This window comes from Callospermophilus lateralis, chromosome 10 (genome assembly GCF_048772815.1).
Source record: "Callospermophilus lateralis isolate mCalLat2 chromosome 10, mCalLat2.hap1, whole genome shotgun sequence".
Taxonomy (NCBI): Eukaryota; Metazoa; Chordata; class Mammalia; order Rodentia; family Sciuridae; genus Callospermophilus; species Callospermophilus lateralis.
The window spans coordinates 43,743,225-43,887,403 of NC_135314.1; the positions used below are offsets into that span (position 1 = coordinate 43,743,225).

The 144,179-nt window shown below is 42.1% G+C and overlaps 2 protein-coding genes across 5 annotated transcripts; both read right to left on the reverse strand.

The window, feature by feature from the left end:
- Positions 1-6,267: 6,267 nt before the first annotated feature.
- Positions 6,268-70,917, reverse strand: Masp1 (MBL associated serine protease 1). 4 transcript variants are annotated; one of them, XM_076869042.2, is made up of 16 exons: positions 70,587-70,917; positions 64,997-65,228; positions 43,180-43,357; positions 41,480-41,611; positions 38,490-38,686; positions 35,597-35,744; positions 34,067-34,185; positions 32,951-33,029; positions 26,681-26,818; positions 24,917-24,991; positions 14,317-14,454; positions 11,633-11,746; positions 10,929-11,114; positions 9,052-9,119; positions 6,792-6,891; positions 6,268-6,458 (listed from the first exon to the last, which is right to left on the reverse strand). In XM_076869042.2, exons 1-16 carry the CDS (start codon positions 70,589-70,591, stop codon positions 6,268-6,270), a joined length of 2,100 nt encoding a protein of 699 aa, XP_076725157.1. In that variant the 5' UTR covers positions 70,592-70,917. The 4 variants fall into 4 exon arrangements, with proteins under 4 accessions (XP_076725157.1, XP_076725156.1, XP_076725158.1 ...); XM_076869041.2 differs by lacking the exons at positions 6,268-6,458; positions 6,792-6,891; positions 9,052-9,119; ... (1 more) ...; positions 11,633-11,746; positions 14,317-14,454 and adding an exon at positions 17,900-20,351 and having other exon boundaries at positions 70,587-70,913; XM_076869043.2 differs by lacking the exons at positions 6,268-6,458; positions 6,792-6,891; positions 9,052-9,119; ... (3 more) ...; positions 64,997-65,228; positions 70,587-70,917 and adding exons at positions 17,900-20,351; positions 64,934-64,994.
- Positions 39,300-39,656, reverse strand: LOC143408686 (adapter SH3BGRL). Its single transcript, XM_076868562.1, is given in 1 exon segment — positions 39,300-39,656. A coding segment is annotated over 1 exon segment (357 nt).
- Positions 70,918-144,179: the final 73,262 nt, after the last annotated feature.

Below are 144,179 nucleotides of genomic sequence, written 5' to 3' on the forward strand. Positions count from 1 at the left end.
AGGGTTTTATAACCTCTATAGCAGTCAGCTTCACATTAATACAACAAAATACCTGACACAAGCTACTTAGGAAGTAAAGAGAGGTTTATGCTGGCTCACTGTTCTGGAGGTTCAAGGGCATGGTGCCTGCACTGACCCAGTTCCGGTAAGGGTGGTGGATGGCAGTGGTGAGGAACAGATACTAGATTTAGCTTTCTATCTTGAGCCAAGAAACAAAGAGATAGAGAAGTTAGGGAACCTCCCGCCCTTTGAGGGAAGGCCCCAGTGATCGAAGGACCTCCTATTTGGCCCTCCTTCCTGGAGAAACGACCTCCCAATAGTGCTACCCTTGGGACCACACCCTTAACATGTGGTCTTATAGGGGACACTACCCACATTCATACCATGGCGACATCTTACTTTGCAGAGTCCCTACAGAGGCTAGCAGATGTTGGTGGGGGAGACATTTCCCGCCCATGTTGATTGGTTCAGCATGCATGCCCTGGGCACCACCCAGGCTTGACACACCTTCCCTTTGTCTGTGACACTGCTTTGTCTTAATACCCATGCCTCAGCAGGGACTCCCTTGAAGCCTTTGTGATCTGCCTTGATGTTGCAATTGTCCTGGCTCTTTCTCCCTGTGATCAGAAGCTCAATGCTGGGAATTGAGCCTGTGTTTTTGCATCCAAATAACATTTTCTTGATCTTTTTGGGGAAAAAAAAAAAACAGGCCAATGCATACCAGATGTAGGGAAGCATTGCAAAGGCCCTATTTGTCTCCTACTCTCAGGTTCAGAGAGCCCCATCTTCCTTTCTAAAGGCAAGAACTGATGCCAGTAGATCACAGAAAGATCAGGGATCTGGAAAACCATAATTTCTTTGGGGGTTGGTCCCTTCCCCTGTTTCTCCTCTCTTCCACAAATTCACTCTCAAGTATTAACAGAGGTGGAGAATCCATAAAAGATTCTTTAGGTCTAGTCCTAGGTTCTCAGAGCCTCCAGGGCAGACTCCTCTCCCTGCTTTGCATGGACCTGCCCTTGTTTAGGATCATTTTGTCTGTTGCCAGATCTTCTGCAGCCATCTGGAGTCTCCCTGAGTTCACGTTCCATATTAATACCTCATTTGAAAGGTAAAATGACCACATCTCTATTTGGTTCCAGAACCTTCAGTGTCTCCCCATTCCCCAAACCAAGCTGAGCATCCAGGGCCTTTCTTGACACCACACTTACAGATCTCCCCAGAAGGCATCACATTCTTTCCCCCAACCTGTCTCTCTCTCCAGGGTTCCATGTCACTCAGTTTCCCTCGTATATCCATGGTCCTTTCATATCCCTGTTTTCTTGTATGCTATTCCCCAGTTCCTGGAATGTATTCTCCCTTCTTTAGTTTATTACTGAAAAGTAAAATAACACTGTTCTTTACAGAAATGTCTTAGCAGTGGTGTTGCTGAGAGTCACAAAACAGTTCAGGATCATGGGCCAGAACATCAGAAAACCTAACCCATCTCTGTCTCTTACCAGATGAGTTATGTCAGTCAAAGACCCCAAGCCTGGGAACTGGAGACTCCCACCTTTCTTCAGAGGACACTTTCTGGTAGGATTCACTGGAACAATGACTTTCAAACAAGATGCAGATCAGAATCACCCTGGGATCCTTTAAACACCCCCCCCCCCAGGCTCGGGTCTTACACCAGAACCCTTACACCTCAAGCTCTATACCGAGAGGCCTAGGTATGGGTCCTTTCTTAAACTCCCCAGGGGATTTCCGAGGGTGGCCTTGTCTGAATACTGGTGAAGGAGATCAGGCCTTGGACTCCGGAGTTCATCAGAAACCAGTTTTGAATTTGGTTTGCTTTGTCTCCTAGTTCAGAGATCTTGAGTGATGTTTTTTGTAAAAACACTTTTATATTTAGAAGAGTTTTAGATTTACAGAAAGTAGTGAGAATGCTATAGAAAATTCCATTCCCCCTGCATCAGGTTTATCTACTATTATCATCTTACATTCGTAGGGTAGATAGGTTAGAAGGAACCTGTTTTGATGTATCACTGCTATATTTCTCCTCTGTAGAGTTCCTGCTTTCCCGCTGTCCATCCTGAACCCTTTGGAAGGAAGTCACTATGTGCTGCCAGCACTTAAGGGAGGCACACTTCTGCTCCTTGTCCTCAAGGGCATTTAGATGGATTCTATGCCATTCTTCTCCGTGGGAAACTTGTCTATTCTTACAATTTATGGGTTTGTATTTGTATTTACTTTTTGGGTTTTATTGTTTGAGCTTTGGCTGTTGAGGTTCTTTCCACGGGCTCCTGGGTCCATTTGACATATCCTGCCACTGCGGAGTTCTTTGAGCACTTTTTAATGATGCTCCGTGTTCATCTTGAATATTTCTTGCCCCTATTCTAGAGTCAAGCATTTCTTTAAGGGGCCCTTGTTATAATTGGAGAATGGCATTAGAAACCAAGACGGGAGCACTATGCGTGCTCATTGCTTCTAGGAAGTCATTGCTCTTTGATTGGGCCACATTTTTAACTGTGCTTCAGTTTGCCCAGCTGTAAAATGGGGAATAATAATAGCTCTTTCATCAGAGATTGTTTTCAGGGTTAAATTATAGAATGTGTGTAAGAGCTTAGTGCAGTTGTGACAAGATAGTAAATCTCAAAAAATGTGATCATTATTTCCTATAGAATATGTTTATGTTTTAGCTAAGTTTATAGTTTCTCAAAAATTACTTTTTTCTATCTGTGAATTTATTTGACTGAACAATCTCAGGGGAGATTTTTCTGTAAGTTTTATAGATGGAAAAATGAAATGGATAAGGGAGTCAACCTTCATTTTTTAATCACCCTAAGTCTCTTGATTTCAATAGCCATTCTAGACCAAGATTGTCTGCATCTATGCCATATGAGTGATCTAGATTTCCCTCCCTGACTCTTGCCTGCCTCTTATTTGAAGAGTCATCTCTTTCTCAGTGCTGGTGTTTCTTTGCTTCATGCTCTCTGTGAATGAGATTAGCTCATGGCAGAAGGAAAGAATATACTCCAACCCAGAGCAAGTCAATCTAGACACAGTGTCCCAGTGCAACACAAAAAATTTTCTGAATCAAACATTGAATACATGACCTGAAAAGCCCCCCCCTCCCCCGCCGAAAATAGAGTGTGGGTGGCATTCAAAAAAATAGAATTTGGGTGCTGAAATATTTGCATTATATGATATTTTGAAATTCACAGGAATAGTAACACAAGGTACCCGAAAAACCTAGAATATGCTTTAGTGTTTATGACATGACTTTCCCATCAGAGTCTCTCTCTTTCTCTCTCACTCTTTTTATGGAACAGTGATTCTAGTCAAATAGAGTACAATTTTGAAACATGAAAACAACTCACTAGAATCATCAGTGCATGAAAAAACATACAAGCCAAACAGAGATTTTTGACTCAATGCAGATGTTTATTGGAACAAATATGTATTTTCCCATAAGAACAGCAGCTTCTGTTACTAATGAAATACACTAGTGCTAAAACAGCATTTAAGGTATGAAATTATCGTTTTAGTTATCCAAACTACATTCTAGGGAGGTGGATTTTGGTTGCATAGAAGAGAGAACTTTTTTGTTTTGGTTTTGGTACCGGGGATTGAACCCAGGGGTGCTTTACCACTGAACTGCATCCTTTTTATCTTTTATTTTGAGACAAGTTCTTGTTAAGTTTCTTAGGGCTTCGCTAAGTTGCCGAGACTAGCTTTGAACTTGTCATCCTCCTGCCTCAGCCTCCCAAGTCACTGAGATTACATCATGCACCCCTGTACCCCAAGAGAAACCTTTTTAAAGCAGCATATTTTAAAGTTGGAATGAGCTGTGTTTGGAGGTAGTGAGTTTTGTCATCATTAGAAAGGTTCAGGAATGAGGTCATAGAGTTAAGATGGTCCTGACACCCCTATTCTCTGCTGCTGTGGCTCTGTGAGGTATTTGGGTTGGTTGGACCTTAGCAGTAGTGCAGGAGTTGCACATTTAATAGATTCTTATAGATCAGGGGGAAGCCAAGATTCCACTGCCCGTTTACACATTGTCTCTGAATAATAATGAAGTTGCACTTAGAATAAAGAGGATAAACTGGGTCAGAAATCAATATCTGTGCATGAATCCTCAGGCTGAGCCCTGTTTAGTATTCTGACTCTAAGGATAAAGGCTCCTTTACATATTGGCTCTCATCACAGACACTGGTCTCTAGGACGTGCCATTTCATGGGAGAAGCTTTGGTAACCTAGAGAAGCTTGAGCGGATATTTACTCCTGTTCTCTCACCATCCAGAAGCCTTCCCTCTGTCTTACCCATTGAGATGCCCACCCTCCTCAAGATCATCTCCTCCTGGAAGATTTTTCTGGCATTTCCTTCCTCAACACCTCCATACCAGAATGACTTTTCTTTGACCTCTGTGCCTCTCTCAAACTTAGCACTTTGTGGGGTACATTCCTGTACACTGCAGTCACTTATCTAGGCGTCACGTCTCTCAGTAGGAGCTCCTGCAAGGCGTGACTCATACGCTTCTCATCCCACTACCCATGCAGCAGACAGCACAGCCTCAAGCCTGTGGAACTCCCAGGGAGTGCTGTGACATGGGAAGGTACAGTGTCTTGGGATGACTGTTGGGGTGATTTCAAAGTTTGGTGTCATAATTCTTCTTTGGTGTTTTACACGGAACTCCAGCTTGTCTGATTAGAATCTGATGAAGCTGGACTCCCTTGTCCTCTTCCCTTTGCAGAAGAAAACGCAGGGCACACAGAAGTCGGGGGACTTGCTTATAGAAGAGGCAGGTTTTGCATGGCTGTCCCTGAGTGTTCAGCTGAGGGCTTAATGCCTATGAGTACTTGCTCACTTCCTCATTTAGCAAGAGACCCAAAATGACCACAGCAGCTGCCGTGCAGGTCAAGAGCTCAAATTTTCCATCAAGAGACATTCTGGCAGAACAGAAGACAGAGACTTGGGACTTCTGATCCCTGGAGAGCTTGTATCTTGGAGCTCTGAAGTTGAGGAGTTCTCTACAAGCTCCCTGAGCAAGGAGGAAGTGGTTCTTGGATGAGGGAGGATTACTGCTTGAGAACATTCATGACCTTGCAAGGCTAGGGAGCTCAGAGTGAGGCACAGGGGTGAGGAATCAGGGGAACAGCTGCCTGGGGCCATCTGTGGACACAGAGAGCTCAGGGGCCTGAGGTCTAGCTGGCCAGTGCCCACCCGCAGCAGTCTGGGACTAGGGAAGGCAAGGAGCCCAGGGTCCAGAGCAGTTGCTCTTCTTAGGAATATGGAAAGATCTTTTGGCTGCACTTTGCCTGGCTTATGTCATTGGGAAACAGGGTGTGGTGGGCAGTGGCGGAGATTGCAGGAGCAGCAGCATTTTGTCTCCGTCTAAACTCTTTGAAGTTAATGAAATTTTGGCCTTTGGGTTACTTTGGCTTTAACTCATCTCATCAGGGAAAAATAGGACTTCATTGAATCCTGGATTGTCAAAGCTGGAAGGGCCCTTTGAGATGAGGGGAAAGGACTTGCATAGGATCACAGGATGAGCTGGGAGAGGGACAAAACTGATTCTAGCATCAGATATCTGACTTCCCAGTCTCTCTTCTAGCAGTTGCTTCTCTGTCACTGTCACAACTTGGGACCTAGCTCAAGGGCATAACCACCTTGCTGTGGGACATGCCGCAGGACTAAGACCCTTGTCTGTTTTACCTCTTAATGGGGGAGAGTTGGGGTTGGGAGAGTTGTATGTGGCAAAGAAGCACATAGAGGGCAAATGGAGGAGATAGTCAATGGGGGAGAACAGGTATGTCACTAATCAGGCCTGAGACCCAGCAAAACCCAGGGGTTTTGCAAGGGGACTTCATTTGCCTATAGTTGATCTAAGTCACATCTATGGGACACTTAGTTTAGGCTATGCACTGGTTAAGAACTATGTATATGTTAATTAATTTGATCATCAGACTTTTATGAGGTAGGTAAGGTGTGTCACTTGCAATGTTATGGATGAAGAAACAGAGTCAGAGGCCAAATCAGCTGTCCGGCATCCTGATGCTTGTAAGTGACGGGCACCTGGATTTGGCCTTGAGTTCTGCCCACTCTGCTACTTTGCCTCTTAAAGAGAGGGGGAAGGAGACAGCATGTTCCCGCACTTGCTCTTTGACAGGTGGGCTGAATCAAGGGGAGAAGGGGCTGAGGGGCCAGGGAGAAGGGACTGCGAGCATGAGACAATTATCTTCAGCTGCTGACTGACCACAGAAGGCAGTGCTGACTGAAAGTTGAACTCAATTTCTCACCCCGGTGACCCTCTGGATCCAGCCCTTGTTGTGGTAGATGTCGGAATACACTCCATAGAGATCCTTCTTTCCACAGCCCTCACCCCAGGACACCGTGCCCACCAGGTACCATTGGCCTTTCTTCATATCCAGAGTCACCATGGGGCCTCCAGAGTCTCCCGCACAGGCATCCTTCCCCCCTAGATGTGAAGGAGATGCAGATTAAAATTAGGGTGCCCCTTCCCAGCCCAAATCCAGAGGAAGCATCCTTCTCTCCAAGTCTGACTTGCAGTTTAGAGAATTTGGCACTAGAGGGAGCAGCAGACCGTGTGACCCAAACCTGAGCTCTGAGTCGTTTCCCTCAGGCCTCAGAGCTCAAAATGATTTTAGAAAGTGCTGGTTCAAGAAAGGAGTGATGGAAATCCTTAGCATGTTTCTCTCGGATGCAATGGAAACACTCCCCACAGGTTGGGAGGGCTCTGGCCCTTCACTGCTGGGCGCTGGTGCCCATGTTGTACGTCAGCATAACCTACCTTCCTTTTCCCCAGCACAGAGCATGTCCTTGGTTATGATCTTCTTCCGCTGAGCATAGTTCTCCTGGCAGGTATGGTGGTTAACAATGGGGATTTCAATCTGGAACACAAGGCTATTGTTGGTTCCCACTCCTTGCCATTCTGACACCCCTGGAGCGTCTAGATCCACCTTAGATTTATGCCAGTGAAGAAAACAATTGAATGGAGAACCCAGGGCTCATGTTCTGGTCCCATCTCAGTTGGTATATGTGACCTTGGACAAGTAACTTGGCCTCCCTGGGACTCAGTTCTTATATCTAGAAAATGGAGATACTACTATTTGCCTAGCATATGCATTAGTTCAAATATGACATTATATACAAGAACCATGGTCTGTTTCTTTCCCTTTCTCTTACTGTGGGATGAGGCTTATGGCTTAATCACTGGTTTTCAGACTTCCAAGGCTATTTCCTCATCCAAAATGTGGGAGCCATCGTGTTTGACATACTAATCATGTGGAGTTATTTGCAGAGGAAACGAATGAACAAGAGCTTTGAAAAGTATAAAAGCTGTAACTATTAGTACTTTAGGGGTCATCCTGGCTTGCTTTACAGCAAACATTCACTTGTGTTTCTCTCCCTCACTACAGGATGTGCCTCTGGACACTGAGTCTGTATGTTGTCCATTTCTATGTTACATAACTGGGAAAATAGTAAATAATCAATATTTTAAAAAAATTGAGGTGTAATATAAGAGGTTGTGAGGGGAAAGGGGGGAAGGGAGAGAACTGAACAACAACAGATAAGGTAGAGAGGGAAGATGGGAGGGGAGGGGAGGGGGGATAGTAGGGGATAGGAAAGGCAGCAGAATACAACAGTCACTAATATGGCATTATGTAAACATTGTGAATGTGTAACTGATGTGATTCTGCAATTTGTATTTGGGGTAAAAATGGATGTTCATAACTCACTTGAATCAAATGTATGAAAGATGAAAAAAATAAAATAAAATAAATAAAAAAAATTGAGGTGTAAATGGATACATAAAAGCAAGATATTGTGATCATCATCATTCTGGATTCAGCATGGGATAAATGCTGGAGTAACTATTTGAAATAAAAAGGGGAAACATGAATCTCATTCAACCTGGCCAAGAATTGAATGGACCAGATGCTCCAACATACACTTTCTGTTGGCCCTTGTTAAGAGGGAAACAGAAGCCATTCAGATTCTTTTTGGGCTAGGGCCTTGCCTAGATAAGTGGGAAGAGGCAGCCACATTGTGAGACATGTCCGCACTAAACTGTTGAGTACCCAATTAATCTCTTCTGATCATTCAGTATATCACCTAAGTGTCATGTCCTGGGGAAGTCTTCCTCAACCCCCAAGATAAGATTGGATTCCCCCACATTCCAGAGTGCCCTGAACTTCTCCATCGTCACCTTTATCACACCCATAAGTACTTTCTGATGCACCTACTTGACTATAAGCCCAAGGAGGCTGGGAACCAGATCTGTCCTTTTACCCACCCTCCACCCCAGCATATCTAACAGCTACTATAGAGGAGACACTAAATAAACACCTGGGAGTTCATGAATGAAGGGATGTTTCAGATGTGCAATTTCAAAGTGTGTTAAAATAATGCATATTGAAGGATTTCAAAGCTAGCTGTGTCACAGAATTAGTTATGTTAGAGCCAGGCATTTCATAGAGGTCATCTAGTGTTGCCCTTGAACTTGGCAGTTGGAGATGGTATGCTATGGCCTAAAGAGGCAAAATGACTTTTTCAGATAATCCAATAAATGAGTAGAAGCCAAGATGAGGAGCCAGGGCTTGGCTCTTTATGTCTAGTTTGGTGTTCTCTTCTAAAATGACAGAAATGTGACCTTCTAAATGCAATGGTGAAATCTATGTTTGCAAGGACTGGGGTTCACAAGAGCCTGTCCCGTTCTTGGCTATGTAGTCCTCGTGGTGTAAAATGAATCATGAACCTTTGTGGTGTCCAAACCTATTGTTTTCTTGGAGAATTTCCATAATCTGGGGCTTTAATAAGCTACCACGGACATTGAACAGCGTTTGGAGGCTAGAGTCCACCATCGGCAGAATAAACAAGTCAAGGTTTCTGGGCTGCAAAGTCCCACTGAACTTTGGAGGGGAGACTGGGTTTCTGGCCTCTCTTTCACCAGCCTGCCCAAGCCTCCAAATCCTGAGAAAGCAATGTGAAGCATGAAGGCCAGCAAGGGCCAAGGTGTCATTGTTTGTAGGATATAGATTGAACTTCACCTCCATCAGGGTGTCTGGGAACCTCTGCAAGAACTGCTTCCCCCAGCCGCTGACGATGACCCTGGTTCCTGGAGGAGAGGAGACAGTGTCAGGACACAGGGGCTGTCTGTGGGGTGTTCAGAATGCTGCATCTTGTAGTTCGGTCACCCTCTGCCTGTAGAGGAAGGGCTGAGTTTGCTACTTCAGAGAAAGGCAGCAAGATGGAGAGGAAGATGGGAAAGGCTGCTGAGTTGGAGGTGATCTGTGACAGAACAGGGGACATTTGTTTCTATGATATGTCACCTGATTTATTTGTCTATTTTCTTCTACCCCCAACAAGCCTGGGACATAGGCTCTGTGAGAGCAGTAATCTCATCTACTTTGTTCACTATTATATCCCCTGGCCTCTAAGGATGTTGACACATAGTAGGTGCTCAACAAATTATTGTGAATAAATAAAAAGCCCAGCCTAGCCAACAATATGCTATGCTACCTTTAGGAAGACTTATCCGAGATTTCTCTCCTTCTATGCCTCAGCCCCCTTATCCATAAAATGATGAAGCTGGACTTGGCATTCTGTAAATATTTTCTAGCTCTGACATTCTAGAAGCTATGAAGTTGGCAAATCTGGGGACAATGTGGAAATGGATTGAACGCTAACAGAACAACTGTAATCTTACTTGAGAAAAGAGCCTGGATACTGAAAATAGCACTGGGCTTAAAGTCAGAAAACTTGGACACTAGCTTCAGATCTGCTTTTTATAGACTATATATTGGATGAATTACTTTACTTTGCCGAGCCTCCGTTTTCTCATCTGTAACATGGGGCTATAATACCAGCGTGCAAGGCTTTCACGAGTAGTAAGTGAAGGGATACAAACCAGCTGGCACGTGGTAAGTACACAGCACCCAAAGAGTTAAAGTCAGCTGACACTGTGCCTTTTCTGTCAGCTCACTTCCCATAAGTACTTCTCAGATTCTATCTTAGCAAAATGTTTAGCAGCTTTGAGCTAAAGGAGTGAAAAGGAGTGAATTATGATATGGTACCACTGAATTTAGAATGAAAAGGAAGTCAACCCACATGAGCTGGTCTCTTATTCTATGTTGGATTTATATTATCTCATTTATATTATTATCTATTTAAATATCACAATCACCCCAAGGGGTATTGCCTCCAGTTTAGAAGTAAGTGGACGGAGTTTAATGAGACCAAGTACTTTCCTTTGATCACCTAACTGGGAATGCAAGCAATGGGATTTGACTCTGTGCTGGCTAATAAGCTGTTGTGCCTTGGCTTCCGCCTTACCTGTCTATGCTCTGCTTTGTGGTGCTAGGAGTGAGACTCTGAAATAGCAGTTCTGCTTGTCCGGCTGGTGTCCTGAACATAGGAGGCATTTTCAGGGAGATTGGAGGATTTCCTTAATGGTTTCTCACTCTACTGGTGGGAATTGGTTTCAACTATTTTCCTTAACACATCAGCCTCTTCTGTGGAAGTCTAAGTTCTAGCTCCAAAGGGCCCCTTTTCAAGCCTCTAGGTCCTATAATTCCAGCCTCTTCCTTTGTTCCCCAAGACCTAGAGGTAGAGGTTTCTTCCTGTTGATAGTCAGCTTTTCCCCTTTTACTTATTTATTCTAATACCCTATCATAAATTCTCTCTATAGCCATCACTAGTGTGGATTTTGTTTTCCTGTCTGGATCAGTGGGCCTGCCCGTTCGCTATGTGCCTACCACTACCTCCAAACTAGTTCTGACTTTGCAGTTTTAGGGCAGGCATCCAGAGGATTCTGTAGCCACCAGTGGCTGACTCAATCGACATCAGAGCCTCCCCAAGACTGGAGAACTCCCTGCTCAGATCCCAGCTGCGCTGAGGAGGTGGGATCGGGGTTTGGGGAAGGTACCTTCCTGCGGGGGCTCCTCAGGCAGACATATGGGCATCACGAAGTCATTCAGTATTGGGCTTTCCAGCAGCTCCACCAGAGCCACATCGTTCTCAAATGTGTGGGGTTGATACAGCGGATGGAGGATGAAATGTTTGACACCGAGATGCTGTTCGTTTTCATCAGACCGGAGCCTCCAGTGCTTGCCTGGGCAAGAGGAAGACACGCGAGGCACGAGGATAATGGAGGATAAGGTCCCACCTTGTCACATCTGGTGCCATCCAGCACCTGCTTCCAGACTTAACCTTTTCCTTGCCCTTCACCCACCCATTGCCTTAGTAAACTTTTCTTATGCCTCTTGCCACAGTCCAATATCCTCACCTCTCAGTGCCTCGGTCACACGTTGCCTCCTCCATGAAGCCTCTCAGACACTTCAGTTAGAAATCTTTCCCTTATGAACTCCTGTGGCCCTTCACCTGTCTCTCTACTACCAAATGAGCTGCTTCCTACCTTGGGTCAGATGGCCCTGCAGTTGTATCTTGTTCCTCTGTTATATGGTAGCTCCTTGTGGGCAGGAGCTAGATATTCGTGACAATGTGTCATTCAATCCTGGCAGAGTGTATACCTGAATTGAATCAGCTATTGATCTTATACAGGAAAGCCTTGAAAAATGGCAGGAGCAGAACCCTGTTCCAAGAACCACTTCTCATTTGCACCTGACTCACCCATAATGATCATAAAGTCAGAAGGGCTAAGCAAGTATGAGTCGTCCAGGGTCAAGTCGTCTGAATCGAGGTATTGGTGGAGGCAGTGAGCAGCGGTCACAATCCAGTTGGAGCCTAGAGAACAGAACACACAAACACCACGTTCTTCACCACCCTGTCCTGCCTCCCAGTGTCTTGAGTTAAGGGACTTGAGACTGTTCCAGGGCACCCCTTCAGACCTTACAAAGGCCAAACCCCTCTTTGTTGCATCTCTCAGTCTCAGACACTTACTTGATACTAATTGGAAGATGAGGTGTAAAACTTGATTTCAACGGCCTGTCTCAAATCACACCAGGACTGAATGTTTTAAAGAAAGTTTCAGGATTCCCTGAAACCTATGATAGGGATGAAAAACAGCCGAAGGTGGGCCCACAACAACTTGTGCTCACTGGCTACCTCTCTGGCCTTACTTCTCAAAGTGTGGTCCTTGGACCAGCAGCATCAGCCTCACCTGGAAACTCCTTTGAAATGAAAACCAAATCAAAGCCTACACTTTAGCATGATCCCCAAATAATTCATGGGCTTATTACAGTTTGAGTAGAATGATCAGTAGCTAGCAGCCAAGTATATTTCTTATGTCTTGGCTATCTTCTTCTCCTGGGCAGATATATTCCTCAACTTTGTTTAATATAGGCCAGGCTATCCTTTAGGTGGGACAGATGACAAGTACATAAGTAGCTGAACTCTGAGGTATACCCTGGATGAGCCAAGAAAAAAGAAAGGCTCTGAGTCTTAGAGGGAAAGAGGCAGGGATATTAGGTTAGGGTTCAAAGTCAAGGGAGAGGTGCTTTTCTGGAGCAGATCCCAGACTCCTCTGGCCCTCTCAGAAGTAGCTGTGTGCTCTGGCCCCTGGCTCTACATAGACCATCACAAGGCTACCCTCTTTCGCCTCTTTTGATCTTGACCCCATCCATGGTCAGGAGCTGTTGGGCTGACTTTGCAGGTAGGTAAGGTTGGCTAAAATACCAATTTTAGGGGAGCCTGCCTCAGAGGGGGGTTCTGGGCTATTTAGACAAGCCCAGCACCGTGCACTGGCCCGTCTGCATGGCCTCACCCTCCAGCTCTGTCAATTCCTCTGCCAAGACTTCCTGTAGGGCATCAAGATTGCACTTTACCACCTCCTCCATCCCTTAGCTCCCTCTGGGCTCCCCTGCCCTCTCCTACCTCTAATTCTCTCCATAAGACCGAAGCACAGAGGAAAGAGATTCTGGTTTGTGAGAGCTCTGCGAGGGTGAGGTGTGAGGGAGCTCTCGGTTTGGGTGAGGGTAGAGGAGTGAACTTCAAACAACTCTCATACACAAGTTGTAGGGAATAAGGCAGGAACGTTGTTGATTTAAAAACTCAAGGTTTAAAACAATGAATTTAAGTCTTACCACAGTGGGCACATCATCCATCTTTTCCACTTGCCTGACAAGCCACCTGGCCTGGCTTCAGCTCACCTGTCACTCTTCCTCACCAACTCTCCTCTCCTCCGTCTCTGCACATGGGGGTCCACCCTCCCTTACTTCTTCCATGATTTCTCCTCTTCCTCAGGTATCACACATCTTACCAGTCTGTCTTCTTGTTGTATCGTGTCTTTTAATTTCTCTTTTCACCCCTCAGTCTCCTTTCTCTTATTTCCTGGTCTCTCTTATTGGTCTCTTTCTATCTCTTGGTCCTTTCAGCTGCTGACCGGCTCCCTCTGTTTATCTCCCTTTCCTCATCTTTCTTGGTCTTCCCCCCAGCCCTGCTCCCCACTGGGTGGCCTCAGCCACAGCTGGCTTTATTTCTTCCTTTCTTTGACACCTTTGCTCACTCTTCCTGCCCCATTGAGGCTCCACTGAGTGGGATCGTTCATCTTTGCTCTCATGGGAATTAGAGTGAGGACTTCATATATCTCATTTGCCAATTCACCCATTCCTGGAGGTAAGAACATGAATGAATTTGAAATCATCTACATCCAGGCAAAAATGCAGCAGGGAGAGCCACCAGCTGTTCCTTCTCCACCTTGCCCCCACTCCCACCCACATTCAACCCTTTACAAAGCTGACAATCTTCTCTTCCAATGCTTTTTAGTTGGCCCCCCTCATTTCCATCCCTAGTGCCCTTACTTCTTACTTTGAGGCTTATGACTTCTCTCCCCACAATTGCAAATAGTTACCACACTGAATTACTAGCTTTCAGATTCCCTCCTTTTGGTCTAGATTTCCCCTAGACAGAACTTGCCAGAACATGCTTATAAATCTGCATAGTGCACAGGATCTGATGTAAATCTCTAAATGTGGCATTCAAGGCCTTTGCAAATCTACCTTCCCTGACTTTCTGAGGGTAAGCTTCCTGGTTCTTCCTAATCATACAAAACCTGTCACAGCCTGCCTTTGATCCAAGGTGATTGCCTTGTATTGTAATTCATGTTTGATAGTCTGATTCCCTGATGTGGTCCTTCTTGGGGCCAGAGACTGATGAGGATTTAGAAGATGTTTGACATCTGAAAGAATTGGAACACATGTCTCCTGGTTCCAGTTAAGAGTTCCTTCTACCACAGTATACTGCTACAGACAGCGATTCTGAACAAAGAGACCTCGGTCTGCCTTCAGGAACAGGATCAGGTAGCCCTCACCCTGCCACCAGTCCTGAGTCCTTCACCCCTTCCACCTCCTCCTTACCTACAAGGGTGCCCCCACAGAAGGGCTGCCCATTTGGGTGAGACAGCATGGCAATCCAGGGAGCGGTGCCCTTCTGGGCTGGGCGTCCATTGAAGATCCTGGCCATCAGCGTCTGGGAGAACTTGGGCAGACCACACACTGCAGCCAAGGGAGGAAGGGACAGATCATACTCTGGGCTCCATCTTGCCCATTTCCAGGGTTACCAGTTTATCGCTCTTTTAGGAACACCTGTTAGTTTTGATGAACCAACATCTGTTGCCCCTTCTGAGAATAGTACCATGAGTTTTCTTCAGGGTCCATTTTTTGGTCTATGTAGCCTAAGTTGGACTAACTTCACCTCTGGTTTCAGGGAAGAGAATTGTGACTAATCAAAACCCTGGATCCCTTGATCACAGCAATTGCTTAGAGATGGGATGTGACCTTGGCCAAGCCAATGAAAGCCTAGCTTGAAAATTTTGCTAAACATACTAGAAAAAGAGAAAGTCATTTTCTACAGGGGTTGCTTGGCTGTTGGCCATAAGCCCACGCCTGCTGGTGATACTCTCCTGAAGAGTTCGCTGAGTAATGCTATTCACCTGGAGGACAGCAGAACTGGAAGACTAGGGGAGAAGAGAGAGATTGTCTTCCGATTTTTTGAGCCCTTTGAACTAACCATATTGAGACCGTTTGGCAGAATCTCTTCATTATGGGAATCTATACACTCTCTCTTTCTTTTTCTTCTTATGCTGTTTATATTGCATTTCTGTCATTTAGAAATGAAAGTTCTGACTAATAAAGGAACTTCATGCTCTATCTGCAGAGGCCTATTCTCAGAGAAGCCCTGGAGATGCCTGCTCCATCCCCTGTCTTCCACTGACGTGAATTCCCAAACATCCATGTACATCACAGCCTGACAAAAATCACAGATCAATATGCTGCAACCTTGACTGAATCTCCAGCATCTCCCAGTGTCATTCTCTGTGCCTAGGTTCAGCTGCCTCAATGGAAGTCCTGTCCCCATTCCTACCGGATGCTCAGGAGTCCATTGGGTGGGAGCTCCTCGGTTGTCCTCCTCCTCATATCCTCCTCCTGTCAACTTTTCTTCTCGTCATAACCAATCCTGTGCTCTGGATCTCCTCACTTAACTCTCAGGGACCTGGCCCAGCTCCTGTATTTTCCATCTCTGCTTCTCCTCTGCCTCTAAAACATGGTCAAGCATTTTCATCCTAAAAACCAACTTCCATTTTCCTGCTTCTCTCTCGTGCCACAGCCTCTTCTTTTCCCTTCCACAGTCAAGCTTCTGCACAGGGGGGTGGATGCTCAGTCTTCCCTCTCCTTTGGAGTTGGATTTAGAAGAAGAAAGTGCCACGTACTACACTTAAATTTTGTCTGATGTATTCTTCCTTCTAGGCATTAGTTCTCCTTGTCCTGTGATTCCCCAACCACTGAAGCTGGGATACCCATCACATTAGGGGAAGAATGAATAGGCTTTGGCTTTTGAAAGAGCAAAGCCTAAACCAATGTCTAGAAAGAGATTTTTCATTTGCAGAGGTAGGGATTGTGGTAAGAATAAAAACAAAAACAAAAGCAAACAAACACACAAAAACGTGTAGGCTATAGGGAATCAAAACCTGGAGGACTGAGTGCATAATTTTTACTGTACATAGAAGCTCTTCTCAGAGCCAGTGAAGAGGCTGGAGGAATGGAGGAGGGAGACACCCCGGGTGGAGGGACAATGAGAGTAAGACGTAATGCACCTGGGGGTCCTGTTCTCTGTCCTCCCTGAGATGGCCATTGAGACTTGGGCCTGTGCTGGGGAACATCCACCCCAGGGCCTTCTCCTGGACCCTCAGCTGTAATGCATACCCTTGAGTTCTTCACCCTTCTTGACGGTTTCCTGTTCCTGGCTTCTGAATACTTTTCTTCTTGTTTTGCTCCCCCCCGCCTTTCTTTTTTCTTTTCTCCTTTCTCCCTCCCTACTTTTTTTGGTCCTTTCTTTTGCTCTATTTCTTTCTTGGGGCATCTCTTCATGATCTCTATGCTGGTATTTGCCTTGTTGAGCCCTTAGGCTCCTTTTTGTTTTCTGCACATTTCCAATAGATGAAAATCCACCCCTCTGCCATATTCTACCTACATGCTAATGAATTTCATCTCAGTGTCTTTAAATCTGCCCTCTTTCTCTGGAACTCACTATTCTTTACTGCCTACTTAAACTCTTCAAAGTTAAAGATGCTAAGTCCTGTTCACCAGCTTTAATGAACTTTCTCCTCTTGTTAGCCAGACCTCTGTGAATGTCTGCAACAACCACATTTCTGTTGCCTCCCTTTTCTTCTACCCCCATATCGAGTCAGTCCCTAAATTGTGTTGAATCACTAGGAGAAGCAGCCTAATGCCTCGTCCCCATCCATGTCCCAATATTCTCCATAGAACCTCAGCATCTTGGTATGTCACAACATAAATTCCAAACATCTAGAAGAAAACAAGAATCTGAAATGTAGTAGAACACCGGATATGATAGTCCTTGAAACCAGCAACATACGAAGCATGAAGTCTAATTTAGGATTCTTTCAGTTCTCAATAGTGTAAAAAGCATGACACAAAAATAAAAGCATGATACAAATCCCAAACAAAGGCAAGATGTGTGTGAGTCCCCTGGAGAGCCCTCACTGTCAGGTTGACTCACATCAACCCCTGCACCCTAAAGCTTGCACAATCTCAAGAGATGCATAAGGTCAACCTTTACTGGGATTACAACCTAAATGGATTTAAACTTCTGACCTCATGTTTGCACTGTCACAGCTCCTTGGTTTGGTGGGTTCTCCCCATCTCTTGCCAGGATAGTCTCAGGAGTTTCCCAGCCACTCTCCCTAGTTCAGTCCCTTTCCCTCCACTTTCCACATCACACCTCCTGCTCTCAGACCTGCCAAATTCTCAATTTTCAGTGGGTGAGACCCAGCAATCTACATTCCTAACAAGCACCCCTACCCCATGATTCTGATTGATAGACTTCAAACTTAGAAAATACCTTGTCACAGGACAGAGTGCAGAGTACAGCTTTTAGATTCTTTCAACTCCTTCAATGCACACTGCTTCCACTCCAAATGTGGCTCACTTTCTTGTATTGATAACTTTGCCCACTCTGCCTCTTCCTGCCCATCTCCAAGTACATCTTTGAAGTCTCTGCAAAGCCATTCTGATCCCCTCTAGCTATATTAAATCACATTTTCCTTTAATTAAGTTCCCATGATATTTAAATAGCAATTTCTCTTATGATGTCCAACTCCTTTTGCCTGTTTAATACTTAGATAAACACAACTTTGTCTCCCGCACTAGTGTGAGCTCTTTGAAGCCAAGGACTCAAATGACAGGCACTTAAATGGAGGAGCATGCAGCCTCTGAGAAGGGAACATATCAATACAAAGTCCTCTCTTTGACACCTCTTCTTGGATGATGCCCAGATGCCATAAGTGTTTTTTTTTTTTTTCCTGTAACAGGGGAAATTTTGGTTTAATGAGGAGGCCAATTTAAAAAATCAAAACAAATGGTCACACTTTAACAACAATAACAAAACTCCCAAACTAAGGCTATTGGTTATCCACAGAGGGTTTATTTCCACTTTGGACCCCTGACAGCTGAGACAGAGTACAGAGGCCCCTTACAGAGTAGCAAAGCATGTGATATTAAATATACAAAATATAGCATTCTCTACATGCACATTCATAGGTATAGGAGTGTGTTTTTATGAACTGACTGGAAAAGTGAACATTTCCCAATTGTTCTCTGGCTGCATTTGTCTGATGAAGATTCCCAGGGAAAAGAGCTCTGAGGGGGCACAATCAGCCTGTGACAGCCAGAGACAGGCTGCTGGCAATCAGAGAAGTGCTGAATGCAAGAGATGGAAAGGCCTTAAGAGGCTCTTATGACTTCCCTTACAGATAGGGAAACTGAGGCTCAACAGGAAAATGATTTGTCAAAGGTTATATATCCAGTGCCAGTTGGAGACAGAGGCAGGGCTAGAAACCAGCATTCATGGCTCTCCCCTCTTTTCGCTGTCACCAATGAGTCTCTGCTTCCCTTGATCTCTGGTTCCCAGAAAGCACAGGACTGCATCTCTCTGAATATCCTGCTGGGTAGACTCTCTGCTGAGCTAGGTCCCATGGCTATAGAGCAGGACGTGGGTGACCCCTAGAGTCCTGAGTTCACTCTTTCTTCCATTTTCCTGTCCAGAAGCACAGTGGGATACAGTGTGCACCTTCTTTTTTCCCCAAGTAACAGCCAAGTCTCTCTCCACATTTGCTCTCAGGGCTCAGGTAGTCTTTTCAGATGACTCATTTCAGGGATGAAAGGTTGCTTCGCACTTGTCTGGAGTGGTACATATTGACAGCTTGGGATGTCAGCCATTCAGGAGTGGCATGTGGGCCTAAGTGATGTTCTGAGCTGAAAGTAGGAATTCAAGGGGCTTGGGGACCCTCCTACTGCTATTGTCTTCCTCAGTCACAGGTTTTCTCTTTGTCCTTGACATTTCTTTAATAGGGAACATAAAGGATGAAGCTTGGACTGGAAGAAGGTTGAAGAGGAATCCTAGGAGCAAAAGTGCTCCAAATTATTGTACTAGAGAGAAAGGTCCCCCAGATTTATAATCTCTATCCCTCAAACCTGAATGGTTTTCTCCTAGGGGAGGGAGTGGATTCGATATAGGCCCAGAGTGAAGAGCTGGGTCAAAATATGAATGCAGAGTTAAGTTCAATGAAAGGAATCATTTCCTAATAATCAAGCTCAAATATACCAACAGTGGGCCCACTAGGTTTGATATATGATTAGGAGTGAATAAAGGCCATGGTATAAAGCTTGCCAGAGAGGAGTGCTAGATTGGCCCAGAGGTTTTCTGGTCCAGCTTTCCCATTGTATTGCTGGAAAGAGTGAAGGCCAGTGAGGGGAATGGAATTGACCATGGTCGTGGACCCTGGTCTCTTGCCTAGAACCTTTTCCTTATACAACACTGCTGCCTCTCAGGGTCCTGGGGTCCATCTTAGGAGGATGAGTGCCCCAGTAGGTCACTGTGTTCCATTCTATTTGGTCTGTTAAGTAACATGGAGTGTGCTGTTGGAGGTGTGTGGTGTAGTCTCACTTGAGCTGGGGCAGGGTAGACAGACCCTGAGGAAGTAAGTCAGCTCACCGCTCCACCTGGAGCTCTCCCAAACCTTGTGAGGAGCCCATCTGCTCCCACAGCCAGTCCACATAGTTGGAGACCTTTGTGTAGACTCCATATACCTGCTTGCTACCACATTCTTCAGGGCCTCCCCAGGATACAAGGCCTTGGGCCACCCAGTGCTGGCTCAAGTCATCAAGGATGACAAAGGCCCCGCCACTATCTCCAAGGCATGTGTCCTTGCCACCTTCATAGTAGCCAGCACAGAACATGTTCTCTGTGACGCTGTAGTTGCCTGAGCGGGACTCATAGCTGGCTTTGCACTCAGCATGCGGCACCACGGGTAACTTGACATACTGAAGGACATCGGACAAGGTTCGCGTGCCACTGCTGATGATCTCATCCACTGTCACATTGGGATTGGAAATGCCCCAGCCGGCCACCAGGCCAAGCATGTGGGGAACTGGGCCTTCAGGCTCAGGCCTTGGCAAGCAGATAGGCATGACGTGGGGTCCCAGGGGCACAGGCTCCTGCAGCTGCACCAGAGCTATGTCATGATTGTAGTTCTGGATGTTGAAGTCTGGGTGGAGCACCACTCTGGAAGCTGAGCTGTTGACAGCTCCTGATTTGTCCCGAACGTCATGCAGGCCCAAGTAGACAGTGACATGCTCCTTGGAGACCGGTATCACTGTGTTGTCTCTGCGCTGTGAACGCAGCACGTGAGCGGCCGTGAGAATCCAAGACTCAGAGAGTAGTGCTCCACTCCCGAACCACTTGTCATTTGGTACCCTTGAGGTGTCCTCTACCACTATCAGAGCCTGCCATGGAAAGAGCCCAGGCTCAGCATTCCGGCCTCCAATGATCCGCTTGACCAGATTTGGCAGGGAGCGGGAGGGCTGGCCACACACTGTAAGGAGAAGGAGGGAGTGGGGACAAGAGACAAAGACTGGTTAGGACAACCATTTGAAAAGAGCCACTAAGAAAAATTCATATCTTACCCATTGTGGATTATGCCACCATGGCACCCTAACCTGCCTGAGTCATGTTAACCTGGGAGAGCTCTGTCCTGGGACAGTTTGTATCTAGGTCTCTATAGGATGGCCCATCTCCCATAGAGATGGCAACCCAGTAGTTGGAACCTTCTCTGGACCAGATCATTTCATGCTTGGGCCATCTCTCTTTTGAACTACCACCTCTGGCTATGACTACTTTTGGCCTGGACCGTCTTTAGCCAGGACTATCCCTAGCAGTATTCACTTATCCCCTTTCTTCCCTAAAAAGGTATTTCATATCCCAGAAGTTGTTCATACTGTGGGCACTTGAAGAACTTCTACAAGTTTTCTCTCCATCTTCATGGGCACAGAGAAATGGAAGAATTATAAAAGACAATCTAGCAAGCTCTAATAGTTACTGGACTGGGTACCAAGATACTTGGAGCCTTGACCTGGTCTTTCTATTTCCATGCGACTTTGAATCAGAATGCTTTCTCTCTTAATTTCAGTTTTTGATTTGCCAAATGAAACAATTGGTCAAGATGATCTTCAAGAATTTTCAAATTCCAAATTCCTTTGATTTTTATTTCATTTTCCCTGACTACCCCCAGTTTATGGATGAAGACAGTTAAGAGACTATCCCAAGAGGACATCGTTATCAAGTTGGATAGTAGGGTCTTAAATGGATTCTTATGACAGTTTACATATTAAGACCCTAGTTGTAGACCCTCAAACCTTTTGTCATCTGGCTAAAGGACTCATTGATGCCTGTGTATTAAGTCTCAGAACATAGTATGTAGGGGAAAGGTGGCATAATCCACAAGCAATGATGCATGGGCCCTATCTGGACCACACATCATTGCACCCAGGAGCCCTGTAGTACCTTCAAGGGAAGGAGAAAGGTCTGAGCAAACTTCATTCCACTGAGTTGTACCCCGAGCATGCACATGCACCACCGGCCTCCTGCAGCCAAATGCCTCTGGCTCATGAGCAGTGGGTCTTCAGAACCAGCCCTCCCACTGGCTAAGAACAAGCACACAGGGACAGGGTGCTTTTGTCTGGGAGGTAGGTCTGGTGTGTGAAGGTTCCCTTATGGTTGTAAATGGCCAGACTATACTCCTTGGCCCTGGATATTCTCAACAATCCTTCAGAGACCAAGGGACATTTGAGTTTTCTTGTATCTTGGTGACTTTGGGAGGGAAGATTTTCAACAGCCTAATGTTATTTGGATGCTGACACCAAATGCTTCTTGTTTGATGCTGGAGCACACTGACATTCACCCCAGGTCAGATGTGGATGGGGCTTTGTAACTCTCTGTGACCAGGCCTTTCAAGGTTAGCCTCCCATTGGAAGCTGCAGCCTACAAGGTGATATCTCAAGGCAGGTCTATGCCTGGCCTGTGTAACAATTCTCTTAGCACTGAAAGATCCTCATCTGGTAAGGCACACCTCTGGGGCTCAAATCATGGTCACTACAAAGCCCCTGGCCAGCACTGAATGGTACCTTCCTCCAAAGAGGCAAACCCCAGGTCATAGAAGGTCAGAACAGAGCAAATTCTGAGGGTTGCTAATTTACAGATGGAAAAATAGAAAAGGCCAATAATATACTCAAAATCATTAGTGGTAGAGAAAGAAGTAGAACCCATTACTCCTGACTCCAGCTTCTTTTTCCTCCTTGATATGCCCTTGTCTTTTCATGAGGTTGAATGATACAACAAGTCTTTGAAAAAGCTCATTGAAATGGGGTCATTCTTGATTTTTTTTTTAAGATGGGGCCTTGCCATATTGCCCAGGCTGGCCCCAGACTCCTGGGCTTAAGCAATACTCCTGCCTTAAACCTGTGAGTCACTGGAACTATAGGGCATGCCGCTGTACCCATCTGAAATGCAGTCATTACTGGCTGTTGCCCTTCTCCTCCCAGATTTTTCTGAGACAAAGGACTATTCTTGAAATGTTATAGCTTTTGGCTGTGCTAAAGCCAGATTTGGGCTTACAGGATGGAAAGCACTGAAGAAGGACCCTTAGAATAAAAAGGTGACATTCCAGGACTCTGAGTGCATGAGGATGGCATAAAAAATGACTGACTCAAAAAGAGCTCAACATTGTTGATTGTTATGGTTTAGATGTGAGGTGTCCCTGAAAAGCTCATGTGTGAGACCATGCAAGAAGGTTTGGAGGAGAAATGATTGGGTTATGACAGCCTTAACCTAATCAGTGAATTAATCCCTGATGGAATTAACTTAGTGGTACATGGAGGCAGGTGGGATGTGACTGGAGGATGTGGGGCATTGGGGTTATGGCTTTAAGGTATATATTTTAAGGTGAGTGAAGTTTTCTGCTTTCTGATCATCATATGAGCTGCTTCTCTCTGCCACACTCTTCCGCCATGACGTCCTGCCTCACCTCAAGCCCCAAGGAATGGAGCCAGCTTTCTATGGACTAAGACCTCTGAACCTGTGAGACCTCAAATAAACTTTTCCTCCTCTACAGTTGTTCTGGTTGGGTCTTTCAGTCAGAGTAGCAAAAAAGCTAACTAAAATACTTGTGTTGACATAAAAAATTTCAGGATCATCCTCCAGTTCTGCTCCTAAGTCTCTGGAGGAAACCTTGCACAAATCATTATACCACTATGATCCTTACTTTTCTGAGTTTTATCTGTAAAGCAAAGGGGCAGCTCATATTTGCTTAGTAGGCCCCCTGAAAGGTTATGGTGCTAGATAAAACGGCTTTCTTTCCCTCCTGGTTTGCATCTCAGTTCCATGTCTCAGTATTTTGAGAGGAAAGAATTTGGAAATTTCCAGCCTGATCCAATGGTACATGATAGTTTGGCCAACTCTAGGTGTTAAGAGAATTTCATGACTCATCGTATCCCAGATCCTTTGTATAAACATAAAGAGTAATAACCATTACGAGTCATAGAATGTGGTGTATCTCAAAGAATGTGTGGCTCCTTTACTTCTGAGGTGTGGAATCCCATTCCTAGAGAGGCGAGATTACTTACTAAGGATGATAGTTAGGAAGCAGCAGCACCGGCGTACCACCCAGGCCTGTGACTCCTAGCCCAGTGCATTTCCCTTCTGAGTGTTGCAACATGGCCTCCCAGGATGAAATCACCCCTGGTTTGCTTTGGCTGACATTAGTTTTTTAGCAAAAGAGAAAACTGAACCTTTAGTTTACCACATCTCCACTATTCTCCTTTTCTCTGAAGCTTTACCACCTGGAGTCCTTGAGTATGTTCTTGGCCAAGCCAAACTGAGGTGAGTGGGATAGCATAATGGGACCAAGATGACCTTTCTTTATTTCCCTCTTCACAGGTTCTTTCTTAGGCACAAGACCTCTTATGTGAAGTCTTCCTTCCTGGTGCTCACCTCTCACTATAAAGTGTAGTCAATTCCTCTTTCTCTGGGATCCCATGGCACCTGAGATGGCTGAAAACTGACTCTCAAATGTCAATATATTCTTCACTTCATAATAACCAATGGAAGAGAACTCCTGGGCTTTCCATTTAACATCTAACCTAACATCTAGAAGCCCACCGAGTGAATGTGTGCCATTTCCCTTATACTCTTAGTTTACCCAATGCTGTAATTCAGTGAAATACAAAGGCTACTCAGCTTCAGCATACTACAGATAAAATAAGCCACATTTCTGTCCACCTTTTCATTTGAGTCTCACAATAGCTCCTGCTGTTCATGCAAATGTGCATATGGAATCAGAGAAGGATAATTAATTTTCAATTTTTTAATGCTACCTGGAATGATGTATCATTTAATTAGTGCTATACTTGATTTTTTTAAAAAAATAAATATGTATAAATTACTGTGTTGTAAATATTTAATTTAATTTTTGTGAGTTATTTGTTTAACCCTCCTGTGTGCATTTTGGGGCCATGATTTCTAAAGTTTATTTAAATATGCACATTGCTTAAAATGTAAATCATCCATACTTTTAGCGCTAAAGAAAATATCCCCCCAAACTATATGCACAGTGACACTTCCTGCTACCACCAACTTCTCTTTCCATTTTAAAGTGGGGTCTGCCGATAAAACAGGGAAGGCAGAGATCAAAAAGACTTGTGTGCATTATTCTTTGTAAGAACATCTTCCTCTGTCCTACAGTTGTTTCTTATTGGAGCCTGGTGAGTGCTCGAGGACAGGGTGCCTGCTCTCTTGATTTCTCTGGCACAACATGAGGGGCCCATACACAAATTGTGTTGGACGAAAAAATCTGGTGGAAAGGGAGTGGAATTGGACAGAAAGGCAACAGGGGGTTCCTGCACAACAGAACAGGCTGAATATAGAGTCTAGTTAGTTTGAGAAGGTGTGAGACTAGGCTTCTCTGACCTTCAACCTTCTGAAGACATCTCTTAAAAAAAAAATCAAAGCATCTTCCCTTTCAGCATCTGCTAACAGCCAGAGCACCTGGGGCTCTAGGGCCTTGAACGGGAGACTTCGAGACAGAAGACTTGGAGGGTAAGGTACCTGGAAGGCAGGTGGGCAGGCTTCTTCCCAGTAATTCATTTGTCCAGACCCCTTGGGCAGAGCAGGTATACATTCCTACATGAGTGAAAAAGGGTGGAGAAGAGAAAGAAAATGATTGATGTGTAGCACATGGAAAATAGGCTTGGATTTTTAATTTCTTTAATGTGGATTATTGTAAAAATTCTTTCAAATGGCCTCTCTGATATCATTTTCCCTGAGCCCATCCTCTTTGCAACTTGCAGGATCTTTCTAAAATGGAAATCTAACCACAGTTCAATTACCAGTGGATCCTCACTGTCCTCAAAAATAAATACCACACTCTTCGTGGTGTCCAGTGCTCTGTGCAGTCTGACTCCTGCTGGTTTGAGGCTGCTTGCCCTGGGCTGTTCAACCCTTGGCAGTTTTCTCCCTCTTATTAATCACAGAGACCTTGGTTCACACAGCTCTCTGCAGCACACATGCTTCTCAGTACTTAAACCCTTTAATAAGCCACATTTCTGTCTACCTTCTCATTTGAGTCTCACAATAGCTCTGTGAGCTGTATCACTGTTCCTTGTTGAAAAGTGAGTTCTTGGAGACTTAGAGAAATTAGGAGAGTTTTCTTTTCTTTTTTTCTTGGTACTGGGGATTGAATTCAGAGAGTACTCTACCCCTGAGCCACATCCCCAGCCTTTTTATGTATTTTATTTAGAGACAGGGTCTCACTGAGTTGCTCAGTGTCTCACTTTTGCTGAGGCTGGCTTTGAACTCATGATCCTCCTGTCTCAGCCTCCTGAGCCACTGGGATTAGAGGCATGTGCCACCATGACCAGCGAGAGTTTTCTTAGTGCTCATTTTCCATAGAGGCAAAGATGGGCCTTTCCATCTCTGAGAGGTTCTCTTTTCTGCTAGGACTGTGACTATGCATGAGGGTGTTGGGATGCTTCAAAGACTCATTCTAGGGTAAGGTGGGACATATCACCACATATGTCTCTTCCCAATTCTTCCCAAACCTTCACTGTGACCAGTGTATTGGCCACTGGTGGTCCTTCACCCTTTGTCCTGTGAGCTTCTGTCTGACCTCTGGGGTAGCCAGGAGCCTGGCAGGTGGTATGGATGAGACCTGGACTGGAACAGCTCCAACTGTGTTGGAGTCTTGGTCAGGCATACACTGGGATACCTTGGGAGACAGATGGACCTGCTCCCCATTCCCCATTCCCCACTCCACCTGGACCCTGTGCATAAAATAGGAACAGGTCTTTGAAGGAAGATTCCTAGTAGGCTTGCCAAATGGCTCTAGTTTGGTCATATGTTACACTCAGCCAGAAACCAAGGCAGAGACTGGCTGAAGTGGAGACACAGGGCATTTTCTGGAAACCTCAACTCAGCCTCAGGCAACATGTAGCAATTCATTTTGGGACATTCCAGGCTTTCGTTAGGTTCTCAAATCTTCCCTTTGCTGTGTTCTATCTGACTCCTTTATGCTCCTAAAAGATCTGTGCTCATTGGTAGAATCTGGGCCAGATTAAAATGAGAGGAAAAAAAAAAGAAAGAAAAGGACAGGGTATTGGTCCTGAGACTCAGTCTCTGCATCTTAAAATGGACAAAATAATATATGAGTTCATGCATGAGTATCAGATGAGGTGATGTGTGAGAGGACAAATTTTGCATTATTGAGCACCCCATACCTATGAGCAGTTGTTCCTTACAGAGTGATTTCAGCTCCCAGCCTATCCAGAGGCCCAGAGAGGGTGAGGTGGGAGGGGGAGAGTATGGAGGGCTCACCTGTGATGTTGTGAAGCATCTTGTAATAGGGCTGATGGCAGGAGTATCTGATCTCAGATTTGTATGTGGTGAGGTTGTTCCTTGTGAAGAAGGTGACCAGTCCATGTTCCAGCTCAGTTGGGGCTCCACAGTCTACAACTAAGAGAGAAGCAGTGAGACCTCTTAACTATCTTTTGCTCTTCCTCTTGTTACCATCTGTTGGATTTTTTTTTTCTACAGATGTGCAGGTTATGCAATGAGCACAACTCCAGAAAGCAAAGTTATAAGTCAAGGATGCCCTTGGAATTGTATAGGGTCCAACCTCTGCAGCTCCCAGTACCCTTGCTTGTGGGGTCTTTCCATCATTGCATTACTCTATGATCAACTCACCTGGCCCAGTGTCAATTTCAGAGTAGAGACAACTCTGCTGAGATTTAAGGAGATCCAAGTCTCTTCCCTACCATAACCTCTTTTCCCGACTTCTAGTTCTATTGTGAAATCCTTTCTGCTACTTCTGCCCAAGCATGAAGCCCATGCTCAGTTTGAAAATTCTGGCTGATCTGAACCAAAGAATCTTCCATTCTTCCAGTCCCAACCACAGGCTGACTAAGATCAGTTAATTTGCTCATATTAGAGCTTGGCGCACACACACATACCAAAAAAAGGAAACAAACCCAAACAAATAAAAAACCCAGTTCCTGCATGAGTACACAGCTCCACCCTGCTGGCTCTCTACAGGCAGCTTGCTCCACCACAGAAGGCAGAAGAGGGTCACGGGTGAATCAAATCTTAGTCTCCAATTTTCTCCAGTTTTTGGTAGCTGGATATTGGGACTGGTTGTAGTCACAGCATAAGACATGACCAAAGATGCCTGTTCCTCAGAGATGGTCTTTGGGGAGCTCCTCAGTCCTGCCAGGTCTTAGGGGAATTGCTGGCCCTGAGGGATCTCAGCATGAGTCAGCTCAGATTCAGGGCACCTCTTCACGGTCACATCAGAGGCTAAGGACCCAATTCATCAACGTCTTCTTAGGGGATCCTTTAAACAATGCTGCTCATTTCTTAGGAAATCTTCATATTTGACATAACAACCCATGCCAAAGTTGAAGAATCCTAGAGGAATCAGAGAGTTTGACAGATGGAAAGGAGACTGGTGTAGCAGGAGTTTGGTGGTAGCCATCTAGAATACCTTCTTTGTTTTGCCCATAAGCCTGGAGAGGAGACTTGGCTATTTATTCTAAAGTCACCCAGTGAGTGAATGTCAGGATGAGAACGAGATCTTAAACTCAGTGATCTTTTAGTAAATGGTGTTGATACTTTCTCAGGATTGTTTAAATGCCCTATGTTAAATGGCCTATGTTACATATTAGCTGGCTAGTGGTGAACATTTCTTGTCAATATTTCCAGAATCCTGATGAAATTTCCAAAGTTCTACCCCCTCCTGAATATCACTTGTTCACCTTGGGGAATAGAGAGGAGAGACTTACCCGAGTGCTAATCAGACTTTGTGATTTTAATTTTAGGGCTTCAAATTCATCTTTTTAAATTGACTACGGAGTCAACTAACTTGAAATTTGTATGATTCCAGGTTTGAGGAAAGGGATGAAGGAAGGGAATAAATGTGTGTCCTTCTTATCCACAATGAAGGCAAAATACAAAAAAACTGGGCTCCAGTTCCCTTGGGCAAATCGTTTCCATTTTCTTTTGATCACCTAAAACTAGAAACACTCTTATAGTTTGTGAGATAAATGTGCAAAGGTTAATGCCAAGATAATAATAAGTAATAATATTTATTATTTAAAATTACAAATAGTTTCAATTTTTTTTTTCTGAGACTCCAAGTGGACTTTCCCACCTCTTTAGGAAATGCCATTGACTGGTACCTACATATTGAGATCATTCTTGTCTCCCTTAACTTTTTAGCAATTCCTTTGTCTTAAAGCATCATCAAGATCTAACTATCTGACTTCTAGTAGAGGAATTCTAGGGCTGTCCTTGGACTAGTGTGGCTGGTGCTGGTGGGGAGATATTTTCTGGGTAGAGGGGCTATTTTCACTGCACTCCAGAGAAGCAACTCTGCCCACTGATACAACTGGTCCTACAACCAGAGGGGGCGGGGCATGTCCATTGGAAAAGAAAGAGTCTGGTCAGCTAGTGAGTGAGGAAAGCGCACACTTTTCTTCCCAAGTGTACAATGAGGTTAAAACCCATGTATCTAAGGGACTTTGAGACAAATTCTCCTCACAAGAGCCCTGAGCAACTCTGCCTGGCACAACCAGTGGGTGTAGATCCTGCATCCTCAGCGAGGCCATCTTTGCTTTAGAAAGGGTCCTCCTGAATTTTCTCTGGCCACTTCCACACCCTGGAATCCAAACACACTTCTCTCTCCCATTTCCTTTCTCACCATTCTGGGGCATGGGGGACACCACCCTACATCCCGTCTCCACTCTCCTCTCTGTCTGCTGTTTATTCTCCTCCAGATACACCTTTGTTGGCCTGCAGATGCTTCTGAGTCTCTCTACCATAATCTGGGGACTTCCTAGGGAACTCTACACAATTTGCTCACCCTAGCACTCAGTCCAGAGATGAGGTCCCAGTCCCCTTTCCGGTCTCAATTTCTCCCCCCCCCCCCCCCCGAGTGTGCCCATCTTCCAATGTTACCAGACCCATCATTGTGTCACTTCTGCCTCCACTTTCATGCCATACTGCTGCTTGGGATACTCTGTGTCCATGTGGCTACCCCAGAGGCCTTGGTCAGAAAACTAGTTCTTCTTGAAAGCCTTTTTTAATCTTTCTAACTGGACAGGGGAGCTACCTTGTTCTGGAATTCTTTATTCATATCTCTTTGGTGGCATGAGCTTATGTTCTCTGATATTGCAATTATTTGAGCACGTATCAACTCTCCCTCTTACATTGTGATTCTATTACACCAAGTATGATGTCTGTTAATACTTTGTGGGCTTACAAACATGTATTCAGCTGGCACTTGTCTTTAGTTGCTAGCCCATCTCCTCTCTCAGAGTTGTCTCTACCCTAGGACGGCACCTCAGTCCCCAGACTGCTCATTGTCCATACTTGCAGGGTTCTATCTTCACCAAGTGGCCAATTAATCTTAAAATCGATAGGTAGCCACCCTCCAATTCAGGGCTTCTCTAATTGTGTCCAGACCTTGTCCAGGCTGCTGATCTCAGCCCTTTCTTCATCATTGTTTATAACCTAGTGATGTCTGTGGTCCCAGAGCTGAGGACCATTGCTTTCACTATCATTTCCTATCCTTTTAAAGTTGTCAGTGAACTTTAGGAAACACAACACTTGTAATCCCCAGGGGAAAGCACCTGTAATGATGGAATTTTAGCTCTGTGTGATGTATGGGTGGAAGGAATACTTCTGTGAATGAGAAAATACCCAGATTCTCAAAAATGAACACTGAGTTATTATTCATTTTAGCTACTCATGGTTAAAAAGGAAAATACAAATAAAAAGTTTAATGTCATCAAGTGACTAGCATTCTGGCCTATTTGAACTTGAAAATGTGAACCAGATCAGAAACCAGTGCCCACTTCGATCTGGTTGGCCACAGACCACATGACTGAGCATTAAATCTTGTGTTTCTAGAACTGAAGGCATTTTTCCTTTGAGAAGAACACAATCCACCTACAGATCCTTAAAAAAAAATTCCCACTGCCTTTTTATCATTTTCTGGAGTAATTTTGAGTGGTGACCAAACCCTCAAGGGGATAATTTATTCTCATAGCACAGCGGCTCCCGCTGCTGGGGCTATGTGGTGGGGCTCAGCCTCCATCCTAATCCACACTGAAGCGGGCAATGAAGTGTTGGTGGGTGGGGAGGGGTGGAGCAGCTCGGGACCCAGGGGTCTTTGTGAGTGATCCATTCCTGGATGTCTGCACTGTGTGGGGTTCTTGTCATTCACTCTGTCACTTGCTCTGACTCGGGTTCGCTCTCCAAATCGATCTCGCTTTCTGTCACCATGGTGAAGTCAAAGTGGGACCAGGAGACGCAGAGAAAGGAAGCAGAGAGAGGAAGAGAAAAAGAGAGAAAGAAAAGAGAGAGAGAGAAAAGTTAGCAAGCAAAGCAGAAACAGTTCTTGCAGGAAATACAGAAACCATTCCATCAGAATCCATTAAGAATGCAGGTTAGGAACAGCCAGTGTGAAGGACAGTTTGGGACTGTTGAGTTTGTACCATTCTGAGAATTTGCACTCATACTCGCTGGCTCCTAAGGATTATAGATTCTTTCCCTGCAGGGAGATTTGCATTTATCCAAACCCTCACTTGACAGATAGAATTCAGAGAATACCAGGACTTGTCATCACAGCAAAGTGAAGGCAGGGCTGGGACAATCATCCATAATTCCCACTTCCTGTTCTGGTGCATCTTTCTTTACCATAGACTGCACACTTCCTGTTTGTTCCCAGCCCCTTATGCCTCTTAATTCCTCAGTCTTATCTTTGCATCTTCCATAGGATCCAGCATAGTACATGGTATAGAGAAATGCAAATAGTAAGATTTGATTAGGCAAAGATGCTGGATATGTCTGCATGGGAGCTCTCATCATCCTAATCCAGCCTGTTTTCTTGAGTTCAACATGGCAAGGCATTCTGTTGCGTAAGTCACACAAAATAGTGCTAATACCATAGTGCCTTACTCTGTCAATGCTTTCATTACAACACAAAGTATGTGTGTGTTTCATCAGGGAAAACTATTAATAATGTTTCCTACTTTCCAAAAGTGTTTCTAAGAGACAATAAACCTTTTGGTAGTGAAGGGTGATGCTGGGGGCTGAAAAAAAAATAAGCTTTTATTAAGCTTTTGTTTATTCCTGCACTCTACAGGCATGGTACATATATTAAACCAGTTAGTTCTCATAGCAATCTTGAGGGAAAGAGTCTGAGGCCAACAGAAAATGAGTAAATTGCATAGGGACACTCATCTGATAGAATTGTCAGATTCTGCCCTGAATATCTTAAATCCTCCTTTACCTTTTTCAAAATGACCCTTGCTCTCTCTTGCTGAGTGCCTGGCTCAGTATTCAGTCACAGCACTACTAAGAGGAGCCATCGAGTCCCTCCTATCTAGACCTTAACTTTCCCTTCGGAGTTCTGGATTTAAGTCTGCACAGGCTTCCAGTAAGTGTTTGCAGAAAATTTGTTGAAGTCATGCGATGCTCCTCTCTTCCCATACTGGGACCTGACTGCAGCAACATAACCATATAAAAAAGGAAACAAGCACAAAATTCTGCTTCCAGTTCTGCCTGGCTTTTGCCTCCAGGAGCCCTGCCGCTTGAGAGCTCCTCCTAAGGGCAGTGGGAAGAGATCTGTCTTCCTGCTGGATGGGCGCCATTTAAGACAAAGGAATAGGACAGCACTCCTGAAATGTGGATGGATGGGGCCAACCCCAATTCTTGACTTCTCATTTCTGCATTTTTAAAGCAAACCCCTGTCCTCCTTCCCTCCTTCCTGAATCTTTCTGTCACTGTGCCTCTTCTCATCACTGTTGCCATACATAAGTTTCTAAAATCGCTGTCCTTATTACTCTTGTATTGAAATCCCCTGGATGTGGAGGGAGAGGGGCTAGTGTTTGGAAATTTGTATTCTTACAAAACTCAATAGATGATTTAATGGACTATATTATTTTAGAATCACTGCATAAATTCTGCTAGTCCAAATTCTTTATTGTCAAGTCGAGGTAAAGGATCTGGTTCATGATGACAGAATATGTCAGGGTCAGAGTCACTGCAAGAACTCTGGACCCCAACAGTCAGTGAAGAGTTGTGTTTCATGCTTCAACTAGGTCTACTATGCTGACCCCACAGTCATTTTTCCAAAGCTCCAAATCAACCCAGAAGAGTTAGTGGCTATGGGTGGTGGTGGTCATGTAGAGACTAACATGCTTACTGAGCTCTGGGAACCCGTGCCACACTGGTCTCCTGAATTAGCAATTGCCAGAGCTGGCTTTAGACCTGGAGACATGTATTCCTCTAGCAAATCTGGCAACCTGTCTGCAGGCTGAGGTAAAATTAGTGTTTAGAAAATAAACTGGCCCCCCCACACACACAAAAAAAAAAAAAAAACCCAACAACAACAAAAAACATTTGTTTGGGGATGCTAAAGTCTTACTGCTAAAAGGGGCATTAATACTGTTTCGTCTGTTGAGTTTCCCCCCATCCCTCTCAGAGACTTCCTGCCAGGCTGTCACCCCTGTGTGATCTTTGGTCTGATCCCAACAGCTGGAGGGAACTCATTATCCTTATAATCAAGCCATTTGTTTTTCTTACTTTTACAGGTGGGAATCTTGTTACTCCATGTCCCATCCTTCAGGCACTCGATCTGGAATGTGTCCATCTCCACATTATCCTGGAAAGAAACCAAAGAAGGGAGTGGGAAGAAGGAAGGGGTGGAGTCAGTGTTTGCTTCCCAGCAAAACGAACTCAAATTCCAAGCCTCACTGTCCTCAATGGGATTTTCCACCCAAGTCTCCAAGGCCAAGTTTGAAGATAAGGAAAACATAGATATTGAACTCATATTCTGCATTCATACTATGGAGAGGCAAGGGCTGTGCACAAGAGTCCTTGGGCAATTGTCTCTGAAAGAATAACTGTAGCCTTGACTCCTTTTTCAGAGCAATGGTTCTAAAACTTGAGCAAGAGGTCAGCACCACCTGCGGGGCGGGGGGGGGCTTGTTAAAACAGATTGCTGGCCGGTGTCTTCAGAACGTTTTGATTTATTGAGTCTGACCTAACCAAGAATTAGTATTTCTAGTAAGTTCTCAAGTGATGCTGATACTACTGGTCCAGGGACCTTTCATTGAGAACTATTCCTTGAGAACAGTGGTCCTCTAGCTTGGCTGCACTTGCACTTCAGGCTCATCTAGAGAACATTAAAAAAAAAAAAAAAAGAAGAAGAAGAAGAAGCCAAGCCTCAGTTTCAACCCCAAAGATATTATTTTAATTAATCTCAACTAAGATGTAGGAGACGACTTTTTTAAAAATAAATTTTTAAAGCTAAGTAAGAGAACCATTGTCTCAGACGGTGGAAAAGTAAGGAGTACCTGTCACCTTTAAAACCATTATTTCCCTTTCCAGGCCCCACCCTACCCCCATAAGCCTGATGAACTTTATTAAGGTTGTTAGCCCTGATTAGAGAGCTGTACAGCACCCCCACCACTTGCTTTTTTAATCCCAAGCCAGCCCATTCTCTGATAAAAGACTTTTGTGTCACTTCCAGAAGCAAGAGACAATCTGGGACACATGCTTTAGAATTTCTGGAACATTTGGGAGGCTTTTGTGGCAGTTAGGAAATACGGTGCTGGCACTCTGCCAAGTTCCAGCAGCCCATCTGCCCTGGGGAACTCTTGAGATTTTCTCTGGCCTTCACCCAGGCAGGCGCTGCACCTTCAGCACTTTGTAGCCTGTGTCACAGCTGACGAGCACTTGATCTTTGAAGGAATATGTGGCTTGCAAGGGCTCAATTTTCCCATGGACAGGAGGTTGTAGCTCAGGGCACTCGTTTCCTGGCAGGAAGCAAATGAAAGGACAGCAGGTAAGAAAACAGAGGAAAAGTCTGGCAGTAGAGGGCCAGACCCACACAGCAAGGCCTGAGGGAGGAGGGAAATGACAGAACTGCACGCACACTTACTCCGAAACCAGAAGCAAGTCACTTTCCAAATTGCAAACCTCTCCCACCCACCCCGACTGCTTATTATTAAAATTAGATGGTTGGCCAGGTGATTTCATGATTTACATGAACTATATTATTTTAGAACCATTGCATAAATTCTGCTAGTTCAAATTCTTTGTTGTCAAGTCGAGGTAAAGGATCTGGTTCATGATCACAGAATAGGTCAGGGTCAGAGCCACTGCAATAACTCTGGATCCCAAGAATCATTGAAGAATTAACTCAGGGTTGGGTGGAATATTAAGTGTCATTGACTCCAACACTGTCCCGGTGTTTTCTTTACAACATTCTCCACAGTAGACACCCGACATCTTTTTGCATTTCTATAAGACAGGGAACTCAATTCCTCCCAAACCTATAACTTCTACATGTGGAATCCTCAGAGGATTAAATGAACAGAGTTTTCCTATTTAGCTGAAATCTCTTCCATTGTAAATCTTACTCACTGGACCACGCAGAGGACCCCAATTACCCTTTTTTTCCCCCAAGACCCTTCTTCAAAGCATTTAGAGACTGTGAATCATATACTTCTGAGACATCTTTTCAAAAGGTTAAATCTGACAAGATCCTCATGGCCGGAGCTTATCCCTGACACTTTTTCCTGGACAAACTCTCTTTTGTTAATTTCCTGCTCCCTCCTCTCCCCAGACTGGGCACTGGATAGGCTAGTGCAGGCAGAGCCAGGGTTTCAGGGTCTATGAAGTCACACCTGGCTGATGTCCACCTCTTTCTTCTTGAGTTATTACAGACCTCTTGGGTCAAATGCCTCTATCAGGATTGAGCCAGGACTGGCTGCCTTGGGGAGCTGAGGAATGGGACCTGTAGGCTTTGCCAGTCAAGGGGCCCGCAGGGGCTCCCCATAATGAAACATTGGAAACTACAGGCCCATGCTCAAATTCCAGCCCCAGACTTAGAGAAGGCTGGAGCTGAAAGGGCCCTTTCCAGGTCTAGTGAATCACTGTGTGAGGGGTGGGGTTCAGGAAATAAGATTTCTATTTTTTTTTTTTAAGTCTCCCCACACGATGCTGAAATACAGCCAGTTTTGAAAACTTCCAGTCTAGTTCAAACTCAACATTATTGCTCCCCTGGAAACTGAGTCAGGAGAGAGCATATGTCTTGTTCCCAAGTTTCTCAGCTGAGAATCCCACCAGGTCACCAGAGAAGTTCCAGGCCTGCATCCCCTCCCAACCACCCTCTCTGTGAATGCTGAGCACAGAGGCTCACTCAGGTGAGAGGGGAGAAGTTACCTGCAGCTCTGTACGAGAGCCTCCAGCCCCTGTTCTCCCCTGAGTTGTCACTGCGGAACAGGATCTGGACACTGTGGCTCTGGGTACTGATGGGTTCTGGGGCTTTCTCTCCACAGAAGGGTCCCAAAACTTTTGAACCAGCTTTAATCTAAGAAAGGCAAGACGGAGAAAGAGAAGAGTCACATCTGAGCAGCTGAGAGCACTGCTGCAGGCAACTCTTCTGCACTGCCCTCTGGAGTCTTCTGGAAGCCTCCAGGTGAATCCATGATTTTTTTCACTCATGGTTCGAGTGGGCCTTTCCAGTCATCTAACAGTTTCATCTCCACTCTCTCATTTTGTAATTTACAATGGCCTAGGAAGTGGACAAGGTAGATTAATAATCCTCTGCTCAAAGACAAACATATTGTGGCTCAGAGGACATAGCTCTGTCCAGGACACAAAACAGATGAGCTCTCTGCTGTCAAAGAACTTGCAGTCGAGTAAAGAGAGACTGATAAAAAAAAAACAATAAGCAACATAACCCAGGTATCCCTGCCATCATTTATATAACAGACAGTAGTATAATAGCTAGTAACTTTAAATGGGTACTCAAAGAAGGCCTCGTGATGAAGTGACATCGAATCTTATGTGTAGGGTGAGTAGGAGCCTGCTGTTTGAAGAGGAGGAGAGAAGAGCATTTTCCAGGCATTTTCCAGCTATGAAAAGGCCAAGGCCAAAGGTGAGAATGAGCTTGGCAAGTGTGGAGCACAGGAAGGAAGCCATGAGGCTGGGACAGAGGGAGTGGCACGACCTGAAGTTGGAAGAGAGGCAAGGGCCACATTGCGTTGAGGAATTTATGTGTAATTCCAAGTGAAATCTTGACCCAATCTACTTTTATTTTTAACTCTCAAGACTATGGGTAAATAGACTGTATAGAGCGAGGGTGAAAGCAAGAAAACCAGCTGGGGAGTTTTGCAGTTGAGTATGGGAGAGGTGATGGGGCTTCACTGGGACAGAGGCAGTGGAGAAGAAGAGAGGGCAGCAGGAAGTATGGGCTGATCCAGAGTCCCCCATTCCCAGTCCTGGGTTCTTCCTGTGCATTTGTCCTTCCATCTCTGAGGACCAGGACCAGGGTTCATTAGGTGGCATTTGGTGACTTCCACAATCCTGGGTAGCATCTTCATCTTATCATGGAGAGGGGGCAAAAGTGAAGCCCCAGAAAGTGAAGTGACGAGCTGAGGTTCCCGTGCACAGCTCTGGGAACTCTGTGTGGTAGCCAGAATTCTAAGACAGTACCCTAACCTTCACCCCTGGCGTTACTTTGTGATTATGTTTTCTTACATGGAAAAAGAGGTTGTTTTTTTATCCCCCAGGGAACAGTAGAGAAGGACCTGAAAGCAGCTTCTAGAGGCTCAGAGAAACTCTTGGCCAACAGAAAGAAGATGGGGTTTCAGTCCTACAGCAGCAATGAACTTTATTCCTAAAACTACAAGGATCTGTTAACAATTTAAAATGACCCTGAAAATGGGATTCTGTCCCAGAGCCTCAAGGTTCAAATCCCATCCAGTTGACACTTTGATTTCCATCTAGGGAAATCCTAATCAAAGAACCCAAGTGAATCTTCTGGGTCTTCTGATCTACAAAACAATGTAAAAAGAATTGCTGTAAGCTGTTATCTTGGAGGCAGTTTATTACACAGCAATGAATACACCTGTCCTGTGTTTCCTGCTAGTCCACCTGTGGCCAAGCTGCTTCTTAGCCTCTGAATTCAAGTAGGGGACAGGACAGCCTCTAAGTTCTCAAGTTTTCTTTCATAGATTCTCAAACTTCTCCCACTGTAGACAGCTTCATTTATTTTATTTTATTTTATTTTATTTTTGTACTGGTGATTGAACTCAGGGGCACTTAACCACTGAGCCACATCCCTAGCCCTATTTTGTATTTTATTTAGAGACAGGGTCTCACTGAGTTGTTTAGTGCCTTGCTGTTGCTGAGGCTGGCTTTGAACTTGTAGCCTCCCAAGCCACTGGGATTACAGGCGTATGCCACCCTTCCTGATTGGCAGCTCCATTTTTGACTCTCTTATTTTATGGCCCTTTCATTGAGAGTGCCTCTGTTCTGCCTTCCATCTGTCTTAGGCCAGCTCAACTGTTCACATAGTCTAAACAAGCACCTATTTGTACACTTGAGTAGCACCCCTTTTTCTCCCCAGCTCAGTATTTCTCCTGAGGTCAGACTCCAACATGCAGGTCCACCTGGATGTTTTGGCTGGTCCCTCTCTAAGAATAGCTGATTTGCTTCCTACGTGTCTAAACAATACCTCTCCTACTATCCCAGCCAATAGCATAAATTTAGGCTACCTTTGCATCTTATCTACACTAGTAGAATCACCACAAATTCAGTGGTTATTGGCCTGTGACATTTTCTTCCCGCTTTGTTTGCCTTTTGCATAGTCTCTTCTCCCAAGCAGGACCAGCAGCATAACATATGGGTACATACAGTGCAAGATGAAAATGTGGATTCTTTGTTCAAAATACATTAAGAAGTTCAAGATAGCAACAGCAGAACAGTAAACCAACTATGGGTTCTTTTTGAGTATAGAGCCTTGTGAGACATGGACAGATTGCAGGTCCATGAAACTGAGTGTACCCCCAAGGGACTATTGCTAATGCAGACTTGACTCTTGGACTGTCTATCTCAAACCACACTGATGGCCAGGGAGCTTGCTTTGGATCATGGAAGATTCTTAGATTAGATCTAATTAAGCTGGTAGATGTTATCTTAATAATGACTTTGATAAACTAGCTGCCTGGCCTTCTATCCTGAGATAAGATGAAAACAGCAGAATATCAATTTTCCCAATTCAGCCAAGATTTTCCAGCATTCCCTGGACAAACACCTTTTGCAGGCTTACCTTGATATAGTCATAAGGGCAGGGCACCTCAGGATGGTCCTCAATGTCAAAAATGTCCTCGAATTGCAAGCTGACCATGAAACCCTCCTCCAGCTCAATGTTATAGAGGCATTCAGAGCTCTTGGGGTAAGGGTTGGGGTAGTCAGGGCTGGTGATCAGGCCGGTCCTCTGGGTAAAGAGGTTGTCACTGCACTCCACTGTGGGAAACATAACAGAGAACATGGCACACCAACACCACAGCAGACCCTTTCCTATGTCACTGTGATCCTTCTAGTGCCAGGAAGGAACCAGTATGCCCATTTCACTGATGGGGGGGAAACTCCATGAAGGGAAGTGATTTATCCAAAGTTAGATACCTAGCAATTTGCAGTCAAAACTCAAATGCAGACGTCTCTGTCTGTCCAGAGTTATTTACCCTGTGTGATGGCACCTCTCAGCAGATTCTCTGCCACTTGTGAGGAGCAGGAAGAACTCTGATAAGGGAGAGGCTTGGGATGGAGTAGTCATGGGGTTATCTGGACCTCTTTGACCCTACTCATCCCCTTGCCCAGACTTCATTTAGGTCTCTGCTCAAACCCTTTCTTGGTCCTATGGGACCTCACACATACCCTCCTCTCTCCCAGCCCTGTCCTTCTTTTATTTTTTTTTCCCTTCACCATGATATTCACATTTTAAGGACATATTCGTTTTGATTGTTTGCATGCAAGAACACCAACTAATCTATTTATTTCAACATTACGCCTATTTCTTTTGAAGCCAAGAAAATTTTGTTATTTTATGAAAGCAATGGAGACGCATTTTTCAAGATGCTTAAGGCAGAACACTTAAGGTTCCTGCTTGCTGCTGTGCCTGGCCTTCTGCTTCCTTTAAACCAGGTGGTGCCATCAGGCCTAAAAAGGCATATACTGTGTTCTTTTCTTAGGCTTCCAAAAAGTCATTCTAGTCCCCACAGTACTGGCTGTCATTGAAAATCTGAGGTGGCAGGGAGGACCCTGTGGCGGGTCCACTATCTTCAGGTGCATTTTCTCTCATCTGCTTCTGGTTCTCTTCATTGGCTACAGTATCTTTTTCTATATAGCCTATTTTGTTGGCACCAAGCACATCTTGCTGTTTCTTCTTAATCACTGTAGAGCTGGAGGAAGATGCAATATATACACGAATCACCATCCTGGGACCAGTGGCTGGCAGTTGTCTGGGCCTTGGAAAGGGTTGTGGAGCAGCTGCAGCGGTGGCTGAGATCCAGCTAGAGGCTGAACCCCAGCCCTGTCCTTCTTATATTTTTTCCTTCAGTGCTTCTCATTGCCTGACATTATGTCACATATTCATTTGTTGATTTCTTTGGACCACTAGACTGTGCGTTCCATGAGCTCAGAAATTTGACTTTGTTCTGCACTGCAGTTATTGCAACCAGGGACCTCTGTCTTGGCCTGGCCTGGCCCTGAGTTAACCCTGCCCAGGCACCTTTGTTTACTGCTAAACTTTTGCCCTTGGCTGACCCATGCTAGAGCTGGGATGTCCTTGCTTGCTAAGCCTTTGTTCATCCTACTCATTTGCAAATGAAAAAAACTGTAGCCCAGGAAGGCGGGGCGTGACTAAATTGAAGTCCCACACAGAACTTGCAGAACAAGGTTTAGATTGAGGTCTCTTAAAGTCCCATCTGTTTTCATTTTCTACACAAGCATTCTCATAGGGGTAATCTCACCCCAAAGGGGACTAAAATTGGTTCTTGGTAGGAAGTCTTGCTGTTCTTATGCATAATGCATAGACATATAGTGCATAAGCAGATATACAGCATGTCTGCGGTATCAAAGAGAAAAAAAGAAAAAGAAAAGGGCTTCTGGGTGCAGAAAATAAAGACAGATTGAGAAAACTTGCCCTACTTCAGCCCTCCCTACCCTCAGTATAGAGTAGATAGCTAATAAATACTTACTGAATAAGAATAGAAAACATAACCACCCCCCCCCCTAAGAAAATGAACCTGCTGTTTTTGTCTTATACTGCTTTATTCTGATGAGTAAGTATTTGGGCATTATTCAGAAATGAGCAGTTTTTGAAGGAGAAAGAAAAAGAGCTCCTGTCTACAGTCTTGCCCCTCTCCGATCTTGCCTCACTCAAATTCGGAGTGAGATCCCTGGGTCACACAAATCTGCTGGCAATTCCCCAAGTGCCTCAAGTTCTATCACACCTGTGAATATTTGCAGAAGCTGTTTTCCCTGCATAGAATGCCCTTATTCTTTCACATCTGCCAAGGGTCATCATCTTGGGGGAGTATTTGTCCACTTCTCCAGGCCAGCTCAGGTCTGATTGAGCTGTCTACACTTCCTTCACATAAATGTAGCAAATGTTGCACTTTCGGCATCTAATCATTTGCTTATAGGACTATTGCCCCAGTAGTCTAGGGACAACTGCTGTAGAGTGGCTGAGCCCTTCCATCTCTCCATCGCTGCCTCAGCCCAAGACCACAGCATGGCTACCATGTTGATGGGAGATGAAAACACAGAGAGAAGGGGTGGAAAGTTTTCCTGCTGCCTCTGTTTTTGCCTCTATGCTTCCTCCTTTTGGACTGAGTTTCTCTCTGTCATAGAGAAACTTTGAGGCTATCAAAAGCAAAGAGAAAAAGGAACTGCTGGGAGAGGCTTAGTTCATGGCTCAGAGAGAAAGGACTGGGGACCCCAGGTTTCTCCCTACCTTGGTCATGTTGTTCACCCTCTGTAGGAAAAGAGACAGGACCTATTCAGCACACATTCTGCCCAGGAAGATGGCCTAGTAGTCAAATATTTTCTCTTGTATTTCACTGAGAACAGGAACCCAGGCTTCCAGGCTGAGGGAGCGTTATTTCAGTATCTCTGTTCTCATGGTATCTGAAGCAAACCTCTAACTTCATTGTTAATTGTCTATACTGTGTATCTATCTTTCCCTTGAGCCTCTTCTAATTGTACTGGAAGGTGTGGCATGTCATGGCAATGTACAGAACCACCCCCAGGCCCTACCTCGGCAGGTCCTGTTGTCCGTGTGGAGGATGTAGCCAAAGCGGCAGGAGCAGTAGTAGCCGCCAATGTAGTTGTGGCAGTAGTGGTCACAGGACAGCTCCTCGTCCTCCCTCTCCTTACACTCGTCCACATCTGCAAGGAAGATAGAGCCTCAATCAGAGCATGCATGATGATGAAGATGACCCCCAACATATACAGCACTTAGTGTGGCCTGCTCCCTGGGTTGGGGATTCAGGAGTTGTCTCATTTAACCATTACATAAAGCCCAGAGGTAGTCATTATCTTCGTTTTACAGATGAGGAAACTCAGAAAAGTGGATCAGCTGATCCCAGACCTCAGAGACTCGGATTCAAACCTAGGCAACTTGACTCCTGGTAGAAGAACTATCCTTTAACAGCTGTGATAATTACTGCATGCCAGGCAGCAAGCTCAGGGCTGTTACTACCCCTGTTTTATAGATGATGAAGTAAAGCCATAGAGATCTGGGGTGGGCTGGCTACAGAACTTGAGTTCTTAACTTCTACTTCATGTTGTCTCTTTCTTTCTTTCTAAGCCCCCAGTATGGGTCCAATCTTGTCCTAGGCATTGAGTATACATTTCTCCTAAAGGGACATATGAATAGCCAATAAGCTCATGAAAAGATGCTTAATATCATTAGTTGTCAGGGAAATGTGATTTAATCATAATGAGATACACTATAGAGCCAGCAGAGTGGTTAATATTAAAAAATTGATAACATCTGATGTTGGTGAAGATATCAAGCAGCCAGAACTCCCAGGCTTTTGTGGACTTTTATAAAATGATGTGATGGCTTTGGAAAAGATCTGGCGATTTATTACAAAACTAAGCATAGCGGCCCTATCACTCAGCAATTCTATTCCTAAATATTTACCCAATAAAAGTGAAAGTATATGCTCACAAAAAGACTTGTACAAGAAGATTCATAGAAATTTTATTAATGGGAGCCAAAAAATGGGTAGAGCCCAGTTGTCTCTCAAGGGGAGAATGGATAAAAAATAATTATAGTATATTCATACCATGGAACACTATTCTGATAGGAAAAGGAATAAATTACTAATGCATGCAGCAACATAAGTGAATCTCAAAAGCATAATGCTGAGTAAAAGCATTCACCCCAAGATATATTTTCTGTGTGTTCATTTATGTGAAATTTTAAAAGAAACAAAATTAATCTATGGCAGAAAAAAAAACCAGAATTATTTCCACTAAGGGAATTGGGAACACGGATTGACTTGGCTGGAACATGAGCCAACTTTCTGGGTTGATGCTTAAATTCAATATCTTATTGGGGGTGTGGGTTACACACAAATGTAAATTTTTAAAAATTCAACAAATATATACTAAGATTTTGATTTCATTGCATGCAAATTTTGCACTCACTAAAGAATAAAACTGAACAGATATAAAACTCTAGCAAAATTATATCCATGAAGGAGTATTTAGGAAGATGTGTCCTGATGTCTGCAATTACTTTGATGTATCAAAAAAGAGGAATTGATGGATGAACAGAAGATAGATGGGTAGATAGGTGATGACATTTGCTAATGATGTAAGACACAAATGGTAGAATCTGTGTTGTGAGTAAACAGGTGTTTGCTGTCTAGGAGAGGACACGGACAGCTTGCACCTTTACAGAGAACAAGAGACGGGAGGATGAGCCACCCAGTCCCCCCACTTACCCACAGCCATGTAGTGGGCATCAAAGCCTGTGAACCGCTCCTCGTTGGAGAAATCTGACCTGAAAGTGACGGACATGAAGGAACCAGGGGAGAGAACCACTTCTTGGCCGGGGGTCTGCTCTGTGTCCGTGGTCTCCCTGCCACAGAAGGTTGCCAGCACCTGGTCTTCAGTTTCTACCTTTGAGGTCAAAGTGAAAGGGAACAAGATGAGCAGCTTCACGATTAGCTTCTTTCCTGATCTTGTGGAAGAAAGAGATTAGGCAACCTGGGAAGGGGGATGAGGGATTCTTAGACTTGAGGAGAGAGACTACAGCTTAAGTCAATGTGGCCGTCTGATCAGTTGCATTCACATTGCTTAGTTCCACAGGGGTAGCTTGATATTTGTCATTCTTGTTGCCAGTCAAGTGGCTTAGTTACTGAAAATAACTCAATGTTAAGATTCCAAAGAGTTAGATAACCCTGCAGATGGGTTCTCTGTACAACAGGAACTTATCACATTTCCAAAGAAAAAAGACTGTATGTACAATATAAATCAATCATTGGGCATCCAGTGTGCCTGCCGCTGAGCGGAGCATGAGATGGGGATGATGAGAGAAGAGGAAGACTGAGAGCCATGCACAGGAGAGCAGTGTTCAGAGTGAGGAACGGACCCAGATAGAGCTAATGTGCAGCCTGGTAAGAGCTCCGATAGGAGCAGCAGGAGGAGGCGAAAGATCCCTACCAGGACCCCCGCTACAGGAGATTAGGTCTGCTCTTTATAGCTGTTTCCTCAAAGCATGCAATAGCATTTGGCACATAGCAGTTGTCCAGTGAATATTTGTTCACAAGAACTAAAAGAGCAGACCTATTCTGAGAGCTATGAGAAGCCAGGGTGCCTGTGAAGACTGTAGGAAGAGAGTTACTGGGAAGGAAACGTATAAAGTAGATTATGGCTGATGTTGAATGCCATTAATTCTCTAAGTGGAAGACATGGAAAACTTTTGAACAGGAAGTCGTGTGATATAATAGACAGTCTTAAAAATACAGAAACTGCTTATTGTTATCATACAGAAAATGTGTGTGTGTGTGTGTGTGTGTGTGTGTGTGTGATAGATGGAAACTTTGCAAACTTGCTGATAGAATTCCCTGCTTTGGAAGAGCTAAAGGCTCTGCTTGAGCTCAGAAAGTGAAGCAGGAATTCTACATGGTTGCCTAAAGCTGATTTTGTGTGTGTGGTTTGGGAAGCACAGTGTAGAAGCTGGTTGGTATAGTTATTTGACTATGAATACTTGACCTACTCTATCATCTTACACCTAACTCAATTTTTTTAAAGCTTGCATTTGTGTTTGGGATCTCTGGGCTGATGTTTTAGACACGATACAGGCAAAAATCTTCCGAGGAATGATTGCTTCTGTCTTTCAAAGTCACTGAAAGAAAGTTCACAAAAGCTGTCCATCTCTGCTAGCTTCCAATAAATTTGTTGTTTTGTTCATTAGCTTAGTATGCCAGAAGTATCTTGACATTTGACACTTCTGTTTTGAAACTAATGGTTTATTTATTTAAAATAAGAAGGAGTTTTAAAGAAAAACAATTTGCCCTGGCAACAAAACACAAGGACAATTAATCACTAACGCTGGGAATTGAAATGTAAACAGAAAATGAGATCATGGCTTTGCTATTTTTTCTCTGCTGATACCAGTGAACTCACACCAGTCTTCCTATGCAGAATGTGCCCTTCTTCACACAGCTGAAAATTCACTTCCTTGACTGTCCCAGCTGCTATATTATTTTGGTTAACTGGTTAAAAGTTCACCTAACTGTAATTTTTTAAAACGATTTTCTTTTAGGTACAATATTTCTTTTTAAAAAGTGCTTTATCTGGGTGCGGTGGCACACGCCTGTAATCCCAGAGGCTCAGGAGGCTGAGACAGGAGGATCAGGAGTTCAAAGCCAGCCTCAGCAATAGCAAGGCGCTAAGCAACTCAGTGAGACCCTGTCTCTAAATAAAATACAAAATAGGGCTGGGGATGTGGCTCAGTGGTCAAGTGCCCCTGAGTTCAATCCCCAGTACCCAGCCCCCTAAAAAACAAACGTGCTTTATACAAAGCCCTGTTTGAAGTGAAGCCTGTAACTCTTTCTTAATGATCCATGGACATTGTTATGTGCTTTAACTATCACATTCAAAGAAGACCATTGGGGATGCTGAATTATGTAATTCTTTCCGTGCATGAAATTACTGCCGAACAACACGCCTTTACAATTCTTATATCTTCTTTATGTATTATTCCATTTCCTGTCTTTTTATTTTTAACATGTTATGAGTTAGAAACCACTTGAATTGTTCTTCTTGGAACTTCATAAAAAGGAGACTAAATAAATAGAGAGCGAGGGCTTGGGAAAGGGATTCTTCTGTGCATAACCTCATGAATCATGTGCTTCTATCTTGGTGACCTCAGTTTTGGAGTAATGTAAGTTGCATGAACCTGGTAGGTGGAGGTCTTATGTCCTATTCCTAATTCTACCATAGACTACTCTATGATCATCCCATCCTTAGCTCTAGTTATCCACCTGTAAGTCAGGAGTTGGAACTTGCTAAACTCTAGATTCCCTTCCAAGTTGGAAATATTAGCATTCTTACAAATCGTCTTTGTTTTATATTAAGTCAACTAACAATGAGCAAGAGTTTCAACACAGATCACTGCTGCTTATGAATGAATTTAAGCTTATTTATGATTTATATCTATGTGTTATGGTTTAGATAATAGGTATCCCCCCAAAGCTCATGTGTGATATAAGGCAAGAAGATTTAGAGGAGAAATGATTGGTTTATGAGAGCCTTAACCTAATCATTAATCCTATGATAGAGATTACTGGGTATAACTGTAGGCAGGTAAGGTGTGGCTGGAAGAGGGTCACTGGGGGCTTGCTTTTGGGGTATACATTTTGTAACTGGAGAGTGGAATCTCTCTCTCTCTCTCTCTCTCTCTCTCTCTCTCTCTCTCTCTGCTTTCTGATCATCATGTGAGCCCATTCCCTTCACTCTTTCACCATGATATTCTGTCTCATCTTGAGCCCAAGGAATGGAGGTGTCTGTCTATGAGCCAAGACCTCTGAAACTGTGAGCCCCTCAAATAAATTATTCCTCCTCTAATTGTTCTTATCGAGTCTTTTAGTCACAACAGTGAAACAGCTGACTAATATACAATGTAATATAAAATTGATTATCAAAGAATAGTCATGCCTTGAGCATTAATAATTCCAGCCACAGCAACTTCTTTCCTCTAACTTGGCATCCCCAAGTAGTGCCTAGAGCATGGACGCTTTCAAATGAAACCTACCAGAGGTTATTCAAATTAAATAGACACCTACTGAGGGTCTGTGATAAATATCTGTCTTCCTCTTGACTTCTGGGATTAAGGACTTTTTCATGATGACAGATAAACACACTGCCTGCAGAGCCAAACTATTCCAGAGGACAAGGAAGCATGTTCCCGCTGAGAGCCATGACAAAAATGAGTCATACAAACTTGAGAAGCAGAGGAGAAAGACAGTAGCCTAGGGCCATAGGAATTCAATCTGAAGCCCAGAATAGAGTGCTGGAATATTGGGGCTGGCAGAGACCTTGAAGAGTTATTTCAATCTCCCTTCTTCTAGAGGAAACCAAAGTTCTGAAATGGAAGAGTGACTTACACAAAGGTAAACAGATAACCTGAGCATTTTCTGATGTCAATTTTGCTTTTGGAACTGTTTTTAGACTGGGGAAAGGAGCCACAAACCCAAAGAGTACATGACAAAAGGCATAGACACTTGACCAAACAATTTTCCTGGCTCAAGAACCTCTCGAAACCTTATCTTGGGTGCATGGATTGTCTCCCAAAGAGGATGTGGCTCAGTGACAGCCTTAACCTAAACAGAAGGGTCACTGGCCCTGGTTAATATTTGCATGTCCTGCTATGAATTATAAAGTTCTACAAAGATCATTTGTCTCTGAGTAGGGATGAAGGATTGAGCCCTGACTTCTGTTTGGATTCTCCCATCTTTGAGGTTATCATATCAACATGGAGGGAACATATCTATTGAAGATGTAAATTTATAACAATAGAGAACCATGTGGCTGAGGATCACAGACACCCTTTCTATTTCTTTTTGTGGGCAACTGCATCCTTGCAGACTATAATTATTGAGGGCACCAGTATGTGGTTGTATGTAGTGAATTTGTTTTCTTTTAGCTCCATTTGACAAATATTTAGGTACCAAGTTCTTTCTGAACTATCATGTGGAGGATGTAAAAAATTACTCTTTATTAAAAAAATCACTTATAAAGCATGAGCTTTATAAGCATATCCCCTGCCTCTGGGAATGTGACATTTAGTAGGAAAATAAGATAAGTACTCAAATGTGTATATTAGAGTATTATTGGTAAATAATAACTACAATGAAAGATGGGAAGGCTCAGGGGCTTAAAGGAAAAAACTGTATCCAGATGAAGGGAATCAGAAAACACATAGAGGCTGAGGATGTTGCTTAGTGATTGTTGTGTTTTTCTAGCACATGCAAAGCCCTGGGTTTGATCCCCAGCACCACCAAGACCAAAATCAAACAAAACAAAACAACACACACACACACACACACACACACATACACACACACACACACACACACACACACTTTGGGGAAAAAAATCCTCTGAGCTAAGGAATAGCAGGTGAGTAAGATTTATCAGGTAGGAAGAGTAGGTGGAGGATTGGAGTGGTGGGGAGAACAGAGGGAATAGTGAACCTTTCAGAATCTCCACTAAGTTCCATTGTCCCCTGCTCCAAACACCTGGTATAGGAGAGGGGCTCTGTTGAAGGTAGAGAGCCGGGAAGCAGATCTCAGAATGAGAAGGCAGAGTCTTTGTTTTCCATGAGCTATCTCAAACACAAAGCTCCCAGGCAAAACTGAGGCAAGGCAGCAGAAAGCAGGTCAAGCATCTACGGGAAGCCAGCTGCAGCTGCTCTCTAGAGGTGCCCCTTCACATCAGTTCACAGCTACGTTGCCATTTACCAATCAACACCTCCAATGTACAAGAAAGCAGCTCAGGTGTGATTGTTTTTATTTCATAGATAAGGAAATTGAAGCTCAGATAATTTAAATGAATTGGGCAAAATGAGTGTGCAGTAAGTGATGAATGCTCTTTGAGCAATTGATCCAGGTCTTCCATGGAAGCATGCCGATTCCCTGGAACTCCTTAGACCAACAAGCTCCCTTACAGTTCAGATGCCTCATGGTTTGGCTCATCAGTGTTTGCAAGGTGTATCTTAGAACCCTTCTGAAATCTACTATTGGCTCTTGAAGAACATTTTAAACTTATTTTAGAGAGAATGCCGAATTATTTTATTAACAATTTAGTTAATCTTTGAATTACATGCTCCAGAATTTCCTTCCCTGTATGTTTTCAGGTTAGAGCTGGCATAAAGAGGAATTTGTGCAAGTTTTAAAAGCAATAGCCATTATTCTGTAAAAGTTATTTGGACAGATGCAGTTGTGCCAGTAAGTTTTAACTTCTTCACATTCCTTTACTCTGCATCCCATGCTTCCTTTCAACCATTGGCTCTGATGACCAAGAGTGGCCCATATCTTTCACCAGGTGCTTGCTTGTCATTCCACCGAGGCTTTTTGGAACTCAAAGCTTTCAGGCACCTGTTTTCATGAGCTTTGCAGTCACAGTCCCACTTTGGTCCCATAGACTTGACTTACCAGATTTCTTTGCAGATGCCAACACCTTCACCCATGGCAAAGTCTACAAGAACCAGTGGGTGACCTTTTCTGTGGTTCTCTAACTTCTCATCATCAATGATTAATTCCTCAGTTCTTTCTATGATTACATGAGCTGTAATGCTCACAAGTGTCTCAAAATATGCATAGAGGCTTTGCTTTTGTGTGAACATGGACTGATAGAGTTATTGGTGTCAGGAGTAGAATGCTTGCTGTAGCCACAAAAAAAAAAAAAAAAAAAAAAAACAACTAGAAAATGTGGCCTTGGTTTTGGAATTGGCTAACAAGTGAGTGCTAGAACATAGGTGAGGATTCTACTATAGAAATCTTGAAAAAGCTACCTGAACTCTGTAGTGGTGACACAATTGGCAATTGTGTTTGGGTAATGAAGAAGGTAGAAAAATGCACACAGTGAACTTATGGATCTGGCTAAGAAGACCTCTAGTGAGAATCTTGAAAGTGCAGCCTGCAATTCTATCCTGTATGGCAAGGTCTTTGGGAAGAAGTAAGATTTTAGAATGTAAGAATAACATAGGGGACAGACAGGCCCAGGACTGGCTGACTGGGTTGGAAAATGGCAAAACATTTCAGAAAGCATGAAGAGATTCAGGGTAAATATCATGTCATGTGTGTGGCTATAATAACTGTAGGTTAAGATCTGAAAGATTTAAGCCAGTAACTTGTACTCTGTATCTGCTAGACTAAAAGGCACCTAAGGATCTTAAGGACTTTGACATGCTCAGCAAAGTAGAGAAGGTATTTTGAAAAGAACACTGAATGTGTACGTGTGTGTGTGTGTGTGTGTGTGTGTGTGTGTGTGTGTGTGTGTTCTAACAGTAGACCCAAAAGAGATTTTAAGGTAGACATGTCATCCTGGACTAGAAATGATTGAGACATTTCAAAATGAGAAGATACCTCTGGGCCCAGAAAGAGGCGTTGGTTGCAAACATGACCCATTTCTTGTGGAAAGGAAACAATGTCTCAGAAGGTAAAGCTAAGAAGAGAGAGGCAGAGTCAAGGCAAGTCAGGAGGCACAGATAGCATTGAACTGGGAGCCATTCCCAAGAAGCAGAACTAGGCTCTAAAGAACATTCCTAGTATCTGGAGTAGGCATTGTGTACCTGGCTGAATTTCAGAGTTACTATGGTGCAGTAATTGTTACATAACTTACATTTCTCCCATTTTTAAATGGGAACTCTATTGTGGTAATCTTATTTTTGACTCACCAAATCAAGAAAATATTGAGTACATGGAGGACAAATAACTTTCCTTTTGGGATCAGAGATCTTTACACCAAGAGGAGTTGTACCAAAGAAGCTATATCCTTGGTGGTTCATCTGCTTGTAAACCTGATATAGATCATGAGGTCCCAGACTTCAAGCTTGACTCTGAATGCAATGCGACTTTTGGAAGAGAGGGCAAGAGTATATTTGGCACATAAAGAGGACATGAATTATTTTGCTTGCAAAAAAAAAAAAAAAATACCCACAATAATCCCTTCCATTCTTATACACAGTCCATTTTGCAATGTAACTTTGTAGAAGTGGTATGGGACTTCCAAACTCAGGATTCAAGGAGCCTTGTAGTTATTGATAAAAATTCTTTGCCTGTCCAAACTTTAGTCAAGTTTCTGAACTTTCTCCTAGGCTCATCTGCATACTACCTTATGAAGTCCAGTATTAGAAAGGAACCATGATAAATCAGTTTATTAAGAACCTACCCTGATATATTCAACCCTAGATATCTAACTGTACTCCTCATCCTCCACCATCACCCTGATGATACCTGATCACCCTAGCCTTTCTTGAGCAAGAATTGTATTAGGTCAGTTTCCAGAATCCCCCTTAACCCTGATGTTTTCTCCTAGTACTTTGCCATTCACTGCCTTTCTACTCCTTGGCTATAGATTTCCACTTGCCCATGCTGTATTTGGAACTTGAGTGTAACCTCCCCAGTACTATACAAAATCCTATTGTTGTGGTCCCTGTATTTACCATGTTGGTCCTAAATAACATTTGCCTTATTGTTCTTTGACAAGTACCAATTTTTTCCTTAACACTTTTTCACATGTATCCTGAGGTTGGTGTGACGAAGTCACAGGAAGCCTACTGGAGAACCAAAGGCTACACAGGGCACAGATGAGTTGTCCAGTGGAGATATCTAGGCCAACCAGCTAACATTCACCAGAAGCTACCAGGTGGGAAAGTGAGACCATCCTGGATCTTTGTGTTTTAGTGAAGCTCTTAACAACTGCATGAAAGACCTTGGGCAAATCCAAAAGAAGGACCATCCCACTAAGCCAGATCAAAATGCTGACCACGGAATTAAAAGAATACGAAATGGATGTTGTTTGACTACCACGGGTTGGAGTGGTTTATTGCACAGTTATAAATAACTTTCATGGGGGAGTAAAGAAGTGATTTGGGACAGTCAGTAAGATGACATTTGTGAGTAGAAATTAGAGTATCATAATATAGTGGATTCTCAGGGCCTTGAAAATCATCAGGTCTTCATGTTTGCTACATCCTTACCAAACATCATACCACCTTATTATTATCAGCTGCAAAGTTAAGAAGTTTAGTACCTCCCAGTATAGATCAAGACATTTTGGATCATACTTGCCTTAGAAACTTACTCCCTTGGTCTCAAACCTGGGAATATAAGCTAGGGGAATATATTCCAAACATGGAAAAAAAAAAAACTTTCATGAACAAAGATGAAGTAATCAAAAATATATAATAGAAAATGAGAAAAATATGGATATCTAATTCTAGAGGCATCAATTGACATTCATTTAGCAAACAACAGGTAGCCATTAATTATCACATTACTAGAGAATTTATGATGATCTAGAAATATTCTCACTAGGTGATTCCTGCTAAGTGAAAAAACAAAATAAAATTGTATATGTTGATAGCATGCGTCAAAAGTAAAATGTGAAAGGAATGTATGCAAACTGTCAACAATGGCTAGTGGAATTGTAGAAGATTTTTCTTTTTCCTCTGTTTTCCCACTTGGGCCCAAGGATGCTTCCTCTGTCTTCTTCCAAATGGTATAAAATTAGTCAGTTCTGTTCAACAAACCAAAGGAACACACAGGAGGGCAACTAACCCAGACTGGAAATCCAGGGTCCCTCATCTTTTGTCATTACCAGAGTCCTCCCTACCTTGTGGGAAATGGTGTGCAGGACAGCTCTTATCACTGTTACCTCCTTTCATTTTTTCCTACCCATTTGGTCCCAACAGAGTTGAATAACAGGGGGAAACCTTTTATTTGTAAACAATAAAATGCTGATAATACAATCAAGAAGCTCAGAATAAGTAAAATTCCTGTTTGACAATGTATGGCCAGGCTACGGGGCAGATTTTATGATTGTGATCCAAGAGCAAGTGAGTGGTTGGGTACAAATGGATGGATGATGTGTTAGTTAGCTTTCTGCCTCTGTGACAAAAATGTCAGATAAAAGTAACTTAAAGGAGGAAAGTTTCCTTTTGGCTCATCATTTCAGAGGTTTCAGTCCATTGTCAGCTGGCTCCTTTACTTTGTGCCTGAGGTGAGGCAGAACATCATGGCAGAATGGTGAGGGCAGAGCAAAGCTGCTCGGCACACAGGAGTCAGGAAGCAGAGAGAAAGAGCAAGAAGAAGGGGTCATTGCATATCCCCAGTTACCTCCTTCCTCCAAGTAAGTCCCACTGCCTGCATTTTCTACCACCTGCCATACGCCATCAATGCAAATCCCTCAATGGATTAATCCATTAATGAGGTCAGAGCCTTATGATCCTGTCATTTCCCCAGATCCCCACCTCTGAACATGGCTGTCTTGGGAACCACACTTTCAACACGTAAGTATTCAGGGTGTACTTTATATCCAAACCACCGCAGATTAGGAAAGAAAAAAGAATTTCTTAGTCTGGAGATCATGAAGACTTTGGGAAGTCTTCAAGGGAAGTCTCTGGGAAGGGTGGGGTGAGAGAGAGGACAGACAGACAGACACACGCACACAAACACATACACACAGAGGATTGATATTGGATACTTAAGAAAGTTTGCAATGAGAACACCACTGCTGCCTTTTGCTTTACTTAGGGTGAGTGCAACTGTGAATTGCTTTTAATTTTTAAAGTTGTCTACTTCTTAGGCTGTAGCCCCTTATTGATACTAGATCATGTGGTACCCTGTTTTCATATGGGTTGCATGTGATCTTCGCCAACTATTAGAGGTTGGAAAAGCACTTATACTCTCTATGTCACAGAGAGAATTGTGTCTTCCGAAAGATGTTGAAGTCTAATCCTGGTATCTCTGAATGTGAACTTTATGGAAGTTTCCTTTTGTGGACATAATCCAGCCAAGATGATACCACATAGAGGCAGGGTGGGCCCTGACCCAATGACTGGCGTCCTTACAAAAAAGACAAAAATTGCCACATAAAAACACATAGAGGGAAATTCAGTCATACAAAGACAGAGGCAGAGATTGGAGTTTTTGCTGCCTTGAGCTAAGAAATGCCAAGGACGGCCTACAACCTGCAGAAAGCCAGATGAGGCAAGAATTTTCCCCTAGTACCTTCAGAGAGAACAGGGCCCTGCTGACACCCTGATCCCAGAGTTCCAGCTTCTAGAACTACATAAGAATAAGTTCTTGCTGTTTTAAGACACTTGGATTGTGGTGGTTATGGTTGTTAAGAAAATAGTATACTCTGTATACAGGTTTTCTCAAATAGTGAAAATAGTGGTATTTGTGTCACGGGACTGTTGTGCATATGTCATGAGTCAGTACATGTGAAATGCTGGAATGTAGTTAGCACTCAGAAAATCAGTATGAAAAGGACTGCTGAGATCCAGCCACAGGAAGACCCACTCTGGGGTCCAGGTAGTGGGGCCTGGATAACTTTGTGTGTCTCATTTAGAGATCCAAATTCTTCCTGGATGTACCACTTTCTAGATTTCACTTCTTCATTACTAATCTTACTGAAGCCATCAGCACTGGAAGGGGACGTAGAGAAACCTCCCAGCCAGCCTCCTCATGTGGCTGATGGCTATTTAGGTCTGCTTGACTCCTTGCACTTTGCAAAGCTTTCCAATGATTCTGGGGATGGATGGCAAGGGAAAGTATTTTTTTGTATAAGAGATGACCAGAGTAATGAAGAGATCTCTGAAGGCTTTTGTCCACAGAAGGCTAGTTTAGTGTTTAGGAATCTCTCTCTTTACTTTCCTGTGCTTCCAATAATTTTTCTAGATGTGTGAATGTAGACTAATAGTAGCCCTGGGCACGGGACTCCTGCTCACAGGTGAATATTCTGTATTCCTGAGCTTACCTTCCCTAAAAGTCCATCCGGGGACCCTAGGAATTGAGTCCAAAGATTGATTGGCTCAATCTTGCTATTTGCCAGGTAGCCTCAAATTTCAGTTATAGAGCATAGGTAGGAGGAAATTTAAAGTATCAGATACCAGGCAAGAATCTGAGTCTAGGAAAAAAAAAAAAAAAAGATGCACCTGATATGTGTTGGGGTTTTCTTGCAGAGGGTAGGGGTGCCCGGGAATGAACCAGAGGGCACTGAATGACTGAGCCACATCCCCAGCCCATTTTTTTGTATTTTACTTTGAGACAGGGTCTCACTAAGTTGCTTAGGGCCTTGCTAAACTGTGGAGACTTGTTTTGAACTTGCAAGCCTCCTGCCTCAGCCTCCCAAGCTGCTGGGATTATAGATGTGCACCACCACACTTGGCTGTATGTTGTTTTTTGAGCTACATTTCAGAGGCTCTTGGAAGCCATGTAAGTAACAATAACAGATCTGAGACTGCAGTTGAGCTTAGATAAGAGGTGCTGGCTGTTGAAGCTGCAATCCTGGCCCAAGACATTTGATCACAGTGAATAAATAATAGTAATGATGATGGTAACGATAGTCATAATATCATAATGCCTCCTTCTTTCTAGTTAATGGAACATTTCACCTTCACTATTTATTTGCTCCTAATAACAATCGTATAATAAATGTACTTCAAGCAAACATTGTAATTCTGAGCCCAGAGAGGTGATGTGACTTCCCCAGGGCCACAGAGCCTAGGAGAAAAAATCCACATATCTTGACTCTCAGATCTGGTTCAATAGTTGGAATCAAACTACAGAAGGTCAGAGCTGCAAAGGGCACTCAAGGCCTTTAAATCTATACCATTCCTTTCTTGGTGGAGAAACTAAGACTCATTCAAAGTCACATGGCAGAGCCAAGATGAAGGCCCAGTTGTACTGCTCTTTCCAGGACATTGTTCTTATTTGGTATTTGTTAATCAGAGTAAAAACCCCCCAATAGAGCTGGGTGAGCCCCTAAGAAGGTATTGTGTACATGCACAAGTGAGACACCATAAAGAATGAGGGGGCCTGAGAAAGAGCTCCCGCAGGTCCTGAGAGTCCAGGATTCCCACTGCTGCCAGGAAAAATGGCCCCCTCTCAGGGAGGGCTGGACAGAAAAGGGCAGCAGGGGCAGCGAGAGAAGAAAGAGCTGGTAGGGAGGGGTCCTGCCCAGAGCCTGGGAAGCGGGCATCCCGCAGGTGGGAAACCAGTGGTGCCCACCGTCTCAGCGGGAATAGGGATACGGAGGGGCTGGGCGGGGAAGAGTCTGGGAACTGTGACTGGGAAGGAGGGCCAAGGAGGATTTACACTCTCTTCAGCTGGTGAATGGCTCAGACTCCTCCATCCCACCCCTTTGGGACTTCAGAGCCACTGGCTCATTCACATGCAAATCTCTTGGGCAACTCTGAGGCTGACAGGAAAATAGCTCTGAACAAAGGGTTGCTGTGTTCCTCTGCGGTGGAGGCTGCTGGGCTCAAGGTATGTCACAGTCGGGACTCGGTGGAGGCAGTGATAAGGCCAGTGCTGGGCACAGAAGGGACCTGCCACGGGTGGAGCAGCGTCCAGCAAAGCAGTTTCATTGCACAGAAATTCTTCAAGGGCACTGTAATAGGGACCAAAGGACCTTGGGTTCTGGTAGCAGCTCTGCCACTGGGATGTCACTTCCATCTCCCCAGACAGTAGTATGTGAGAGCTGGGAGCTCCTCAATTAGAAGAGCCGACTGACAACTTTTGGGGGATTTTGCTACCCTTAAAACTTATACTTAAATCAACTGTATTAGAAACAAATAAATTATATGGAAATTCATGACTTCCTGATTATGTTACTGTTGCTCTGTGATCCGCACTCTTGAGGTAATTAATGTGTACTGTATCAGGATGGCAAGTGGTGTGGCAAGGTACAAGGTACACTTTTCTCCTCCCCTTCTCCCCTGCCCCAGTGTGGCTGCTAATCATTTATAGGTAGACACATCACCATCTCCAGGCATGGGTTTTCTCAGACATAAAAGGTGGGCATTGATGCTGTCCTCTAAGAGTCACGGGGTCAAAGGAGACTCAGGGATGGAAGCAGCTTATGAATTCCATCATTACCTGACAGCATTTTGCAGGACCCCATTCCCGGCCTCTTCTCTACCTCCCACCTGTGCCTGTTTGTCTTCAACCCTCACTCTACCCTCCAGCCATACTACCATCCTGGTGTTCTTCAAACCCATCAGGCTCTTTCCCACCTAAGGGCCTATCCCCTCTTGTTGGAATGCTTTTTCTCCAGAAAGCACATGGCTGACTTCCTCCCCTTCTTCAAGTTTTGACTTAAAGGTCACCTCCTTGAGGCCTAGTCTGCCTACCACATTAAAATCATAAAACCCTCCTAAGCCTATGCAGACCCCCTTTATTTGCTCGATTTCATTTCTTTGCCTATCAACTTAGTCATCACCGATTCGCTTGTGAGTTTGTTTAGTGTGCAAACCCCTCACTGGCAGGGATCTCTGTCCTAATTGCTGTGGTATTCTATGCCCTAATAAATTGTAGGTTACTCAATAAATACATGTTGAATAAATAAAAACCTCTCTTTCCCTATCTTTTGGCTCCAAAAGGTAAATCCAGGCTCTGTTTTTTTTACCGAGATGTTTCCAGGAGTGTTCTTTGTGAGCACAAGCACACGCATGTGTGCCTCTGTGCCCCCCTCCCCCCAGAGCACTCTTCACATATTTGCCCTCCACACTCACTGCATTCCCTGGCCCAGCTTGAGCCCCTTCCCTCTGTTTTGCAGCACCCAAGATCTCCTGCTGTTCACACTTCCTGCATAAAAAGTGCTTTCTTCACACTTTCAGGAAGCTCATTTTCACTTCCTGATTCTTCTGAATCGGCTGGAATTGGTGTTTGGGACCTGGTGTCATTGGAGGGGAGAAGCCTGCTGGGGAGTACAATTGAAATTCATGAGAAACTTTCATCTATTTCTCATTTCCTTCTGGGGCCAAGGCCTCCTGTCCACTCCCAGAGAATTAACAGAGCTGCTGCTGTGGCTGGGGTCAGTGCAGTTCTAAGTAAACAGAGGACTGCACAGAATTAGGATCCCGTTCAGAAGATTTATCTCTCAACTACACAGCAGATTGCAGACTGACGGATATGGCCCCGGGGAAGGGGCAATGCACTGGGGGTCACTGGCCAGCAGAATTGGAAGGGCTTAGAGAGGTCACTTAATCCAATTCTCTCACTGGGGAAACTGAGGCCCGAATGAACCTGGGACTTTCCTAAGGTCTCCGCAGGAGACAGTGACTGATTTCCAGATCGGAGTCCTTTGCTTCACACACAGTATGTCATTTCCTATCCTTCCCCAGGATTGTGTTTGCTACTGGAGAAAACACAGACATGGGCCTTGAACTCATGAGACTGCAGTCAGTGGGGTTGACCTTGAGCCCAGGTAAAAAGACCACTTTCCCATTGTTTGTAGCTCAGACTCCATTCCTTATTATTTTTTGTAAAATATTTTTTCTCTTAAAGTCAGAATAAAAGAAAGTCCTCTAACAAAATATAGACGTCATTGGGACCCTTAAGAACCCTCAAGGTCCTTTTGTAAACATTACTAAATCACTATGGCAGGCACTGTTGTCTTAGACATAATGCCTGGCCAGGAAACCTAGCAAGGTCCTTTCCAGAATACAACCTTCCCAAGAAGGGCCCTTTAGAGAGACAGAACCATGACTTGGGAGTATGAGCACTAAAGATGCAGATCTGGCTTTTCTGTAGAAACTTGGACAAATCCATTTGTACCTCCGTTTCCATTTCTGGAAGTTAAGCATAATAATCCCTACTCTCCCTATCCCATGAGAATCGAATGAGGTGACTCACTAGAAACTGCCATAAAACTTGTGAGGCCACAAGGTAAACACACAGGACAAATGAACAGCCTCCTGTGTTCTAGCAATTCTTTCAAAGGGCACTTCCATGAATTGATTGGAAGCACTGAGTGATGAGATCACCGTCATGTACTGCTAGTTGTTGGGGGAGTTGGAACAGAGGAGAAAAATGACGTTCATCAAGCACCTAGGGATGCCAGGCAGGCACTTCATTACTCATACCACCACCATCACTGCCAGTTCAATCACATTTATTGAGCTAACAGCATATGTTTCAGGCATATGTGATTCAAGCTCTTAACTCATTAAGCATTCACAATTAGCCCACAAGAGGGGAATCATGATTATCCCCATTTTACAGATGGGGAAAGGGAACCAGCGGGAGGTGAAGCATTAGCCCCAGGCAGATGTAGGACCTGTCCTTGACTCTGACTCTCTCTAAATCCTGGGCCCAAACCGTGGAGCGCCACTGTCTTTCGCAGTGTTGATTCAACCTACAGCCATCAATTTATTTACGCCCTCTCATAATCTGTGAGAAACATGCTGTATCCACTGTGAACTTTTTTTCTACTGATGACAAAGCTCATGCTCAGGGAGATGGAGAAGCTTGGCCAAAGGGATCTTCACTCCTTAGTGGCAGAGGCAGAATTTTGCCCTTATGGGTCTTTAAGCCCTGTCTCAAAATCTGTGCCAGCATTTCCCAGACAGCTGGGTTCCAAACTCAGTGCACTTCCGCACACTTTCATAGCTCTCTAAATCTACTTGTCCTCTTCATGATACTGCTGGTTGCTGGTGATGAGTTCAGCTCCCTCACATGTTGAAGCATAACTCTAGAGAAGCATGCGGAGGCAAGCATATAAAGCAGGGTTTATTTTAAAAGGGGTAACATAGACTTTTCAGGAGGAAGAAGGGGGCCAAGGTTGGTATCCTGGTCTCCCAAGAAGTGAGGGTGTTCTACCTTTTTTACACATCATAGATTTTCTTTGTTCTCCTGCTCTCTTCCCCCTTATCTCTCTTTTTCCTGAGTAGGTGACAGAGGCCCAGGAGATGCTCTGGTGGAATGCCCCAAAAGTGAGAAACAGATGAGCTGGAGAGACAAGGTGGAGTGATCATGGCAGGAAGGGGGTACAGGGTACATTAATGAACAATGTTTACAACTCTCCATAGGGAGGGACAATCCCTGGGACAGGTTACCTCAGCAACAGGTTGGAGCAGGGGCAGGTTATCTTGATAAGGGTGGAGGAAGGGCTCTGAAGCATTAGCATTTCAATCCCTCAGGGGCAGTCTCCAACTTTCCTGGACCCAAATTGACCTCATTTCTTTGATCCAACCCGATTCACCTATCCGACTGCCTATCTTTAATTCTGGCTTCATTAGTGTTCCCGATCTCCATTGCTGGGAGAGTAGCACTCTGTTTTCCTAACCTGACTGTGAAACCTCTGATTCCTCCTTCTCCCTCACCGGTGCACAGCCAGTCCCTGTGACATTTACCTGCATGGATCTCTGCCTGGGCTTCCACCGTGCCCCTAGATCTCCTGGGGTTCCTTGAAACACATGTTAGGTTCAACTGGCACCTCATTCAATCTATTCAATACACACCCCAACATGACCTTTTCAACGACTCCAATTTCTTTGGCTTTACTCTTTTAACTCTCCTTACCTATTTTTCCAGATCAAAATTCCTCAGACATACCCCTAATTGTGTCACCTGTGTCCTGTCTCCTGCCCCCAAACATTTCATAACTTCTAATTGGATCCTCTAGACTGAAATGCCAAAAGATGCTAGACACAGAGTACAGGTGAGGGAAACAGGCTGCTTTGTGCTATTTAGACAGAAACATACAGCACAGGAAATGCACAGTGATATTCTTCTCAAACAATATCTTCACGGATTTTTTCCTGTCCTCAATCGCTTTCACCTCTTCTGCTTTTTGTAGAGCACTGGGGGAAAATATTTCATGTTCTTCACGGTATGAGAAGCAGGAAAGAGGTGAGGAAGCTTTGGCCTGTGGGAGCTGTCCAGAGTCGGGGACTTACCTACGGGGAGCTGCATCTACTTGGTCCAGCTGTGTTGTCATATGGGACACCATCAGAATTGCCAGATGTAGAGATGCAAAATTTTGTGTGAGATTAGAAATTTTATGTTGACATTATTCATTTTGTTGCTGTTATTGTTTGTTTGTTTTCAAAACATAAAGCCACACAATTCTAGGCTGGTCAATAACATACAAATGAAGGATTAATTCAACCTGTGTATTTGTGAATTTGGGTGTGTGTGCTGAGGCCCACATTTACCAACCATTTCTTAGTCTCTCCCTAGGTGATCTTTCTGGGCTTTTCTCTTGTACCTCCCTAAAACACATCAAAACTGCCTCATTCCATCCTCCATACCATGGTGGCTCTGCTGAGATACCCCATGTAAGGAAGCACACTGTTGAATTCCTATGTATCCTTCAGGACTTAATAGAAGCATCAATTGTTTCTGAAGGCTTTCCTGATCACACAGAAATGACCACTCCCTAATATATATGTTGTCTTATGCCCTTTATGCTGCTTTGTTTGACTTTAATTTATCAATTATGTGATTATCTCATTACATACTATGAAATCAAATTCCTGGAGGGCAGGGCTACCTTAGTTATCCTTGTGGGGACAGTTTGGGTAAAGTGTGCAGCGTAGGATAGGTTTTCAATAGAATGCTTGGATTTCATGATAGAAAATGAAAGGTTTTCAGAGTGGTGCAATCAAAGCAATGTTTAAGAATCCTCTGGATATATGTGAAGCATGGACTAAATCAGATACCTGGTAGACTTTGGGAGGTATTGCAGTAGACTAGGTAAGAAGAATAAGAATTGGAACTAAGGCTAAGTGGGAAGGATGGGAGAAATGTTGATTTCATCAAGGACAGGCTAATAGAATAGTGGCGTTGCATCATAAGAGCATTAAACAGATATCAACTGAATTTATGCACAATGAGAGAGAGAGAGAGAGAGAGAGAGAGAGAGAGAGAGAGAGACACCAAATTAGGTGATCCATGCCCCCTTTTTCAATGAACAGATGCGATGAAGTGAACTTGAAAATGACATGTATGAATCTGCTGTTCTCTTGGGGCTTCTGGTTTCTAAATAATTATGCCTTTTTCTGTAACTAGTGCCCTGCGGCTCCTTTCTAAGTCAACCATTTCATCTGGTGGTCAACCAGAGGAACTGTAGTTTGTTCCATTACAGAAAAATAATGTCCCTTCTTGACATGTTAAAAGATTCTTTTATACTTAGGGGATTTTTAAGCATACATTTGACCATAGGCGGTATTTGCCTTATATTACAACTTAAAATCCTAATCATTCACAAGATGGTAATCCACTAATAAATTCATTAATTTTTTTTTTTTTTAAAAGACTGAGTATCTTAAGATGTAAATTCTAATCCAGGAATGATGCTGGCCAGTGAATTGCTCTTCCCCAGGTTTTGGACATGACGATGATGGAGGTAGACCTTGATTTCTAAGGTCTTAGATGCATAGAATATCAGTGTTAGGTAGACCTTAGACACCATCTGGCCCAACTCCTTGCATTTGACAGAGTAGGAAAGAGTCCCCTCCAGTAGTAGTCATGTGTCCATGGTCAATTAGTACAGAATGACTAGCAGGACCTAGACCTCCCATCCCCACACCAGTGCCTGTGCTCTGCCCTTTGCCTGTAGCACCAGCCAGCTGCGATCATAGGCCTCATCGCTGCACTTCAGAAATCCACAGCAGCAGCCTCATTCCAAGGAAGCAGATAATGCTGTGCAGATGTGCACGTGCCTTGAAGACCGAGGACCGCGGGAAACCAGGCTGGGGAAGAATTTTCATAAATGTGAACATCCCGTCCACAGCCCTGGACTGGGATCCTGTTCTTATTCAAGCTACTGTTGTGCAGTCAGCAGTTCTGCCATGGCCCCTGGGATGGGCCTGGGTGGGAGGGGCAGATGGTGGGCTTGGATTGGGCTGGAAAGGATACCTATGAGCTGGAAGGTCCTTTAAAGTCCACTCCTCAGCTGCAGGGGAATTCAGTCAGGAAGTAAAAAGCCTTAAAACAGGGGATCTAATCCACCAAAGGAAAATCAGTCATATTTAAAATGCCTTTTAAAGGACAGTCGTGGTAGGATATATTTACATGTTCTACTCAAATAATGTGCCACTAAGACATCTTCAGCAGACTCTAAGCTTTAACCAGAGTGTTAATAGCCATGGTACTTTGAGAATTGGCTGCAGTAAACATGGTATTACTGTTTTCTGGGATTATCCTATCTAGGATAATGAGGGCTTAGTGGGTTCATCTGAGAAATTCTGGCAATAAGAATTAAAATTAGAATTCTGGAATTTAAGGTACCTTAGGGATCATCTCATACACCTTCTCATTGACAGGTGATATAACAGAGTTTTGGAGAGTGGTGTTGACTTATCCTGAGTCACATGGCACACTTGCTCATGCTTTTTATTCAAATGGAAAGAGACCACCTTCTCTCTCATTCAAAGCCAGAAAAAGAGCTAGAGCCTGGGGATGGGAAGGAAATTTGAAAAAATGAACAGGTTTCACTATGTGTATAAGATTTCTGGATTAATCCAGAGTTCAGAGGTGGAGAACTACAGTCTCTTCCATTCAATGAGAACTTGACAAGAGCAAAAAATACTCGAGCCACAAGGTCTCAAGGTGCTGCAGAGTAGTGACTGAGGAGGAAGGGCAGCAGAGTGAGCTTCGGGGTCATCTTCACCCTGGGCAACTCCACTTCTGTCTCTTTTCTATATTGGACCCAATTGAAGGGTCATTGGAAGAACATGTTCACTAGGGAGAAAAAATTTTAAAACAACAACAACCTGGGAGTTGATGTGCTTTCAGAGGGCCTCTGCAGCCTGACATTCTGTGAGCTCTTGATTCTTGAGGGAAATTGTTCATGGGTGTGTGAACAAGGACGCAGGGTCCTATCTCCCTGTGAACACCAGTTATCAACTGATGAGGATGCAGCTTCCTACAAAAGGGGAGATCTGCTCATGTTCCCTGGCTGCCAGGGACATGGCTATAGGGAGGCTAGTTCCATGTAAGGAGGGCATTCCAGTAGAATACAAGCCCCCTTCCCAAAGAAGCCAATTTTTCCAAAGGAATTAGACAAATGCATCTGATTCAGAGATGCAAGATCTGTAGGGCACTTCAGGGAGCAGATTAGTCCATGAGTTGCCTCAAATAGATTGCTTCTTTGCAATGCCAAGAGATCATGTTTTCTAGGCTCTTCTTTCTTTATAAGGGACCAGATCTTCTGCATCCTGATAAGGTGATAGTTCCTTGCACAGGGCACCCAAAAAACTGCAGCACCCCACCTGGCAGTGTTCTAGGACAATGTCTGGAGACAGTTTGGGTTGTCATAAGTGCAGAATTCTCTGGCTCAAAATGTCAATAGTGCTGAGATTGAGAACCCCGACGTGCAGCATCAAGGGCTATTTCCTGTGGACTCAGAATATTTAGTTACAGCACCCCACATATAAAATGAATTGAAGAAGGGTGGGGCCACAACGCCTCTTAGTAGGTCTTCCCCATCCTGTGCCCTTGGAAATACCTGTAGTTTCCTGAGGCTTGTGGAGCATGGCTTGTGGACTCTTTGGTGTGGCCAAAAGAGCATAAGATTCAAGGCCATAGAAGGGGACTGGGACCTGCATCTGCCATCCACCAGCTGTGCAATGACTAAATGTGAGTGACTAAAACTTCCTGGGTTTGTTTCTTTGTTGTGAAATAGGAGAGTAGTTACTATCTCATAGGTTTGTTAAAAGGTTTAAATGAGATGATAAGTTCAAAAGCACCTTACCAACTCACTACTTTGCTGTGGATAAAACATTGTCTAATACAAGGCTACCTTTTGCTGAATGACTGTGGGAAAATAAGACTATAAGAATACTAAAAACACATACCATCCACTCTGAAGTTATTTGATGAGAACCTCTCCCAGGAAGCCAGAGAGAGCTTAGAAAGTAGGTTCCTGGGTCTACGCGCCTTTTAAAAGTAGGTACAACTTTAATGAACTTGATCTCTCCGAATACTCTGATCCTCCTCTGCCCCACTTTAAAGTGAGAACATCTCACTCATGGCAATTTTTTATGAGTACTCTCTAGATTCTAGGAAACATTGTTGGATGTTATATCCTCTTCAGCTCTCCCCTAAGACATTTTTAAAATACCCTTCTGATAGCAACTTCCCTTGCTGCCCGTGCCCTTTGCTGGTGAAATGCCAACTCCTTAGCCTGGCACTCAAGACCCTTCATAATTGCACCCTGACCCTGCCTTCCAGCACTGCCTCCTCCTGTGGGCTCCAGCATACCCTGGACTTTTCAATCACTTGATAATTCTTTGGGGGAATTGGGCAATGCTTTCTAATACTTCATCTTCGGGCACAATGATGGCTATGTGTCTGTCTGACTGCTGCTTCCTCAGGGGTCTCTGTTCCTCTTGCCTTGGAACCTTGGAGTGGGAACTAGTGAAGACATTACAGACTGGAGAACAGAATTGTGTGTAAGTGTGCATGCGTGTGTGTGTGTGTAAGGGATTAAAACCAGGGCCTTGGGTTTGCTAGACAAGCGCTCTGCCACTGAACTACACTCTCAACCCTGAGAATAGAAAGAAAACAAAAATGTTGTGTTTGGCTGGCTCACCCAGCACTAGCCCAAGTTTTCCTCATGGTCTTTTCTAGTTCTACCTACTCAGCTTGAACTTGTCACCCCCTACCACCTTCATTCATCACATTGTGTCCTTGTGTGGCCCTGTGAAGGAAGAGACAGTGTCTAACCCACCTAGACTTCTTTAACTCCTAGAGGAGAGCCTGGCCTCAGGAGAGAACACATTGGTGGTCTCACCTTCACGTAGTCATATTCACAAAGGTAGGAAGATTCCAAGTTGAAGTGCATGAAGTAAAGCTTGATCCGAAACCCCTCTGGGACAGTGATATTCCAAGTCACCTCTGAGTCACTGGGATAGGAGTCCGGATAGCCAGGTGACTGGATCTGGCCAAACATGTCATTCAGCTCCACGGTGTGGGACGAAGCCTTCAACAGGGAGAAGCACAGAGCATGACAGAGAAGGAGCCACCTGAAAGACACGAATGTGGTTCCACTTACATTCCTGGACGCAGGGCCCCAGCATTAAACTGGGTCAGCGGCCCGGAGACCGACTCCTCAGCATGTCCCTGCTGTAGATCCCCTCATCTGGGCCTTGCTTACCTCGTCTGTAATATGGGAGGAAGGAGCTAGGTGATTTCTGACGCTGCTTCTAGTTTTGCTCTTTTAAAAGTTTGATAAGAGTATTAAACTTTTCCAGAAAGTACCGTATTATTTTACTATTGAAAAGGTAACCCACATTATTAGGTAAAAGTTGGTCTCATTTCTTCAGTTTGGCTTCCTTTAGGAATCATGAACTCTTTATGCATTTTTCTAAAATGTAAGTAATAATAGCATGGTAATATAGGGATGAGATTTACACTCTGTGGTGGAATTTGGAGACCTTAAACCAATTTAATATTTTGAAAGAAGTGTTGCATTACCAAATCAGTCATGGCATGCAAAATCTTGAATAAAATTGGAATGAGCAAAGGAGTTTCTTTGGTAAGGTTCTAATACAAGGGTTAAAAGCCTCTAATTCATTTCTGTAAGAATCCAGGATAACTGTTGCAAAAAGCAGGAAGGGAAATTCAGTAAAACTCTCAGAACACGCCAAGTGTGGATGGCGCAATAAAGAGGCAGAGTAACCAAGGCTGGTCGAAGCCTAATGGTCAACACTTGCACACCAGCAACTGGCAAATGGTCGCTCCCCACCAACACCCAGGGACTTTGAACTCAAACATCCAAACATGGCTGGACAGCATGTCTTCTCACAGATTACTGCTCTCGTTTCTGATTTCTTTTAGTGGTGATCTCATCCACCAGCTCCCTCAACCTGAAAGGCTGCCATTCCTCCTGCCGTTTATACCACATATAATCGTCACCCAATCTTTTTGACTCTTCTGCCTGTTTTGGAGACCCATCTCTCTTCCTCTCTAGTCAATTCCTTAATTTAAACCCTCTTACCTGGACTATTTCTATAGCATCCTAACTGGTCTTTTGGCCCCCTTATACCATTCAGCAATCTTCTGCCAAAGCTGGTTTCCTATGACATAGATGCCACCATCGTGCTACACTGTGTCTGCAGGTACAACACCTGCCTCGGAATGGCTGACAAGTCCCTTTTGGGTCTGGTGCTGATCTGGCTGTCCAGCCCTCTCTCAGTGCAAGTCAGGCCAACCCCTTCCATGCCTCAGCCCCATGGCACATGCCCTGCTCATTGCTCATCTGCTGATGTCCCATTTTTCCTTCCTGGGCTGTGAATTATCTCTTCATCGCTCCAGATTCCACAGCCCCCTATTGGAGTGACTGCCACACTGCAGTGCTTCAGGCCCAGCCTTTGAAGTTGAGTGTACTTGGGTTCAGTTCCCAAGTCTCCCACTTACCGCTGTGAAAACATGGGCAACTAGTTTCTCTGAGTTCTAGTTTCCACATATGTAAATGAGGATCATTGTCCCTACTTGACAGGATTCATATGAGCATTAGCAATAACATGTGTCAAGGATCCAGGGTAGAGTCTGCTATATATTGTAGATTATAAATGAAAGAAGGAAGGGAGGAAAGAGAGTCTGAGACTGACAGACCAGTCTAAGAATTACAAAAGTCAATGTTGGGAAACTGTGATAGCACTTTTGGATTAGTAGTTTTATCTTTGCTAATCAGGAAGTTGCTTCCTGGGCCAGGACTCCCAGTCACGCATTCAGATGTATATTTGTATATATGCATACAGATGAATTTTTGAGTGGATTCACACAGCAAGAGAAGTACATTCATAGATTATCTGGCTATTTCATGTATTATTTACATAAAAGATAAATAGATAAATATAAAAAGGTCTGCAAGGATAGACACCAAGGTATTATTAGTGGTTGTCGGTGGAATGGAAATAGGAGTGTTTTTAGTTTTGTGTATGCAAAATATTCACATTGGTCTAGAAGGACCATGTGCTATTTTTTCAATAAAAAGAAAATAAAGTAGTATATTTTTTTCCAAGGCTCTTACAATAGCAGCATGTGGGATGCTATTAAGAAAACAAAATATTTTAATCCAATTGCCACTGTCAATATTTTTTTTTACACCAATCTGTGAAGGAAGGACCTCAGAGGCAGTGATCAGGGAAGGCACAGGTCCAAGTTCTACAGTGAATTAGGAAGGCCCATTCCAGAAACTTCAACTTGCAGGGCCCAGGACTCGAGATTTCAAGTGAGGAAACGTACTGTCATTAACAGGGCTGGGAGTTTATGCTCATCCATCCCAAGGAGGGGAGAGTAGATCAACTTGAGGCCCTGCTTTTATTTATCCTACCCATTTTAAGGAAGTGGTGGAACGTCTGCATTTGTTTTCTTGTCTATTACCTGGTGATAATAATGGTTTCTCACAGGCCTGCTGTCCTCAGGAGCTTTGGAACATACTTGGTTAAGTGTCCAGCCCTAGGCAAACATTATTGCTGATTACTCCATCATGCTGCTTCCCAAAAAAGCAGGTGTTAGGCATAAGCTTTGGCTCCCAAACTGGACTTCCCTGCAATAGCGACGACTGATTACGTAAGGCTGAAAGGTCAACTTTCTCTGTGTCTGCTTTTTCCAGACCACATAGAGGAGTGTCTCAGATTCCTCAGGCCGAAATATGTCAAGGGCTGGTGGCTGACTGGCCCGTCTATCCTAGAAGCCCCTTGCCATGTATGGTGGGCAATTGGTCAGTGTGGGAGGAAGGCCTGTTGGCATCTAACACAGTTTCAAACATAACAAAGCAAATATCTCCTTTCACATAATGGGCCTGAGCATATGCTTGCTTGCTTGCTTGCTTTAGGGGCTATAAATCGAAGAATCTAAGTGGCAGATTTCATTCCCCATCACACCCTCTGAATGGTTTTGGCTTCTCATATACCAGGCACCAGCTGTACAATTCCTGACACCTGTTATCTATCCTGTGGCTCATCAAAGAGTTGAGCTACATTTGCTTGAAATGTCAAAAGTAATATACAGAGCTGGGATTTCATGGGCTCCTCCGTGGGTGCAAGCTCTTGGGGATGTGTGAAGATGCCCTTTGGGGATATGACGGAGCAATAGGTGGCACTTTCTAGCCTTGCCACTCACTCCTCTCACTTCAACGTACACAACACCAGGCCTCCCTTTTTAAGTTGAAGAGTTGGAAGGGATTGTTGAGCTCCTTACGCTCCACCCTCATTTGACAGGTGATGAAAAGAATACCCCAAGAGATGTCACATCATGCCCAAGACCATATGGTGAATTTGCTTCAACGAAGAAGGGAATAACAAAGGCTCACAGAAGAAGTTGGGTCCATGCCCATATCATGCCCAGGCAGCTGGCCAAAGCAATTAACCCTGTGAAAAATAATTTTAAAATCCATGGCTTTGGGGAAATTTAAAAACTACTAATGCCTGAGCCCTTCTCCCAGGAGCTTCTGGTTTAATTGGCTTGGGCTGGAGCCTAGGCATGAGCATTTAAAAGCACCACAGGTCATTCTAGTGTGCACAGGACTGAGAGTCTAGAGGAACATAAAAGTAGGGAAAAAATGCTGTCCTCGGGGCCCAAAGAAGATCCAAGTTTGAGATTGGGCCTTTTCCAGATCATCAGTGTGGCTTTGAGAAACTTGCTCAACTGCTTTTATTCTCCCTTATCCATAAACCCTTCATCATCCCCAATCTGTAGTCTAGGTGACACAGTGCACATGAAACTGCCTTGCAACCTCTGAAGTGCTACAAGCATGTGAGGCAAGACCCTCTACAGACTTTTCTAGTGGAGCACTTTTCTAGTCGCTGCTTTGCTATTCAGCAATTGAGTTCAATTCAACAAATATTTATTGAATGCCTAGCAGGAAACAGACATTATGTTAGGTGCTGGTCCTACAGAGATGAAAACACGGATCTCCCTGCTTGTCACAGAAGTCGGCATTTAAATAAGGAGGTACTCCAAAGACAATAGGAGACATCGCTCCAAAGCACAGAACAGAACAAAGGAGGAGATGCTTGCTCTGGGGGATGGAAATCGGAGAAAAGCAAGTGATATTTGAATGGGATCAAACCAACAGATCTTTTAGGTGGAAAATAAGGAGGAGGATTGCTCTAGGTTAAGGGACAAGCATATGCAAAGACACAGGATTGTCAGTGAGTCCTGAATTTTGGTGTAGCTGGGGCATTAGTGGTAGGTAGGGTGGGTTCATTTCCTCGGCAGGTGAATCAGATATGGTTCAAAGTAGATGGGCATAAATACAATTTTGTTTTAGGGGAAAGTATGGAAAATGAAGTTTGATGGCAAGTTCAAAATTACAAAGGATTTAAAAAGAATGAAATGATTGAATTAACATTAAGGTCTTGAGTATCTCTCTGCACTACAAGTAATTGGAATTCAGAGTTATGCAGCCGAAGCCCCTCATTGGCCTGGACTCAGCAAAGTTGCTGGGTGACTTTGCAGAAGAGAAACAGACAGAAACATCCCCCGATTTAGAGAAAAATCAAAGGGAAAAGAGCTATATAGGGACTTATAGAGAGAGAGGTTTTTTTTTTTTTTTTTTTTTTGTATATTTTCACTTTTTTGTATATTTCTAGCAGCAATAACATTTGTAAATAGCAAAACTAATTAGAGTGGTTGGGTTTCCAGACCTGCAGAAAAAAACTTGTAAGGAATGTCTGATAAGGAACATTAAGTAAGATGAGGAATAAGAAAGGTTGAAGAGCTTCAAATCAATTGGAATTTAAAGATTAAAGTCCTGGGCTTCGGAACTCCAAATGATCCTTAAAGAAATTGTGGTATCCCTTTAAGAGCCATTTGGTGCAATTCATAGCCTGATTCATGTCACCAGCTGCCTCTGATTTCAGTGAGAAATGCAGAAATTTATAGGGAACTGTAAAATGGGGACAGGTTTTGAGTTTTCTAAATTGGGGTTTCACAGGAAAACTTCTGAAACCACAGAGCTGGGCTGTGGGAAGCCAGTTTCTTTTCCGGTCAGAACAAATAAACACACAAATACATATCTAACTCTCAAAGTGTTGGGAGAGAGGACTCAACGGTCTTTGCAGAAGAGGAAAAGGAAAAATCAGCCTTGTGGGCAACAGGAGGAGGTCACATTGACCAGTAGGCAGCACCCTGCGCTGGCAGAGGGAGAAATTCGAGCTTCAGCTGCGCCCGCCAGAGCAGGCTTTGCACAAACTCCAGCTTCCCAGGGGCATGTCTCCCGTGCATCCAGCCTCCCCTTCAGTGGAAGAGAACCTCCACCCCGGCCACCCACAGGACATGCAGGTGAGCCTGCCCAGAGAGAGGACGGACCCTCTGGGCCACTTGACACTTGGCTCCCCAAAGGGCACAGTGCCCTCTCCTGCCCTGGTACTCACCTCATTCTCCTGCCTTGCACGCTCCTGACTGCCTGGCCTGGGTCCCCTCTGCCGGACTAGTCTGTGAGATCGTCCCCGGTGTGGTGTCAGCGATGTCTTATCTTTGTTCTGAGGTCCCTGTGTGTCTCTGGAATTGGCTGGCATTCTCCATTCAGGTCACGCCTTCCCCTGCCTGCAACGGATCCCCTCTCCCCCTCTCTCCCTCTGGCTTTTCCTCTCTCCTCTCTCTCTCTCTTTGCTCTCACTGCTCTTCTACACACTCGGAATCTGTCTTCTTCCTTAAGAGATCTGCTCTGCCAGTCCCCTCCTTTATCCTGTGTGGCGGACTCCAGCATTGGAAAGAAAACAACTCAGAGCTCAGATAGGTATTCCCGCTCCCCCCCCCCCCCCCGTCTGTGTGTGTGTGTGTGTGTGTGTGTGTGTAGGAAGAGGGCTGGAGAGGGACAAAGTCTAATTTCTTTTCAGCCTCCCATGCCTGATGTCTAAAATTTTTTTTTTGCTCTTCTTCAGGATATCAGCAAAAGAACATTAATTACACAGAAAGAGCCAACTAAGAAGGCAATGCTAGCATCTACCTTAGGAAGAAAATATGTTGCAGATGCCAAAGCCTCGGACTGTCTGCAAATGACTACAGGTTTTCCTGTGAGCCGAACCCCTAGCAGACAGCATGTGGGAGCACCAAGTTCTGCAGTTAGTTACTTGTCTCTCCCCACTTAAAAGCAATCAGTGCCATTTACCAACTCAGAGTATGCAGAGGTCCAGTCCAGCCTAGGAAGGATCCCTCAGTGCCAGGAGGCCAGGTGCTCCAGAGGTATAGCAAGACCTGGGCCCATGTACGTGTCTGTGTCGATGGTTTGTGGAGAAATGTAACACTGGATCGGAGCTGAGCTGAATAATAAGAAACACCTTCTCTATGATATTGGTCCCCCCACACTGATAAGTCCATCTATAAGAACTTCCTCCACAATATAGCAACCAACATTGAGGATGGAAAGGCAGGTTTGGGCGTGAAACACAGGTTTTATTGAGCATCTTTTCTGTGTTAGAGCATCTTCTCTGTGTTCCTTAAATTACTTTCACAAACTTGTGAGGGTCCTACTATTCTATATTTCTTTCTTTCTTTCTTTCTTTCTTTCTTTCTTTTTTTTACAAATGAGGAAACAGGCTCAGAGATTATCTAATTTGCCAAGTTTACCTAGCAGTACATTTATTACTCCCCACCACTACTACAACACATTAATTGTCTTCAGTTATTTTTATATCTTAAAAAGGGGGATAGTAATATTATTCCCATTTTCCATATGAGATAACTGCCCAGAGAGGCTAAGTAACTTGCCCAGAGTCACACAGATAGTGTTTGAGGAAGAATTTGAGCTCTTGTGCATTGTATATCATTGCTTCTTACTAATATATTATAATGCATGAGGAATTTCAAACACACAGCACACATACACGCAGCATTCACCGAGAACCCCAATTTGATTCATTTTGAGGAGAGCATTAGACTCACAGACAGAACTTAGCAATAATCTTTTCTTTTTACCCAAGCTGATTACATACTTTGGGCATAATAATAATTAATATCTCTGATCTTATCTTTGCATTTGCAAAATGGAGGTTGCCATGAGGCTTGAGATGAGATTATGCCTGTGAAAGGGCTATCTTAGTTGTCCAGAGGGCTACCTGCTACTCAAACCCAGGAGGCAAATGTGTGCACTCTCTCTCTAAGACACCATTCCTCTGGCACATTTTGGGGACCGATGACTTGAGCTCTCACTGTAAGTCATGTCCCATTTTCGCTCCAATCTCATTCCACTCGGGAATGTCGGTCTTGCCAAGCCTGGCGTTATCAGGAGACTGTGGTCAAGAACACAGGTACAAGTATATCAGATGAGAACATATGTTTGAACTCAGGCACAGTTTTCACAAAATGTTGCTTTCTGTTGCAGGCAGGGTAAGAGAAACCGCCTTTAAAATTCCCATTAAAAAAGACTCTCAGGCTCCTCAGACATCAAATAACTCTCACAAGACAACATTTTAATGATTTAAGTGTAAATGAATCAGAAACACATGGACTGCATTTCTTTTGGAATACACAAAGGTTTTAAAACCAAAGGAGAAAGAACTTGGCAAAATGCACACAGTGCTGCGCAGAGGGCCCTGCCCAGGAAAGACTCCCTGGATTCAGGCTGCCTCTGAGCACTCCCTCCCCGATTTTAGGGGACACACTGGGAAATGCAATCATCTGTTCTGGTTCTGGGCACAGAGGGAAGAGCTTGGAAGAGAAAGTCACCCGTTCCCTCTTGTTCTCAAGTGTCATAGAACAATTAGGCCTCCCAGAATAATTTCCTGGCAGTGTTTTTCCAAGGCTGCCAGTGTTCAATGGCAGGCATTTGAAATATGTTCGAAGCCAAAGTTCTGCCAATATACAGCAGATCTGATATGTGTGCTTCCCTGGGATTTAGCCAAGACTCAGAGGAAATCTGCATGAAAACTGTAACTGGCTCAGTGAGAGATCTCGGGGAGAACCAGCGCAGATCCACATTGGGTCAGACCTGCATTTGCCACAGTGTCCTGTGCTTTTGATGTGAACTCCTGGATGTCATTATCAGATTGTGGGTGGGGCAGGGGAGGCATGTAAGGGACCGGGACTAGGAGAACTGGGCTCAGTGTCTGTGAGCTGTGTGTGACCTTAGGAGAGTCATTTTCTTTCTTGGGGGAGGACATCAGTTTGCTCAGCCATCATATCCATGCATTGGACTCGGCTGAACTTATGGAGCACACTAATGTGAACGTGAAGGTCGTGTAATGATAGTGTGAAGGAGGTTCGGTGGATCCTGAGACCACTGAAGGGTCAAGGTATCTTGAGTACCTTTGTGTCTTGAGTACTCAAGGTAACTAGAGTAGTCTTCGTCATCTTGGCACTTGTTTTTTCTGTGGTCACCATTCGTTACACAGAATTCCTTCATAGATATTCTGGGGGCGGGGGGGTGGGAGAAATAGCACTTAAAGGGTTTCAATGAGTTTTGTTTTTTTTAAGTTTGACAAAAATGGTTTAAAAATGAATATGAGGAACTAATAGTTTATTAGAATCATACAAGTGTATGGTGTTGGAGGTGACCTGGCTGCTCTTGGGTTACGGTCAGAGGGGGGTTTCAGAGAGCTTACCTCTGTGGAATACTGCTGTAGCATTCCTACCACTGGAGGATTTTGGTTTACATGTTCTACCAAAGTATTTATTTTGTGCAACTCCTGAGTGCAAGTTTCTGGAATTCCATGAATGTGTCCGACAATGCAAAGAATTTGGGTGATAGGTTTTTTGGCAAAGCCTGAGATCCAGGGCTCCCTATAGAATAGCTAAGAAACTGATAAATAGATCCAAAGACCGTAGCTAGAGTTAAACTTTGGGTGGTTCAACATATTGACTAACTGTGTTGAAAGTAATTTTAAAAATGCCAATCCTGGAGCTACATCTCAGGAGATTTAAATTCAATGAATCTTTGTAGGGCATTTGAATCTGCAATTTTAGAATCTCCCCTGGTGTGATTTTGCCATTTTTGGTAATGTAACATAATGGTACATCTTATAATTGATGGTGTCTTAGATTTGATGAGATAATACCTAGTAATACCACACTCTTTCATGTATGTTTTTGCATGTAATAGTCACATCTTTTTACAGATGAAGACCACATTGTTCAGAGAAAATGATGTGTCTGTAAAGGAATGATTATTGTCTAGAGTTCAGGCTCTTGATCCCAAATCCAAGGTTTTTTTCCCCTCATCTGCAGACTTCTGATACTTCCTGTGGAATTTAAATATTCATGAGTCATGCTGTCGTGGGATTGCACAATTTTTCAGAGAAGGAAAAAAAATAGCTTACATTTAAAAGATGAACTCTTAGGCTCTGATAGGGGCTAATTATACCCCCTTGAACTCATATGTTGACATCCCAACCCCAGTACCTTGGACCATGACTTTGGTGGCTTATAAAGAGGTGATTAAGTTACAATGGGGTCTGTGGAGTAGGCTCCAGTCCAACATGACTAGTGTCTTCTGAAGAGATAAAGACACAGTCATGCAGGGGAAGACCACAGAAGAAGACAGCGTCTTCACACCGAAGACAAAAGTCTCAGAAGAAACCAAACCTGCAGCACTTGATCCTGGACTTCAAGCCTCCAGAATTCTGCAAGAATATATTCATATATATTAATTAATTCATGATTTCACTAATTAATATGATGAGTAATTAATAATTAGTAGTACATTGACATACCATTCACACCTGACTTATTTTCTCACCTAAATCCATTCTGTACCTATTACGGACCTGTCTACTCCCTGTGTCTCCCCTCCCTGGAAGTTCTCCAGGAATTAGGGTCACATGGAGCAAGCAGACTCGACCACGGGCCAGGAGCCAGGAGCCACAGAAAGCAAACAATCAGCTGGAGTTCCACCATGTGGGGGACAGCTCTCAGATCTGGGAGGAATTAGGACCCTGGCTTCCCTAACTCCCTACAGCTATTTCCTGAACATTACTTTCCCACTCTCCTTCCAAATTCTCCTGCTCTTTTTCCACACTGGCCATTCCACACCCTTCTCACCTCTGTCACTTCCTCCACTCTTTCCAGAAGAACTTAGGTTTGTGGCACTGTTGTTCACTCTCCTTCCCAATTCCTCCTAATACCCTGAGGACACTAGAGTCCCCAGTTCCATTTCCATCTTTGAAGAAACATTGGTTTCAGTTTTTCAAGAAATGAAAAATATGTCATTAAGCCTCAGTCTGAAAGGATCTACCAAGCCCCAATTGGGACATGTAGTAGAAGAGTTATATCTAGGTGCATTTACTAATCTTTCAGGATATCAAGGAAAAATATCTTAAAAATTGTCTACAAAAGAATGAAAATCAGATTAACATCAGATTTCTAAATTGCCATCCAGAAATAAGGGGAAAATAGAGGATTGTTTAATGTGCAAAAGACAAAAACCACATTTAAACTTATAATTGTACACAGGTCAAAAGATACTATGTACGGTTGAAGATGGAACAAGGGTATATTCAGACTTTAAAATTTACCATTAAAGACCTTTTCAGAAAGAATTACTGAAAAATGTGCACCAAGAGTGACAAAAATTGTTAGAGATAGTTTTGACAATACTGTGGAGAAATGATGTTATGGTTTAGAAGATATGAGGTATCCCCCAAAAGTCCGTGTGTGAGACATTGCAAGAAAGCTTAGAGGCAAAATGATTGGATTATGACAGCCTTAACCTAATCAGCACATCAATCCCCTGATAGATATTAATTGGGTGGTAACTATAGAAAGGCAGGTTGTGGCTGGAGGAGGCAAGTTGCTGGAGCATGCCCTTGGAGGGGATCAGTCTCTTTCTGCTTCCTGGTGGCCATGTCTGAGCCACTTTCCTCCACCACACTCTTCTGCTATTATATTCTGCCTGATTTCAGGTCCAGAGCAGTGAATTAGAAATCTATGAAATGAAACCTCTGAAACCGTGAACCCCAAATAAATTTTTCTTCCTCTAAAATTGTTCTTGGCAGGTCTTTTGATCACAGTAGCAAAGAAGCTAACTAACACCAATGGGTATATTCATACAATGCATGTGAGTGTATAAAGTGACAGTTTTCTAAAGGGTGATATGGTTCTATTAGTGAAATAAAAATGTGCTTACCTTAAAAATCAGCAATTTTACTTTAAAAACACCCTCACAATATATAAACATTTTTGTTGTAGTATTATTTGTCAAGGAGAAAACTGGACCTCAACAAAGAGTGGCTAGTTATAAAATGTTGTATTCATACCATGAAATATTAAACACTAATTAGAAAGAACAAAAATGATCTATATGAATCAATATGGATTTGACTCCAACCCTTTTTGTTGGGTGAAAAGGGCAGGTTGAGTAATGTACATATCTTATTGTGTTCCTGTTCATTTACCCATTTAGTTTTGTTAATATGTACTTTTTGTATTTAGATGCTCCAATGTGGAGCACATATATATATGTATAACTCTTATATCTTCTTGATCACTTTAACATTATACAGTGACCATCTTTGCCTTTTGTGACCAATTTTGACTGACAGTCTATTTTTGTGATATAAGTGTACCCTCCCCTACTCTCTGTTTACCATTGTGTGTGATATCTTTCACTATCTTTTCATTTTCACCTTATGTGTATCCTTAAAGGTGACATGAGTCTTTTAATAGGCAGCAAATTATTTCATATTGTTTTCTACAAAAAAATCTTGTTTTGTCATTCTATCTTTCGACTGTAGAATTTCATTTACATTTAATAAAAGTTTTGATGGTAAGGCTTTTATTATTGTGTTTTGTTAACTGTTTTCTGTTGTGCAGTTTGAGTGTTGTTTTTTTTTTTTTTCTTCTCTTGCTGTCTTCTCTTGTGATTTGGTGATTTATCTGTGGCAGAGTGGTAGGTTTATATTCTTTTGTTTTCACCATTTATGCACTTCCAATAGGTTTTAACTTTATGGTTACCAAGGGGCCTACATAAAGCATCTTATAGTTATAAAATTTTATTTTAACCTGATAATGACATAGCAGCCATCTCATACAGAAGCTACACTTTTACCACTCCTCTGTTTTATAATATTGTTGCCATGCTTTGCATGTTTTTATTTTGTGTGTCTGTTAGCAAATCATTATAATTATAATTTGGAAGATATTTTTGTCCTTTAAATTTTATTGTAGAGGGCTGGGGTTGTGGATCAGCGGTAGAGTGTTTGCCTAACACGTGCGAGGCCCTGGGTTTGATCCTCAGCACCACATAAAAATAAATAAATAAAATAAAGGTGTTGAGTCTAACTACAATTAAAAAAATAAATATTAAAAAAATTTAGCATAGAGTTAAAAGTCATTTATGCACCACCGTTACATATGAGTACAGCTGTTTCTTGATTTAAGATGGAGATATATTTCTATAAAACCATTGTAAATTGAAAATATCATAAGTCAAATATATATTTAATACACCTAATCTACTGGCATCACAGCTTAGAAACATAGTAGACTGCCGAGTTACTCTTGTGACCACATGGCTAAGTGGGTTTGGTGCCTCTATTCAGCATCATGAGAGTATTGTATTACATATTGCTAGCCAGTGAGAAGATCAAAATTAATAACTTGAAGTACATTTTATATTGAATTTGTGTCACTTTTGCACTATTGAAAGTTTAAAAAACATAAGTTGAACCATTGTAAGTTGAGACCATCACTATTCTGAATTTGACTACATATTTACATCTGGGTTTGGGCCATAATCACAAAAGACACAATTATGAACAGCATAATTCTGAATGTTAAAATCTGAAAAGGTAAAAATCTCAAAAATAAAATTCATAAAAAAATTTTTAAAAATTCCTTAGAAAACATTAAAAATTTTTTTTATAAAGAAGATTTGAGAAACACATAAAAACACAATAGAACACTTCATAGAACACTTCACACAACAAAGTAGGCAAAAATAAAATATTTTTGCAAGCAGAAACACTCAAGTATATTAATGATAGTGGTAGCCTCACAGCTATAATAGTTATGAATAAGTAATCATATTCATAAAGAAAATAGGTAAAAGAGTAAGATATATAAATGTACATCACTCTGGTTGGTAATCATGTCCACCAGCTTTATAACATCTGAAACACAGTAATGGACAATCTACATCTTTTGATGGGATCAATCAAACACCACAATACTGGATAAAGACATGGCAGGACCAGGTGGCATTCAACCCAGGTACCCCCAAAAAGCAGAAAGACAGCTGACGCTGTACCAAACAACATGGTATCTCCTCCCTGAGATAGCTGGGTACATGTTTAGATAGTGATGACAGCAGAGGCAGCCACTGAGCCCCACTCAGACCCTTCCCCAGGTTAGGGTGTAGATTCAGCCTCTTCGGAGGTTGGAGGAATTGGTGGTTGGGTCAGGAGATGGTGGCACTGATCAAAGCCATGACTGGACAGGCACCAGGATCCTCCAAGGCTGGTGGGGCCAGCAAGGGCTTACAACCAGCGACTTCTATTCCCCACCAACCATCTAGCACCTCTTGCCTCCACCTGGTATAGTGTTGAGGTTTGCAACATCTCCCAGTGATAGCATGACCTCTGGTCTTCTCTTGGATGATGCTTGAGACATCAGTCATGCTTTGGTCATGAGGCTGAGCCCAACTATTCCCAGTTGATTCTATCCTTTCCCTTCACAAAATTATCTGAAGCCAATAAAAGGAACCATTTATTCCCCAACATTAATTCATTGTGGATCACCACCACATATGCCATCAGACCAAATGCAGAAATCTTGGGAAATTTTAGTGTTCACACCCGAAGATTAACCAAAAAAAGCCATCTTTTCATTTGTTGGAGAAATTTTAATGTTTTTCTATCCATGCAGAAAGTTTACACACAAAGACAACTTTGTAATAATGCACTTTTGTGGAGTTAAATTCACAAAACAATGCATAAAACAAATTAGTATACTAAAAGTCTTTACACAATTTTTATCTTTGGTATTAGAAATGAAGAGATGAAATATATAGCATAGAGAATTATAAAACTAATGCTAACACTTTAAAATAGTAGAAAAATGCTAAAAATGAAAAAGAAAAAACAAAAAAACCCCAAGAGAGAATTCCTCATATAAAAAAGGTGCATGCCTTAATCTAGTGGTTCGGGAAGCTGAAGTAGGAGAATTGCAAGTTCAAAGCCAGTCTCAGCAAAAGTGAGGCGCTAAGCAACTTAGTGAGACTCTGTCTCCAAGTAAAATACAAACTAGGACTGGGGATGTGGCTCAGTGGTTGAGTGCCCCTGAATTCAATCCTCAGTGCTCCTCCCCCCAAAAGTATATTACCAGGATACATTATGGACAACTGCAGAAAGGTTATTCATAAGAACTGGTCATCTTTTACAATCATTAATTATATTTGGAAATGCTGCATCATGATGAATAGCTATTTTTTTTTTCTTGGAACCTTGGAGAACACATTCACATTCTTAACTCTGACATGATTTGATATACACTGGCATGAACACTCCCTCTTGAATTTTCCCATCTTCTGTTCCATACTTCTAAGTTGTGTGGGCTGCACAGAAAACTATTCTTCATTTGTTCATAGAGACCACAAATTTGGTGGAAACAGTACTGGTAATCAAATACCATTGCGTAAGTGGCTTCTTACCCTCCACATAATAAATTTCAAACTAGTCAGTTACTTTGCTGAATTATTCAGGCAAATATGGCTTTAATTCATTAAGAGCTCCTGGAATTTCATCAGCTGGAAGGAACACTAAAGCAGACAAATGACACATTTTGAAACTAAGGTTTTTTGTCATTGTTCGATCACATGGTCAGTCCATTCATCTGAATTTCCTACCAAATGCATTGGGATGAATGGAGAAAAAAATAAAACTTTGTTGGTAACACATTGAAATCCACCTTTGGAGGTCTTGATCATATCCAATTCTAACTGTGTCATTACAATTTGGGTATTCAATTAAAATGATTCAAAGTTCTTAAAATTTTCAAATAAGCATCTATAAAGTGCTTCACTTTTTGTAGTCATCAACATGGAAACAAGTGAATAAGTTTAGAGTTTTCAGGTCCAAAAAGGACATAATTCATATATATTTGATTAAAAAAATAGCAAGAGATAGTTTTGAATGTGCCATCCCTTAGCCAAATGAAAAGGCACTAGAGTTTTTTAATGTTAGATATAGTGTAAGTCTGTCTTCTTCAACAGACAAATCCCTAACCAAACCAGTTCACCATTTAATACATTTTGTAACACTAGAGGAACCTCCACATCACCAAGTATTTTTGGGGTGGAAGGTTACTGAGCTTGTCAAATTCTCTTTATTCTCTGATTATGTGTAAAGGGGCAGAGATTGGATCATTTGGAAACTTTCCTGGTGCAACCCAAAATGCCTTCATTCCTTCTCCAGAATGTAGGACTTCTACCCTTTGTATCTATCATTTTTCCCCCATGGGAATTGCAGTGCCTTGTGGGTTTTCCTTGATTCTAATGTGTCTGATGTTATGATTTGGTTTGATCTTGCTGAGAATCCTTTAAGTTTCAGGACTCTGGATTTCAATATATTTCTCCCAATACATGAGAAGCTTTTAGTCGTTATTTCCTTAAATAAGCCTACTGCCTCTTTCTCTCCCTGAACTCCAATAATTCATATACTTGTTTGCTTAATAGTTTCCTTATGGTTTTTTCACTCTTGTTAGTTGTTATATTTTGTGTGCCTCCAACTGACTAAAACAAATGTTGTCTCTTCAAGTTTGCTGTTTCTTTCTTCTACATGTCTGATTCTGTTGTTTAAGCTTTACTCTGTACTTTTAGTCCTACTATTATATTTTTCAACTCTATGATTTCTATTTGATTCTTTTTTTATGATTTCTATTCCCTTATTTAACTTCTAATTTTGTTTGTGCGTTATTTTCCTGATTTCAATTGTTTGACTATGTTCTCTTTCATCTCATTTGGCTTAAGAGATATCTTTGTGTATTTTAATAGGCAACAAATAGGTCTACATTTCTATAGGAATGATTGCTGGAGTTTCCTTTGGTGGTGCCATGTTCTCCTGTTCTTCATTATTCCTGTCGTTTTACAAAGGAGCTAACATTTCTTCTCATTTTTATAGACTGTTTTCAGCAGATAAAGACCTTCTCCTATTGGGTCTCTGGACTGATGGCTTCTATTTGAGTGAAGTTGGGTCACATAGCTTTTGCTGAGACTATAGAGGTGTCTGCAGTTGTTGGGCCTGTTACCAGGGGGCTGAGTGGGCATGAATCATCTGGTCCCTGGGAAGACTGAAAGGCCTCTAGGATCTTGGTCAATAGAACTGGCATTGAAACAAGGTTCTATTTCAGGTTTGCCTTTTGGGTCCACAGATGGTGGGTCTGTTACCTGCTGTGACTCTCTCTGGGTCCCTGGGAAGTTTCTCGCTGGGCCACTGAGATGGCCCCAGTCAATCAGAGCTGCTCTTGGACTGTGGCTGAGAGAAGGACCAAGTCAGAGAGTAGCTTAAAGGCCCTCAGTTGAGACTGAGCTCTGCAGGGCTGGGATGAGTGTGCCTCATCTGAGACAGAACTGCTCTCAGACCACAGATGAGAGGGTTGAGAAGTGAGTTTCAGGATTTTCTGAGGGACTAAGGTTGGAAAACCTACCTTCTAGGGCACATGTAGTCATTTCTCCCTTCAGAACCCTAGGTCCCAAAGCTCCCATAAAGACATTTTTGTCCATGTATGAAGACAAATTCCTGTTGTTGTGGGGGAAACAGTCAGTGGACTTCCTATTCTACCATCTTGCTGACCCAGACAAATGACCTTTATTGTGATTATTAATATTGTTGGGTTTGAGTCTATGATGTTGCTTTTTGTATTCTATTTGTTCCATCTGCTCTTGGTTCTTTTTGTTCTTACTTTTATTTTTTGACTTCTTTTATATTAACGCACATTAGAAATAATGTACTTATAATTTTTTAAAAATTTACTTTGTTAGTTTATGAATTTTAGTTCTTTATTTTGTTTGCTTTGTGAATTAACTATCACTGTATAATTTGAATGATAGTACACTAATTCATGTGTACCCTAAGAACCTTACAATAACATATTTTCATTTTCCTGCCCTGCATCATTATACCAATGTGACAATAATTTTTCTTAAGTGTTATGAGATTCACATGCATTGGAATTATTTAATTTAAGAAGGAAATTGATTTTTTAAAGATTTAAATGATAATTAAGAAAGCCTCATGTATTTGCCCATGTAGTTATGATTTCTAGTGCTCTTCATTCCTTTGTGTTGCATATTTCCATTGGGTATTATTTTCTTTTGTCTGAAGGACTTCCTTGAATGTTTCATTTAATGTGGGTCTGATGGTGATGAATTTTCAAAATTTTGTAAATATGTAGAAGTCTTTCATTTGTTCCTATTTTTAAAAGTTATTTTCACTAGAAGCAGAAGAGTGTATGTTATTTTGAAGGTCTAAGACATAATTAAAACAAGAGTTTTACACATACCAAGTGCTTAGTGTAAGCTAAAAGTACTCTGGATTAAGCCTTATTATTATTATTTGCAATGCACAGACTTGAAGACTGAGACTTAGGTTAAGTAAGTTGTCTAATATCATACACCTAGCAAGTGGCAATGTTTGTTTGTGTGGTATTAGAATCTGTAATCTTAACCACAATGTTCTATTGCCTATTAAGAAGGGAGGGAGTAGGGTGTTAGCAATGATGGTGGGGGACATCATTATCCAAAGTACATATATGAAGACATGAATTGGTGTGAACATACTTCATATACAAACAGAGATATGAAAAATTGTGTTCTATATGTGTAATAAGAATTGTGATTCATTCTGCTGTAATGCATTTAAAAAATAAAAACAATTAAATAAAAAAAAGATAGAGAATATGTCAATAGACACTCCAGAATATGTCTCATGCTTGTATTTCTGATAAAAAAAACAAAGTACTCTGATAGTCATTCCAGACTCTTTCTGAGACAATAGTTCCAACAGGAAACTCCTGGGGCTCTGTGAATCCACCCAGCTGCCCAGAGAACAGGTTCAGCAAAAGTTCCATCAAGTAGCTAATTGGTCAAGTCAGTTCAGTCATTTCCCAGCATCTGAGAAAAGCAAAGCAGCCCATTGGGAATTAGGAAGGGGACCTATGCTATATGAAAGAGATTTCTCTAAATACTCCTGAAACGTGACTTAAATGATAATAGGATGGAGGACAGAAGATCTGGGATTTAGTACTACTTTCTCCTTTCTTTCTGGTAGTATGAATGTTTACAAATAAGCTCACTTCCTGGAGCTCCCTCTTCTGTGGTATAATGATCCCAATACCTTCTCAATCTATCCTCCAGTGTTTCCCTGAGAACTGCAGAGAAATTCTATAAACATTCTGGAAAAATCTCAAAATCACCTTTTTATCTGCCATCTCCTCTAGGAAGTCTTCTGAACTGCTTTCTCCCTTACATGTCTCCAACTAGAAGTACCATTTCAGATTTTCTCTTTGAGTTATCTATCTCTGTCCACTTGTGTTATAGTTATTTATACCTGTATCTTATATTTCCTATCAAACTTTCAGCTCCTTGAGGAATGCACCTATAACTACCTCCTTGCTGAATCCTCCAAGGTGACTTGCACAATGCTTCACATATTTAGGAGTGCTTTATAGTCCATAAATATGTATTGAATCGATAAAAGAGTATCCAAATGAATAAAATCAGAAATGATATTGAACTGGACATTCCAGAAAGAGCCTGCTGAAACTAGGTGAAGATCTCTAAGAAAATGTCCCTGATACATTTATATCATGTTCATCCTCATTGGTTTCAGATATTTTAAAAATGTTACCCACTTACATTGACATGCTCCCGTGTGTCTGGCTCAAAGCTGTATCTGAAATGTACTCCAGGTCTGATGTATCATGGTCAGAGAAGGGTTAAAAACACCCTTGACCATTTTGTTCACAGTTGGTATGACTTCCTGCAGAATGTATATTATGGGTCATGCGGACTTTCCTGGGGGTGGTGTCATTTATCTTCTTATTAACGGCCATGCCAGGTCTCAGCAGTGGATGGGTCAAATGCTAAAATGGCTCTACCTATCATCCCTCTGCTACTGTTCTAGTTGAAGCTATCGCTGTGCTTTTGGGAAATTTCTGAGCACTACTGAACTGGTTTTCCTTTTTCTATGACCCTTTTTCAAATTCATCTTTTACTGTGTGCACCAGCAATCCTTCTTAAACACAGGCTGAGAAACAATAATGGATGGAGCCAGAAGCATGAGCTTGAAGCCTAACATATCTAGTGGTGAAGGGAGACTGTATGTATCCTACATTTTGACCTAGAGGAAGTCTTTCTTCACTCAGCCCCGCTCCTCTTTGGTGGGAGAATCATATGAGATTCTCTTACCACTATACTTGGTGCATGGTTTAGTACTTAAATATTATTAATAATGTCTTTGTCACAATCAAGTGTATTTGACTTTGAACAAGTCACATTTGGTCTTTGAAATCCAGTTTCCCCATTTGAAAAATAGACTAAGATCTCATTCACCTCCAATGACTGATATTTCTATCAATTGAACAACACTTCAAGGACATGAATTACAACGTAGATTTGGGACCCCTCCCCCAACATGCACAGTTTTCCACATTATGATGTCCTGGAGGCACACCCGCCAACCTTTGACAGCTGTACCCTGAGTGCCTTTTGTTTCTGCTCTCTCTTCTTCAGGGAGTTCTAGGGCCGTGGATGGTAGCATTTATCTTCATCTCAGGAGATGTGAAATTTCCTGTCACATCTTCAGTGGAAGAAAGTCAAGGGTCCTAGCCCCTTGCAGTGATGCTGTCTTGAGCAGGTGTCTTGCTTTATCAAAATTTCTATACCTCAAAGAAAGTATTAGCTGAGCTCCAATGTTCCCCAACTCTGACTAGTTTTGATTTTCAAGGAGCATTTCCTGTTTTATTACTAATATACCCCTATACAAAAGAGAGGCCTTGGAAGGGGAGTGAGGTGAGGTTGATGGGACAGAAAGAGACATGTCTTTCTTTCAAATGTCCTATGTATATGGTGTAAGACAAGGAGTATTGGGCCTGGACCCAAGCTCCCTGAATGGGTGGTGTTTTAGATACTTTTTCATGGCTGTCACCAAAATAACCGACCAGAAGAACTTAGAGGAGGAAAAGTTTATTTGTGGCTCACGATTTCAGAGGTCTCAGTGCATGGACAACTGATTCCATTGCTCTGGGCCCAAAGTAAGGCAGCACATCATGGTGAAAAGGCATGGCAAAGAGAAGCTGCTCCTCTTGTGGCAGCCAGGAAGGAAAGAGAGGGGAAAAAAGTTTATAGGAAGAAGAGTCCCTCCAGGGCACATCCACAGTGACCCACCTCCTTTCCTTCCATCTACAACCCACCTTCCTACAGTTACCACCAGTCAGTCCATTCAAACTAGGATGGACTGATTATGACACAGCTCTCGTAATCTAATCATTTTACCTCTGACTCTTCCTGCATTAACAGGAGTTTTTGGGAGATACCTCATACCCAAACCATAACAGGTGGACACCACTCTAGTCCTGCCTAATATCTTGAGTGTCCCTTGTAACTGGCCTGAGCTCATTTCCTTCGCCATGATGAGGAAACTCCAGGCACTGCCCAGTCCTGCTCTTGACACTGTTCAAAGGTGAACAACTCTTACTACGTCTCTTCTGAACGTTTCAGCATTCTCCACAGAGGTACAATGGAAACACTGGCTATCACACGCTGACAAATGAAATGTACCAAAATAACTTTTTGTACCAAGTTAGAATTTAGAACAGAAAATATTTATAAAACAGGCATTTGCTACTGAGCATGTTTTGGTCTTCAATTAAATTCTTTTCAAACTCAGGCTCCATGGCGTAATGGTTCTGGAATTAGTAATAATAAAACATTAGTTACACCAGTGAGTAATAGTTTTATTTAAAACAGGATGAAAATATTAACTCAGTGATGTCCAGGACCAAATGTAAGATCTCTAAGTGTGTATCCTTGTGAATGTCAGAAGTATCATTACTGGTAACCGTTAGGTTGGTGGTTGAAATTTATATAACAACATGTATTTTGCTTAGTAGTTCCACTTGCTATTTTATCTGAGTCTCAAAGTCCTTCTGAGAATTCTTGACATAACTTCTATAGTTGGCAGAGGAACTAAGGCTCAAAGTTGATTTGTTGAAAGTCACAAAGCTTATAGGAAATGACAAGGCCCGGGAGATTAGGAAGCAATCCTTGCATAGAGCAGGGTCTGATGCACTGGGTATCTGTGTAACATGCAGTTACTATAAATAAATGGGGGATCATGCCTATTTCATGAAGATACTTAGCATACTGCCAGGCACTTACTTAAATGTCTAATAAAAGTTAGTTATTCTTATTCATTTTCCACAACAACGCATGGATGTTGACAAACACTGCCACAGGCAACCTCTGACTTATGCAGTTCCCCATACACCCAGGAACATTTCCACCAACAACCCAGTCTGGAATTGACCAAGTTGTTATGTCCCTCCCAGCTTGTGTGTCCTGGCTTTGGGTTTTTTTCTCTACTCTTCCCTTCCCTCCCCCCTTGTCTTAAACTCAACACTTCAGCTTGACCCCTATCCTTATCTTTCTGTACTTGAGTTCCAAACTCACCTGACTCGGAGTGGGCTGGGGATGTAGTACATGGTGGGTCAGAAGGGAAAAAAGAGAAAAGGCTGCACCACTTCTTCCCTCTACTATTTCCCTCTGAGATACCCCAGCTCACTCTCTCCCTGGGCTTGTGTCCCCAGCTCCTTTGCTCAGAGCTCTTGCTCCCAACCCTAGGGCCAAGCTCCCCAGAAGTCAGCTTTCTCTCTGAGACCTGGGGAGGTAGCTGTCCTTTGGGCTCAAGCAGTATCAGCACCACCTGGGAACTTGCTAGAAATGCAAATTCACATAGTCCCACTCCAGATCTGTGGAGTGAGAACTCTGGGGACGGGGCCCAGCAATATGTGGTTTTACAAGGTCCCCAGGCAATTCCAAGGCACACTCAAGTTTGAAAACTGCTGTTCTAAGGAACCAACTTAAAAGAAACAGAGGGCCCCAGCATTCCACTTTGCTTCTTGCCAAGCACCCAGAGGATCTTTCAAGCTTTGTTGGGGGACTGGGAGCTGAGACACAGCTGCTTGAATAGCTGCTTTGTGCTTTGTGTAGAGGGAGAGGAAAGAGGCAAGGGCATGATGTTTACTGACCACCTAATGTGGATCAGCCTCCTGGAATCTACAGTTGCTTTTATTTTTAACCTAATGATTTTATAAAGTAAATGTTATTTGTTCCTTCATTATATATGGGGACTCCGAAGAGTTAGGCTTGGAAGAAGATGAAGAAGAGAGGGGATCAGGGATACAGATGTGGGACCATAAATTGGACCACAGATGGCATAGGTTGTACATGGTGGAGGGGTCAAGATCATCTTGTTGAATACTTTCACTTTACAGATGGGGAAACTGAGGGTCAGAGAAAGGCCTTGCCCACGGTCACATAAAAGGTCGACTACAACTCCTAATTCAGTGCTGCGCCTCTACCTTATGAATAAATAGTTGTTTGCATTTTCAAAAAAAAAGTTTTTAAACTTTTTATGTTAAAGTAATTTTGGATTAATGGAAAACCTGCAAAAATAATAGAGAGTTCCCTTACATCCCCTCCCTTGTCTTCCTGTAATGGTAACATATTTCCTATCATGGTATAACTATTAAGAATTTGTGGGCATTTGAATTTTTTATTTTGAGGAAGTTGTAGATTTGCATTCAGCTACAAGGAAAAAAAATGCAGATAACTCCTGTGTGGCTTTGCTCAACTTTCCCCAATGAAGACATCTGACCTAGAACTTCAGCATTTGTGTGAGTGGTTTAGTTTTATTCTTCCGGTTCATTCTCACTCAGGAGAAAAGTTTCCAGATCTCCTTTGAGGAAACAGAGAAGCCAGAAAATAAAGAGAATCGATAGTGAGGAGGGTTTTGTCAGGCAAGAAAGGTGGCATCTGCTTCTCCAGGACCTGTCATTGCTTCTCCAGGGACCACAAAGCCTCTGACTCCCAGCTCCTGCAGGTGACACCAAAGGCACCTATACTGGTGAGAGGAGGTGGGAAGGGAGCAGGGGCAGAGGTGCAGGGATAACTGCCCCCCTAAACCTTGCCTTGGGAGGGATCTTGAAGGTCAATCGCCCAATTCTTCATCTGATGCTGAGTTTCAATCAATCTCTGCTGTACACCTGCTGGGAACTCACCCCATCCAAAAACTTTGCTGACTTGGAGTGCTAAAGAGTTCTTTCTCTGGACCTGAGAGTAGAACTGAGTTTCTGTGTTTGCTGCTGTATTCCTGCTCTCACGCAGTGCTCAAGTGTATGGATGAGTGAATGAACTAATGAGGAAACACATGCTGCACTGCTTGACAGGGTGTAGGCATTGACTTCTCCAGTCATGTGCAAGGCCAGCCTGTCAGGGATAGAGCCAAGCCAGTCACTGCTCTGCTGAGGGCAGGAGCCCTTGGAACTTGAGAGGAATCAGAGTGCTCCAAAGTAAGAAGGCTCTGAGGATGGGAAGACAATAACTTTCTTAAGTATTTTGGGTGCCAAGGCTGAGTGGCAGCCTGTCTTCATAAACCTGACTTATTGCACTGCTGGGCAAGTTGGGGGAAATTCAATTTGTATATTTCTGGGCTATTTACATAATTCTCAGTAAAATGCCACCATTGTGAAAGAGCCATTTGACGTCCATGGCTCTGCTAAGTGTTTTTTCCATTCTTAAAAGAGTCTCTGAAGGAATGTCATCTCCTCCACCCTGTAGAAGGAGGGGGTAGGAGCAAAGGGTGCAGTTGTCTGGATCTGGATCTACCAAGGCGCTGCAGTATCCAGGGTGACTTTCAGTGAGGTTCAGAGGTGGGAGGTACAGAACAGGACAGGGCAGGAGCACTGGTGGGCCACTGCCTAGTCCTGTGCCACGGGGGCTCTGCCAGTTCTGCTGCAGGAACTCCATGAGGTGAAACAGCTCAGAGGGTTGGTGAAGGGCAGGGAGGCAGTGTGGGGCAATGGGAAGATAGGGCTTCCAGGAGAAAGGGTACCTGGACTTCCTCTGCTTCTTCCCCGTGGACCTCAGTTTTCCCCTGTGCAAAGCCTGAGTCTGTACTCAGTTCCATGATCTTTGTGGGTCCCAATAGTCTATTCATTTATTCTTGGACTATTTTTTTTTATGTTTCATTATGAATATTATCCAGCACTGCCTAGACAAATGTTGGGTTGTGGCTCAGTGGTAGAGCAGTTGCCTGCATGTGTGAGGCTCTGGGTTCGATCCTCAGCACTGCATATAAATAAGAAATAAATAAAATAAAGGACCATTGTCAACTAAAAAATATTTTTTAAAAATATTATTACCACAGTCCTTAATAAGAGATACAATTTATAGAACAACTTAATATATGTAACTGAAACAATGGTTTTATAAACCAAGACTTACCCTTCCTATAGGGACAGACATGTAGATCAGTGGAACAGAAGAGAGTCCAAAAATAAGCCCACACATTATGGTGAGATGATTTCCAACCAAGGTGCCAGAGCAGTACAATAGGGAATGACAGTCTTTTTTGAATGGTTGTGGGACAACTGGATCTCCATATGTGAAAATAAATGCATATATACATAAATACATAAACTTAGACACTTCATATGATGCACAAAAAATTGATTAAAAATGCATTGCAGACTCAAGTCTAAGAGCTAAAAATAAGGAATGAATTATGTATACATGTAACAATGGGGACGATTCTCACAGACATTATGTCAAGCAAAAGAAGCCAAAAACAAAAGACTAAATATTTTATGGTTCCATTTATATGAAATTTCTAGTAAAGCAAAACAATAGAGACAAAAAGCAGATCAGAGGTTTGCTGGGATTGGAAGACTGTAAACAGGAGGTGGGGGGAGCTTAGTGGGCAATGTAAGTGTCTGAAAATGTGGTGATGTTTGCATGACTGTATCCATTTACTAACAACCCCTCAAACTGTACATTTAGAGTAGAAAAACTTAATGGTATGTAAATGGTATATCAAAGACATATGAAAACTAAAAAAAAGTTAAACCTAAAGGGTAAAGATGATAAATGACTTGTTCATTTGCACTATGTGCTCTGGGTTCAATGAGTTAGTTCAAAGTTCCTTTACCACTTTACTAGTCTCTCCTCATATCTTTATATATAGATGTCATTTGCAAACGACTGGTCACACTAAAAAAAAAGAATAGGTTAGGCATAGATTATGCCAATCAGACTTATTTTGAAAACTATTTTTTAAAGAAAAAGAGTATTATAAATCTAAGTAACTTATCTTTTGTTTTGTTTTTTGAGATGATTCTCACTATGTGGTGCAGGCTGTCCTTGAACTCTGAGGCTCAAGTGATCGACCTCCTCCTGCCTCAGTCTTCCAGGCAGCTGAGACTGCAGCTTGTGGTTCTCTACTTTTTTATACACCATATCAACAAATGCCCCTAATCAACCATCATTAGCCATGGTTTCAAGCATGTAAGTTTGTTATGTTTTCTGAAGGCCCTATCTGATGGTTCTGAATACTGGTGAAGCACGGAGGCCTCTGTCTTCATAATAGTTTAGGCTGAGAACCAGCTGCCTGCAATCTAGTTCACCTATCTCTCAGCTGAGTGTCCCAAACCTAAATGATCACCAGGATGATTCACGGAGCCCTGCCCCAGACCTAGGCAATCAGAATCTCCCAGGGTTTGGTGGGGGGGTCTTAGATCTCCATTCTTATAAAGTCAGGGATGTGTATGAGCCTTATTCATGATGACATCTTTTAGTGGAATCAGTTCTGAGATAGATGACAAAAAGTTAGTTTCCAATTGTGGCTAAAATACCAAGGCTAGCAAATAAGTGTCTTTTACAAAAATCTACAAAGCAGAGTATAGGATGAGCTGTTTCCACAGTGACACCCCTGTCATTGCTTTGCCTTCATTTCTTCAAAAAGGGAGGGAGAAACAGGGTGGGCTAGAATCTGCCACTGAGAACCCACATCAAGAACCTCGAATTCTTAGCTTTTACAAGCCTCATATGCTTTTAAGTCAAATGGAGAACACCATTCCTTCATTCTTTTACTTGTAAACTGCTATTAGGTTCAATCGTCTTCCTGTATTTACACATACCAAATTTGTTGTTGTTGTTGTTGCCAACAGAATTTCACTTTGCTTTTACTTTTTTTTTCTTATAAAATTCTTTTAAAAAAATGGATCTTTATAGTTACAAATAGTAGTTGGGCTCATCCCAACAAACTCATACATATATTGAAATCAATTTTATTCAGTTCATGATCCCCCTTTCCCTCCTATACCCAAAGCCCCTCTCCCATTCTCCTTCCTCTGCTCTACTAGACTACCTTCTGCTTGTTTATTAAGTTATATTTGTTTGGTTCTTTATGTTATCCTGAAAACATTTGACCTTTAAGCTTCTGCATTAATTTGCCTAATTTCACGTAGCATGTTATTCTCAATTTCCATCCATTTACCAGCAAATGCCATAATTACATTCTTTTTTTATGACTGAGTAGAACTCTATTAAATATATTTATGATATATAACCACAATTTCTTAACACATTTATCTATTGACAGGTGTTTGCATTAGTTCTATAATTTAACTATTCTCTTTCTTTCTTTTCTTTTTCTTTTTTTTTTTTTTTTTTGTACCGGGGAACTTAACCTGAGCAACATCCTCAATCCTTTTATATATTTTATTTAGAGACAGGGTCCCGCTGAGTTGTGTAGGGCCTAGCTAAGTTGCCGAGGCTGGCTTTGAACTTGTGATTCCCCTGCCTCAGCCTACTGAGCTGCTGGAAGTACAGGTGTGTGCCCCCAAGCCTGGCAAATTATCTATTTTCACATGATAATTTAAAAACCAATGGCAGAGGAGGCTGAGGTAGGATGATTGCAAGTTTCAAGGCCAGGCTCAACAATTTAACAAAGACCTAAGCAACTCAATGAGACCCCGTCTCAAAAACTAGAAAGGACTGGGAATGTGGCTCTGGGGTGAAGTGCCTCTGGGTTCAATCCCCAGAACAACAACCAAAGGGCACCCACTATGGAATTGATAGTCACACCTTGGATGCCAGTTTGACAAAAGCGAGTCAGAAGCCCTTCACTCCAGATTCTTAGATATTTTTGAATCTTCATGTAGTTATTTACAAATTCTCCATTTCCCGCAGATTTATATCAACTCAGATTTTACCCAGAGAGCTTTTGTCATCTGGACAACTTGCAAACCTACTTCCACTTGCCCTGTCCTGCTCACCTGCCTCAGGGAACAAGGTTCCCCCCCCTCCCTTGGGGCTCTGGACCTCCCTGCCATAGGAGGCTCCTAGGCTCATCTACGAATACACAGCCAGGGTAACTCTACAGTGTAACAGGGGAGCCTCCCTTCTCCAGCCCTGCACCCTCCGTCCTGCATCTGCTGCGGGTCACTCGGCCTGCTCATCCTCCATGAAGAAGACCACCTTTCCTATCTGGAAAATGAAATCCTTCTCCAGCACAGCATCTGTCTCCCCATGGGGCTCCATCTCATTTTCTCTCCAGCCAAGCTTCTAGAGAGAGGAGCCTCTCCTAAATGTGGATACCTCTCTTCTCTGGCTGGTTCCTGTTCTCGCTTGTCGGACATTTTGTCCCAGACAACATTAAGGACCCTGTGGTTACCCAAATCCAACCAACCCATTTTCTGTTTATAGCTAATTTAACTTCCCTGATGGGTTTCTGTGAACTCTTTTCTCCTTTCTTAGAATCATCTTTCGTCAGTTTGAGGGGGAAACGCTTGTCTCTTTCCTTCTCAGACCATGGACAATTTCTTTTTGGCCCTTTCACTCTCCGGGCCTGACCTGCTGCCTTCTGTCCTGGGCTCTCCTCCTCTCGCTCTTCTCAGTGGTTCTCCAAGAGCCATTTGTAGAAGAAGCACCCAAAGCTCCTCCTGACTGATGATGGCCTATACCTGGGCCCTTGTCCAGACCCACTGGGTCAGAAGCTCTGCGGGAGGCCTAGGAATCTGCATCAGAAGACATTTTTCCAGGAGACACCCCAGATTTTCCCTGGGCCATGCTCTTCTGTGTTTTCTAGCCCATCATTTCCACTACTACCCACACCCCGTCTCATTGCTGTCTTTTCTTCTTTCTTTTTTTCTGGATAAGTTATTTATCAAATATATGCTTTGCAAAGATTCCCACCCCCCAACCGCATCTGTGATTCATCTTTTTTTCCTATTAACAGTATACTTACTTGTCCTTTTTAGTTATACATGACAGTAGAATGTATTGTGATGTATCATACATGAAGTATAACTTTTTATTCTTGTGGCTGTACAGGAAGTGGAGTTACACTGGTTGTGTATTCATATATGAACGTAGGAAAGTTATGTCCAATTCATTCTACTGTCTTTCCCATTCCTACCCTCTTTCCTTCCTCTTCATTCTCCACTGTCCAATCTTGGTGAACCTCCATTTCCATCCCTCTGCTATGAGTCAGCATCCACATATGAGAGAAAACATTCAGCCTTTGGTTTTTTGGGGACTGGCTTATTTCACTAAGCTTAATAGTCTCCAGATCATCTATTTACCAGCAAATGTCATAAAGTCAATCTTTTTTATGGCTGATTAACATTCCATTGTGTGTGTGTATGTGTGTGTGTGTATACACACATAATATTTTCTTTATCCACGCATCTGTTGAAGGGCACCTAGGTTGGTTCCACAGCTTAGCTATTGTGAATTGAGCTGCTATAACATTGAGGTGGCCGTGTCATTGTAGTATGCTGATTTTAAGTCCTCTGGGTACATGACAAAGAGTGGGTCAAATGGTGATTCCATTCCAAGTTTTCTGAGGAATCTCCATATGCTTTCCAGAGTGGTTACACCAATTTGCAATCCCATCATCATTGCCATCTTCTTTAAAATCCTTCATGGGGATCTGACCCCTAGGAACAGAGGCTAAGCTCCACATTCTGTCATGAAATACCTTTTGTGATTTGGCCCTTGAGCAGCTCTTGGATTGTTCCTTGAACTCTTGAGGGTAGTCTGTACTCCAGGTACAAAAACTTAATACTCCTGTCTGCTCACACCTCTGGGCCTGGCTCTTCCTATTGCCAAAATGCCCTCCACCAAATTTCATCTAACTCACCTTCAAATCTCAGAAACTACTGTGAGCTTCATAGATGGAGCCCAGTGTGTTCTCTTTGCCCTCAGGGCACCTGTGTGTAAGGCTTTTGCTCAACACTGGGCCTCCTACCAGCTATGAGTACGGTATGTTGTGATCGTGTCTCATTCTCTCCAGGCTCATAGCACAGAATGGGAAGGCGGGTGTGGCAAGGGTGCTCTTGGTTCAAAGGCACGCAGCATGGCTTTCCTGGGTGATGGGTGCTAGTCACTCATTCGTGCAGGGGTATGAGGCTACAGGACAGGCCCTGGGGTACAGGGTGAATACTCTCTGGATCAAGTGTCTTGTTCAGGGAAAGGCAGTATTGATCACTTGGTGGGGAGGATGCTTTTACTGAGGGAAATGCCGAGGACTGTGGCAGCACAGAGGAGGGACCTTGAGTTCAGATGGAAATTTTCTGTCCTGGGGAAGGGAAAAGGTGGTAGGGAAGGTTAAAGGTGGAGACAATGTGTAGAGTTGAAAAGAGTTCTGGAATAAGAGGGACGGCCTTTGCCTGCTGGACTCTATCATTGGAAAGTAGTAAGACACACTGATTACACAAAGCCTGAGGCCCAGCTCACTTGTAGGAAAAGGTGGGACTTTAACTTCAATTTGGCGATGATTGAAAAGATTAGAAGAACAGAGGCTAAGCTCCACATTCTGTCATGAAATACAATTCAAAAGTATGGTTGAAAGGTGCAGTAATAATAGTGGCCACCAGATGGCAGCAGAGTATTTCACTACAACTTGACCTTTGTCTTCATTACACCTCTTCCTGGCTGGTCCATAGAATTTGGGGGCCGATGGGTGCCACCAGCTCCATGTCTAATCTCTCTGAGATATACAGTCAGACTTTCTTACTGAAATTTCTCATGTGTTTCCATTTTCTGTTTGAAAAGTTCATCTTGGGGGACTCAATGAAATGTCTAGTCATTAGTTGTCTTTAAATAGACAAATTTAAAAGTGGTTCTTTTATGCCTATAGGGGTGTTTTAGAGATTGACTCAGTATTTTCATCCTAAAGCTCTGGTTCAGATGCCATGTGCTGGACACCTGGAGGGAGAGGCTCTGCTCTGGTCTCAATGGGACCAACTCCCTATTCCTCACTCTGTCCCAAACAGGTATTGAACACAGGAAAACGCATCGGCTGCCTTGTAAGGACCATCCCAGGAGCTCTGAGCAAAACTGGGAAGTTAGGGGACTGAAGAGGTTATTCTAGATTGTCATGAAGCTCAATTTGAATAGAAACCTTTCTGAGGATATGATGAAACTTACAAACTCTCCTTCCAGAATGTTCATCATATGCATATTATTTTAGCATTTCCTCAGACCATTTGTTCAGGAACCCACACTATAGACAACTTAGGGTTTTTCTTAGTCCTTAAGAAACCAATGTTTTGTAATCATGCTTCATGACCAGCTATGTATAGCAGCTTCCTAATTTGTAGTAAGATTAGACATTTAGTTATTGCCTCTGGAGAAGAAGTAGTGGAGGTGATAAGTCCCACTATTTAGGTGATGGTATCTAAACTGTGAGACATCCTTTGGCTCCTGGCTTTCCTCAGCACTGTAGAGAGGCTGCGTTCTGAAGCTCTGCTGCAGGGGAGGCTAAAGAGCCACATTGTCTTCGCCTGCCTGCAGAGACCATCCCTGGCTGTACAGGAAGGAAATGGGGCTTCCTGCCAGGTATGAGTCCACATCCCTGTCCTGAGTCTCATTTGTGGATCTTTCTCTGTCTAGGAAGCCCCAGAGCATCTGTCTGTTTTTCTCTGCACTGGGCCACTGCTCCGTACACTCAGGCCTGTAAGGTTCTTTGCATTCTGAAACTAGTAACCTAGAAGCATGATAGGACAAAAGAAGTAGCAATGAGCTTGGGATTAAGAGTCTTGGTCTGGTTCTGGCTGCCATTTATTAACTGAGGGACTCTGGGCCATTGATATAAAATGGAGATTATGACTCCTGTCTTCTCATAGAGTTCCTTTAACAAACATACATTGAGCATCTTTTATGTGCCACCCACTGCCCCAAGCACCGGGGGATTTAATGAATAAAACAGAGCTGACAGTCCAGGGTTGTTAGAGAATCAAATCAGGAAGCATATTTGAGCACTTTGTCTTAACGATGAAGTACTCTATTGACACACTCTTCCTTCTGTTTTTGTTTGAATGGTTTTATGGACGTTTGTGGCAGGAAACACAGAAGGGTTGAAAACTTCACAAATATGGAGAAGGTATCTCCAAACAGAGTCCATAAATCTTGACCCTGGTCCACAGAAAACCACGGTGGGGCTGGCCTTGCCCCTTGTCCTCTTTCCTCCCGTCACAGTCTTTCTCTGGGAAGATAACTTGGTGGCACTGGGACCACCATTGTTCAAACAGAACACAAAGTCCTCCAAGGCATTTAGGGAGAAAAGCATGATCACATGCATGCGAGCAAGATGGCGGTGTTGGTCTGGCATCCCAGGGCATCTTTTGAGTGTCATCCCCACAGGGTTTCGCCCTCCAGTCCTGCTACCCTCACCATGTCCACTTGCTGGGCCTCCAGCTTCCTGCCCTCCCCCAGCTGAAGCCCTACTCCTCACCTCTTGTTTTCTGTAGCATAGTTGATTAAGTAGGATGTAAAATAACAGAAATAAAACAGAAAATTATAAGCTATAGAAAATGAAATGTTTCTAGAGAACAGGATTTTGACCACAAAGTAGTGAGGAGTTCTGAATTCCCCCCCTTTCCAAAAAATCTCTGTTCCCTGACTGGCTTTTCATCTTTCCCCCTAGTCCCCTATCTCACTATGCAGTGTGGTGACCAGGTCTCATCTTGTTTCCTGGTCATGCAGGCTTGGGGCTACCTGAGCCTATTCAAGAACAAATTCCAACTCACTTAAAGCAAAGCCTCTTATTTCTCGAAACCCTTTTACGCAGTCCAAATTTTTGAGATGTGCTGAGGTCACAGCTGGTTTCAACCTTCTGCCTTTCCCCTTGCAGTTCTTTGCATTCATCCACTCCTTGGCCGCCTTTGTAGAGGACTGATCACATTAATTTTTGTGTATGTCTCCCTGTGTCTGTGCCCTGGGTTCTCTCTCTCATTGGTACTTGGGGATTGGCTATGAGACTTATGTTGGACAATTCTGTAACAGTAGCAAACTAATACCAACAGAGGCTTCAAAAAGCATTTGGTTTCTCTCCTGGAACTCTACCACTGCCATGAGAACATGCTTGGGCTAGGCTGCTGGAGAGATGGGTCAGACAGGTAGAAAAAAGCTGACCAGAGTCCCCAGCAACCTACCAGCTGACCAACCACAGACACATAAAGCAAGCCCATCAAGACTGGTCAAGTTCATCTGAGAGTCCAGCAAAACCAGCCAGGTGACCTGTAGGTTTATGGAAAAAAACTAGATAGTTAGTTATCGTGTGACTTATTATGCAGCAGGACTTAGCTGATATAAATATGCTTAAGTCATTATCTGGTCTTTCTTAGGTCACAGTAATGGCAATGCATTGTTAACTCAAGGTAAGTCATCTCCTAACCTCCAAGGTATAGTTTCCTGATCCAGCCTCCCCTGTGCTGGCAGATGGAACTGAATTATTAGCTGAAGAGGCCAGAGGATTCTCTCATCCATTACACAGATGAAGAAATTGAGGCATAAAGAAGCAAAGTGATGTGTTCACGAAGATTCAGTGCAGCCCCTGTAAGCTCCCAAACTGGAAAAAAGATCTCTAAATTTTGTGCTTGAGGCTCTTTCCCTGCACTGGAGATGTGCTACCTGGTCAGAATCACTCATCCCACCTCACATTCTGAAGTATCTATTCCAGACCAGGTTTCCTGAGAGAAAATGGCTATCTTCTCTTCATAGAGGAACATTCCAAAGGTTGAAATACTTTTCCTAAAAAGTTAAAATGACTGGAAAAAAATAAAAAATAAAAAAATAAAGTGAAAATGACTGGCGTGTGATCTTGGAAGAGCACCAAGTTTCCCTGCGTTAATGCTACATCTACTGCTACAGGTGAAGCACAGAGCAGCGGAGTTTCCCAGTGACCTCTTCTCCTGTCACTCAGTCCCTTCTTTCTTTGCTTCCCTTTGTTCTGTTTGCAGAAGGATGTCGGATCCTCTTGGTCTGAGAGGCAGGTGGGTTCCTACATCCTGAGATGGCTGTCCTCAACCTTTCTACAATGCCTCTGAGACCCACCTTCCTGACATACTCTCATGGACCTTCCCAGGGTTACCAACACTTCCAGCTTGAAGCATTAATTCCATATCTTTTGGTTCTTCAAGAAGGCAAAGGGGATGAGGGATGAGGGTGAAGTTATTAAGGAACCACCTTGACTGCACCTTGACTTAGCCGAAAGCGCTTCGTAGCATAGCTCCCCTCTGATGACAGGCTGAAGCACTGCTCTTGCATAGGCTTTCCAGGGTCACAGGCTGGAGCCCCTGGTTCCCTCCTGGCTATGGCAACTCATTTGGTTCCTTTGGGCACTGGAAGCACCCCCGCTTTTATTTTGTATGCATTATTTCCCCACAGTGTCCTGAGTCTCCCAGGCCAATGGATAACCCCAAGCAATCTAGTCAAGGTTTCACTGAGTCCTGCTGGTTCACATGGTCCTGCATAACTCTTGGCTGTGTAGGTAGAGTGAATTAACACTAGTAACGAGGAGCTGGGGGACTCTTAACCCCTCTTCATCTCCAGGAGTCCCCTCCTCTGGATTGGTTCTGCCTCTGGGTTGGAGCTAAGGTTGCAATTGAGCAGCAGCCAAAGTCCGCCTGCCCAGAAGACTCTGGGCTATAAAAGGGTTCCTCCATACCCCACATGTTTAGAAGTATAAAATATCGCCCCTAGTCTTTCCTCAACTCCTCTCTCTAATATTAAAATACTTGCCCCACTTACTGGGTGGCTTTAAATGAAAACAGGCTTTCAGACCGGACCTCATGTAAGGGCCTGGGTGTGTGGAGGGCACTGACCTTGAAAATTATTCCCAAAACTCATTTTCCTGGACAGAGTGAGAAGACAAGAAGGGGAAGAATTACTGAGTGAGGATCTGAGGATGGCTTCTCCTCTTATTTCTAAGACAACAGGAATACATGTCCAAATGAAGGGGCTCCATGTTCATGTACAAAACAATAGTGCAACCTGCGTTGCTGAGCACTGACAGTGTCCCAAGGTCCTGTGAGCTGCTCTGATGGCTCCCTCCCTATTAGCCTTCTCTTGTCCTCTCCGGAGCTCAGCCCCCAAAACTCTGTAGTTGGTTTTGACCCCTTGGGTCACAGTTCAAGCCAGTCATGAAATTCTGATGGACTCCACTTCCGTGACCCTCCTTGAATCTGACCATTTCTCCCCTTTTCTACTCCACGCTGGTGTTGGAGTCACCATCACCCTCCTCCCCGCTTTTGCCCGTGCACCCTACACTCTTATTTTTAAATCACAGCCAGGGATTTAAACATGTATGTAACACATGCAAGGTTCCCTTGTAAACCCTTCCATCAAAACGTACTGAAAATTATTTGGATTGCCTACTGATCTTTACAATGATCCTACAGACTGTGCTGAATCTGCCTGTCCTTTGCTTAATAGCATTAATTACTAGTAGCTCTTAGGTTTGGACTTAATTCTCTTATTTACTTTTAATGACTGAAAAAGCCTGGAAATGAGGTAAGAGCAGAAATAGGCTGAGATTTCTTTGAGGTTATTAATTTTTTTTTTCTGTTAGCTAAATTGGGCCTGTGGTTCTCCTGAGAAGCCCAGAGCTGTGATTTTAGCAGAGCCCTGCCAGGATAGATCCAAGGGATCCATCCAAGGCTGGCACAAGAGAGCAGTTGGACAGGAACTGAAAAAAAACCAGCAAAGTCAAGGGGAAATAAATGACGATTGGACAAGCTTCATTAACCTGCCAGTATTCCCAGGTCTCCCCCTCAACTGTTGTCTTTCCTTCCCGGGGTGTCTTCCACCAAGATCCTATAGCTTTATGCTGCAAAATTGTATCTGAAGGATGGTGGTAATGCCGATGATGGCTGATGATTTTTACCCACTTACTTGGTGTCAGACCTTGTTCTAAATATTTTATATTCACTCACGTGCTTATTCACCCATTCAAGGCACATTTATCAAATACTTATTTCATACTTAAGGAAGTGAAACAGAAAAACCAGTCCTTATACTCTGACATAGGGAGACAGGACATATATAATAACCATAGCAAATAAATACATCATATGTTAGGAGGTGATGAGGCATGGAAGAGGAGGGGAGCAGAGCCTGCAATATCCAACCGTTGATCCAAGAGAACTTACTGAGGAAATGATGTCTGGGTGGAGGTGGAAGTGTTAGGAAAGTGATCCCAATGGACAGCTGGGGGCGCAGTGTCTGGAGCAGAGGGGCCACCACTGCAAAGATGTTGAAGTGATAGCAACTTGGGTGCTGTAGGACCCAGGAGGAGCCCTGTGACTGGAGTGAAGGCAGGTGAGGGATAGAGAGGTCAGAGACATAAGGGTGATCGGAGGACAAGAAGAGAGAACCCTGTGGGGAGACACCGTGAAGCTCAACTTTCTTTCAAGTGGAACAGGACCAAGAAGGGACCGACTGGAGGACAATGAGTGGGAGCTGACTTGATGTGACTCTTTTTTTATGGGCTCCATCTAACTGCTGTGTTGAGAATAGACAGCAAGGTGCCAGGTCGAGGTAGGGAGACCAGTGCAGAGAACATCACCATAATTCTGGGGAGAGATGATGATAGATAGCTCAGCACAGAGGTTGAGAAAGGTTTGGATTTCAGATACGTTTAACTGTAGAGTCAGCAGGGCCTCTTGACTTCGTGAATCTGAGGTGGGACAGAAGACAAAAAGCTAAAAATGATACCAGAGTTTGGCCTGACCACCTGGAACAATGGAGCTGCCCTTCATTGGGGTGGGGAAGAATGCTGGAGGAAGATTTGCTAAGTTTGTCTCATTAGAGGGGACAGTTGGCCATGTTGGTATGAAGTTCAGGGAAGAGACCTAACTGAAGATATAAATTTAGGAGTCTTTGGCACAAAGATGGTAGATAAAGTCTTGAGCCTGGATGAGCTCGCCAAGGAAACATACAGAGAACGACAAAACCCGGGGCCAGGGGCCTCCAACTCCATAAGTCTGAGAAAAACTGAGCAACCACCCCAGGAGAATGAGAAGTCAGAGGAGAAGGACCAGGACAAGAGGCTCCCCTCTCCTTCTCAGACTCCAAGAGGGAAGTGCCTCAGGGAGGAGGCAGTGACCCCCTGAGTCCAATGTCACTGGTCACTGGTGGCTCAGGTAGGAGCAAGACTTAGAATTGACCATTGTGTTTAGCAATGGGGAAATCACTGGACACTTTGAGAAGGACCCTTTATGTAGAGTGACGAGCATGAAAGACTCATTTGAATACCGTTAAGAGTAAACAGGAACAGAAGAATTGGAGACAGGGAATTTCTGCTGCAGTGTTGCAGAGAAAAGAGGTGGTGCTAAAGAGAAGAAGGGCCAAAGGAAGTGAAACGTTATTTTTTCTTAAGATGGGATAATTGACATCCTGTGTGGATGCTGATGAGAATGACACAGTAGTGAGGGAAAACAAGCAACTGTAAGAGAAAAAGAGCGTGCTATACAAAGTACCCAAACTGGGTGGCTTAAAGAATACACACTTATCCTTTCACAGTTCTGGAGGCTAGAAGTCCAAGGTCCGATGTCTGTAGGGCTGGCTCTTCTGGTTGCTGTGAGGGAGACTCCGTCCCTGTCCCCTGCTTCTCCACTGGCTTCTGGTGGCATGCTGGACATCGTCCATCACCACTGTTCCTCAGCTTGCCGGCTCATCACTCTGATCTCAGGCTTCATTCTTACATGTCATTCTCCCTGTGCACCTGTCTGTGAATACATTTCCCCCTTGTTTAAAGGACCAGTCATACCGAATTAGGGGCCCACCTTATTCCAGTATGACTTCATCTTAACTAATTACATCTGCAACAACTGTATTTCCAAATAAAGTCACAGTCAAGGGTTGGGGTTGCGGGGGAGGGGGAGGCTTAAGACTTCAACGTATGAAAAGAAAAAAGACTTTTTAACATATGCAATTTTGGAGGTGCATTCAATCCATAACAACTTTTAGATAAGAAATGGACTATTCATCATTATTAATAGGAGGGAAGATAGAGTGTTTGTTTGAAAATGCTGGCAGGTTTATAGATATATTTGTGAAAATCCATAAAAATGCTCTTTTCATTACTTTCATTTTCGCAGAGATGTGAAAAGCAAGGTCATTAGCTAAAGGTGTGAGCAGTGGCAGATGGAGGAGAAGGGAAGTTGTGAATTTTGTTTCTAGCAGGTGGGAGAATGAGCAGACAAGGAAATACTACAGGCAGCTGGGCAGCCTTGGGGCACAGCCGCTTTGTCTTGTATCTGAAGCAGTTTTGTGTGGTTGTCAATTTCTTTCCACCTCACTCAGCAGCCCAGGGCAGGAGAGGGATGATTAAGAAGGTCTGTGGTTTTGCAAAGTGAGAACAGCACTGGGAGGGAAGGAGAGGAAAGGGAGCTGAGAGTAAGCACAAGGAAGCAGTAGTGATGGATTCCGGATATAAAATCGGGGAATAGGGAGGAAAGGACTCTATGTGGAGACAATCTGATCACTGGGATTTTACAGATGAGAAGTCTAGTCTTTCTGAGGTTCAGTTAGTGGCAGAATCAGTGAGGCTCAGAGCCCGTGCTGGTCCCTACCTAGGAACACAGGGTGGGAAAGATGGGAGGACAGAGGCCGGAAAGAGGGGCATCAGGTTGGAGCCTGGAGGCTGTTCCCATCAGCAATGCCTTTCCTGTTCAGGATATTCCCGGACTCCAGTCACTCCTCCCTTTGAAGAAGGATCTATTTTCTCTCTCTCTCTCTCTCTCTCTCTCTCTCTCTCTCTCTCTCGAGAATTTTTTAATATTTATTTTGTAGTTTTCGGTGGACACAACATCTTTATATTATTTTATGTGGTGCTGAGGATCAAACCCAGCGTCCCACGCATGCCAGGCGAGCTCATTGCCGCTTGAGCCACTTCCCCAGCCCCAGACCTATTCTCTTTTACCTCCCCAACCTCACAAACTCCCTTTTCCCCCTTAAAGGTATACAATGTTGCACTCTTGACAGTCTTTTTTGTTTATTTTTCTCACTCTGTAGCCATTGTCATTTTATGATGACAATTATTATTTCCACTTTCAAGATAAGATAATGAGGCTTAGAATGCTGCAGAGATGAATCCAAAGATTGGTCAATAGCAGATCAAGACTTCAAATCTAAACCTTTAACTTTATTTATTTATTTGTGTTTAATATGTATTATTAATTTTTTTAAAATTAGAGCATTATAGTTACACATTGTAATTGGGTTCATTTTGACAAAATCATACATACAAGGAATTTGATTTCAATCTCCATTTCACTACCTTTCCCTCCCCTCTTTCTTCCCCCTATTCTCCTTCCTAATCTACTGATCTTCCTTTTGCTTGTGTATTTATTTATTTATTTATGATTGGTACTTTCTACATATACATAAAGGTGAAATACCTTTTGGTACACTAGTATATGCATATAACATGGTTTTATTAAATTCATTCCACATTCCACATTTTCTCCCTTTTATCTTCCTTCCTCCCTCCTTGTTCTCCACTGATCTTCCTTAAATATTTATGATATCTGACCCCACCCTGCCCAACTTCTTTCCCTTATTTTACCCTCGATTTCATATATGAGAGAAAACATTGAATTCTGAGTCTGGTTTACTGCACTCAGCATGTTATTATCCATTTTCATCCACTTACAGCAAATGCCATTATTTCATTCTTTTTTATGGCTGAGTAAAGCTCCATTTTATATGCATACCACATTTTCTTGATCCATTAATCTATTGATGAGCATCAGGGCTGATTCCATGATTTGGCTATTGTGAATTGTGCCACTATAAACATTGAAGTGACTGTATCAGCATAGTATTCTGATTTTAGTTCTTTTGAATAAATACAAGGAGTAGGATAGCTGGGTCATATGGTAGTTTCGTTCCTAGTTTTCTGAGGAATCTCTACACTGTTTATACTAATTTGCAGTCCACCATCAATGTATCAGTTCACCTTTTCCCCTACATCCTCACTAGCCTTTAATATTATTTGTGTTCTGGGTAATTGCCATTCTGACTGGAGTGAGATGAAATCTTAGTGTAGTTTTGATGTGCATTTCCCTGATTACTAGAGATGTTGAATTTTTTAACATATGTTTTTTCAATGCAATCCTCATCAAAAAACCAGTGACATTCTTCACAGAACTAGGAAAAAACAGTCCTGAAATTCATTTGGAAAAACAAAAGACCCCAAATGGCCAAAGCAATTCTGAGCAAGAAGAGTGATACAGGAGGCATCATAATACCTGATCTCAAATTATACCACAGAGCTATAGCAGTAAAAACATCAGCATGACATTGACATCAAAATAGTCATGAAGACCAATAGAATAGACTAGAAGACACAGAGACACACCCATGGGCTGATAGCCATCTGATACTTGACAAAGGTGCCCAAAATATATGTTGTAGATAAGATAGCCTTTAAGCAAATGGTGCTAGGAAAACTAGATATTCATATGTAAAGGAGTGAAATTATATCCTTATTTCTTATAGTCTTCAAAAGTCAAATCAAAATGGATCAAAGATTTTGGAGTTAGAAGAGAAACCTTGCAACTGCTAGAAGAAAACAAAGCAAACACTCTATAGCATAGGTGCAGAAAACGACTTCCTCAATAAACCTTTAACTTCAAATTCAATGATATTTCTGTTTTCAGAAATATTTCCCTTTGAAAATAGTGTTTTCTTGAATGTTAAATAGGGTGAATTGGAGAATAGATAACCTGGAAGAGTCATGAACTGAAGTGAGCAAGCTTTCTGGGATTCTGCAGAATAAATTCAAGCAATGATTATGGCATTAGAGCAACTAACCATTCACACACTCACATTCCTTCTATTCTTGATTCTAGATACATCATGGAGCAAATCTGTACTTAATAGAAGAAATGCTGGACACGAGATTGAGTTAAAAAGCACATCATTGTTTGTATCATGTTTTAGTACAATAGGTCAAATTGTCTTATTTGTTCTAGGGGCTATCTTTTAATATCAACAAAAATGTTTCTGAAAATTTGGTAAATATCCCTAATAAAGTTTATTCAATTGAAAATTCAGTTATTTCATTAAACTTTCATTGAACCCTTGGTATGTGCTTGGGATTGTTTTAGGAGTTGCATCTTTGCCTTTAGGCAGTTCATAACCCATCAGGTAAGATGGACCCATAAACAAATAGCCTGTATATGCTACAGGAGCAAGGGTTGCTAAAAAGCACTCATCTGGGCTCAAACAGCTACCCAGGATGAAGGCTGACATCATGGTAGAGGTGACATTTAAACATCCTAGAGGAGATTTTTAGGCTATGGGAATATTTGCACATCCTTCATAGTTCTCTTCCCCAGAATGATCTTGCCAGGACCTTCGTACCTGTAATGACAACACACATAGCACACTAATACGTTATGACAATCAAAGATCAAAATGATTTCCTCAGCTCAGGGAGACCATGAAATTCAAGAGACAGACCCTGTGACCAATGAGATTATGGGCAGAAAAGGTCATGAGCAGGCAGAATGGAAGGTTCATCTGGTTTTATTATAGGAGACAGTAAGTCTACGCAGGTTTGTAGCAATCATGTGTTTCAACTTCTAGGAAAAACAATCCAAGTCTTTCTAATTCAGAGATTACAGAACACTGGTTTGGGGGTGACTTGGCCAATGACCTATTCACTGATAGATTGTTGGCCCACCATTTTTCTTCTTGAGCCACAGTTCAGAAATTATGACACTAACATTAAGATAGGATAGATAGTAAAACTGGCAGGCAGTCAGGGTAATGTTCCCCTACCCAGCCCCTTTTCGATATAAAGAACACTCCATGAAGTTAATCTATAGAAGCATTCCAGACATTCTCATCAAACCTTTGTCTTGGAGAAGTGGGTAAAATGCCCTTTGTCCCAGACTTGCAGGGAAAACGGAAGCAGGGCGGACCTGAAGAGAAGCTTTGGGAAAGTTCAAACTCAAGGGCCAAATAAAGCACCGCCAATCAGAAGGTCAGGACTGAACCAATACCCTTAACACTTCTCTAATATCATCTAGCATAGATTTTGACCTGGTGGCCATATTAACTCTAGACTAGCCCATTTAAATGAAAAGCTGCAACCAGGCCCCACTCATTGTGTAAGAGCTTTGCTTCTTCTTTTCTTCTCAGTGGAATAAATCCTACTTTTTTACATCCACCATTCATTATCTGTGAATTTCATTCTTGAAATTTGTGAGACAACCTGGAAAGAAATTCACAAGACCTGTAACTTACACAGACTCTATCCACTGAGAGAAGCATCTGGTTTTGTCTCAAATTCTGGTTTCACTATTACTAATAATCTCTGGCAATAGGCTTTTGGATTTTTTCAATATTTTATTTTGCCAGTTTTGTACTTTCCAAATTTTCTACAATGAAAATGCTTTATTTAACCTTAACATATAAATATATTAATTAACCTTAAAATAGTAAAAATAAAAGGATTGAAATAAATGACATCTAAGTCAATTTCAACTCAACATATGATTTTAAAGAAAGAGTGGAGACAGAAGAAATAAGAGCGTAATATACAACCTTTGGTGACAGTAATACACTCTGTCAAGAATGCTTTTTTGAAGTGACTCTCTTTCATTTAGTGTCAGGTCTTGTCACCCTAGAATAAGAAAAGGCAATACAGCAAAATGTTTAAAGATCCTTTTGACTTTGAGTTAAGTGATGGCTGGGTTCATATACTTCTCATCTGTCTCTGAGCTCAGTACTAGCAAAATTTGAAAAGAGGCCCAATTCCCCTTCAAGTGAGCTTTGACAGGATACTTAGACCACTGCTAGTACTGCCAGTCCTCACCTCCACCTGCCTTCACTGCGCCAAGCAGCAAACTCCTGACCCAAGCACCCTTCTACAGAACAGTGCCTTTGAGTGCTGTGGCTACAGAGGCAGGGCAGGAACAGTGACCCGCGTAGGGTAACCAGGAGCCCCACCAGAGTCTGGTCATAGATACAACTCACATCCTAGAGCACAATTTATTTCTATACCACAGGACTAGAGTTCAATTTTGGTAATGGAAAAACACTTTCAGATAACTTTGAAAGAAACTTCTAATACAAACTTGAGTTTATTACCAAGAATTGCTGAATATTTAAAAAAACATATGTCACGAAAGAAAGAAATGAAATGTAGCCAACAGAAAAATTAGCATGTTAAAAAGGAGAAAATTCAATAAATACAATACAGAAAAGAAGATTACTATTAACGTGTATGAAACAAGAAAACAGGCTGTTATGTCAAAACAGATTTTAGAAATGAAAAAAAAATTATTGAAGAAAAAAAAAAACAGTAAATGAGTTGCAGAACACTTGAACATGAGCAAAGAGAAAGTTAGTGTGCTATAAGACTGAGCTAGGTACTCTGACCAAACTTAAAACAAAAAGACCAAGAGAGAACATATGGAGAGAACAAGACCCTTGTAGCACAGACCCCAAGTGCCATTGTCTGTATATGAAGAATCAAACATGGATCGAATAGACAAAATGAATGGGAGAAAAATCAAAGATGTAATAAGAGAATAGCCTGGTGCTGAAGTTTTTAGATTGAAAGGGCTCACCAAGTTTCTGATAACAATAAGTGAAAAAAAAATCAACGTAGATATATTTTAATGAAATTTTGGAAAATCAAGAGAACAATTTAAAAGTTTCCAAGAAAAAGAACTCCACAATTATGTATAAAAGACAAAGAATCTTAACAATGAACTAGAGGTTTCTGATAGTGAATAATGGCTTCCACAGACATTGGAATCATGACTTCAATGATTTGAGTAGAGATGAATTTGACCCTAGAATTCTGTACTTACTCAAATGATCATTAAAATGTAAAGTCCCCAAAATGTATTTCAGACATACAAAACCTGCACAAAACACTCTCATGAGAATTTCTGAAAGCTTTAGTCTGTCAAAATGAAAAAGGAATAAAAGGAGAAATCAGCAGGGATACGATCTTGAGTAAACACACACACACACACACCCAATGAAAATGAAATAAATGCTGACTATTAAAAATAATCAAAATCAATATTATTCCAGATCCCAAAAAGAAAATATTCCCTTTGTAGGGTGTAGGAAGGAGGAGATGAACACTTTTTTTTTGTTAAAAATTGGGAAAAATATACATACAGTTTAATTTTAAATTACCCAAAAATTTTTAATGTATTATTTGGACTGCAGTAAGAAGTGTGAACTGCTTTTGTAATTTGAGAGTAAAAATGAGCAAAATATGTACAAAAGGAATTTTTAAATGCCTCCATACAAAAGGACTAGCATTCTTAGCTACTATCTTTTTTGGCGGGGTGGGTATTGAGGATTGAACTCGAGGGCACTCAACCACTGAGCCACATCCTCTGGCTATTTTGTACTTTATTTAGAGACAGGGTCTTACTGAGTTGCTTAGCGCCTCACTTTTGCTGAGACTGACTTTGAACTTGTGATCCTCCTGCCTCAGCCTCCTGAGCTGCAGGGATTACAGACATGTGACACCACACCCAGCCTTAGCTAGTATCTTAATTATTGAATTATTTCTTACCTTCTTTCTAATGCCTATTGGGTGACTATCTAAGAAGAATGGGGAGCGTGACTCTCCATCTTTGCTGCCCACAAGTATATACCTGGGTAATATTCACAATGCTCAATGCCCAAGCCCCCTTCTTGCCATATTAATTAAGGAAGAATCTCTGGGGGTGAATTCCATGCATCACCAGTTTTTAAAACTCCACAAGTGAATCCAATGTGCAGCAGAGTTTGCTAACTGGTATTTCAAGGAAGGAAGTCTCACGGAGTACTAGATGGCACTGACAACAGGAGGATCCCTGAACTCTCATTTGCTTTTGTGAGTGTTGGAATACAGGAGCTCAGTGGGCACTGCTAGTATGGTGGAGTTCAGATTCTGTGAGATCAATTTCAGAAAAGTTGGAATCAGTTGACTCCCTTTTAAATTCTACCCCATGGGACCCATATGAGCACAGAGCTGCTCCTGGTTGGCAGGGCTGGTCACCCTGCTGCTTTGTTCTGCAGTAGTAGCTAAACAGTGCCCCCTTCTTCTTAGGAACTTGTTAGGCATTTTCCCTCAAAGATAAAAAACCTTCTTGGGTTGTAATAGGGCTTAGGGCCCTTGCCGAGTGCTGTGATTGGGCTGGTGCCGAACCTTGCCTCTGAAATAACTTTTCCCTCCTGCCTGTTCAGGTTGTCTTGGCTTCTTTAGGAAGATGTCACTTCTTTGAACTCTTGATCTCTTGTTCTGCTTTCCACTATTGTTAAACACTGTCTTGAACCTGAACTAGACATTAACTCCTTACCTAACCTTATTTTTAAATGCTTTCAAATGCTTCAATTTCCTGAATCTTTAACCTCCTCCCTTTCTCACTGATAGTTACATCCTGTCAGGTGACCCAGCTATAATTTTCTTTTGACACGATGAATTCCATAGGACTTTGATGGCCCTGATGCTCATCACCTTTCAGGACTCATCAGCCTCCTGGAACACCCCCTCTCTCTGTCTTCCAGTTCAATCCCATCTCCAGGGCTCTGCACCTTCGCTGCTGAAGGAATATATGCTCAGCCAAGTTGTCTGCTTACTGCAATGTCTTCCTGAACCCTGCGTAGAGTCCAGTTTTCCTCCCTCCATGGCAATAGCCATCAACTCTGGGTTGCAATCACATTTCTTGTGTGTCTGTTTCTCTAGCTAGACCACAAAGAACTAGAAAGCAGAGGACAGGTCTCTGTCTTCATCCATGACTAGCACAGGGGCAGTAAACATTCATCAGATGAATGAAATCATCTAAGACCAACTGACCCGGCAAAATGAAGGTCTTGAGCTGGCTAAAGTTCAGAATTTACAAGAGAGCTTGTTAAAATGTTTATTCCCAGGCTTCTGCTCAGAAGACTGATTCAGGGGGACCCATCTGTGCCTTCCAAAGCCTCCCTATTTGATCATCATTTATCAGCCTTGACCTTGGGGGACCTTGAGAATTCTTCCTTAGGAAGTTTTGTGCTTTTGCTCTTTTCCCCAGGGCTTACAGTTCAGAACAACATGACTGGTCCCCCCACCTGTTCATCCCCTCCCTTTAAAGAGGCCAGCTGTCCCTCCTGTGTCCTATCCCTATCTAAAGAAGAGTCTTCGCAGCCTGAAGCCCTCTGAGGGCTGTGCCCTGAGAGAGGCAGTTTTGTGCTCATCAGGAGGCCCAGCCTGACAGTAGATTTGCATCTTGACTAACTCCTAAATCAAAAAGAATTTGAGGAAAATAGAACCACATTTTGCAATTGGGGTCCTATCATCTCATTACTTTCTGATGTAATTGACAAAACTAGGATGAGCTGTCTGCCTTTCAGCCTCAATCTTTTCCTAAATGAATATTGATGCTGTGTTTACCTTTAATTAATATTCATTGCGATAAAGGAATTACACTCATTTACTTATAATTATATCCTTCTTGCAAAAACAGGCTTTTAATAACAGACCTTCCAGGGTAGAAAAACAAATGCTCTGCTCCCAACCTTGTCTGATGCCAGGAAAACCGCCTCTGCTATGGATAAAGGGGATTTCAGTTGTTACTGGTGCACAGGAAGGAGCTGTGGGTGGGAAGTTCACTCTTCTAACTTGTAGATCCGACTCTGTTCAACTACTGTGGGTTCTTGGTTTAATTTCTTTCTTTCTTGTACCTTAGCTTTTGTATCTGAAAAATGGTGATTAGAGCAGATCAATGGCTTCCTATTAGGATCGCCGAAAGGATTGTTGAAAGATGCCAAAGGAGGCCACATTCCAGACCAATTAAATAAAAATCTCAGGGTGTAGGGCTCAGGCACCAGAATTAAAAAAATCCCCAGATAGAACTCTTGAGAATTCCAGGATTGCTATTTGTTCATCTGGGCATGATTCTTACCGGACTTTTGGTTGCTGGTGGCTCCTGCTTGGGTTGCAGATTGCACAGGGCCCAGAGGAAGGCTGCATGAGTCTCAAGCACCAACTGAGCCCTGCTCTGTGCTTCCCAGTGCTGAATAATATTCACTGAGCACCTTGTATGTGCATGGGAAACCCAACATTTCATCTGTTGGTCATCAGATATGTATTATAAGTCTACCATGTGCCAGGCATGGGGGGGGAGGCGGTAATAGTAGGAAAAATATAGTGTCAGGCCTCATGGAACTTGTGATCTGGAGAAAGACTTAAAGCTGATAATTAACAATTACACAAGTTTAAGGAATTGCAAAGAAAAAGTGCAGGTTGCTATCAGAGCACAGAACTGTGGTGGTAGCATGATGCAGAGGGAAATCTCTGTTTTGAAGCAATGTTTAAGACCTAAGACTGGAGGACAAGAGGTTAGTTTGGTAATAAATGGTGAGGAGGAATGGAGCCAGAGAATGTTTTTAGAAGGCAGATATTGTCACTTGTGTTCCACAGACAGTCAAACTGAGGCCCACAGTGGCCCAGAGCTTTTCCTGAAGTCCAAAGCAACCCACTCTGGTACTAACTTTTCAGAATATTAGAAACCACTGAAATTACTTGGTGGGACATTACTGGTCAGAGTGACCTGGGTTGGGTAAGAACCAACTATTCATAGGGAGGGAATGAAGCCATAGGCCTCTAGAAGACAGCCTGTGGGCAGAAAAATGCCACCTGCTTTTTCAGGCCACAAGTCATATGCAGTCCTATGGTGGAAGTGTATCAGTGTCCAACACAAGTTTAGGAGAGGAGTGGGCTTCTCTGTGAGGTCAATGACAATGCAAAAGGAGGGACCTATAACAGGTGATATCTGCATAATCCATCATGTGGTCCAGAGCAGGGCAACCTTTTAGCCAGTTGCAGGGGTCCTCTTAATAGCCTGGGGTTCAGATTCTGAAAAGGGCAAGACATAGTGGCCTTGCCCAGCCTCCAAGCAGGCTGGGCAAGGCCACTATGTAGCTCACCCAGGAATGCGATGAATGCCACAGCTTGATATTGGCCAGGGTTATATGTGAGCTGGAGCTGGACATAGCAGGTCAGAGACAGTTTGGCACCAGGGACCTTGAAAGGTTTAGAGCTTTAGTCTGAGGCTGTTTAAACACCTCCACTTGAGGACAGTATAGGGCTAGAGGCTGTGGTCAGCCTTCTCCTGAGGGTGGCGACCAGGCAGTTCCAGCTGCTGGAGGAGCAGATGTGCAGAGGTGGGAGGTAGTTAGGGCTTCACTGTCCATTCCTATGGTTCTCAGTGGGTACAAGAGTCTAACTTGGAGATTTCCTAACAATTGACTTCAGCATAGGTAGGGTGGAGCTTGGTCATTTTTTTTTTCTGAGAGAGAGAGAGAGAGAGAGAGAGAGAGAGAGAGAGAGAGAGAGAGAGAAGAGAGAATTTTAATATATATATATATATATATATATATATATATATATATATATATTTTTTTTTTTTTTAGTTTTCGGCGGACACAGCATCTTTGTTTGTATGTGGTGCTGAGGATCAAACCCGGGCCGCACACATGCCAGGTGAGCACGCTACGGCTTGAGCCACATCCCCAGCCCCAAGCTTGGTCATTTTTATTGAGCTCATGTACATTTCTGGTTGAGGATCCTTGATCTAGACCAACTTTTCCATTGTCAGATGAGGATACTGAAGCATGGAGAGAAGTGACTTGCCCAAGATCATGCAACTATTAGCGGCAGAAATCAGACTAGAACCCCATTTTATTCATTTCCAGTCCAGTGCACATAACTGCTCATGTTAGGAAATAACCCGAACAGCCACAACAGCTCCTTAAATGAATCTACCTTTTATAAGGCGCCTCCTTGCCTCTGCCATCACCTGACCTTCACAACCTGGGGTGAGTTATAGAGGCTGGTGCAGTGAGGTGATTTTGTTGTCCAAGGTCATATGACTAGGCTGGAATAAGAATTTATTCCTCTTTCCTAGTCCCTTGACCTTTTTCCTGCTTCTAGCGCCAGATTACAAAACTACTGCCCAGACTTTTCTCCCAGGAGGCAAGTCCTGACCTTTTCCAACCTGGATGGTCTAATGGCTTCCAATGCATTTCCTGTACATGTCACCAACAAGCTTCTAATGGAGTGTAGCTGTTAGGCTAAAGGGGACCCCGGTAATTAGTGGCCCAGAGGCATGAATGACGTGTGGACAACTGGCCGGCTGGTTACAATGCATTTGGCACCCCAAGGGTTCCAGAAACTGAAGCCAAAGTGCCAAGCACATCAAGCTCAAGTGTCACTGAGGTCTGAGCTCAGCTGCTCCCTTAGCATTTGTAAAATGTCCTGCCCACTCTCTTCCCCTCACATCCTCCCTTGGCCATTTTCAGGAGCAGATGAGCTGAGGTTACCCACAGCTGATCCCAGACTTGCTGGTTAATTATCTTGGCCGGTAATTAGTGTTTCCTTTTCTTTGCTCCTTGCCAACTTCTGCAGTTAATGCATCATTTCTCTCCCTGCAGAAATTCCTTTGAGAAGGCTCCAAGGAGGCTGTGGAAGGCAATTTTCTGGTGGTGGCAACCTTTTGGAGATGATCCATATGTTCACTCTCCCACAACTCTAAGCCAAATCCCTTGGTACCATACCAGATCCCTCTTTCTACTTCAAACTGTACATCAGTCACCAAGGCTTGCCAAATACCTAGCCTCCAGGACATTCCTTAAATGTGTCTCTGTCTCTCCATTATTGGGCCCTCTGATTTGTTCAGGTCTCATTCTCTTTGATTTAGATTCTTATAGAATTTTCCTGATAGACCTTCCTGTCCTGCTCCTATAGGCATCTCCTCTATAATACAGAGAGAATAATCTGTCCAAACCGCCAGTCTGGCTATGTCACCCTCCCACCTAAATCCCAGCAATCTTTGCTTGGCTTATAATGTCTCATGAAGTTCAGCTTGCTCCTTTTTCAACCCCCTCTTACACCTACATTTTATGCTCTACTAATTTGGAACTGCTGTACTTCCCTCTCTTTCCCGCCCATATACATCTAAATACATATGTACATGTGCACACACATGCCCGCCACATGTGCAGGCATACACATTCCGTACTCCATGATCACACATCCATGCTCCATGATCAGGAAGACAGAAGAAGGGGTGGGAAGGGCATCTTGACTGCTTAGGCAGACACCTGAAGAACCACCATGACAAAAGATAGAAAAAGTTATTTTATGTGGTTTTGGGGACAGGACTAGAAGCTATAAGTTGATTTCTTTTCTGCTTTGGGCTAAATCTGCATCAGTGGCCCTCAAGTGACGTTCAGATTACAAGATTCTGTCAATCTTAGATACAAAATCCAGTTCTGCTATTTCCAGAAAGACTTTTCTGTTCAGAAAAATCCCAAGCCTCTCTGAACATTGTGCCCCCACCTCCTACACACACACACACACACACACACACACACACACACACACACTTCCCAACACAATCTCTACTAGACCTTGAGAATTTTGCCATGCACTACCTCATTCTCAAATTGCTTCCAATACTCCATGGAGTCCTGCTTGCATTCATTTAACTTCACAAGCTCTAGGGGAAAGAAGAGTAGAAAAGTAATTTGAATGATGTGGGAATGCCACCTGGCCTTTTACTTGGGAAGCAGAGACCCGGGCAGTCTTCATGTGTGATGGGGGTGACAGGCTGCCGTATCCCCACTGTGACTCACTCTCTGGGTGCCATGAGGCATCCTGAATGACATGGCTGCTAAACGCAAACCAGAAACTTCATCTGAGTCATTGCCCAAAAGCAGAAATCCCTCCCAGCCCTGGAGGGCTGACCCCTGGCTTTGGCTCACTTTTGATGAGTGTCGGCTTCCACGGTGGGGCCCTCCTGTAAGAGTGTTAAGGAAAATTTTGATGGTGAATAATCTTCCTGCAGATGCTGAGGGTGCTAAGGCGCAGTTCTACTCTGTAAGGTCTCCTACCACTTCTGGAGTAGATCACATTGTTACAGGGCTGGGGCTTCTCCAGAGACTGAAGCTGCACAAATTGTCTCCTGTACTCTGCTGTCTACTTGACCCCGGGTTCTTGAGACTGACTCTTCTTTGTAAGGGTCTTGATTTTTTGCCTATCAGAATGATGGGGTTGTGATGTAGTTTCAGTGATCAGGCCACCTGGCAAGGTGTGACATCATCTTGAGACCATCCTTTTCTTAAGGGGATATAGCTATGGCCAGGGGAGGTTTTGACATACCCAGCCCCATCTTCCAGGTGCTTGTCTGTCAGATGAGGCTCCCTGTGGCTTTCAGTTACCCTCCATAGTCTGCCTCTGCTCACTCACTCATGACTGAGTAGCTACCTAACACCATGAAGGGAAGGCATCCAGTTCGGCCACTCATATTCTCCGCAGCACTCTGAGAAAGCATGGTGCTGGGTGCCCAGTGTCTTCAGGATTATTGAGTGATTAGAGAATCAGTTACTTGACTCTTTTAGGATTGGTGTGGTAGAAGGAGCATGAATCTAACATTAATATAATATTAGGGACCCCAATTACACTCCCTTACCAGTTCTGTGATAGTAGGCCAATCTCTGGGGCTCAGACTCTGTCTGTGTGTATGTGGGTGGGAGGGAGTGGGGAAGTGGGAGGAATACAATGAATGATTACATTCTTTCTTCCAATGGGATTATGCTAAGATTTTCTGGTTTTTCTATTTCAGAGGTTGGCAACTTTATCTGAAAAGGGCCAGATATTTCAGGCTTTGTGGTCTACATGGTCTCTGTTGTACTGCTGTCAATGGTCAGTATCATCGCTATTGTATGAAAAAAAACAAACATAAATTAACGTGAATTTGCTTTGACAAAATGTTAAATGCAAGCCAGCCTGGTTTGCTGACCCCTGGCTTGTCCACCCTTGTTCTAGACTCTTCTATTTCCCACATAATGGGGTTTATTGTTCTCAGTTTGCAGTGGGTGGTGGGCCACCAGACTGGACCCATCATTTGCCTACCTGTGGCAGGCTCTGAAGTCTGCTCCTTCAGAGTTGAAGGTTCCAACCATAGCAAGGGCGCCCCCACCTCCTACACACAAACACACACACACACACACACACACACACACACACTTAGGTTCACTCCAGAGTTCCACATATTCAGGATGAGAAGCATGTGCTGAAGAAAGCACAGCAGTTGATTTCCATTTCCGTCCAAGTCCAGGTTTTCTTTTATCTTTTTTTTATTATTATTTTTTTAAATTTTGGGACAGGGTCCCAAAATTGCTTAGGGCATCACTAAGTGGCTATGAAGCTGGCCTTAAACTTGCAATCCTTCTGCCTCAGCCTCCTGAGTCTCTGGGGTTACAGGCGTGCGCCACCGTCCTCAAAGTCCAGGTTTTCAACATTTCCCAAACCAGTGTTGTGGCCCATGTGTTGAAGACAACCCTGATCTATATCTCTTGGCTTCCTGGGTGCCAATAGGGGAGAATTTTCCTTTGTCATATGTTCCTAGTCATGTTGTGCTGCCTTGTTACCAGGCTAAAAGCACCAGGGTCAAGTAACCCTGGACTGAAATATCCTAAACCATGAGCCCAAATAAGCCACCCCTCCATTCAAGTTGGTGATGTCAGGTATTTTGTTACAGGTATTCTGTTATTCTATTGTAACAGAAAGCTAACACTTTGATGAATGGAAAATATAGCTGCAATATAAGAGATACACATTAAGTCTTTTGGGGAACAAGAGCTATAGAAAATCTTTCAAGAATTGTATAAGCTTGGCATGTAATATCCTCATGATCTAGCATCTGTAGCTATTACATATCTGCCCCAAATTACAATCTATTCTATCATAAGCTGTGTGACTTCAAGCAAGGTAGTAAATACCTCTGTGTCTCAGTTTTCTCCATCAAATGAAGTAATTATTTCAAGGGCTTTGCTCAACTCCTGGCATACAATGAACGTGTGGTAAATGTATTAGCTCTGTCCCATGAACAGTCCCTATACTCACTGCTTCCCAAGTAAGGCCTTTTCCTGGCACATCTGTGTTTTTCCCATTCATTAAAATTGAGCTCAAATATGGGTCAGGAAAATTTCCCTGATTCTCTAGTAAGAAACAATCTCCCTCTCCATTAACTGAATCTCCTACTTTTTATCACAGTTACTTTCTACTTTGTCATAGTTCGTTGGCACCTGAAACTATAAATACTTTAGGGAAAAAAACATGTCACCAGTTATTTTATGGATCCCCTCTGTATGAAGAATTATCAGCTGGTTGAATTAATGAGTCAAGTAACTCAAACAAGGCTCCTTAGTTTTCAGATTATAATGGCTAGGGTAACTGTCAGAGATGTGATTTTTGCTTAGATTTCACTTGAGCTTAGGTGGATGAATTTTCTTAATAACTTGTAGCCTATAAACTTATCAATTTATACCACATCTGGGCACAGACAGGAGACTTGGAGTTCTGAGCCTGTGAAGCAGTAGGAACAGTTGGACTTGGAGCCCAGGGTGAGAGAATTTGTCAAGTTTTGCTAATTAAATTTGGGGTCCATCACTCCCTCGGCCTGCCAGGGTGGTGCCAATGGGCTTCAGCTGGTTATTGATGGAAGAATTCCCATCTTATTTTTTTTCCTGTCATTAGTGAATGAGAAGTCTGTGTGCATTAGCCACATATCGAGGCTATCCTTTACCCTAATTTACAATATATATTTGCTTCTACTTGACTTCAACTATATTGAGTTGAGATTAACTTCAGGGAAATTTTGGTTTCTGGGCCTACAATGCTTCCGAGTGCTAGATGAATCACAGACTTTCAGAAAATTGAAACAAGAACTCCGAGATGAATGGTTCTAATGCCCTATGCATAAATGTCCCCAAACAACCCTAGGAGGTTATGCAACTTCCTCATGAATACTTCCAGTGACAGGAGTACTTTTTACTATTTGAAGCAGTGCATTTCTTTTTTTGTTATAGCTCTAGTTCTTGTTGATACAAATAGTAACATTAGCTTTCATTCTCGGGGTGATTTGTCCCCAACATCCTGGGATCTGCCTGTAGTGGGTGCATGAATGGGTGTTTCTGGGAGGTTAGGAGTGAACCTCAGGGGAGCCTGGCTTCTAGCAGCGTGCAGTTCACAGCCCCAGAGGAACGTGCCTGCTCATAGCAGCTGTTTTGGTGGAGCCCTGGGTTGCTACAGGGCCCTGCTCTTTTCTGGTGCTCATTTTTTTTTTTTTTTTTTTTTTTTTTTGTCTAGCTATGCCTTCAGAAGTTTATGGACCCAGTGGCCTTCCCCTTTCCTCAATTTGGGAATTCCAGCCTGTCTACCCCATTTGCTGTTGACCCATCTGAAAAGGGACCAGCACCTGAAATCCCCAAAGCCTGGCCTTCACAATGTTGAAACTTACAAGCCTGACAGTGCTGGTAGGTGTCTGCTTAGGTTCATAAGAATGAAAACATGTCGGATTGCTCATGCCTAAAGCACTCAGGGGTCACTCCAGGGGAACTGGGCTAACTGGGCTGTGAGAAATAACTACCCAAGAAACAGAAATACCTTTTTCTTTGGGGGTGCTGTGATGGCTCCTCTGACCTTAAGGAAGAAAGAGAGAGAGCACGTGCTGACCCCTTTTATTGAGGAGAAGCTACTCAAATGAGGCAAGGGGTCAGGTTTCAAGGGGCTGAGTCTAGCTTCATGATGTCTGCTGTCAGCAAGTTGCTGACATCTAGGAAGGCCACACCCAAGGGCAGAGTAAGAGAAGGGGACACACAAAAGGTGTTTTCATGGAACATTCTATCCCAAACAGGGCAAGGGATAATATTACAAAGGAACAGGTGAGCATGGCTCCACTCATGGGGATGTAGGAAGGCACGCCCATGCACGAAGACACAGTTGCTCTAACCCTAGAAGAGTAGGGCTGTCCAGATCACAGCATGACTGCCTGACGCAACAGGCAGCAGGGGAGTCAGACACAGTCATGTGCTAGTCGGCCTCACACACACACACACACACACACACACAAACACACACAAATGTAAAATATTAAGAAATAAGTACTGTGGCTTTGAGAGAATGAGAAGTCCAAAGGGAGGGATTAAACATTGACACATCAAAATAAAGAGGTTTTGATTTAAACAAAGTGGGCAAAGAACAAAAAGAGAGAACTCTAAAAAATTCTCAGTGAGATTTAAGACAAGAATGTATTAGAGATGATCAGAAAGAACTCCAAAAAATTGAGAAAATTATTTAAAAAATTATTCCTGAAATTAATCTATAGAAGTAGAGAGATATGGAGGGGCTGAAATCAAATAATTGATTTAAAATATGCACTTAAAACATTCTTCAGAATATAAAGAAAAAAGACAAATTGATAAAATATTAGTGAGAATAAAGAAAAATGAAGGATAAACTCAGAACAGAGAGTTTGAAAAAGACATGTATATCTGAGCAGGGTATAGTGTTGTACATAGGTAATCCCAGCAACTTGGGAGGCTGAGACAAAAGATCAAGGTCAACCCCAGCAACTTAGTGAGACCCTGTCTGAAAATAGAAAATAAAAAGGGCTGCAGTTGTACCTTAGTAGGAAAGTGACCCTAGTTCAATCCCCAGTACCCCACCCTCCCCACACTCACAAAAGACATGTTGCTCTGGAGGAGAACAAGAATGAAAAAATAGTAATTTTAAAAAGGAAATTCCTGGAACTGAATAATGACCAACATTTTGAGATTGAAAATAAAAAATTACGCCAACAATTAATAAAATTACACAAATACTGGTTTTTTAAATTTTAATTTTCAGGAATGAAAAGCACATTTTACAAGTTTTTAAAGAGAAACTAGGTTACTTTCAAGGGAAAGAGAATGATTTTGGAGTCAGAATTGTTATTTACAACACAGGAAGCCGGAAGACTTTGGGAAACATTTAAAGAATAACAATGGAAAAGAACTGATTCCAGAATCTTACACAACCTAAGACTGCAATGTTCAAAAAAAAAAAAAAAAAAAATCTGAACCTGTGAATATTTTTACAAAGAACGTGAAGCATGCCTTATAAATTAGAATTTAATCAGGAAAAAGATATCAGAATGAGGAAAAAATTTTGATCCTCAAGGATTCCAGTAAATCTCATTTTTCAATATAAATCAAGTTTCTTAGCACAGAAGAGGAAACACTAAGATGAATATTGAATAACCTAGAGTAAAAATTCCAATCATTTTAAAAAGATGCAGAAGGAGAATAGAGAAGCCCTATTCAAAGAGTCTCTTAACATGGAAATATCAACATAATGGTTTACCTTTTCAAGTTTTGCATTTTGAATAGGTTTAAGTGTGTTTGTTAAATGTTAAAAATGAACCATTAGTAAAAAAGAAAGGCACAGTAGAATTAACAGTCCACCAGGAAAAATAAGCAAATTAGGGTGGCACACACCTGTAATTCCAGCAGCTGGGGAGGCTGAGGCAGAAGGATCATGAGTTCAAAGCCAGCCTCAGCAAAGGTGAGATGCTAAGAAACTCAGTGAGACCCTGTCTCTAAATAAAATACAAAATAGGGTTGTGGATGTGGCTCAGTGGTCGAGTGCCCTTGAGTTCAATCCCAACTATGACACCCCCCCCCACCAAAAAAAGAGAGAAATTATAAGAAATTATATAAATGGAAAATATAAAATAAAGAGCTCAAGCTCAATATGATTTTGGTAAGTAATTCTACTAAACATTTAAGGAAGAAATAATGCCAGTCTTACACAAACCATCCAGATAATTGAAAGAGGATATACTTTCTAATTTGTTTCTAAAGTTAACATCATCTTGATACCAACATATGAGAAGTACGGCATGAAAAGGAAAATGACAGGTAACTCTCACTTATAGACACATAGTCCTAAAATGGAACCAAGAGATTACCTAAGCAGGAAGTTCCTAAAATAGTTCTGCACAGGCTCTAGCAATATTTGAAAAAGGATGATGTGTCCCAATCAAGGTGACCTCCATTTGAGTATATTATTTATACTTAAAGATTATTAAAAGAATGAGAAAGACAAGCTGCTGAGTGGGAGATGATTTATACACTAGACTCACTTCCAGAAAATAGAATTTAAAAAAAAAAACAATAAGAAAATGGCAGACAGGCATTGCACAAAAGAGAAAATTCAAGGAGAAATTAACTTGTAATAATAGTAATCTCAATAGTAATCCCAGGAATGCAAAACTAAAATCACAGAAAGAAATCACTGCATAGCCACCAGAATGGTTGTGATTGACAGGACTAACCTTATTTCCTATTGGAGAAAATCTGGCTCAATAGAAATACATTATAGAATACACTCAATAGAAATACATGCTTATGAGTTGTAAATAGGTACAATCCCTTTTATAGAATAGATTATTAAATATCAAATGTGACGAAACCCACCATTCTTCAACAATTCTACCTATTGTTACATAGCCAATGGAAACTTGTTCAAAAGTATTCAATGAAACAACTCCAAAATGAGAAATAACCCAGATGCAGGTGACAGAGGAAGAGGAAAATAACTGTATATTTAAATACTGGAATAGTATAAAGCATCATCAATAGCAACCTCAAAAGCTGTAACTACAACAATAGAAATAAATCTTTAAAATGTAATGTTGTCCAAAACAATAATTATACTGACTAATTTTTAATGTAAATTTTAGAAACAGACAAATCTAAACCATAGATTAAGGAAAGTGCACTTAGGTGGTTAAAATATGAAAAAGAGAAAAGAGACATTTTCTATAAGAGTCAGAGTAGTAGTAGTATTTGAGGGTAAGGTTGAGAAGAAGCAGTTTTTGGAGATTGGTCAGCATCCTACATCCTAGCACAGGACCTGGGAAGTGATCAGATGAGTGTACTTTACAGTATACATTTGTTTTATGCATTTTTTTTCTGTATGTTACCTTTCAGGATAAAATATTCACCATGTATCAGTAAAATACAAAACAAATGAACTAAAACCCAAAGGTCCCCCCACCCCCACTCCACACCTGGCTAATTTAGCTTGGCTATTGTGAATAGTATTACAGTAAACATGGGAGCGCAGGTGTCCCTTAAATGGAATACTTTTCTCTCCTTTGGATATATATTAATGGTGAGATTGCTAGATCATGTAGTTCTATTTTTAGCTGTTTGAGAAACATCCATATGGTTTCCCATAATGGCTGGACTAATTTACATTCCCACAAACAGCATACAAAGATTTTTTTCCCCAAAACCTCAATAGCACTTATACTCGTCGTTTCAATAAAACCAGGTGTGAAGCGGTATCTTGCAGTTTTCATTTGCATTTTCCTGATAATTAGTGATGTTGAACATTTTTTCATTTAACAGTTGGATATTTGGATGTCTTCTTTGAGAAGACAAGGACCCATTTTTAAGTTAGGAATTTGTTTTAGTCAGCTTTTTTGCTGCTGCAACTAAAACACCCGACCCAGAGTAACTGTAGTGTAGGAAAAATTTATTTGGGGGCTCACAGTTTCAGAGGTCTCAGTCCATAGATAGCTGGCTCCATTCCTCTAGGCAAGCCTGGAGGATAAGGCTGAACATCACGGCAGAAGATTGTGTCAAAGGGGAGTGGCTCACATGATGACTAGGAAGCAGAGAGAGACTCCACTTGCCAAATACAATATGTACCCCAAGGGCATGTCCCCAATGACCACCTCCTCCTGCCACACCCTCTCTGCCTTCAGTTATACTCAGTCAATCCTATCAAGGATTAAGTCGCTGATTGGGTTAATAATCTCATAACCCAGTCATCTGTCCTCTAAACCTTTTTGCATTGTCTCACTCATGAGTTTTGGGGGACATCTCACATCCAAATATAACAGCGTTTTTTTTTTCCTTGCTACTGAGTTAAATTCCTTATATATTTTGAATATTGACCTCTTATTAGATATATGCTTTGCAAATATTTTCTTACAATTTGTAGGTTGTCTCTTTACTGTTTACTGCTGCCTTCAATGTGTAGAAGCTTTGTAGTATGATCCAATCCCATTCCTCTGTTTTTGCTTTTGTTGCTGGGTTTGTAGGGTCCTATACAAAAGATCTTTGCCAAAACCAATGACATGTTTTCTTCTAGTAGTATTATAGTTTAAGGTTTAAGGCTTTAATCTATTCCTATTTTTGTATTTTGGATAAAATAAAGATCCAATTCGTTCTTCTGCATGTAAACATTCGGGCTTCCCAACATCATTTATTAAAGAGATTATCCTTGACCCATTTTGTATGGAATCTAAAAAAGTGAAAATCATAGAAGTAAAGAATAGAATGGTAGTTAGTGGAGGCCAGGATGATGGTGAGGGGTAAAGGAGAAATGTCACTCAAAGGGTGCAAAGTTTCAGTTAGACAGGAAGAATAAGGAATATCTATTGAACAGCATAGTGACTGTAGTAAAAAAAAAAATACAGTGCTTGAAAATTGCTAAGAGAATAGATTTTAAATAAGAGAAAGTGGTAAATATGTGAGGGGAAGTCTATGTTAATTATCTGGATTTACCCCTTCCATAACATATACATATATCAAAACATCACATTGTACCCCATTAATATGTACAATAAATAAATAAATATATATGCATGTATAAAGAAAAATAACTTAAAAAATCAAAACAAAGCAAAAACATATCAAAGATTTCAATATAATAATAGATAAAGTAAATATTGAGGCTCAAGGTAAATATGGTGGTAAATGTCTGTTGTCCCAGATATAGAATTAAAGATTTTTAATACCCCATCTATTTGGTCAACCAAATAGACAAGATCTTATTAAAAATAGAATATGTTATGGTTTGGATCTCCAACAATCCACAATAGCTATGGTACCAAAGATTTGTCCCTAGTTGATGGTGCTATTGGGACATGCTAGATCCTTAAGTGGGGAGTCCTAGTTGAGGCAGTAGGTCATTGGGAGCAAGTTTGAAGGGTATATTGGAACCTCCACCCCTTTCTCCTTATCTCTGATTCCTGACTGCCATGAGGTGAGCAGCTTCTTCCCATCACATGCTCTCTGCCGTGATGTTCTGCCTCACCACAGACCCAGAAACAACAGAGTTAAATGTCCGTGGACAGAGTTAAACAACAGAGTTAAATGAACCTCTGAAACAATGAGCCAAAATAAACCTTTCTTTCTTTTGATTTGTTTCTTTAAGGTATTTTGTCACAGTGACCGAAAGCTGTCTTACCAAGTTTAATCATAGAATAAGCAGGATAAATTTATAGATACTCTAGTACTTTGTGGAGAATCTGTATTCTCACATTCCTATGGAAGTAGGAGAAAAACATGATGTGTTTACTCATAAAGAATATACTTAATAATATATTTCAAATATTTTTTAAAAAAATTATGGACCAAATTCCTAGAGCATTACACAATCAGGCTAGAGCCACAGAAATAGTAGTTTGAAGCTGAAACCTTGAAAATTTTTAAAACAAATGAAACTTCACAATTTCTTTAAAGAAAATGAAAATCAAATCAAAACTACAGTCTGAGGTTATCTAAAAATCAACAAAAATGGGGTTAGTGTATAGAAAAAATTCTGAGCTGCTGCCAAAAAGTATTTTAAAGATTATTCACAGATTTAAATGGGAAAGGCAAAAAAAAAAAAAAAAAAAAAAAGCCATCAGGCTTTCAATACTCAAGACTGTAGAAAAGTTAACAAGTTAAGTATATATAATAACATACATAATTAAGAAAATAAGAGCAGAAATTAACTCAGGATGCTAAAAATACAAAAATAGAGCTAATGGATAAAAGAGATGATTCTAGTAAATTAGGCAAGGAATTTGGAATTTGGATAAAAATACAAAGCATAAGAGAAAAGCATACCTAGATTAAAAATTTTAAGTGAAATATGCAAATGTTTAGGAAAATTAATTAATTGATAACCAAAATTGACTAAGGAATCTCCAGTCCTCCCCACTCTGTGTATGTGCATATGGGGGTGGCCGAGATGACGCTACGGCTTCCTGGAGCCTTCAGGTGCTGAGAAGTTCAGCTAGGAATAAGACCCCACTTTGACTCCAGAGTTCCAGTTGTTCTTCAGTATAGCTTTGCCAGTAATAAAGAGCACACTGTGTTTTAATTTCCTCTTAGGTCCTGTGCCTCTTTTTCGGTGTGTCTAAAGATGGATGGAAGGAGATATGGGTAATTGGCTATCCAAGATATCCCAGAGGGTAATGAAATGAAAACCTTCCCAACCTTTTTCTGACCTGACACTAAAACTTGATAAGGAGGGCACCAAAAAAACAAGATAGAAGCAATTCTAGTTTAAGGGTGTGATAGTAATCTTGTCAAACTGACTTAAAAGGGACCATATTTGTTCATGTTTCCAAAAAGTATGGGAGTATGTACTTCGGTGTGCTAGGAATAAGCACTTAACCTTTACCTTTGTTCTTCTTTTCTTCTCAAGCACATTTTAACTTGGCTCTGGCAGGCTGTCTACCTAGAGGGATAAGCTGACATCCTATCAGCCTGGAACTCTTAACAGAACAAGAGCATCTCTCTACCAACAATTCCAGTCCTAAGAAAGGGGTCTTACTGGTTGTCTAGGCTCCCATACTCAGCATGAACCCCTTCACTGTGGCCAGGAAATCTAGTGCTCAAACCAACCAGGAGTTAATTTTGTATCAACCCCTAAAAGTGTGGTTCAATATTAGGAAATCCATAAACGTAACCAGAACATTATTTTATAAGAAAACCACACAGGGGTAAGGCCCTGGACTTGATTAAAAATCTGCTTCAATATTCTTCCAACAAATATTTCTCCAGTACCAACTACATGCAAGATACTTTTGTAGTATGGGTATTGATAAACAACAAAAAAAGCAATCTCCCTAAGTGGTGGAGGCTGCACATTAATGATTAAAACTGTATGCAAAATTGTGAAAACATGAAGCATCCTAAATATGGTAAAAAATATCAGATCTAACAGAAAAATTTATGCTAAACACTGAAGTACTGAAGACATCCCTGTTCTAGAGTTTTTATTCTTACTTATTATGTTTCAAAGTACATTTTAAATAAGATTTCTGGGAAGTGCCTATATGTGTATCGAGTGTGTATTGTTAAGAATGTTTTTTACCTCTTGCAACTGAAAATGACTTGATAGCTTTTCAGTCTTGAATATATTTTCTTTAAACTTTGCAAATGTTACTTCATTTTCTGCAGGCTTTTAATATTAAGAATGATCTGAAACCTATCTAATTTTTGTTTCCTTGTAGGTAAGCCACTCCTCCCATCTCTGCCTGGGTGCATATAGGCTCTCCCTCTATCTATCTATTATTTTTTTTTACAAAAATCACTGAAGTATATGCATGTATAGAAGTCTATTAATTAATTTTGATTGCTCTTCATGAAATCCTTTCAAAGTGATACACATATCTTCTTTGCCCTCTTTTGTTCCTGATTTTAATATTTGTCCTCAATTTGTGCTTTTTTTCTTTCACATTTTATTTCATACCTAAATGGGATCCTCCGCATTTTCCCTACTTTGTGTGTGTGTGTGTGTGTGGTTATTGTTCAGTGGCTCACTACTTCTCTCTTCCCTTTGATTTTGGGAGACCTTGTTGAATTTGTTCTTTCCTGATTTCTTTTTCCTCCATATCTAGTGTCCCCTTGTTTATATTTTGGTGGTGACCTTCATTGTTTTCAGCTCTTCCTTTATAAACTACATAATGTTTTTTTTTTCTTTTTTTTTTTTTTTAGTTGTAGATGGACACAATAACTTGATTTAATTTATTTATTTTTATTTTTGTGTGTGTGGTGCCGGGAGTTGAACCCAGTGCCTCATGCATGCTAGACAAGCACTCTATCATGAGCCACAACCCGGCCACAAACTACATGATATTCTTCAAAGAAATAAGGTGCCTCAGAATACAAATTAAATGTCTTTTCTTTAGCAATTTTACTTAATAGACAGATGTTGCTCTGATTCCAGAAGTCTGACTTCCCCAATATCAAATGTTGAGCCTGAAATTCTCAATAAGTATTTATAGAACATTTAAATGTTTTTGGTTCAAACAATGAGACTGACAAGGCTTGGCTTTCCAGGCCAGTCTGCATTCCTGAGGCCTGGAAAGGGTAGGAGGGGGTGGGAGCAATGAGGGTATCTTTTTCCCTTTCTTATATTCTGTGCAATCTGAGCCTCAACTTGGTGCTGGCCTCATTTTCCTGCCCTCAGGGTTCTGTCCCACCAGCTTGTCTGTCCTGGGACAGGCTCCAGTGTGCTGGTATGTCCTTTATGTTGCAAGGATCAGGAAACAATTCCAACAAGCTCAGATAGTAAAGGAAAACCATGTGTTCAGTTAACTGAGATAAGCTGGACTCTACAAGGGTTTTCCCACAGCCAGTGATGTTGTCACGCACCAAGATTCCTTTGATCTCCTTTCTCCACCTCCAGGATGTTAGCTTCACCCCAAAGATGGACTTTCTTGAGGCGACAACAGAGTTGCCTCAGTTCCAGAGTTCCTCTCGGGGCACCACATGACCTGGCAGTTGGCTGGCTCAGACTGGAGGACTCAAACTACTTGTAGTTGAAGTGGAATGAAATGTCACTAATTGACTTAGAACCATTTTAACACTCCCGCTGTCCCCCAGGGTTGAAAGAGGGTCAATTCACTTGCGTTCCATCACTCACCTGCTTCCCTGGGGAAAGGGCTGCATGGATGACAGGACTAGGGAGTCATCCATAATATATTCAGGTTTTTAATGTCCATCTTGGTGTGTTCTCAGAGTTGGAGGCAAGTTCCAGAAGTGGTGGAGATACAGTAGGGTAGACTTTTTCTTAGATTTGTGAGTCTAATATACAACAGTTTACTAAAATTGTGTAAGCCAGTTTTGACTGTGAGTTTGAGTTTTGGGCAAGCCACTTAGCTGGTAGTTTGATTTTAGTTCACTTGGAGTCTCTCTTAATCCAGTCAGTGAGGTGACAGCAAGTAGTCTAAGAGAAGCTCATAGGATGACACTAAAATTTGATATTGAAATAGGGATATTTGGGGGCCAGGGTTGTGGCTCAGTGGCAGTGCACTTGCTTAGCATGCGTGAGGCACTAGGTTCTATTCCTGGGACTACATAAAAACAAATAAAGGTATCGTGTCCATCTACAACTAAAAAAAAAGAAAAAATTAAAAAAAAAAAAGAAAAAATTAAAAAAAAAGAAAAAATTAAAAAAAAAGAAATAGGGATATTTGGATTTATTTACTCATGTGAGAACTACTCTTTTTTATTTTTAGTGCACTGAAGTTATGAATAATGGCATTTATTTTGACATATTCATAAATGTGTACACTGTTTTTTTTCCATTTTAATCCCCACTATTATCCCCTTCTCTCCCCTCTCCTCCCCCTCTAATTCCCTTTCTTTACTGTATTGGTCTTCCTTCTATTTATTTATCTACATTTAAAATTGGTACTTGTAGTTACATGTAAAATTGGAATGCATTGTGATGTATTCACACATGTGCATAACATAATTTGGTCAACTTTCTGCCCCAGTTCTTCTTTCTCTTCCCTCCAGGAGGTCTTCCATTCCCTTCACCACTGGTCTCCTGCTTCTATTCTACTCCTCTCCCTTCTATTTTCACAGGATTCCCCAGCCCCTTTTAATTCCTGTTATCTACTTAACTTCCACCTGTGAAAGAAAACCCTTAACTTTCACCCTTTGATTTTCAACCCTTGACATTCAACCCTTGACCTTCTGAGTCTGGCTTATTTCACTTAGCACAATGCTCTCCATTCTCATCCATTTACCAGCATATGACATCATTTTATTCTTCTTTATGCTAAGTAGATTTCTATCGGGGTGGAATGTAGATTTTCCATTGTATATCACATTTTCTTTATCCATTTATCCACTGATGGACACATAGGCTAGTTCCATAGTTTGGAAATTGTGCTGCTATAAACATTGCTATGCATCCATCACTATAATATGCTAATTTTAGATATTTTAGATTAATACCAAGGAGAGGAATCACTAAGTCATATGATGGCTCCATTCCATACCATTTTTGAGGATCTCCAAACCATTTTCAAAGGGGGTTGTGCTAATTTGTCATCCCACCAACCATGTATAAGTCCTTTTCTGCCATATCCTCCCCAGCCATTATCATTATTTGTATTCTTTCCATTGTGACTGGGGTGAGATGAAATCTCAGTGTTGTTTTGATTTGCATCTCCCTGATTGCTAAGTATATTAAATATTTTAAATATATATTTGTTGGTATTAATTTATTGTTGAAAGAGTAACTGGCAAAGATTTTCTTCCATTCTGTTGGCTGCCTCTTCATATTCTTCTGTGCAAAAGCTTTTAAATTTAATACTATCCTACTTATTGGTTGTTATTTTTATTTCTTGAGCTTTAAGGTCTTATTAAGGCATTTGATGCCTGTCCCAATGTGTTGGATTTCTACCTCTATGTTTTCTTTTTTCTTTTGTTCTTTTCCAATATACATGACAGTAGAGTGTATTTTGACATATTATACATACAGGGAGCATAACTTTTTTTAATTAGGACCTCAGTCTTGTGGTTGTACAATATGCAGAGTTTCACTGGTCATGTATTCATATATGAACCGAATATATGAATAATTCATATATTATTTTGTCTAGTTCGTTGTACTGATTTTCCTATTCCCATTCCCCTCCTATCCCTTTATTTCCCTTTGTCTATTTCTCTGAATTTCTGTTCTTCCCTTCCCCCTTATTGTGTGTTAAAATCTGCATATCAGAGAGAATATTCAGCCTTTGATTTTTGGGGATTGGCTTATTTAACTTAGCATTATAGTCTCCAGATTCATCCATTTATCAGCAAAATTCAGAAAGTCATTCTTCTTTATGACTGATTAATATTCCATTATGTATATAGTCTACATTTTCTTCATCCATTCATCTGTTGAAGGGCATGTCGATTGGTTCTATTGTTTTAACTATTGTGAATTGAGCTGCTATAAACATTGATGTGGCTGTGTAATTGTAGTATGCTGATTTTAAGTCCTTTTGGTAATAAGGAGGAATGGGATAACTGGATCAAATGATGGTTCCATTCCAAGTTTCCTTACTTCTATGTTTTATTCTAGTAGTTTTACTCTTCTGGACTAATTCCTAGATCTCTGATCCATTTTGAGTTGATTTTTGTGCAGGAAGAGAGCTAGTTATCTAGTTTCATTCTTTTATGTGTGAGTATCCAGTTTCCCTGGTACTATTTGTTAAAGATATTATCTTTTCTTCAGTGTATGGTTTTAGCAACTTTTTGCCAGGGATCAGATGACAACATTTATTTTGATTTGTTTCTGTGTCTTCTAGTCTTTTTCACTGGTTTTTGTATTTGTTTTTATACCAATAAAGTGTTATTTTTGTTTCTCTATCTCTAATTTGAGATCAGGTACAGTGATGCCTCCAGCATCATTCCTGTTCCTCAGTCTTGCTTTGGCTATTCCAAGTCTTTTATTCTCCAGAACAAATTTTAGGACTTTTTTTTTTCTTCCTAGTTCTGTGAAAAATGTCATTAGTATTTTGATGAGGATTGCGTTGAACCTGTATAGTTTTTTGGTAATATGGCTCTTTGACAATATTAATTCTTCCTATTTAAGAACATGGAAGATCTTTCCATCTTCAAATTTACCTTCAATTTCTTTCTTTAGTGTTCTATATGCCTGTCACTTCCATAGTTAGATTTATTTCCAAGTATTTAATATTTTTTGAGGTTATTGTGAATAGAATAGTTTTCTTGATTTTTTTTTCTTGGCAGATTCATCTTTAGAGTATAGGAGAGCTATTAATTTTCATGTGTTGATCTTGTATCCTGAAAGTTGGCTGAATTTGTTTATCAGCTCTAGAGCCTGCAGAGTTTCTTTGATCTTCCAAGTACTGGATCAAGTCATCAGGAAACACAGATAATTTTTACTTCTTTTTCAATTTTTATCACTTTAATTTCTTTGTCTTGCCTGATTTCTCTGGCTAAATTTCACAAACTATACTGAATAGGAGTAGTGAGAATAGACATCCTTGTCTTGTTCCTGATTTTAGAGGAAATGCTTTCAGTTTTTCTCCATTCGGTATGATGTTGGCTATCCTGTACATAGCCTTAATGTATCCAAATATGTTCCTTTTATCCTTCCTCCAACATTGTTAACCTTAATGAATGCTGGATTTTGTCAAAGGCTTTTTCTGCATCTATTGAGATGATCATGGGATTTTTGTCCTTGATTCTACTTATGTGCGAAGAACATCTCTTAATTTACATATATTGGACCAACCTTGCATTCCTAGAATGAATCCAACTTGATCATGGTGCATTATCTTCTTAATGTGTTTTTGTTTGTGGCTTGTTAATATTTTATTAAGAATATTTGTATTTGTTCATTGGGGATATTTGTCTATAGTTTTCATATGTTGATGTGTTTTTTATCTGATTTTTGTAATTAAGGTAATACTGGTTTCATACAATATTTTCATAGAGTGTTTCCTCCCATTCTATTTCATGGAATCATTTCAGAAGGATTGACTTTTGTTCTTCTTTAAAAGTCTGTTAGAACTCTGCTAAAGAGCCATCTTTTCCTTGGCCTTTCCTTGTTGAAAGGCTTTTTATTACTACTTCGATCTCATAGCTTGATATTGGTCTGTTTAGGTTTTCTATATCCTCTTGCTTCAATTTTGGTAGGTCATATGTCTGGAAGTCTTTCAATAACTTCCAGATTTTCCAAGTTATTGAAATATAAGTTTTCAAAATAGTCTTTTCTAATCTTTTGTATTTAAGCAATGTGTGTGTCAGTATCTCCTTCTTTATCTAAAATTTTGTTGATGTAGGACTCCTCTCTTTCTTTTGGTTAGTTGGGCTAAGGGTTTATCAATCTTATCCATCTTTTCAAAGAACCAGTTCTTTATTGCAGTGATCCTTTGTGTTGTTTTTTTTAATTCTCCATTTCATTAATTTTAGCTCAGATCTTAATTATGTCCTGTCTTCTACTGATTTTGAAATTACTTTGTTCTTCTTTTTCTAGGGCCTTGAGATATAGCAATTGATTATTTTGGATATTTCTTCTTTCTTTTTCTTTTCATCTTTCTTCTTTCCCTTTTTTTCCTCTTCTTTCTTTTCTTTTCTTTTTTCTTTTTTTGTATAGGCACTTAATTCTATAAACTTTCCTCTTAGAATTGCCATCAGTATCCCAGATATTTTGGTATAGTGTATCAATATTCTCATTTGTGTCTAGGAAGTTTTAAATTATTCCTCTCATTTCTCATTCAAATTAGTATTATTCAGTTTCCATATATCTGTGTGGTTTCTATAATTTTTTTTTGCTCTTGATATCTAATTTCATTCCATAATTATCTAATAAGATGCATGGTATTGTATGAATTATTTTGTTTTCTCTAATAGTTACATTATGACCTAAAATGTGGTTGTTCTTGGAAAAGATTCCATGAGCTGCCAAAAAAAAAGTAAATTTGCCTGTTTTTGGTGAAATATTCTACTAATCTCTATTAGGTTCTTTGGATTTATAGTACTATTTAGATTGGAAGTATCTTCATTGATTTTATGTTGGAATAACTATTGGTAAAACAAGTATGTTAAAATCACCCACCATTATTGTACTGGGTTTGATTTGGGATTTAATGTTAAGAAGTGTTTGCTTTATGTATATTAAGTGCACTGACATTTAAGGCATAAATATTTATATCATTATATCTTTTTGTTGGATTGCTCCCCTTACCAGTATATAGTGACCTTCTTTGTCTCTTCTGATTAATTTTTGCTTGAAATCTGCATCATCAGATATGAGAATAGCAACTCTTGCTTGTTTTTAGACTCAGTTTGCTTGTGATATTTTCTTTCATCCTTTCACTTTCAGTCTCTGAATTTTGTCTTTGCCTATAAGTCTCTTGCAAATAGCACTTTGTTACATAAAAATAAGTCTTATATCAAAAAACAAAATAATCTTTCTATGTTACATCAGTCAATAAGGAGTAAGAATGAATTTACTTTGTTGTTTTCCTGTTCAGGTAGCCATGTTTATTCTCTGGCTTCTACAATAATGGACCCAGCTCCAAAACTACACTGCTTTGTCCTTCCATGACCACGAACCTCTGGACTGTTCAAAGATGGGCCGGAGCACAAGATGAGAAGAAAACATTGGGAACAAAGAGAAAGAAATTCAGTCATTAAGTCCACATGAAGAGGGTTAGTGAGGAATCCCAGAGAGATGATCATGTGTACACCTAAGGAAAAAGCAGAGGCCAGATGATAGTGATACAGGTAGGTGGTCAGAGATACTGAGAGCAGATCCTTGTTATAGCTGTGATATGCTGGGAAAAGCTGAGGCTCCATCTCTGGGATGATTGATCAGAGCTAAACTAGGCCTAGGTCTGAGAAAGTCACAAAATCAAACACATTATCAAAGCAGTAACACATTATATTTTTCATCTATGTAGCAAAAATAAATATTAAAATTCTTAAATGTGCCAGAAAATGTGCCAGTTATTGGAGGTATTACTAAAAATACATTGACTTTCTCTTCAAAAAGTTTTAAATTAGAGATGCTCATCTTATAATGTGATTACATCCTAATAATCTCATCATAAGTTGAAAATATCATAGGTCAAAATTGCATTTAATACACCTAACCTAACTCTTTATAGCTTAGCCTAGCCCCCCCATAAATATGCTCCGCATGGTTATATTAGTCTACAGTTAGACAAAGTTGTCTAAAACAAACTATTTTATAATAAAGTGTTGACTATCTCATGTAATTTATCGAATATAATGCTGAAAGTGAAAACAGTATGGTTGTATGGTAATTATCATTAATGTATGGTTAAAGCATGTTAAAGTACAGTTTCTACAGAATGCCTGTGATTTTGTACTGCCATAGAGTAAAAAAAAAATTATAAATCAAGCCATTGTAAGTCAGGGACCATCTATAGTGAGAAAGACAAGCATTACATTATCTGGTGCTTTGGCAAAAATATGCATAGGAGGACACTATTTTAACAACTCCAAAGTTCTGACCTTACAAACTTAGTTGCAATGATTGGGGGAGAGAGGAAGAATGGGGGACAAAGTAGAGAAAGAGAATTAAGAAAGTTTTCACTGAGGAGGAACCCAATTATTAACACAAAATCAGGGCAAGATGACATTAAGTTTGGCCTGTCAAAGCCCTCCATTAAAGCTCCTTTGTTTCTAGAACTGAGGGTAGAGACTGTGGGTTGGCAGTCTGCCAAGGACAATTGTATAATGAAGGTAAGGGCAGCGTCTGAATGAAAGAAAACATGTAGAATTTCCATAAGATAGAAACAAACCTCAGAAATGTCATTGCATAGAATACTGTTAAGCAGTAAAAAGGAATAAAATAAAGACACATTCTGTAAGATGTGTGGACCTTGAAAATATTCTAAGTGAAAAAAAAACCAGTCACAAAAAAACCACATATTATATGATTCCACTTATTTGCCAGAAAAGGCAAATCTATAGAAACTGAAAGCAGATTAGTGACTACCTAAGGCTGGGGGAGTTGGAAGAAAATAGGAAATGACTGCTAATGGGTATGGGGTTTCTTTACAAGTGATACAAATGTTCTAAAATTGATTTTGGTAATGGTTGTACCAATCTGTAATTATACTAAAACTCAGTGACTTGTACACTTTAAATAGATAAATTGTATGCTCTGTGAATTCCATCTCAATAAAGCTGTTATAAATATAAAACATAATAAAATAAAATAAATAAAAATGGTCCATTAGTTGAATGAGAGAAATTGACTTGACTAGAATTTCAAACATACAGGGTGTAGGATGCAGCCAGGGATTGGTTTCAAGTAGCAGCTTTTGGCTGAGGTTAATTTCACCTTGAGGGAGGCTATTTGGAAATGTCTGGAGACATTTTTGGCTACCACAGTTGGGGTGGTGAGGCTCCTGGCATCCAGTGGGTAGAGGCCAGGATGTTATTAAACATACTTCAATTACTAGGGGTTTGAAACTGGAGAGATTGGTACTACACATGAGCATCAGGTGTATAATACAGTAAGCCTGTGAGAACGTGTGGAATATGGAAGAAAAGTGCAGCATGAGATAAGAAGGCAACACTGTAGAGAAAACTAGCAGGCATAGAAAAAAATAAATGCCAAAGAAAACTATGAGAGTGGCCAGAAACTTGAGGAGAAAGACAAAACCAGGAGTGTATGGTGTTGTAAGGTCAAAGAGAGATGGTTTCAAAGTGACAAGCAGTATATGATCCTGGGTGAGGATTAGATAGTGTGAAGAAGAATTTAGCCGACGGGCTCAGCAACAGAGTTGAGGGCTGACGGCCACCATGGGGAGCCAGGCTCCCAGTGGTGTTCGGGCTGGGAGTCAGATGAAGCACAATGAGGAGTACACAGAAGCTCAGGAGTGCTCATGGGCGACCTGTGGAGAAACATGGCTGTGACAGGTAGAAAAGATTCAGTGGTAGCTGGAAGAGGGTTCAGGATCAAGGTTAGAAGCTTTTTGAGACAACAAAGACTTCACAGTGTTTGAATTCTGAGAGGAAGCAGCTAACAGCAGGGAGAAAAGATTGGAGCTACAGAAAAGGGTAAATTAAAATGTCAAGGTTTTAGAGAAGGACTGAAATCATTGCCCCCATCGAGTTACAGGGTGACTCTACTGTCAAAGCAGGGGCACAGGAGGGGGGGCTTGGTGCAGATCAAGGGGAACGTACAGGTTTGCTCCAGGCAGCTGAGAAAACGCTCATTTGAGGAGTCCAGGTAAAATCTTCTGCTGAGAGGGAGTCAGGCAAACAGCTGAGAGGCAATTTGTGGAGCTTAGATAGTTATAGCAAATGAGGAGAAAATGAATCAGAGAGATTTTGTTACTGTAGGTAGCTTAGCTAGAGATGAGCAGGAATGGGAAGGAATGGGAGAAGGAGACTGGAGAGAGAAGCCACTGTATAGGGTCCCTGACCAACAATAGGCCTGGAGGTACCAGACTCCAGAAAGAGGCCCAGCACACATTATGTTCCCAAGGTCACACATGCACCCTCAAGCTGCTCCAAGGGTCAGTTCAGCATTTTATGACTGCCATCAGTGGCATTAGGCCAGAAAGGCAAATGTATGCCTTTGATTTTCACCAGGTGAAGGCATAGGACTTCCCCAAAATGGGCGGCAGCTACACTGGGCACTGGGCCCAGAGAGCATGCGGGCCACTGCAAGTTCTCACCTCCTATCTTAACAAAAGCCCCAAATCCCAATCCTGTCAGCATATTTCAGCTCCTAGCTCATCTGCTCACCACCATGCCTCTCTGGTGTGCATCTTACTCTCTCTTGCCTTTCTCTCACCTTGCAGTAAACCTGCCCTCAACACTATCAATTTCTGCCTCACTATTTATTTATGTTTCTGCACCAGGGTAATCGCCTAATCTGAGACAATTACATCCAAGAATTGAGTATCACAATGCTCCACAGTTGATCCTCAACCTCTGGTAACAAGTTTTGGTAGGTATGGAAGGCTCTTTTGAAATTGGGGAACATGGATATGCAATGGCATTGTGTGTGTGTGTGTGTGTGTGTGTGTTTTCTCAACACTATTCTATAGGTACTAACAGAAGAGAATAAAACAGGAAGTAAATTCATCTTAGGTTGAGATTTTTATAGTTGGATTGGACTAGGCCTAAAGTTAGACCACATTACCTAAACTGGAGAGAGAAGGAGGTAAAGACTTTAGGATGAGAAAGTCAGGGGCTGACAAGGTCTAATAATAGGCTTGGTGGGAGTAACTGAATGTGTTTAGGAAGATGAATGACCAAATCTATGACAAGATTAAGTGTGTGACCACAGAACTGAGTGACTTAAATGAGTGGAGTGAAGGTCATTGAAAATGAATGGAATCGGGATTAGAAAATGGATTTTCTTCATCAAAGTTGACTTGTCTTGAAGAAGTAGATAAGTCTCTTAAGTAAGGTAAGTGCAGATTCTGAGTAATGTTTTTGTTTCAATTCTGAATTGTTTCATCCAGAAAGCAAGACCCAATATTACTTGTTATACTTCAAATGTGTCTAGCACTTGCACTTAAGGAAATGATACAGAGAATAATGGAAACATTTCAGGAGGCTACAGAAGAATACAGATCATTGTGTGCTCATTGACATGAAGGTTAGCCTAGACTTTATGATAATCGTTTGCAAACAAACACCCACTTAACCTACTTATGCTAAGAGTTTGACTTGTATCAGTCTAAACAGGGCTGTGTTGTTGATTTCTCCCATATTTTATTTTCAATTTGGAGGAAAGGGAAGATATACCCCAAGATTTTCATAGATGTGGGATTGGAAGAAAGAGGCCTTAAAGCTATTTCCTCCAACTGATACTTGGTGTTGAACTATTCAGTATCCTCACTTGACCACTACGACCCCATTCCTGGCAGAGTTTAGGTTGAATCTGAATCTTTAATTCTTAATCTGGCCTTTTTATGCTACATCAAAATTCTGCAGGGCTGGGGATGGAGCTCAGGGTAGAACATTTGCTTAGCATGTTCAAGGCCCTGGGTTCTATCCCTAGCACTGTATTTATGTGTGTGCATGCGTGCGCGCGTGCGCGCACACGCGCACACACACACACACGCACACACACACACACAAACCTAGATGCTACTAGAGAGAGGAAGGTGATGATTGTGATCACCTACCAGCTTTGTTTAGCCTTGAGGGACAGTTTTATTCAGTTACCCCTTAGGTTGAGAGAATTACTCTTCCAATATCTTCTCTCTCCTGCATGTCAGGATTTAAATAGCTGCTTCTTGCATATGAGAGGTGTTCCTTTGATACTTTCAAGTAGTCATCATTCTTGTGAATCTTACCTTCCTCCAGGTAAGTACTCTCACTTCCTTGCCCCCCCCCCCCCCATGGTGAGGGAGATTGAACCCAGGGTCTTGTACAGGAGAAGCAAGCACTCTACCAACCGAGCTATATCCCCAGCCCCACCCTTCCTTCTTATCTCCTCTTATTGGAAATAAGAACACTTTGTTCTCATCCTCTTCTAGCTTCCTCTGAGGGAAAAGTGAGCTCTAGTGGGAAGTAGGCCTCCTGCCTTCCAGAGGACCACATTCAAGGTCATTACTCAGCTAGGCCCTTGAAACAAGCTAGTGCTTGTCCCCAAACAAAACAGCACTACCATGGATCTGGTAGGACTCTTCATCCCTCACAAAGGTCCAGAGACCTGTTCCGCCCACAGAATGACAGAACTAGAACTGAGGGTGGGGGGTAGCTAATCTCGTGTTTTATTATGCAGAAAGGGAAGCTGAGGCAAGACACAAAGCAATTTGTCCAGATTCAAGGCACAAACTGCATTTAAATCTAGGTCTTCTCATACCTGATCTGGTTCTGTTTATGTTTATCAAATTCTCCGAGATAGTATTGCGTTTTCTTCTCCCCAGGTATTTACGCCTGAATAATTTTTCAGCTCAGTGCTATATATTTTCACTTTGAATATTCATTTCTCAAACCTCAGGAGCTTAACAAGAACAAAAATTGAATCCAAAAATTAATCTGCCACTGGGTGACCTGGATTATAAAAAAGGAGGAGAAAACCCATGCAAAAATAATAAAACCTCAGAGTGTGTACAGCCTTATGACATTCATCAGACTGCGACCAAAAATGGACAAGACAGAGCATTATAAATCCTGAGGCTGTGAGGGAAAAACAAGGAGAGAAAATAGTGCCACCGCATTGCTGCCCCAAGCAGCATCCATCACCTGTGACGGCCCAGACTCCGCTTCTTGAGAGTGTGTCACGAACACTGCAGGCTATGTTCTAAAGCAGTAACCCTCGCTGATCCCCCTCTGTGTATTTGACATATGTGACTGACACCCAGTAATTAAACCTCATAGGGCTGATCTAGCGCTTCTTCATAAAATAAGGTTATAATGTATCTGGGGTTTTAAAAATGAAAACAGAGGGGGACCTCTGATGAAGAGTCTGCAGGGACACAGGAAGCATAGACTTCTTTTAACTAAGAATGAAAGAGGGACTCAAACAGGTACACAAAACAGACTGTGAAAATGACCTGTTAGGATGAACTTGGGAGAAATCAATAACTTCAGTGGAAAACTCCAGGTCAAATTCTGAAATGAATCAAACTCAGCATGAATCTTGTGCACAGTGCTTAGGGAAAGAAGTCTGAGTCTCTGCAAAACATCTTCACCAAAGCTGGATCAGGAGTCCTTTAATATACTCACCAAGTCACTCCTGGGTGAACTGCTTGGTCCTGCTTACTTCCTGGTGTCAGCTGCCCTTTGCACAGATTTTAACTTCTCTCTGACACAGGGGTCTCACTGAGACCTGAGCTGCATTCTCATATCCAGATCAATGCTGAGAAAGTAAAAAGGTTCCCACTTTTCCGTGATACTGTTGGCACTAATGTGCAATGTCTCCTCAGTTTTGCTGTGTAATGGCATGGCCTTGAATGATCTGTCTCCATTTTTTATTGCTCTCCTTCTTAACTTTCAATGTGGTCTCTTGTTAATTAAATTCATGCATTATGGCTGTGGCTGTCTTCTGGACTCCATCCATCAGAGATCTAGCTGCTTTCTGGTGCCAGGTCAACTCAACCATAATGACTAGATGAATGAAGCCTGACCTTGATTTACAGAATTTCACTGTAGGGAGAAAAAAAAAAAGCATACAGGTAGAAGTTAAAGTACTTTGCTTCAATCTTGTCTCTGCCTCCATAATATTAGATCTTGGCAAGTCACTCCCATTTCCTGAGCTGCAGGATTTTTTATTTACAGTGATTTGTATCCAGAAGTGTATTTCAGTATCATTCTTTAAGCTTTTAAAAATACAGAGCCCTATCCCAGACCTGCAGAATCAGAATTTCCAGAGGTAGGCCTGGGCATTTTACAAAGCTTCATTACTTGCATCCATTCTGGAACCTTCCTTAATAAAAGTCTTGGCCACTGAGGTATTATATGGACCATGTAGATGTGGGGCAAGAGGGAGGGAGTATGAGAATATGTTCTAAGAGATAAAGGGCTCTACATTTTAGTTCTTCATTTTATATTTTGCTTTTTTCCTCTCCAATACAAAGACACAGACACTTTCTTGGTCTGAATATCTCTCTCCTTTCCATATGTGTGCCTTTATGATTTCTTCATTCTTTAAATATTGAATGTTTTATTCCATCCAAATGGTATTATTTAAATGTTTTATTCCATCCAAATGGTATTATTTCAAGTTTTCTCATATTCTTTCATTTTTGTAATAATACTATCTAATAGTTTGTCATCATGGTCCATCTCTAAATCATATTAGTACACATATCTTTAAACATAATATAGTTGGCATTGTTATTTCCATATTATAGGAAAAACATTCAGGTTCAAAGAGGTGAAGCAACTCAGAAAATGTTGACAGTAGAATTTATACCTTTGACTTCTAATTTTTAAGTCCATTACTTTTTGTCTTGAATTACTCCAGGCATACTATCTAGTTTATGTATAATTCAAATATTAATCATACAAAATCAGCAAGAAAGAATCGGGACTTACAGGACTTTTAAAATCTCCCCTATAGCTTGAAGGCTTACTGACTGTTACTGACTTTGGACAGTTTGATGAGTGATTAAATTTTTTATTTCTCCCTCAGATATTACAAACTGAGTAGAGAATTAATCTGAACTGTGTGGGACCTGGCTCCTCTAACAAAGTGCAGGCAGCCCTGACTCTTGATCATAGACCAGGTTCTGTCCTGGTCACTGCCAGCTTGGTGGACTTTGTTCTCATTATTAGCAGAAAGGAAGTCACACTTGAGGTGAAGTGGGGTGGTTCCTGACCTCCACGTTGGGGTCTAGAAGTGGATGGCATTGAGTATTTCCCTTCATAAGGTTAGACTTTGATAAAACTCAAGTCTGTCATGTGCCAAAGAGATTCCCTTGAGGACAGACCATGTTATGAGAGCAGAGAACTCTTGGTGTTTGTAAAAATGGTTATATTCTCCACCCCTGTCAGAAGCACAAGACCTTTCTCTGTCTTCCCAGTGAGATCCTTGTGGGGCTTGTGGAGGGAAAACTCATGAAAGTGTACCCTCTTAATTCTCAGCCTAGTTAGTCTTCACTGTGCCTCTAGCAATTCTGCAGTCACAATATAAAGAGTTCCTACCTAATCAGAGCCAGTTCCAGCCATGGACTTCTGTTCCTTGATTTCAATTCTGGTAAGATGTGATTATTCTTGAAAAGACAGGGCATTCCTTTAGTTGGCATTTCAGAGCCTTCATCTATCCTAATGAATCTTAATATTGACCATTCAATCTTATCCCAGATTTCTTGAATATTCTTTCATGGTCTCTTAACATCTTTTCTATATGATTGACTTTATTTTCATGATTACATACTTTATCCTTGGGGCCTGGAAAAAAATCTATCTTCAAAGTGGTCTTTCCATTGAATTTTTAATTTGATGTATTGATTCTTCCATTTGGAGGATTTCTGTTTGGTTCTTTTTCAGAATCTCTAGCTCTTTATTGAATTGATCTTTTCCTAACTGTATTTTGTAGCTGATTTCACTCCTCACATGTTCTTTTGTCTCATAGAACAGCATAACTATGAACTTTCTAAATTCCTTTTCTGACATTTCCTCCACTGTGGTGTCAATAAAGTCTGTGGTCAAAGCATCATGGGCTGTTTGGGATGGTTTGTTCCCTTGTTTTTCTATTTTTAAAAATTTTTTTTGTATGTCAACCTATCTATTGGTATAATTTCGACTTCTCTTAAGTGAAGGACTACTTTGTGAGCTTCTTTCTCTTAAGAGCTCTGGGTTGGGTGAATATCCAGATAAAGACATTTTAAGTCAACATGTGACCTTTTCTGATCCAACATCAGCCACACTTTGAGAAATGCAAGTGAGCCCTGTTTAATCACTTCAGAGCCAATCTTTTCCATCTTATAAGAAACAAAATCTTGTTGCAATTTTTCTCCATGGTCCCTCAAATTCAGGTGTAAACCTATAAGAAAGTTCTGGAATAGGTTAAAAATATTAGTTGTTACATTTAGTAAAATTACTATAACCTTAAGTGAGGCCTAAAAGAATGGAAGAAGAAAAATTGTGCAAAAAGGGGAGGAAACAGAAAGAAAGAGAGTGAAAGAGAAAGAAGATATAACAGAAAAAAAATTACACCAAGATAGAAAGAAGAACTAGATGGATGTTGAGTATTTGAGGAGGTAGCAGGGGATGCAAGAGGATGACTGGGGAGTAAGAGGAGCAAATATAAACTAGTGCTAGGAAAACAAAGATAAGAAGATTGATTCCAATTATGCTTTGAACCATTAGATGAAATACATTCAAATGAGTTAAAGGCAAAATGTTGGCTATTGGCTTAACAATTATTGTTTGAGTTAAAGAGTTATTTATATGATCAAAGTTAACATTAGAGTTGTTTATAGTGAACTATATCAAAGTGAAGAAAATTCTTGTTGAATCTTGGTTTGGATTTCCCTGGGGTTTGGACATTTAGCAGATGTCCATCAGTCTTTGACTGGGGATCTCTCCTGAGTTTCAGGGACACAGGAACCAGTTCTCTGGTTACTAAGAAACTCCTGCCAGCATCTGGTTTGTCAGCTCAGGGCCCTGCAGCTGACTGCTTATAGTGTGCAGTGTTGTGGCTTGGCTGTTTCTGTTGTGTGCAGTATTCAGGAGGCAGGCTCTGGAGTGTCCATGTGTTTGCTATGGCACGTCACCATGTATCCCTTCTCCTCTATTCTTTTCAAGGTAGAGGAGACCCTGCTTGCTGCCAGTGAGTGAGTTCAGGAACTCTGGTTGTGGGTTTTCAACTAGTGTTCTGTGGTGCAGAAGTGTTCTCCTAGCTGACACTGCTCTCCGAGGTACTGTAGTGAAGTCTCAAGTGGTTCACCTGGACTCCAGTTTCTACTGCCCCAGATTGTGAATGGCAGGTGTTGAATGCCTCAGTTTTCCAAGTCTGATTCAAGGTCTCACAACTATCCAAATGATGCCCTTTCACTCACCAGTTGTGATCATGGGTCAGGCTGTGCACCAGTTAAAGCTGGGCTCAGCTCCTGCCTGCTGTGTTCTGATAATTTTCTATATCACTGGTGATGTCTAGGAAGCTTCCCTCTGGTATGGCCTCACTATCCCAGAACTGTCCCTAGGCTTCTCAAGGTGCCTCCCTTTAATGTCAGTAGTTGGGGTGTGGCAAATCCAATTTTCTATGTTTGGAACCAAAGTGGCTTCATTGCTGTCTCTGACTCAAGCAAGTGGGAATTGCACAGGGCTTTCCACCCTTGCATAGGTCACAGGGACTGAGCAGGTTTAGGTGCACTTCCTGGCATAGGTCCCCACCAGCTTGCTCCCTTGTTCATGGCAAGGGGGAAGGAGAAGAGGTTTCAACAATTTTTGGCTTGTAGTTGTCCTTCTAGAAGTTCTTTCTGGCTGGATTCTTTATGTGTGTGCTTTGCTGGTAATTGAACCCAGGGCCACCTGTATACCAGGCAAGCACTTAACCACTGAGCTACATCCTCAGCCCTTGGCTGGATTCTTAAGACTTCCCTCTGGTTTAATTTGCAGCTGTTTGGGCATGGGAAGATGCTGTGCTGTTTTACAAGAGTGACTGGCCAGCTGAGGGCTCCACAAGTTGGCTATGGACCCCTGGATCAGTTTTCTTTTCATGATTTGGTGTTAAGCTATTTGTGCTTTTTTTTTTTTTTTTTTTTTTTTAAAAAAAACCCAACTATTATTTTTTTCAGTTATACATGACAGTAGGATCAACTTTGATATAATTATACAAGCAGGGAATATATCTTATTCT

What these genes read in the sequence shown, in the direction of transcription:
- Masp1 (XM_076869041.2), bottom strand. An exon ending in GGACAACAGGACCTGCCGAG is followed by an intron (nt 38,687 to 41,479) that starts GTAGGGCCTGGG and finishes TGTTTCCCACAG; the next exon opens with TGGAGTGCAGTGACAACCTC. An exon ending in CAAGATTCCCACCTGTAAAA is followed by an intron (nt 26,819 to 32,950) that starts GTAAGAAAAACA and finishes CTTCTCTCTTAG; the next exon opens with TTGTAGACTGTGGAGCCCCA.